General features: G+C 45.6%; 1 protein-coding gene across 2 annotated transcripts; it reads left to right on the top strand.

Annotated features, from left to right (window-relative positions):
• The first annotated feature begins 10,924 nt into the window (after positions 1–10,924).
• On the top strand, positions 10,925–109,816 carry tyro3 (TYRO3 protein tyrosine kinase). 2 transcript variants are annotated; one of them, XM_080203012.1, is made up of 19 exons: positions 10,925–11,311; positions 34,965–35,151; positions 38,452–38,552; positions 39,592–39,765; positions 45,230–45,316; positions 47,110–47,225; positions 53,910–54,105; positions 60,015–60,157; positions 69,056–69,197; positions 77,642–77,768; positions 79,300–79,400; positions 83,717–83,812; positions 85,371–85,451; positions 91,363–91,455; positions 95,898–96,019; positions 100,934–101,043; positions 104,735–104,894; positions 105,424–105,560; positions 107,864–109,816. In XM_080203012.1, the coding sequence occupies exons 1-19, from the start codon at positions 11,260–11,262 to the stop codon at positions 108,237–108,239; spliced, it is 2,601 nt and encodes an 866-aa protein (XP_080059138.1). In that variant the 5' UTR covers positions 10,925–11,259; the 3' UTR covers positions 108,240–109,816. The 2 variants fall into 2 exon arrangements, with proteins under 2 accessions (XP_080059138.1, XP_080059139.1); XM_080203013.1 differs by lacking the exon at positions 45,230–45,316.
• The last annotated feature ends 270 nt before the right edge of the window (positions 109,817–110,086 follow it).

Below are 110,086 nucleotides of genomic sequence, written 5' to 3'. Positions count from 1 at the left end.
CCTGTAGTTAATGCTTATATTCCAGATTGGTGCTTGCTGTAGATTAAATACCATTTCTGACATTAAGATAGATATATTTTTCTGGATGCTTCTGGACATCTGTAAATTGGTAGGGTTCTAGGTCAGGATATAATCCATGCAAGGGTGACTAAAGAATTGGGAAAGGTTCTGTGTGAGCACCTTCCCAGTATCCAATGGTATCTGGGATCGTTTCCTTGGGCCAAAAGTTACCTCGTGTAAAAAAAGGTTCACATCAAAGACAGGTGCAACCTGATATCCCTTAGGAAGATTTCTATACAGGATTGCAAACAACGTTCTTGGCCTTTTTGTTAACATCAAGCTTAGGATCAAGTTCAAGATCAGGTGTCCTCATCAGCTTGAATGTAGTGTCTCTCTTGTGGGGACAATGAATTGGATTCATGATGAATTTGAATTGGTTTCTGGAACCAGTGAGGAGATGGATTAGGGTTTTGCCCTGTCCACTCTGCACATTGGCTTTGTAACACTGAGAAAGGAATAATTTTTTAAAATACATTTTATGATCATAAAGTAAGGGGCTGTTAGAAATACACAACAAATCCTGGGAAATCAGAAATTTGAAACGTAGCTTTGGGAATTACCTCCAATCCTACAATCAGAAGGTTTGAGTTCAGGACCTGGAGGCATGTTGAATAGTGGTGTCCCCAGGATTGGTTCTAGGCAATGTTCCTACTGAGCTATGTTGGTACAAGTAAGGGGATCAAAGGTTATAGAGAAAAGGCAGGGGAATGAGGTCGAGACACATATCTTCCATGGTAGAATAGTAGAAAAGACTTGATGGGCTGAGTGATCTAATTCTACTCCTATATCTTATGATCTAAGTAGTATGTAGACCTTGTGCGTATATGGCCATGGGAGAAAATTTAGTGCACACAAATAAATTTTGAAGAGAACATTGGTTTACTATTCATAGTTATTTTGCTTTGACCTGGACAGCAGTGATATCACAAACAGAACTTTTCATTATTTTGCTGCTACTCACACGAACACTGAATCAATGATTTTGTTTCTTTACAGCCATTATCACTCCTTTTGCCCTTTTGTTCCACGCTATCTGTTATCTGATCTCCGTCCCTCTCCCCTATACCAAACTTCCCTTTTTGTTCTTCCTTAGCCCCCCCCCTTCAACTGTGATAAACTGTGAATATTTCTTACCCTTCCTCAGTCCTGAAGAAGAGCCATATTTGACTAGAAATATTAACTCTTTCTCTGTCCACAAATACTGTCAGACCTGCTGAGTATTCCAGGACTTTCTGTTTTCACGCCACTGTTGGGGATATGGTCAGTAAGATTACAGATGACATCAAAACTCGTTCAAGGTTAAGACTTACTATTTGCACAACGCAGCCAATTTCTCAGACGCCACGTTGTGTATTTCTGATGGTCCACTCCTTTCCCCAGTGAACCAAAGAAGAGAAATTGTAATTAAAGCTAATGGTTGGATGTTATTAATACAATCATTCAGTATAAATGAGCATCATTTTGACATGCTGTGTCCTTGGGCCGTTTAGATGATTGTGGGGCGTGGTGATATAAGCCTTTGGACAAGACGCAGTTACGAACAACGCAAGTGATGCCTGGCTTCAAGAACCTCAGAGAGGCTTAGGGGCCTAGATTGATTTACTTCAGAGCACCGCAGACCAATTAGAGGTCTATAAAATAATTAAAGGACTGGATAATGTCCCAGTGATGGGTGGGAGCTAGATAGCTACGTAGTCACAAGAATCCAGCCACATGATATGGGTTGTAAGCTTGACGGATGAGCTGAACTTTTCCTGATCATCAATTTTGCATGTTCTTAGAAAACACGTCGTTTGAAAAGCAGATTTAATACACTTCTGGAAGATCATTAAAGGCTACCCAAGCTAAATGATCTACCAGAGCTTAAACACGCAATCCCAACCACCAGGAGGACTCAGTTTCTCTTAGAAATGGTACAGCAACGTATACCCAGGAGAATGTAAGAGGTTTGAAGGCCCGAGAAGCTGCACAGTAGGTTCCCCCAGTCCTGTCACTCATTGCTATGTGGCCTCAGCCATTGGGGTCAATTATGAGTTGAAATGGTGATTGCCTCTTATGATGTGTTGGAGGAGAGGTTTTTCTGCAGGCAAGACAGACGAGTTTCCATTTGGTGGTAACTCCTATCTGCAACATTGAGGGAAGGAGGTAGCACCACCAATTCCCAGGAATATGAATGGAATCTAATCCTGCACTCCCTCCCACCCTTTTACAGATGCACCATAGAAAGCATTCTTTCTGGTTGTATCACAGCTTGGTATGGCTCCTGCTCTGCCCAAGACTGCAAGAAACTAAAAAGGGTTGTGAATGTAGCCCAATCCATCACGCAAACCAGCCTCCCATTCATTGACTCTGTCTACATTTCCTGCTGCATTGGAAAAGTAGCCAGCATAATTAAGGACCCATGCACCCCGGACATTCTCTCTTCCATGTTCTTCCTTCGGGAAAAAGATACAAAGTTTTGATATCACATATTAACTGACTCAAGAACAGCTTCTTCCCTGCTGCCATCAAATGGACCTACTTTATAAGAAGCTGACCTTTCTCTACACTCTAGCTATGACTATAACACTACCTTTCCTTTCCTTCTCCATGAACGGTATGCCTTGTCTGTATAGTGTGCAAGAAACAATACTTTTCACAGTACACTAATATATGTGACAATAATATATTAAATAAAATCCACCCATCTCCAATTCACCACACTGAAATCTTGTCAATTGGCAATTCAAGATGATCTAGAATCACAGAAATCCTGTAGAGCAGAAAAAGGCCATTCGGCCCATTGAGTCTGCACTGACCACAATCCCACCCGGGCCCTAACCCCATATCCCCACATATTTACCCACTAATCCCTCGAACCTATGCATCTCAGGACACTAAGTGGCAATTTTAGCGCAGCCAATCAACCTAACGCGCACATCTTTGGACTGTGGGAGGAAACTGGAGCATCCAGAGGAAACTCACGCAGACATAAGGAGAATATGCGAACTCCGCACAGACAGTGACCCAAGCCGGGAATCGAACCCAGGTCCCTGGAGCTGTGAGGCAGCAATGCTAACTACACCATGCCACCAAGATTAATGGAGAAAATTCCTTCCACTGAAGAGGGAACCAGTGTGCCATTCCGACAAGAGCCTGGCCTGGTAAGTAACACTCTTCCCTCTGAATCAGAGTGGATTCAAGTCCCACTCCAGCAGTTTGAGGACAGAATCTAGGCCCACACCCCGGTGCAGTACTCGTGGAAGTGCTGCACTATTGGAGATGCCTTCCCTCTTCAGTGGGAAGGCGGCTGCATTCGACCCTTCGGTCGCTGCGCAAAAGGCTGAACAATTCACCCTCGCCCATGCCTGCATCCTCGCTGCGAACAAATCCGCAAACATTTATACCGACTCCCGTTATGCTTTCGGGGTCACCCACAATTTTGGCCAATTTTGGGCCCAACGAGGTTTCCTTACCTCTTTGGAGACTCCCATCCAAAACTCTCCTTATGTTCACAATCTTCTCCAAGCCATCCCCTTCCCTGAACTACTGACCATTATTAAATGTACCGCCCACGCTGCCGATGACTCGGCAGTGACCAGGGGTAATGCCAGGGCTGGCTATGCTGCCAGAAAGACTACAATAGCCCAAACTAACACAGTGCCCTCCATGAATAAGCAGGCAATAAATTGCTTGCCTTCTTTGAGCACACGGGGCAAGCCAGGTATAGTCACTATTCCGCGCTTATAAGGGGGATGCCCCTGCTTCTGAACACGATCTTTGGAAGACGCATGGATGTTCGTATTCTGCCTCTGGGTTACTTCAGCTGGCCAAGTTTGTATACCAGATGCATTACTGCCTTTATTGCTTAATTGCCTACACTCTGACACCCAGCTTGGGAAGGAGGGAATGAGTGGAATATTGCTTCGTACCTGGTGACACCCCCAACTAGCTGAGGAGGCTCAGTCTCGCATAGCGTCATGCTTAACCTGCCAACAAAATAACATTGGCCAAGGAATAAAATGCTCATCAGGGAAAACACCCTGGCCGGGTGGCCCAATTGATTGTATTCAGTTGGATTTTATCGAATTACCGCATGTGCAGTGTTATAAGTATTGTCTTGTAATTGTTGATGTGTTTAGTAGATGGATAGAGGCTTTCCCAACTGCAAATAACAAGACCTTGACTGTAGTAAAGTTGTTATTGACAGAAATAATACCGAGACTTGGGATACCCCAACAGATTAGCTGGGACAATGGCCCCCATTTTCTAGGGAAAATTAATAAGGAACTATGTGGCGTACATTCAGCAGCAGTTCCACTGTGCCTACCAGCCCCATCTGAAACCCTTAGCCCTCTACCACATGAGAATAAGACCCCACTCTACCACTGGACTATCGGCTGCAGAGATAATCTATGGTAAACCAAGCGGGACGCCCTGGGATGCAAATACAAGCCCACCCACCCAGATAGATTTACGCGTTATGGGAGACGAAATGCAGAAGTAATTCCGACAGCTAACATTGTCTTTAAAGTTCCTTCATTCACAGGTACAGTGTGTCTTTGGATCAACTCCATGGACACTGGATCAAGATTCTGACCCACAGGACTACTTCCCTGGACCACAGGTGGGAGACCTCGTGCTAATAAAGAACTGGGATCGACCCAAACTTGGGCCACTGTGGAAAGGACCATTCCAAGTTCTCCTCCATAATTATGTTTACTAGGCTGATACCAGAGTTGAGGGGGTTGAGCTATGAGGAGAGGCTGAATAAACTGGGCTTGTACTCGTTAGAGTTTAGAAGAATGAGGGGAGATCTCATTGAGACGTATAAGATGATGAATGGGATGGATAGGATAGAGGTGGAAAGACTCTTCCCGCTCAAAAAAGACAGTAGGACTAGGGGGCACAGCCTCAAGATAAAAGGGGGGCGGTTTAGAACAGAGTTGAGGAGGAACTTCTTCACTCAAAGGGTGGTGAATCTCTGGAATTCTCTGCCCGTTGAAGTGGTGGAGGCTGCCTCGCTAAATATTTTTAAGACGCGGGTTGATGGGTTTTTGATAGGAGAGGGGATTAAGGGTTATGGGGAGAGGGCGGGAAAGTGGAACTGAGCAGCGACAGATCAGCCATGATCTTATTGAATGGCGGGGCAGGCTCGAAGGGCTAGATGGCCTACTCCTGCTCCTATTTCTTATGTTCTCCAGACTCCAACTGCAATCAAGGTTCAAGGACAACCTTGCTGGATACATCTGAGTGACTGTAAATGGTGGACACCAACATCCATTAATAAATCATGAAGTTTATCTACACCTTCTTTGGCCTTTCGGCTATTTTCCTGGCAGCAGGACAACCGAATCAATGGAAAGGAAGCCTGAAAGATGGACTGACTAATGGACAATTTCACTTTAACACCTTTCTATACATGTCTTATGAGTATGTTGTAAAGTTTAATGTAAGCAGATGTTGGGTCTGCTCACACACACCACCACAGGCCAAAGAGGGGATTCCCTTATTCCCTATTCCTCTCAAAACCAAGGAAATGATGGAATGGATTTTGATTCAAAATGGGACTGATCGTGGAAGAAAGGGGGCCCAGATCACAGGAGGAAATTGGCTAACTGACATCAACAGTGATGTCTCCACAATGAAGAAGGGGGGGGGTGCACTCTATTGACTTTTAAGAAATATTACCAGCCCAACTATAATAGGTCAGATTCTCCACTCCACTTTGTTGTAAACAATCAATAAAGGGGATCCATCTGCCTGATAAGAAACGGAATCAAACCCATTAGCCGTAGCTACTGCATTCAGCAGTTTAATATCACCAGTCCCAGTAGTAGTGTGGTATAGCTAAGGCCTAAAGTCCATTCCCCTACAGCCAAATCATTTTGGATTACTGTGGGAGCTCCATTCGGTCTCGACCCAGTTCTATTAAATGACATAGTAGCGTAAAATGGCATCTATTTTGTCTGTGGAGATAACGCCTATCCTTGGCTTCCCTGGGGCTGGACTGGATCTTGCCAGCATTATGACTCCCTGCATCTCCACCCCAAGGTACACACGTTAAGATCTAGACGGGCCATCACCAAAGCTCAATGGTTTTGGATGATAGCCTTTCCTTCCTATGGGACAGCAAGGGCGGCTCGAGAGCTGATCAATATGGTAACAGCTCTTGATAAAATAGTTAACAATACTGTGGACGGATTAGAGGATGTGAGCACCACTATCTCCGAAGTTTCAGCTGAAATCGTATCTGTACGGACGGTGGCACTCTAAAAATCGAATGGCTTTAGATTACTTGTTGGCGGCTACCAGAGGCACCTGCACCCTAATAGGCTCTGAGTGCTGTACATACATTCCAAACGCCTCCACAACACCACTGATTTAGCTGAGCATATTAAAAAGTCGGCTGACAAAGTTAGAACTGAGGGGCAGAACTTTAAGGATTACAATCCCCCTGGCTGGTGGCCTTTTGGTAACCTCTTTGAGGATTGGGGAGGAATGATAATGCATTTGGGACTCATTATTCTGGTGGTTTGCTTATTACTGTTCTTGTTATAATGTGTTTGTTGATGCCTGGCCTATAACAGACCCCAAACTCCTCTCTAAAGGTTAAAGTTAACATGAAATAATAAAAGGAGGGAATGAAATATTAAGGGGTTAACATCACATGCAACTAAGAACTTTAGAGTTGATTTCAAAATGACAAGCTTAAGACAACTCTGATTAATGGATTTACCCTTTAACAGTTCTCTTTCTTTCAACGTAACGATATTATGACCTTTTGTTTTTATTCCAATTCAATTCAATCAAGTCCAATTCAGAGTTTCATCAAGTTGGGACATTCCCGATCCAAGCTGACAAGACAGGGCTCACACCTCCTGTCTTGGGCTTGATCTACATGATCCAAGCTGGTTGGAGTAGGCATAGCTCCTCCTCCAAGGCTTCATCTAATCTGCATCTTAGCCAAAAGGCCGTGCTGTGATACCGTTTAAAAAAATTTATTCAAATGAAGCTGAAATGTAACCTAATGATTTCAACCAAGCACAGCATGTTGATACGACACTTGATCTTAGCCAAAAGGCCAAGATATGGTTAACCTGATGAGAACAAAGGGTGTCTTGTGATTAGTTATATTGTATCAGATCACATGTGATCTGAAGGATTATACAAGCTACATAAAGGAGGACTGTCCCATTGTTTGGTGCATCTTTGCTACCCTGACTCCCAGCACCGAGTGGAAGTTACATAGCAAAGGTTTGCCAGGTTGCATATGTAAGAAGAATAAAGAACTTTTGAATCAGACAGTGGTTGGTGTTTGCCTTTGTATCAAGGATGGAAGAGTCTTGCGAAAACGAACTTTACACCGGGTACCATTATTCTATATATAAACAACTTGAACCCTTCGATTAGAGTCCACTCTGTAACCCACTCTCAGGTATCCATCATTCTATAGATAAATCATCTGAACCCCTCGATTAGATTCCAGTCTGTAACTCACTCCCGGGTATCCATTATTCTATATATAAACCATCTGAATCCCTCGATTAGATCCCAGTCTGTAACTCACTCCCGGGTATCCATTATTCTATATATAAACCATCTGAACCCCTCGATTAGATTCCAGTCTGTAACTCAGTCCCGGGTATCCATTATTCTATATACAAACCATCTGAACTCCTCAATTCAATTCCAGTCTGTAACTCACTCCCGGGTATCCATTATTCTATATATAAACCATCTGAACCCCTCGATTAGATTCCAGTGTGTAACTCACTCCCGGGTATCCATTATTCTATATATAAACCATCTGAACCCCTCGATTAGATTCCAGTCTGTAGCTCATTCCTGGATATCCATTATTCTATATATAAACCATCTGAACCCCTCGATTAGATTCCAGTCTGTAGCTCATTCCTGGATACCCATTATTCTATATACAAACCATCTGAACCCCTCGATTAGATTCCAGTCTGTAACTCACTCCCGGGTATCCATTATTCTATATGTAAACCATCTGAACCCCTCGATTAGATTCCAGTCTGTAGCTCATTCCTGGATATCCATTATTCTATATATAAACCATCTGAACCTCTCGATTAGATTCCAGTCTGTAACTCACTCCCGGGTATCCATTATTCTATATATAAACCATCTGAACCCCTCGATTAGATTCCAGTCTGTAACTCACTCCCGGGTATCCATTATTCTATATATAAACCATCTGAACCTCTCGATTAGATTCCAGTCTGTAACTCACTCCCGGGTATCCATTATTCTATATATAAACCATCTGAACCCCTCGATTACATTCCAGTCTGTAACTCACTCCCGGGTATCCATTATTCTGTGTTTAACCATCTGAACCCCTTGATTACATACCAGTCTGTAACTCACTCCCGGGTATCCATTATTCTATATATAAACCATCTGAACCCCTCGATTAGATTCCAGTCTGTAACTCACTCCCGGGTATCCATTATTCTATATATAAACCATCTGAACCCCTCGATTAGATTCCAGTCTGTAACTCACTCCCAGGTATCCATTATTCTATATATAAACCATCTGAACCCCTCGATTAGATTCCAGTCTGTAACTCACTCCCGGGTATCCATTATTCTATATATAAACCATCTGAACCCCTCGATTAGATTCCAGTCTGTAACTCACTCCCGGGCATCCATTATTTTATATATAAACCATCTGAACCCCTCGATTAGATTCCAGTCTGTAACTCACTCCCGGGTATCCATTATTCTATATATAAACCATCTGAACCCCTCGATTAGATTCCAGTCTGTAACTCACTCCCGGGTATCCATTATTCTATATATAAACCATCTGAACCTCTCGATTAGATTCCAGTCTGTAACTCATTCCCGGGTATCCATTATTCTATATATAAACCATCTGAACCCCTCGATTACATTCCAGTCTGTAACTCACTCCCGGGTATCCATTATTCTGTGTTTAACCATCTGAACCCCTTGATTACATTCCAGTCTGTAACTCACTCCCGGGTATCCATTATTCTATATATAAACCATCTGAACCCCTCGATTAGATTCCAGTCTGTAACTCACTCCCGGGTATCCATTATTCTATATATAAACCATCTGAACCCCTCGATTAGATTCCAGTCTGTAACTCACTCCCGGGTATCCGTTATTCTATATATAAACCATCTGAACCCCTCGATTAGATTCCAGTCTGTAACTCACTCCCGGGTATCCGTTATTCTATATATAAACCATCTGAACCCCTCGATTAGATTCCAGTCTGTAACTCACTCCCGGGTATCCATTATTCTACATATAAACCATCTGAACCCCTCGATTAGATTCCAGTCTGTAACTCACTCCCGGGTATCCATTATTCTACATATAAACCATCTGAATCCCTCGATTAGATTCCAGTCTGTAACTCACTCCCGGGTATCCATTATTCTACATATAAACCATCTGAATCCCTCGATTAGATTCCAGTCTGTAACTCACTCCCGGGTATCCATTATTCTACATATAAACCATCTGAATCCCTCAATTAGATTCCAGTCTGTAACTCACTCCCGGGTACTCAGTATTCTGTGTTTAACCATCTGAACCCCTCGATTAGATTCCAGTCTGTAACTCACTCCCGGATTTTGATTATTCTATATATAAACCATCTGAACCCCTCGATTAGATTCCAGTCTGTAACTCACTCCTGGGTATCCATTATTCTATATATAAACCATCTGAACCCCTCGATTAGATTCCAGTCTGTAACTCATTCCCGGGTATCCATTATTCTATATATAAACCATCAGAACCTCTCGATTAGATTCCTGTCTGTAACTCACTCCCGGGTATCCATTATTCTATATATAAACCATCTGAACCCCTCGATTAGATTCCAGTCTGTAACTCACTCCCGGGTATCCATTATTCTATATATAAACCATCAGAACCTCTCGATTACATTCCAGTCTGTAACTCACTCCCAGGTATCTTTTATTCTATAGATAAACCATCTGAACCCCTCGCTTAGATTCCAGTCTGTAACTCACTCCCGGGTATTCACTATTCTATATGTAAACCATCTGAACCTCTCGATTAGATTCCAGTCTGTAACTCACTCCTGGGTATCCAGTATTCTCTATATAAACCATCTGAACCCCTCGATTAGATTCCAGTCTGTAACTCACTCCCGGGTATCCATTATTCTATATATAAACCATCAGAACCTCTCGATTAGATTCCAGTCTGTAACTCACTCCCGGGTATCCATTATTCTATATATAAACCATCTGAACCCCTCGATTAGATTCCAGTCTGTAACTCACTCCCGGGTATCCATTATTCTATATATAAACCATCTGAACCCCTCGATTAGATTCCAGTCTGTAACTCACTCCCGGGTATCCATTATTCTATATATAAACCATCAGAACCTCTCGATTACATTCCAGTCTGTAACTCACTCCCGGGTATCCATTATTCTATATATAAACCATCTGAACCCCTCGATTAGATTCCAGTCTGTAACTCACTCCCGGGTATCCATTATTCTATATATAAACCATCTGAACACCTTGATTAGATTTCAGTGAGTAACTCCCTCATGTATCCATTTTTCTGCACGTAAACATCTGAACCCTGGATTAGATTGCAGTGTGTAACTGTCTCTGGGATATAGATGATTCTCTATACACTGATTTAGGCTCTGGTTACTGGCTGCCTCTCAGTTTGAAGTCTCTCTCAGCCTCTGATTGGTGTTGTTTGAAAGCTGTGGGGGTTGAGAATGATTTCACCTGCTGGATAAGCCAATGCTGGGTTGCGGTTTGTATGATGCTGGAGCTGGGTTGGGTTGGGAGATGGATTGATGTGAATGCGAGGGCAGGAGCTGGAGGCTCCGCTGTGCAGGCTACACCTTGCCTCGTTGCAGGAACACAGCACCGCTTCCAGCCAAAGCCTTAGACTCCTCCTTGTTTCCTGCCTTCAGATTGCCAGCAAGATGGGAGGTCCCTCCTCCTGCTGCTCAGTGCTAGCTGGCTGGCAGTGTGGAGGAGCAGGCTAGTTGCTGGGAGCCGGGGCTGCCATGCAGAGCTGTGTGTGCTGGGAGAGGGCTCACTCTGCACTGTGGCTGCAGTGCTGGAGCCGGAGGGAGAATTGAGACAGCGACTGGCAGCATTCACTGCATTCCGGCTCCTTCCTGCAGCTGCCTCCCTTCATCTGGATGATTCCGGGATCGTGTCTGACCATTGCCCTCCTGCTCCGGCTCACCTGGGGTAAGTTGCACTGGAGGGAAGGGAAGGGGAGTAAATCAAAGTTAGCAGAGAGGATGAGCAAAGTTTGGGAAACTTTAATGGGGTTCTGCCTGTGTAAGTGTGTGTTTCTCTGGGTTAGCTGGGCTGTGTGTGTGTGTGTGTGTGTGTGTCTGCATTAGCTGGGCAGTGTGTGTGTGTGTGTGTGCGTGTGTGTCTCTGGGTTAGATGGGCAGTGTGTGTGTCTCTGGGTTAGATGGGCAGTGTGTGTGTCTCTGGGTTAGATGGGCAGTGTGTGTGTGTGTCTCTGGGTTTGCTGGGCAGTTTGTGTGTGTGTGTGTCTGCATTAGCTGGGCAGTGTGTGTGTGTGTGTCTCTGGGTTAGATGGGCAGTGTGTGTGTCTCTGGGTTAGATGGGCAGTGTGTGTGTGTGTCTCTGGGTTTGCTGGGCAGTTTGTGTGTGTGTGTGTCTGCATTAGCTGGGCAGTGTGTGTGTGTGTGTCTCTGGGTTAGATGGGCAGTGTGCGTGTCTCTGGGTTAGATGGGCAGTGTGTGTGTGTGTCTCTGGGTTTGCTGGGCAATTTGTGTGTGTGTGTCTGGGTTAGCTGGGGTGTGTGTGTGTGTGTGTCTCTGGGTTAGATGGACTATGTGAGTGTGTGTCTCCGGGTTAGCTGGACTGTCTTTGTGTGTGTGTGTGTGTGTGTGTGTGTGTGTGTGTGTCTCTGGGTTAGCTGGGCTGTGTCTGTGTGTATGTGTGTGTGTGTGTGTGTGTGTCTCTGGGTTAGATGGGCAGTGTGTGTGTCTCTGGGTTTGCTGGGCAGTTTGTGTGTGTGTGTCTGGGTTTGCTGGGCAATTTGTGTGTGTGTGTCTGGGTTAGCTGGGGTGTGTGTGTGTGTGTGTCTCTGGGTTAGATGGACTATGTGAGTGTGTGTCTCCGGGTTAGCTGGACTGTCTTTGTGTGTGTGTGTGTGTGTGTGTGTGTGTGTGTCTCTGGGTTAGCTGGGCTGTGTCTGTGTGTATGTGTGTGTGTGTGTGTGTGTGTGTCTCTGGGTTAGCTGGGCTGTGTCTGTGTGTATGTGTGTGTGTGTGTGTGTGTGTCTCTGGGTTAGCTGGGGTGTGTGTGTGTGTGTCTCTGGGTTAGCTGGGGTGTGTGTGTGTGTGTCTCTGGGTTAGCTGGGCTGTGTGTGTGTGTGTGTGTGTGTGTGTCTCTGGGTTAGCTGGTCTGTGTGTGTGTCTCTGGGTTAGCTGGGCTGTGTGTGTGTATGTATGTGTGTGTGTGTCTGGGTTAACAGACTGTGTGTGTGTCTCTGGGTTAGCTAGGCTCTGTGTGTGTGTGTGTGTGTCTGGGTTAGCCAGGCTGTGTGTGTGTGAGTGTGTGTCTCTAGGTTAGCTAGGCTCTGTGTGTATGTGTGTGTGTGTCTCTGGGTTAGCTGGACGGTGTGTGTGTCTCTGGGTTAGCTGGGCTGTGCGTGTGCGTATGTGTGTGTGTGTCTCTGCATTAGTTGGGATGTGTATATGTGTGTCTCTGGGTTAGCTGGGCTGTGTGTGTGTGCTTGTATGTCTGTGTCAGTGGGTTATCTGGGTTAGCTGGGTTGTGTGCTTGTGTCTATGGGTAAGCTGAGCTGTGTGTGTGTGTGTGTGTGTGTGTGTGTGTGTCTGGGTTAGCTGAGTTGTGTTTGTGTGTGTGTGTGTCTGGGTTAGCTGAGTTGTGTTTGTGTGTGTGTGTGTCTGGGTTAGCTGAGTTGTGTTTGTGTTTGTGTGTGTCTCTGCGTTAGCTGAGCTGTGTGCGTGTTTGTGTGTGTGTGTCTGGGTTAGCTGAGCTGTGTGCGTGTTTGTGTGTGTGTCTGGGTTAGCTGAGCTGTGTGTGTGTTTGTGTGTGTGTGTCTGGGTTAGCTGAGCTGCTTGTGTGTTTGTGTGTGTGTGTCTGGGTTAGCTGAGCTGCTTGTGTGTTTGTGTGTGTGTGTCTGGGTTAGCTGAGCTGTGTGTGTGTTTGTGTCTCTGGGTTAGCTGAGTTATGTGTGTGTGTGTTTGTGTGTGTGTGTGTTTGTGTCTGTGGGTTAGCTGAGTTGTGTGTGTGTGTGTTTGTGTCTCTGGATTAGCTGGGCAGTGTTGTGACGCTGGGTTAGCTAGGTTGTGTGCGTGTGTGTGTGTGTGTGTCTCTGGGTTATTTGTGCTATGTGTGTCTCTGGGTTAGCTGGCTGTGTGTGTGTGTGTGTGTGTGTGTCTTTGAGTTAGCTGGGCTGTGTGTGTGTTGCTGGGTTAGCTAGGCTGTGTGTGTGTGTGTCTCTGGGTTAGCTGGGCTGTGTGTGTGTTGCTGGGTTAGCTGGCCTGTGTGAGTGTGTGTGTATGTGTGTGTCTTTGAGTTAGCTGGGCTGTGTGTGTGTTGCTGGGTTAGCTGGCCTGTGTGAGTGTGTGTGTATGTGTGTGTGCGTGTGTGTATGTGTGCCTTTGGGTTAGCTGAGTTGTGTTTGTGTGTGCGTGCCTCTGGGTTACCTGAACTGTGTACCTATGTGTCTCTGGATTAGACGAGCTGTGTGTGTGTGCATGTGTCTGGGTTATTTGTGCTATGTGTGTCTCTGGGTTAGCTGGCTGTGTGTGTGTGTGTGTGTGTGTGTGTCTCTGGGTGAGCTGAGCTGTGTACCTATGTGTCTCTGGGTTAGCCAAGCTGTGTGTGTGTATCTGGGTTATTTGTGCTATGTGTGTCTTTGAGTTAGCTGGGCTGTGTGTGTGTCGCTGGGTTAGCTAGGCTGTGTGTGTGTGTGTGTGTGTGTGTGTGTGTGTCTCTGGGTTAGCTGGGCTGTGTGTGTGTCTCTCTGGGTTAGCTGGGCTGTGTGTGTGTCTCTCTCTCTCTCTCTGGGTTAGCTGGGCTATGTGTAAGTCTCTGAGTTGGCTGGGCTGTGTTTGTGTGTGTGTGTGTGTGTGTGTCTCTGGGTTAGCTGGGCTGTGTGTGTGTGTCTCTGGGTTAGCTGGGCTGTGTGTGTGTGTCTCTGGGTTAGCTGGGCTGTGTGTGTGTCTCTCTCTCTCTCTCTGGGTTAGCTGGGCTATGTGTAAGTCTCTGAGTTGGCTGGGCTGTGTTTGTGTGTGTGTGTGGCTGGGTTAGGTGGGCTGTGTGTGCGTCGCTGAGTTAGCTGGGTTATGTGTATGTTTCGCTCTGGGTTAGCTGGGGTGTGTGTGTGTGTGTGCGTGTGTGTGTGTCTCTGGGTTAGCTGGGCTGTATGTATGTGTTTGTGTCTCTGGGTTAGCTGGGATGTGTGGGTGTGTGTGCGTGTGTGTGTGTGTGTCTCTGGGTTACCTGGGTGTTGAGTGTGTCTCTGGGGTAGCTGGGCTGTGTGTGTGTGTCTCTGGATTTGCTGGGCTGTGTGTGTGTGTCTCTGGATTTGCTGGGCTGTATGTATGTGTTTGTGTCTCTGGGTTAGCTGGGATGTGTGGGTGTCTCTCTCTGGGTCAGCTGAGCTGCGTCTGTGTGTGTCTGGGTTAGCTGGGGTGTGTGTGTGTGTGTGTGTGTGTGTGTGTGTTTCTGTGTCTCTGGGTTAGCTGAGCTATGTGTGTGTGTGTATGTGTGTCTTTGGGTTAGCTGAGTTGTGTCTATGTGTGCCTCTGCGTAGCTGGGCTGTGTGTGTGTGTGCCTCTGGGTTAGCTGGGCTGTGTGTGTGTGTGTGTGTGTGTGTGTCTCTAGGTTAGCTGAGTTGTGTGTCAGTGTGTCGCTGGGTTAACTGAGGTGTGTGTGTGTATGTGTGTGTGTGTGTGTGTATATCTCTGAGTTAGCTGAGCTATGTGTGTGTGTATGTGTATGTGCGTATGTCTCTGGCTTAGCTGAGTTGTGTCGATGTGTGTCTCTGAGTTAGCTGAGCTGTGTGCATATGTGTGTATGTGTGCGTGTGTGTATGTCGCTGGGTTAACTGAGCTGTGTGTGTGTGTCTGGGTTAGCTGGGCTACGTGTGTGTGTGTGTGTGTGTGTGTTTGGGTTAGCTTGTGTGTGTGTGTGTGTGTTTGTGTGTGTGTGTGTGTGTGTCTCTGGGTTAGCTGGCTGTGTGCATGTGTGTCTCTGGTTAGCCGGGCTGTGTGTGTGTGTGTGTGTGTGTGTGTGTATGTATGTTTGTGTGTGTGTGTCTCTGGGTTAACTGGAGTGTGTGAGTATGTGTCTATCTGTCGGTGTGTATCTGTCTTTCAGTGTGTCTCTGTCGGTGTGTGTCAGTGGACATTGCTGGGCTGTATGTAGCTGGTATTGTTCGTTGTGTGTGGGTGAAGGTGCCCTGAAGCAGTGGCTATGCAGTAGTCAGTAAGTTGGCAGGGTACACAGGGCAATGGGGGTGACCTGGGCCATCTCCTGCACATCTTAAATCAAAACTCTTCCTGGGAGAGAGGAACAGGATTTGTACAGAGGAGCTGCCATGAAGAATCCGTAACCTGCTTTAGGTCTAATCTGTTTCTGATCTTGTTGCAAAGAACACAGAATAACTGCTCACCGCAATGCCATCACAGTGCAGTGGCGCTACGCTGCAGTGATGAAGCTGACTCTTCCCCCATGGGGCCAACCCTATGACAACCCCCGATTACCTGCTCCCTCTCTTACTGATCCCTAATGCAGATTGCACAGCTCATTTCCCTCCCTCCTCCCCACAACTACCCATCAATCCTGCCTGCCCACCCTCTCGTACCTTGCCCCCTTGGCACTGCTCAGTGTCTGGTTGGTGGTGCCGGAGTGCCTGGCTGGCACTGCCCAAGAGGCACCCCGTCCTCCTCCCACTTCTCGGGAAGTGTCAGTGGCCTCTATCCCCACCAGCGAGGCCATCGCGCCTGGTCCCCGTTGATGGGGATCAGCTTTAATCTCAACTGGGAACCTCTCCCAGCTGGGACGGGGAAACTGTCCAGGGCTCGCTAATGATATGGAAATTCTGATTTGCATATGGTAATCAGCCTTGCACGGATTTCTGCAGTGAGGATGAGTATGTTAAAAAAGAACAGTCTGTGAAAATCAGGATTGGCTGGGCGCTGGCCCCAACTCTCACTACCTGCCAACATTACTGCCTCACTGCTGTAATCAAACAGCCCAGCGGACTGGGAAAATTGCACTACATATTCTGCACCCTCTCCTTTCCTTCTCCCCTGCGTACTCTATGAACGGTATGCTTTGTCTGTGCCGTGTGCAAGAAACAATAGTGCCAATTCTCTCAAAAAATTCTAAGTTGCCGAATTTGTGTAAAAACTGGAGTAAATCACGCTGCTTTTTTTCAGTGGGAGTTTAAAAATGAATCTTCCACACTCTGTGCACTGCTGAATGCACTAGCATGAATCCTGTTGAAAATCGAGGGTGGTCTATTCCCGCTGGGGAGGCCAGCAGCATAGCGCTGAGCAGGCCACTGCGCGTGTACCGTTCGGTTAGCACTGAGACTGGAGCGCACACAGTGACCCCGCGCTGCCGGCCTCCCCGATCATCCCACCTGACCCTACCCCCCAGACCCCGCCCCCATATGCTCCACCTCTTGGCACTGACCCATGCCTGGTGGGCAATGCCAAGGTGCCCCCTGTGCACTGCCAGAGTGCGCATGCCCAGGGGCCACCTCCCCACCACTCGACTCCCTGCAAGCGGGGGGTGGGGGGGGGGTGCTGATTGCCCCTTCTCCTTCACTCCAGCTGAGTCAGGCCGCTAGCTTCCCAAAAGTGGGGAGCTACTGTAATCCCCACTGGAGTGAACCACTCCTCAAAGTGGGGGAGAGATTAGCGGGTTCGGAGAATTCTGTCCTGGGCCCGTTAATTGTATATAAATTATATTAAAATCTCCCCTGTGTACCAGTGCAGTTCCACGTCTAATTCCAGTGTGGAAATAATAAATGATTATTTATTATTAATAAATAAATAAATTAAATTATTATGATAAATTAGAGCAGCAGGATGGGAGAATTGCCCCTAGTAGTTTTCACTCTACCCCCATACATGTGAGAATAATAGATCAATTTATTAACAAGAAGGGAAACGCAGGAAGGACGCAGAAAACTCTGGGAAAAGTGAGACAGGGAGAGGTGACAAAAATAGAGAGGACAGAGAGAATAAAGTTCCCAGTAAGGGGAGAGGACAGAGAAAATAGGAAGTTTGTCTGCATCGTTTCAATAGTGTCGAGGTGTGTCGTGACAGGGAAAAGATTGGGAGCCACTGGGCTAGAGGAAGCAGAGGAGAACAAAGAACAAAAACAGCCCAGGAAACAGGCCCTTCAGCCCAACGAGCCCACGCCGCCATTTTAACATTACAGTACCCCCCTCCACCCATGACCCTTATCTATTGTTCATGGCATTCCACACTGAGGGAAACTAATTTAGGGACAATTTATTACCTTCAATCAGCCTAATAGCACATCTTTGGGGTGTGGGAGGAAACCGGAGCACCCGGAGAAAACCCACGCAAGCACGGGGAGAATGCGCAAACTCCCACAGACACTGGCCCAAATCCATGTGTCTGCACAGCAAACAGTGATAGTCACTGAGCACTGAGGGCAATTGCTGAAGGTGCTGGAACGCATGGAGAATGTGGTTAAGAAGACATGAGATGCAGGGCTTTAGAAATAGAGGCATTGAGGAGAATAGCAAAGACGTTATGATGAACCTTTCTTACAGCATGGGTTCAGCTTTCACTGGCGTATTGTGTTCAGTTCTTTTATGAAGGGTTTAGAAAGGGTGCAGAAAAACTTTATCAGAACTCTTGTCCAGATGAGGGACATAACTAACTCGTTGGAGTTATTCCCCTGTAAGACTGATGTTTGATACGAGATTTGATGGAGGTGTTCAAAATGATGGTGTCCAGATAGGACAGATAGAGACGAACTGTCCCAATTGATGGAAGTCTTCGAAACCAGAGGAGAACTATTGTAGGGAATTGGCAAAAGGAGGAACAGGGAAGTGAGGACAAGTGTTTTTAATGCAGTATGTGGTTAGGATCTGGAATGCACTACCCGAGAGTGTGGTGGAGCCTGACTCAGTCATGGCTTTTATAAGAGAGTCAGAGGCTTAACTGAGATTGACAGAGTTACGGGAATCAGCTGAGTTGTTCTGGCAGAGAGCCAGCACATAGACATGAAGGGTTGAATGGCCTCCTTTTTTGCTATAATCATTCTGTGATTCTAGGAATTTGCTTCTGGCCCCTGCCACCACGCTCCCCGCCACCGCCCCCCCACCCCCGCCCTGCCCCCTCCCCCAGCATCCCCCCGCCCCGGCTACTGCCCTCCCTCTGCCCTGGCTCCCCCTCCCTCTGTTCACCCCCCTCACGGCCCCCGTCTCCCTCTGCCCTGGCCCCTCCCTCCCTTTGACCCGACCCCACCCCTCCCTCTGTCCCAACACCCCCACTGCCCCTGCAACCCCCCTCCCCCCATCTCGTTGCTCCGAATCAACTGCCTCTCAGTTCCCCAGTGCCCCTCTCGGAGCAGCAGTGTCTAGGAGCTGATTGCCAATGTAGTGTTAATGTGGCTCTCTGTTCATTCTGACACTGCTGGTAGATTGAACCCTGCTCAGTAGCTGTGCCTTTGGAGCAGGGCAGTTCCCTGTCAGTGTCTGTTCACTCAGTGACTCAGTTTTCAAGGTAGCTGAACTGTCCCTTTAAGTGGAAAGTGCAGAGGAATGTTTTCCAATGCAGCTCTACTTCCTCCTGCCCTGCTGCAATGAAGTGGCAGTGAGTCATTCAGATTGGAAGGTTGCTACTTTGTTCCTTGGTCGGGCAACCCCAGGTCTGGGAGGAGAGGGTAGCAGTCTCCACCTGTAGAGGTGGGTGTGTGTTGGGAGTCAGGGTAGACGGTGATGCCACTTGCAGTGGAATAACCTGACAGTGCGCAGAGCAGGGATGGCTATGGAGTGTAGGAGGTGTCTGCACTCTGAAGAAAGAAAGGAGGAGGAGAAAGAATGAGTTGTTTAATGACTTAGAAACATGCACTGCTTTGTGAAAAACAGGACAGTCCCCACTGGGATGTAAAGGAACAGAAATGTCGAGGTTTATTGGGGGCAGTGGTGTTGTAATCACTGTGAGATCACTTTCACCTTTAATTAATGTTCGTGAAACCTGATTCTATTTATGAGTTCCAGAATGTTAAACATCTCCTCATGTATTTCTGTGTTAGAATGGTATTTAGGAGCTCAGCGTCTATCTTGTACAATGAACATTCCTCAAAGCGCGCCTCCTGCTTTCAGTTTATCCTTCCACCCAAACAGGAGGGACAGGATGGACAAGTTCCACTCACTGACAGTGTCACTTCTCCCCGGGCAGGGTGCCAACAGTCACCACATGGCTCTGTGGCTCATTTTTGGAATTGAATAAATATAGGGCACACCAACCCAGGCCACGGTGCGCTGTAGAAGGAGGCTAAGATGCAGACTAAACCTGCCTCGTGCCAACTGTGTGGCACCAGTCAGCCTCGCCACTGTCAGCCAAGGGTTTTGTCACATGACCTCACGCCCACATTCTCCCGCACTGATTAGCTATTGGTCAACCAGCCCCATGGTGAACCCACCAATCAGAAAGCCAGCAGACCCTGCCCTAAATAACCCACATCCCAATTGGAGGATTCTTCGCTTGATGATTCAATAGGAGAGGGGAGGGAAGGATTCCTGGTTCACCTTGGGAATAGCGCCAAAGGGACTCTTTAAGTCCGCCTGAGGAGACAAGTCATCCAAAAGACGGCACCTCTGACACTGCAAGACTCCCCCCAGCTTTGTGCCACATCAATTGGACAGGAGGATGCAAAATTGTTGAGGAAAACAGAGGGCCGAAGGCTTGACAAAGGAACAAGTTTGATGACCTCAAGATTTGACTTATTCCCTACTTCCTTATCTTCCTTGTAGTAGATAAGAGGCATGGAGAGGGGTGCAGCGCTGGTGACTCATCTGGGCACTTGCCTTATATAGCTCAAGCATAGATTTGTAAGGATATTGGGTAAACAAACTGTTTTAGCAACTTAGTCAGGGATTGGAGGAGGGAATTCGTCAGATTTAGAGCATTCAGTTCAACCAGGGCCACTTCGTGTTCGTGTCAACATTCCTTGTTCAACAAAATGACTTTGATTTCCCTGCATCTGGCAGAGCTAATTCTTCAGGAGTTCCTAGCGGTACAGATGGGGAGGTCAGGGTCTCATCCCTCACTCCACTGAGACCCTCATGCCATAGCCAAAAGCTGGGAGAAATACTCTGTCTGATCTGATTTATTATTGTCACATGTATTAGTATACAGTGAAAAGTATTGTTTCTTGCGCCTTATACAGTCAAAGCATATCGCTCATAGAGAAGGAAATGAGAGAGTGCAGAATGTATTGTTACAGTCATAGCTAGGGTGTAGAGAAAGATCAACTTAATGCTAGGTAGGTCCATTCAAAAGTCTAATGAGGTAGGATGGGGGATAAAGGTGGGGTGGTGGTCGGCTTGGGAAGGATGTCAGGAAGAATGGACATTCGTATAATGGACCAATAGCTGTACTTAAGATACAAATCCCTAGCTATGATTAGTGTGTGGAACAGGGGGAACAGGATGGTGGCATAGTGGTTAGCACTGCTGCCTCATTGTGCCAGCAACCTGAGTTTGATTCCAGTCTTGGGTGACTGTCTGTGTGAAGTGTGCACGTTCTCCCCGTGTCTGCGTGGGACTTCTCCGTGTTCTCTAGTTTCTTCCCACAGTCCAAGGATGTGCTTATTAGGTTGATTGGCCATGCTAAATTGCCCCTCAATGTCCCAAGAAGTGTAGGTTAGGGGAATTAGAGTAAATATCTGGGGTTACAGGGCCTGGTAAGATGCTTGTCAGAGAGTCAGTACAAACTCGATGGACCAGATGGCCACCTTCTGCACTGTAAAGATTCTATGATTCTAGGAAGGGGTAGTGGGGGAGTATAATCAGAGGTGGAATAAAAGCATTTTATACCTTCACTTTTTAGGTCTTGTAAATGAGAGGAGTTTTTAGCTTTGTGTGTGTTTTTCCTCAAGCTGCGATGGGCCAAATGGCCTCCTCTACTTGTTCTATTATACATATGGATGTGGAAGTCCATTTGGCCCATCTGAGCATATCCAACCAGAATTGCTGTCAAACTCTTCCCCTACCATCGCAACATCTAATTAATTCAATCATACCTGAATTTTATCTCCACTTCTTTATTATGTGTTTAAAGTTTCTTTATTACTGTCACAAGTAGGCTTACATTAACACTGCAATGAAGTTACTGTAAAAATCCCCTAGTTGCCTGTTCGGGTACACTGAGGGCGAATTTAGCATGGCCAATGCACCTAACCAGCACATCTCTTAAACTGTGAGAGGAAACTGGAGCACCTGGAGGAAACCCTGAACCCCTGGTGCTGTGAGGCAGCAGTGCTAACCACTGTGCCACTGAGGGTCCACGCCATGGTTTGTCCTTCTTCAGCAAATCCACTTGAAATGATTTTCCGGATTTACATATCCTTAACAACTGGTCTGTGCTGGGGTTTACACTCAAGGTCAACCTCTTCCTATTTCATCTGCCTATCTCAGCCCTTCTGAACACCTTTCTGTTCCCTTTCTCTCACATACTCATTTTACTGGAAGCATCAAAGCTGTCTGCCTCAACTATTTCCTGTGGTAGAGAGTTCTACATTCTAGCCACAATGAATAGCGAGATATCTCCTAATTTCCCAACTGAATTTACTAGTAACAATCTTGTATCTTTGCCTCCCAGTTTCTCCCAAAGTGGAAAAGTTTTCTCCACATCTATCCTGTCCCAGTCCATTGATAATTTCAAGGACCTCAATTTTTAAGGAACTCTAATTCTTCTCTTTTCAATAGCAAGAAGGTACAATTATTTAATCTTTCTTGATAGTGGTAATCCTTCAGTTCTGTTACCATCCTTATAACTCTTTTAAAAACTTTCTCCAACGCTTCTACGTCCTTTTCATAATGTGGAGACCAGAACTGTGCATGCTACTCTGGGTACAGTCTGACCAGAGTCCTATACAAGGGATTCAGTTAACTCAGTTGGCTGAACAGCTGGTTTGTGTTACAAAACAGCAGTGGTTCAATTCCCGTACCGGCTGAGGCTATTCAAAAAGGCCCTGCCATCGTAACTTTGCCACTTGCCTGAGATGTGGTGATCATCAGGTTAAATCACCACCAGTTAGACCTCCCCCTCAAAGGGGAGAGCAGCCTATGGTCACCTGGGACTGTGGCTGCTTGCAGTCAGAAACAGGGAACAAAGAAATTGCAGAAGAACTAAATTTGTGCTTTGCTTCTGCCTTCACAAAGGAAGATGTTCCGGAAATTCGGAAAGAAACAAGTTTTGGTGAGGAACTGAAAGAAATCGGTATGAGCAGATAAATGGTTTTGGTGAAGTAAATGGGGTTGAAGGTGGATAAATCTCCAGGGCCTGATAATCTTCATCCCAGAGTACTTAAGCAAGTGGCCCTGGAAATAGTAGATTTTCCAAAATTCTTTGGATTCTGGAACGGTTCCCACAGATTAGAGGGTACCTAATGTAAGCCCACTATTCAAAAAGGGAGGTAGAGAAAACAGGAATCTATCTATAGTCCAGTGAGCCTAACTCTGGTACTGGGGAAGTTGCTAGAGTCCATTATCAAGGATTTCATAGCACAGCATTTGGAAAGCAGTGGTACAATCAAACAAAGTCAGTTTGGATTTATGAAAGGGAAGTCATGCTTGATGAATCTAGTGGGATTCTTTGGAGGATGTGACTAGTAGAGTTGACCAGAGAACTGCTGGATGTGGTTTATTTAGGCTTTCCAAAGGCTTTTGACAAGCTGTCACGTTGCAGATAACTATGTAAAGTTAAAATGCATGGGATTACAGGTAGTGTCTTGAAATGGATAGATTGGCAGATAGGAAGCAAAAAGTTGGAATAAATGGGCCTTTTTCCGACTGACAAACGGTAATTAGTAGGGTACTGCATGGGATCTGCGCTAGGACCCAACTGTTCACATTATGTATTCATGATTTGGAAGAGGGAGCTAAATGTATTTTCTCCAAATTTGCGGGTGATACAAAGTTGGGTGAGAGGGTGAGCTGTGAGGAGGATACAGAGATGCTTCAATGTGATTTGGACAGGTGAGTGAGTGGGCATGTGCATGCAGATTAATGTGGATAAATGTGAGGTTATCCACTTCATAACAAAAATGGGAAGGCAGATTATTAATTGAATAAGTTTAAATTGAGAGAGATGGATACTCAGACCTTTGTGCCCTTGTCAGTCACTGAAAGTAAGCGCGCAGGTACAGCAGGCAGTAAAGAAGACAAATGATGTGTTGGTCTTCATAGTGAGAGGATTTGAGCACAGGAATAGGGTGTTGTACTGCAGTTGTATATAACATTGGTATGGCCACACCTGGAGTATCGTGTGCAGTTTTGGTGTCCTTATCTGAGGAAGGATGCCTTGCTATAGAGGGATAACAGGACTGTCTTATTAGGAGAGACTATTGTTGGTTTGGATTATGTTCATTGGAGTTTGGAAGAGTGAGAGGGGATCTCATAGACACCATTGATATACTAGCAGGGTAGATTCAGAAAGATTGTTCCCGATGGTGGGGAGTCCAGAACTAGGGGTCATAGTTTGAGGATAAGGGGCAAACCTCTTAAGACTGAGGTGAGGAGAAATGTCATCACCCTGAGGGTGGTGAATGTGTGGAATTCACTACCACAGAAAGTAGTTGAGGCCAAAAGTTGTGTAATTTCAAGAAGAAATTAGACAGAGCTCTTGGGCCTAAAGGGATCAAGGGACATGGGGGGGCCGGGGGGTGGGGGGGAGACAGGATCTGGGTATCTAATTTGATGATCAGCCATGATCATAATGACTGGCAGAGCAGGCTCGAAGGGTCAAATGGGCTACTCCTGCTTCTAGTTTCTATGTACATTTCTATGTATGACGACTTTGCCTTTTTACAAGTTTAATATAGCTTCAGTACTTCTAAATTTTATACCACAGAAATAAACCTCTGCTCTGTTAACCTTTTTCATTGCTTTGTTAACCGACAATGCTGCTTTCAATGATTGATTCATAGCTATCCCTTGATCCCCTTGTTTTTCTACTCCATTCACTGTCTTGTTTTTTTAGGCGTAGCTGATGTTTCTAATTGTTCTTCCCATTTATCCATGTTAAAGTTCACTTGTTATTTACCAGCCCAGTGTGCAAGTTTTCACATACATTTTATGTTGCATCATTCCTCAGTGGTTGCTCTCAATTTGGTGCCATCTTCAAATTTTAATTTTTCTTCCAAAGTCCAAATGGTTAAGATAAGTTATGAATAACAATGACCCCAGCACCGAATCTTGTGGAACACCACTTTCTACTATCCTTCAGCTTGAATGACTACCCTTTACCCCCGACTCTCAGCTTAGCCGATTCACTATCCACGTGCCCTAGCCTTTGTCCTGAGCTGACTGTGCAGTCTATCAAAAACCTTTTGAGAATCGAAGTGTTTGATAAGTGTATGGGGGCAGCATGGTGGCGCAGTGGTTTGGATTTATGAAAGGGAAGTCATGCTTGATGAATCTAGTGGGATTCTTTGGAGGATGTAACTAGTAGAGTTGGCCAGAGAACTGCTGGATGTAGTTTATTTAGACTTTCCAAAGGCTTTTGACAAGCTGTCACGTTGCAGATAACTATGTAAAGTTAAAATGCATGGGATTACAGGTAGTGTCTTGAAATGGATAGATTAGCAGATAGGAAGCAAAAAGTTGGAATAAATGGGCCTTTTTCCGACTGACAAACGGTAATTAGTAGGGTACTGCATGGGATCTGCACTAGGACCCAACTGTTCACATTATGTATTCATGATTTGGAAGAGGGAGCTAAATGTATTTTCTCCAAATTTGCGGGTGATACAAAGTTGGGTGAGAGGGTGAGCTGTGAGGAGGATACAGAGATGCTTCAATGTGATTTGGACAGGTGAGTGAGTGGGCATGTGCATGCAGATTAATGTGGATAAATGTGAGGTTATCCACTTCATAGCAAAAATGGGAAGGCAGATTATTAATTGAATAAGTTTAAATTGAGAGAGATGGATACTCAGACCTTTGTGCCCTTGTCAGTCACTGAAAGTAAGCGCGCAGGTATAGCAGGCAGTAAAGAAGACAAATGATGTGTTGGTCTTCATAGTGAGAGGATTTGAGCACAGGAATAGGGTGTTGTACTGCAGTTGTATATAACATTGGTATGGCCACACCTGGAGTATCGTGTGCAGTTTTGGTGTCCTTATCTGAGGAAGGATGCCTTGCTATAGAGGGATAACAGGACTGTCTTATTAGGAGAGACTATTGTTGGTTTGGATTATGTTCATTGGAGTTTGGAAGAGTGAGAGGGGATCTCATAGACACCATTGATATACTAGCAGGGTAGATTCAGAAAGATTGTTCCCGATGGTGGGGAGTCCAGAACTAGGGGTCATAGTTTGAGGATAAGGGGCAAACCTCTTAAGACTGAGGTGAGGAGAAATGTCATCACCCTGAGGGTGGTGAATGTGTGGAATTCACTACCACAGAAAGTAGTTGAGGCCAAAAGTTGTGTAATTTCAAGAAGAAATTAGACAGAGCTCTTGGGCCTAAAGGGATCAAGGGACATGCGGGGGGCAGGGGGGTGGGTGAGACAGGATCTGGGTATCTAATTTGATGATCAGCCATGATCATAATGACTGGCAGAGCAGGCTCGAAGGGTCAAATGGGCTACTCCTGCTTCTAGTTTCTATGTACATTTCTATGTATGACGACTTTGCCTTTTTACAAGTGTAATATAGCTTCAGTACTTCTAAATTTTATACCACAGAAATAAACCTCTGCTCTGTTAACCTTTTTCATTGCTTTGTTAACCGACAATGCTGCTTTCAATGATTGATTCATAGCTATCCCTTGATCCCCTTGTTTTTCTACTCCATTCACTGTCTTGTTTTTTTAGGCGTAGCTGATGTTTCTAATTGTTCTTCCCATTTATCCATGTTAAAGTTCACTTGTTATTTACCAGCCCAGTGTGCAAGTTTTCACATACATTTTATGTTGCATCATTCCTCAGTGGTTGCTCTCAATTTGGTGCCATCTTCAAATTTTAATTTTTCTTCCAAAGTCCAAATGGTTAAGATAAGTTATGAATAACAATGACCCCAGCACCGAATCTTGTGGAACACCACTTTCTACTATCCTTCAGCTTGAATGACTACCCTTTACCCCCGACTCTCAGCTTAGCCGATTCACTGTCCACGTGCCCTAGCCTTTGTCCTGAGCTGACTGTGCAGTCTATCAAAAACCTTTTGAGAATTGAAGTGTTTGATAAGTATATGGGGGCAGCATGGTGGCGCAGTGGTTAGCACTGCTGTATCACAGCTCCAGGGATCCGGGTTCAATTCCTGGCTTGGGTTTGATTCCCAACTGTCTGTGCGGAGAGCACACGTTCTCCCCGCGTCTGTGTGGGTTTTCTCCAGGTGCTCTGGTTTCCTTCCACAGTCTGAAAGACATGCTGGTTAGGTACACTGGCTATGCTAAATTTTCCCTTGGTGTACCCAAACAGCCGCTGGACTGTGGCAAGTAGGGGAGTTTCACAGTAACGTCATTGCTGTGTTAATATAAGCCTACATGTGACACTAATAAACTGTAAACATCTACCTGTTCCCTGCATCTGCTCTTTCCAGTTCCTTTTTAAAGAATTATTTCAAGTTAATTAAGCATGACTTCAACTTTTGCAATCCATGCTGGCTATTTTTTAAATAATATTCTTGTATCTCTAGATCCCTTGCTATCACTGTTTCTTTCAGTATAAGTTCCAGCATTTCATCACCATTTATGTTTCGCTGGCAGTGTATAGTTCCCAGGTTTTCTACATCTCCTTTTGTACATTGGAACAATGTTAGCTGTTTACCAGTCCCCTGGAACAATGCAACTTTGATACATTTATAAATGAGTGTGAATGTGGGGGAGCTTGATCAGTAAGGTCATAAATGACACATAGTGTGATAAGTAGCGAGAAGGAGAGCCTTAGATTACAGGATGACATAAACTGGTCAGATGAACAGAACAGTGGCAAATAGAATTTAACCCTGAGAAGTCAGAGTTGATGTGTTTTGGGAGGACGAACAACGCAAGGGAATACATCATGACAAGTAGGATGTTAGTAAGTACAGAGGACCTTGGGATGCATGTCCAAATATCCCTGAAGGCAGCAGGACAGGTAAAGTGGTTAAGGAGGCATATGGGATACTTTACTAGCCTTTACTAGCCGAGGGATAGAATATAAAAGTAGGGAGGATATGATGGAGTTTTGTAAACTGCTCGGTAGACTGCAGCTAGAGTATAGTGTGCAGTTCTGATCACACTATAGGAAGTTTGTGATTTCACTAGAAAGGGTGCAGAGGACGTCACCTGGACTGGAGCGTTTCAGCTATGAAGAGAGGCTAGGGTTGTTTTCCTTAGAGCAGAGAAGGCTGAGGGGGGCTTGATTGAGGTATGCAGAATTATGAGGGACATAGACGGGGTAGTCCTTTCCCCTTTGTAGAGGGGTCAATAACTAGGGAACATAGATTTAAGGCAAGGGGTAGGAGATTTAGAGGGGATTTGAAGAAAATCTTTACCCAGAGGGGGTGGGAATTTGGAACTAACTGCCGTAAAAGTGGGAACCCTCACAACATTGAAGAAACATTTAAATGAGCAATTGAAACACCAGAGCATACAAAGCTATGGATCAAGTGCTGGAAGATGGGATTAGAATAGATAGGTGTTTGATGGCCAGTGCAGACACGATGGGCCAAAGGGCCTCTTTCTGTGCTGTGAAACACTAAGACTCTGAGCCCTGCTACTTCTTGCCTGGCCTCCATGAGTAGATGTGATTGTTTGACATCTGGGCCTGGGGGGTCTAATCTTTTAGCTTTGCTAGTTCAGTTATTTCCTTTATCTAAGTGTGCTAACATTTGTAAGCTCACCCTCCAGTGAAGTGTCTAATTATTGTTAGTAAAAGCTGTGTTGAAGTGATTATTCGATGCTGATGCCACTACCGATGAGTTTATCCTTTAGCGGCTCTATCCCGACTTCAATTTTCCTTTTTAGTTATGGATGATGGGTGATATTTTAACCCTCAGAACCAGATGGGTCAGGCTGGGGTGTGATGTTTAATCTTCCAAAATTTCAAACCCAACCCTAACTCGGCTCCAACTGAATCACTTCCTGGTTCATCTGAGGCAGAAAAAAGGGAGGGCAACTATCAGTGGGACGGCACGGTGGCACAGTGGTTAGCACTGCTGCTCCACAGCGCCAGGGTCCCGGGTTTGATTCCTGGCTTGGGTCGCTGTCTGTGTGGAATTTGCAAGTTCTCTCCTTGTCTGCGTGGGTTTCCTCCAGGTGCTCCAGTTTCCTTCCACAGTCCCGAAGATGCATGATTTAGTTGATTGGCCATGCTAAATTGCCCCTTAGTGTCAGGGGGATTAGTGGGGTAAATATGTGGGGTTATGAAAATAGGGTCGAGGTGGGTTATCATAGAATAGAATCATAGAATTCCTGCAGTGCAGAAGGAGGACATTCGGCCCATTGAGCCTGCACCAACAACAATCCCACCCAGGCCCCATTCCTATAATCCCACATATTCACCCTGCTAATTAAATTTATTACCCACCTATCACTGTTTTTAGTCTTTTTTTATCTTTATGCTGTATGACTTTTTCTGCTCTCTGTCCATTTGTGTTTACCCCCTCCCTTTAATTTGTCCTTTGGCCTCTTTACCTGATTCTTTTGTTGTTAGGTTTCTCTAATTTTCAGCCATTCCCTTGCCATCCCATGTCACTAGATTACAGTCTTATTTATAGCCTTAGTTATCTTTTCTTAATAGGACTTTGGACCCAGCTTGCTTCAGGTACCAGTACAACCAACGTTGCATAAATTGGAAGCACAGTTTCTCACGCAACTTTTTAACCAAATGTTAGTTACATTCCTAATCTGTTTGCTCTCGTTACAATTTGTACATAGTTCAGATAATCATAGAACAGAATCTCTATAGTCACGAAGGAGAACGTCTCCCTCCAACTCTTTCCTTTTAACTCAGGCCTCTAAGACTTGACCACTTGGAACATGTGAACCCAACTCCCTTGTGTCTTAGTGCCCAGTATGAAAGACAACATGGTCTCGAGATACTGTCTGACCAGGACTCTGTACAATTTGATTATGCCATCCTTTGACCTGTATTCTGTTTAGGCTGTGTAGTTGACTTAAGCTTAGGCAAAACATTTTTTGTTCATTCTTTCATGGGCATTGGCAAGGCCAGTATTAGTTGCCCATCCTGAATATCTATTTGAATCGCTGCTGTCTGCATGCTGTAGGTACACCCACAGTGCTGTTAGAAGTGAGTTCCAGGATTTTGACCCAGCGACAGTGAAGGAGTGGTGATATATTTCCAAGTCAAGATGGTGAATGACTTGGAGGGGAAGTTGGAGATTGTGGAATTCCCACGTATTTGCTGCCTTTGTTCCTCTAGACAGTAGTGTTTGCAGGTTTGCAAGGTGCTATTGAAGGAGCCTTGGTGAATTGCTGCATCTTGTATATAGTGCATACTGCCACCACAGAGCATCAGTAGAGTGTGTGGATGTTGAAGTTGGTGGATTGAGTGCTGATCAAGTGGGCTGCTTTGTCGTGGATGTTGTTCTTGGAACAGCACTCATCCAGGCAAGTGGAGAGTATTCCATCAGACGTCTGATTTGTGCCTGGTAGATGATGGACAGGTTTTGGGTCAGTTATTCACAGTATACTTCTATGCCTCTGACCTGCAATTTTAGCCATGGTATTTACATACCTGATAAAGTTCAGGTTCTGGTCAATATTAACTCGCAGGATGTCGATAGTGGGAAATTCAATGCTGATTTTGTCATTGAATGTCAAGGGCAGTTGGTTAAATTCTCTCTCACTGGAGGTAATCTTGCCTGACATTATTTTGCTGAGGCGATTACTTGCCACTTATCAATCCAAACCCGGGTGTTGTCCAGGTCTTGTATATTGGCACAGGCTGCTTCAGTGTCTGAGGAGTCACAAATGGTACTGAACATTGTGCAAGCATCAGTGAATATCCCCACTCCTTACCTTATGAAGGGAGGAAGGTCATTGATGAAACAGCTGAAGATGGTTGGGCCCAGAACACTAACCTGAGGAACTCCTGCAGTGATGTCTCAGGACTGGGATCATTGACCTTCGATTACCACAACTATCTTCCTTTGTGCCAGGTATGATTCCAATCAGCAAAGAATTTGCCCCTGGTTCCCACTGACTCCAGTTTTGCTAGGGCTGTTTGATTATTGATGCCTTGAATACAAGGGCAGTCACTCTCACCTTACCTCTGGAGTTCAGCTCATCTACCAGGTTGGACTTGTCCTTTTTGTGGACGCGATATGTCTGGATAATTTTCCACATTATTGGGTAGCTGCTGTCGCTGTCCTGGAGCAGCCTGGCTGGGGGTAGCACGAGTCTTCGGCAAATCAAATTGACCAAAATTTGGTGATGTGATGCTGGAACCGCTGGAGGATGCAGAGATGCATCATTCACTCACAGCTCTAGCTGAAGATGGGTGTATCTGCTTCAACCTGGATGCTGATGTGCTGGGCCTCCCCATCATTGAGCCTATTAACTGTTAATTGTCCACCATCATTTACAGCTAGATGTAGCAGAACTGCAGAGCTTAGATCTGATCTGTTAGCTGTGGGATTGCTTGGCTCTGTCTATTATTGCTGCTTATGCTGTTTGGCACGCAAGTAGTCCTGTGTTGTAGCTTCACCAGGTTGACACCTCATCTTTAGGTATATCTGGTGCTGCTCCTGGCATGCCCTCCTACATAGAAATCACAGAAACCCTACAGTGCAGAAAGAAGCCATTTGGCCCATCGAGTCCGCACTGACCATGATCCCACCCAGGCCCTACCCCCATAGCACTATATATTTACCCACTAATTCCTTTCCATTGAACTACTGCATTCTCCATTGAGTTAAGATTGATCCCCTGGCTTGGTGGTGAAGGTATTGTAAGAGATATGCCCAGCCATGAGGTAGATTGGGGTTGAATACAATTCTGTTGCCGCTGTGGATGGCCCACAGCACCTCTGGGGTGCCCAGTTTTGAGCTGTTAAATCTGTTCTGAATCTATCCCGGTTAGCATGTGATCGCTCATATCCATGCTACTGTAGACTGATATATCTTTTTTTTATTCATTCGAGGGACATAGGCATCATTGGCTGGCCAGCATTTATTGCCCGTCCCTAGGTGCTCTTGGGCAGCTGAGAATGAACCACATTTCTGTGGCTATAGAGTCATGTGTAGGCCAGACCAGGTAAGGACGACAGATTTTCTTCCCTAGAGGGCATAGTGAACCAGATGTGTTTTTCCAACAATTGACAATGGTTTCATGGTAGATTCTTAATTCCAGATGCTTTTTCTTGAATTCAAATTTCACCATCTGCTGTGGTGGGATTTGAACAGGGTCCTGAGAACATTAGCTGAGTTTCTAGATTAATAGTCTAGCGACAATATCACTGGGCCATCGTCTCCCCATCTGCACAGATAAGTTGGCTGGGGACAATGTCGAGGAGGTTTTTCCTGCTTGTTGGCTCCCTCACCACCTGCTGCAGTCCCCATCCGGTAGATATGTACTTTATGACTTGGCCACATTGGTTAGTGATGGTGGTACCGAGCCACTCCTGGTGGTGGACAATGAAACCCCCACCCAGAGTACATTCTGTGACCTTGCCACCCTCATTACTTCCTCCAAGCAGTGTTCAACATGAGGGAATACTCATTCATCAGCTGAGGGAGGCTTCAGGTGGTTATCAGCAGGAAACCTCCTTCCTAGGAGTAAGAAACACTTTCTTACAGGTGTTTGCCCTGTCTTGCAATGCAAAACACATGGCGAGCACTGGGATCCAACTCACAACTTCAGAGAAACATACTCTAAGTAACTGAGCCAACTGATTTTGTCGACTTTTGCTTTGGGGCAGTTGTGTATTATAAAATGCAAGTTTAGCAAGATTTCGAGCATCCTTTCGTACTGATCCTCAGCTATTTCAAAGCATTTTTGGAATGTGACTGTCATCAGTTGTTTTCCTAGCACACAGTAATTGTCTCATTAAATCTCTCCTGCCATTGTCCTTGTGTAAATTTTCCATCTGCTTGTGTAATTTCTGAGCTTCCATGTCTAATTCCTCTCCCTCCACCCCCGCTTTGCTGTCATCTGCAAATCTGACCACTTTGCCTTTTCTTCCTGCATCCATGTCATTTATGTAAATTGGAAAGAGGATTGGACCCAGCACCAAGCCCTAGAGCATCCTGCTGGGTACCCCCTCCCTCCTGTATTTCAAACAAATACCGATTTTCTTTCTACCTTTCACTGAACAATGGATTGATATAACACGGAACGGGCTCATGGGCTCATTGGCCGAAATTGGCTGGCAGTGGAATCTTCTGGTCTAACCCACTGACAGCGACTGACACCCCCCCTCCTCCTCCCACCCCACTACTCCTACCTGGCCATGGGTCCCCCAGCAACACAGGCTGCAAACAATGGGAAAACCCATTGACATAGTTGGGTCTGGAAGATCCTGCCAACCAACCAATAGCAGGCTGTCTCCGCTACTGCAAAACATTCCCCAGGGGGCTGGGGAAATCCCACCCACCGTGCCTGAGCCCCCTCTCTATGAAAAGAACATCCAATTCATCACACTGCCTCCCAAGATTTTTCTCTTCTGATATTTCTCCAATTCCCTTATTAGTGAATTCCAATACCCTGCCAGCCAGTGCATCCCAGCTCATAATGACTTGCTGCTTTCAAAGCTTTTTTCCCCCCATCCCTTTGGTTCTTTTTACCAATGATTGTAAGTCTATTTTTGATTTGACTTCTTATTGTCACATGTATTGGGACACAGTGAAAAGTATTGTCTTTTGTGTGCTATACAAAGAATACCATTCTTTGAGTACGCAGGAGAGGGAAAAAGAGAATGCAGAATGAAGTGTTGCAGTTATAGATAGGATGTATAGGAATCCTCTGGTCTCTGCCATTGGAAGCAATATCTCCTTGTTTACTCTGTCAAAATGCCTCAGGAGTTTGAGCAGCACTTTCAAATCCTCCCTTCTCCTTCTCTGGAGAGCAGAGATTCTCTTCACGTGAAAATGTTTCATCCCCAGTGCTACTGTAATAAATCCCTCCCGCACCCTTTCAATGCCTAGACATCCTTCCTAATGTGTGGTACCCGGAGTTGAATATGATGGGCGGAATTCCGTCTGGCTTGGAAACATAGTGGGCGGGACAGGACCATGCAAAAGTATGTTGACCTCGGGTGGGATTTTCCGGCTTTGGGGTGAGTGCGGCTAGAAAATCCCGATGTTCTAGGAACAGGAGTAGGCCATTCAGCCCACCAAGCCTGCTCTGTGGACTGATCAGACACTTCAATGTATTTTACACACATTGGGTGGGATTTTATGGCCTTGCTTGTCCCGAAATATAAAATCCCGCCTGAGGTCAGCAGACTTTCCCATGCTTCACCCCTTGCCCGCTCCGATTCCTGTGGCGGACGGGCCAGTAAAATTCTGGCCACTATCCCCATTATCCCATTAAATCAGAAATCTATCGATCTCTACCTGAAACATATTCAATGATTGAGCTTCCAAGGCTGTGTGAGGTAGTGGATTCCAAAGAATTCTAGCTAAGAGCTATATGGCATTTTCTAAAGATCTGGCATAATTTATTTGTTTTTGTATTCAATACAATAAGGCTCTCTTTATGGAGCCTTTATTACGGACTTGCCAACTGGTCCTGCCATCTTGTGGCATGGATACTGCCAGGTTTATCTTTGCTGTGTCCCTTTCAAAATAGCACCAATTCGTTTGTACTCACTCTCCACAACCTTCCTAGCAGCGTGAATCATTTCACACTTCTCTGCTACACGTCTACTAATTCTGTGTCTTCCTCGTGTCTTTTATTCCTCCTCACTGTTCCCTACATTGCTGACTGTCAGTGCAAGCTTTGAGATTAGGTCGTTTGTAGCCAAATCCAGGTCATTAATATATCTGAAAAAAGAGTAGAGGCCTCAACCAACATTCCCACGCGTGGACGCTTGGCTTCATCACGAAGGATGCAGCGCAGGCCTCATCCTGTGCCTACCAGGGTCACCCGCATAAATTTAAAGGTATGGATCATGAGAAAAACATGCAAACGTTTGACATGTTTCGGTAACCTTCAGACCCTATATATCAATCCCCTTCCTGAAATTTCAACTGATCCTCCCCATTGCCATCCAACCAGCCTCAGCAGCCCTTTGTGGGGAGAGAATTGTAGATTCCTACTAGCCATTGTATGAGCAAATGCTTCCTGTCATTGCTCCCCAATGGGCTCCCTCTAATTTGAAAGTTTTGACTGCTTTCCGTAGACTCTGCCACAACAGGTAGTAGTTTCTCTCCACCTCCCTTAGCATCACCTGTGATCTCTAACCGTTTCAATTAGATCATCCTTTCATCTCCTCTGTTGAAAGAAATACAAGTCATAGTTGCTCAATGTGTTTCGCACTGGGCCAGTGGTCTCTTTGCTTACGGGGGGAGGGGATCTAATGCTTCTCAGCAAAGACAGCCTGGGGGGAGCGTGGGGGGAAAGCCAATCCTTTGTGGTTGGCTTAGATCCATTGGTGTGCATGCTGAGTAGCATGTATTCCATCAGCAATTTCTTATTCATTTCCTTTTCTTTTGACAGGGCTGGAGTTTGTGGTCAACCCCACCAATGTTACAGTCTCACTGGGTCTGAATACTCAGATGGGATGTCAATTGAAGGGCTTCTCGAGTTTGCCTGCTATCCACTGGCTGAAGGATGGCCAAGGGCTGCCAGATGCAGAGTCCGCCAGCCTGCACCTCAGTGAGGACGAATTGCTGAGCAGTATCAGGTAATCCCACCAACCCCAACAGCGGTTACCTGAGTGGGTTCAAGGCCCACCCCATGGGGTAGTCTTTTAATGATGGCGTTTGGTGCTCACCATCCTGAGAGTTGGTGCCTAATGTGAGGCCACCGATTCTTGAACTCCCATTCCATTTCACATCCAATGAGAGTTGATTGGTAGTGGACAAGATTGCCATCTGTCCTTGGAAGGAAGTGAGAGCGATAGGCCAATCAGATTGGCTGACAGCTCTTTAACCTGGCCAGGCACAGCGCTATAGTGGCCAGAGGCAGTACTGCAGCGCTCTGCCTGGGACTAAGTTCCCTGGACCTTTGAAAAGATAGGTCCTGGGGTTCCCAGGATGGAATAGTTGGGAGTTATCATGATGTCAGGGTAAGTCAGGGGAGGGGGTCCCGGACCTCCAACTTCATGGGGGACGGGGGGGAGGAGAAGGAGGAGGACATCCCAACTCAGAGGGGGCTTTCAGAGTGAGTTGCACCTCCTTCCTGCCTGAGATAGAGAGAAGTAAAAAAGTTTCCCACCTTCCTTCACACCCCTCCCAGCCTAAATATTGAGGCTGAGCAGATTAAGTATACAGTGGCACAATATTTAGCACTGCTACCCCACAGTGCCAGGGTCCCGGGTTCGATTCTGACCTTAGGTCACTGTCTGTGTGGAGTTTACACGTCCACCCCGTGTTTGCATGGGTTTCCTCTGTGTGCTCTGATTTCCACCAACACTCCAAAGATGGGTGGGTTAGATTGATTGGCCATGCTAAATTGTCCCTTCGTGTCAGGGGATTAGCAGGGTAAATGTGTGGAGTGATAGGGAAAGGGTCTGGGAGGGATTGTTGTCGGTGTAGACTCAATAGGCCAAATGGCCGCCTCCTGCATTGTAAAAATTCTGTGGTTCTATGAATCGGAGGAGATTTGACTATTTCACTGATTGCTTTAGTCGGAGTTGCTGTGTGCAAATTGGCTGTGGTTGTTTTTTTTAATTCCTTTCTGGGATGTGGGCGTCGCTGGCTAGGCCAGCATTTATTGCCCATTCCTAATCGCCCTTGAGAAGGTGGTGGTGAGCTGCCTTCTTGAACCACTGCATTCCATATGGTGTATTGACCAAGCAATGGCAATAAATTTCCAAGTAGTTGAAGTCAAAATGTTGTCTGATTTCAAGAAGAAATTAGAAAAACTCTTGGTGCTAAAGGGATCAAGGGATATGGGTGGAAGGGGGGTATCAGGATATTGAATTAGATGATCAGCCATGATTAAAGTGAATGGCAGAGCAGGTTTGAAGGGCCGAATGGCCTGCTCCTATTTCTAGTTTCTATGTAAGTCAGGATGGTGAGTGACCTGGGGTGTAACCTCTAGCTGATAGCGTTCTCATGTATCTGCCATCCTTCTCTTAGACAGAAATGGTTATGGGTTTGGAAGGTGCTGCCTAAGGAACTTGCATCACAATAATTATGCGCCTGGAAAGGATTTTATTGGGTGTAAAGCACTTGGGGATGCCTAGTAGTTGTGAAAGGTGCTATACAAATGCAGTTTTTTTAAAACTATGGTGATCATCGGCTAAATTTAGGTGGCTTCATGATTTGTAACAGGAGCTGTGGCAAGGGTCAGTGTGCAAGGTTTAGGGATTTTGGGACATCCTAGTGCGTTGGGCTATTCCATTCCTCAACTGAGGGTTACTGAGATGATTGTTGATGTTGTTATCCCAGCGTTGTCTGAAGCAACAAAGTCACAGAGGAAATGACTAAAACGGGTGCTGCACCATTGGAGTATGGCTCTGAATCCATGGCCTTGCCTTTGACTGCTAACCCGCAGTATGTTCACAGTTTGTTGGGAAACGTGTTAAGCAGGGGTGATGTGCTGATGCCAGACGGCATACTGCCCCCTGTTGAATTGTTTCCGTGGGTGTTTTAAAGTGAGGAAAGTTTCTTTTCATATCTGCCCCTTTCCCTAATGAAGCAGTGAGCTGGCATCCAGTGGGCTTTGTGGGTATTGCGTTCCTCTCAGGGTCAGAAGGTCGTGAGTCCAATTTTCACTCCAGAGAACAGAGCACAAAACTCTAAGCTGGTGTCCAGCTGCTGCACTGATAAAGCCAGGTGCCCTCACGGATGGACGTATTAGATCCCATGGTATTCTGGAGAAGGGCAGGGGAGTTATCCCTCAGTATCTCGGCCAGCATTCCTCCTTCAACCAACGTCTCATGATCTGGTTACCTGGTCCTCAGTGTGCTGCTGTTTCTGGGATCATACTGTGCCTAAACTGGCTGCCACATTTCCTACATTACTGCAGTGACCATGCTTCAGAAGTAGCCTGTGATACACCTGAGGTTGTGAGAGGTGCTATGGAAATGCGAAATCCAAGTGGCCTCTCTTGAAGTGTGACCTTAGACATTGCCCGGGCTTTCCCTTGACCATGGCAGGGGGTGGATGGCAGTCAAACCTGACGCTGGCCTTGCCCACTTCATACCAATTGGCACTTTCCAACTGAGTGGACATCAGAGGCGATGGCCTAGTGGTATTATTGCTAGACTACTTATTAATCCAGAAACTCAGCTAATGTTCTGGGGGCCCGAGTTCGAATCCTGTGACGGCAGATGGTGGAATTTGAATTCAATTTTTAAAAAAAATCTGGAATTAAGAGTCTGACTGTGAAATCATTGTCGATTGTCAAAAAAACCCATCTGGTTCACTAATGTCCTTTAGGGAAGGAAATCTGGCATCCTTACCCAGTCTGGCCTACATGTGACTCCGGAGCAATGTGGTTTGCTCTCAACTGACCTCTGACCAAAGGCAACTCAGGATCGGCAATATATGCTGGCCAGCCAGCAATGCCCATGTCCCACGAATGAATTAAAAAAAAAGAAGCCAGCATCCTTAACTTGGACAGGGGACTTTCAGGTCAAATTGTGGGCTGGAATTTTACTGCCCTGCCCATCAAGGGAATTGGAGAGGGCAAGGGGCGAAACGTGGAAAGGTCCGTTGACCTCGGGCGGGATTTTACGGTTTGGGGTGAGCGAGGTTGTGAAACCCCGCCCGCGGTGTCACCATCTGGCCTTGGTTGAGATCAGGTGACTCAGTCCAACCTGCTGATTGAACTTTTACATTTCTTGGTCTGTGTGGCTCAGTTCCACAGAGCGTGAACTGCCCCTCCATAGAATGCTGATGGAGGAGGGAATTCACTAACACTCGGAGTGTGTGCTGTCTGTTCAAATTAAATCATTCATGTGACTTTAGTAATTGAACAAAACTGACTTGTTTGCATTGAGTTTCACTCTGATAAATCTCTATCCATCTCTCAGGTTGTTAAACGTTCAGCAGACAGACATGGGCTGGTATTGGTGCTTGGCAAACGTGGACGGCACTGAGATTCACTCAAAGAAGGCCTTTTTAACCGTGGAAGGTAAGGAAGTAGATATTGATATTGTCCTGGGTAAGGGAGAGTCAGTCAGTGCGGGAGGTTCGTGAACATGGGGAGAGATGGGGACAGTACCCTAGAGTGAGTGTCCAGGTTCCACCATTAGACAGATTGGAGAGTCAGTGTGCTGGGTTCAGATTATAGAGATTGCAGAGTCCACAACAAAGATAAATCGTTCATAGTTTGGGTCAACTGTGATTGTAGGGCCTATATCAAAGATAATTGTATGGAGCTTAGAACATTGGAGATTGCAGGGTTTGTATCAATAGGTAGGGTTTAGACACAGGGTCGGGGTGTAGAGTTTAGACACAGGGTCTGGGTGTAGGGTTTAGACTCAGGGTCGGGGTGTGGGGTTTGGACACAGGGTCAGGGTGTGGGGTTTGGACACAGGGTCAGGGTGTAGGGTTTGGACACAGGGTCGGGGTGTAGGGTTGAAGGTCATGACCATTACAAGGTCAGTATTAAAGGCAGATCCACTCATATAGAAACCCTACAGTGCAGTGGAGGCCCATTGGGTCTGCACTGACAACAATCCCACCCATGCCCTATCCCCGTAACCCCACATATTTACCCTGCTAATCCCTCGAACATATGCATCCTGGTACACTTAGGGGCAATTTAGCGTGGCCAATCCATCTCGCCCGCACATCTTTCGGATAAAGGGAGGAAACTGGAGCACCCAGAGGAAACCCACATAGACATGGGGAGAATCTGCAAACTCCACACACAGTCAGCCAAGCTGGGAATTGAATCCAGGTCCCTGGAGCTGTGAGGCATCAGTGCTAACTGCTGTGACCCTGTACCACCCAAAATCCACCCAGTATGGATTTATGCTCACTATCTTTTGGGATGTTGGGTTTTGCTCTGTCCTGCAGTTGGGTAGTAAGTGTAGGATGGGCAACTGAAAGCAAAAGCGCAAAATGAAATGCCAAATCTCATGCCAATGCTGCTTATTGGGAGGGGTGTTGTAAATAGGATTCATGTGGTTGTTGTGTAATGATTCTTTTATCTTTTTCCTGATTAGGTTTGCCATACATCACAGTGCAGCCACAAGATATGATTGTATTTAAAGATACGCCTTTCAATCTGACCTGCGCCGCTGTCGGAAGGCCCAAGCCTACAGAAATATTATGGAGAATGGGAGGGGTCTTAGTCGAAGGAGCAGGGAGAGAATCCCCTTCTGTGTTGACTGTTAAAGGTACGGCTGGCGCGAGCATCTGGTATTTTAAACACAAAACATAATCATGCACAGTCACTAGATCCTCAGACCAGGGGTCCAAAGATCTACTACCCACTGCACCGAACACTCAAATCATAACCTGATAATCAGCAACTGGAGATAAGGGACATAAATTTGCAGCAAGACACGGAATCTATCCAAAAATTACTATTAGAATTTCATCTTGGGAGTCTGTCACAGCATCAACACTGATCTCTCTCACTGTGAGTCACTGTATCGACACTGAACTCTCTCACTGTGAGTCACTGTATCGATACTGAACTCTCTCACTGGGATTCACTGTATCAATACTGAACTCTCACTGGGAGTCACTGTATTGACACTGATCTCTCTCACTGGCAGTCACTATCGATACTGAACTCTCACTGTGAATCACTGTATTGATACTGAACTCTCTGACTGGGAGTCACTGTATCGACACTGAACTCTCTGACTGGGAGTCACTGTATCGACACTGTTCTCTCTGACTGGGAGTCACTGTATCGATACTGAACTCTCTGACTGGGAGTCACTGTATCGACACTGAACTCTCTGACTGGGAGTCACTGTATCGACACTGTTCTCTCTGACTGGGAGTCACTGTATCGATACTGAACTCTCTGACTGGGAGTCACTGTATCAATACTGATCTCTCTCACTGGGAGTCACTGTATCGATACTGAACTCTCTGACTGGGAGTCACTGTATCAACACTGAACTCTCTGACTGGGAGTCACTGTATTGATACTGAACTCTCTGACTGGGAGTCACTGTATCAACACTGAACTCTCTGACTGGGAGGCACTGTATCGATACTGATCTCTCTGACTGGGAGTCACTGTATCGATACTGAACTCTCTGACTGGGAGTCACTGTATCGATACTGAACTCTCTGACTGGGAGTCACTGTATTGATACTGAACTCTCTGACTGGGAGTCATTGTATCGATACTGAACTCTCTGACTGGGAGTCACTGTATTGATACTGATCTCTCTCACTGGGAGGCACTGTATCGATACTGATCTCTCTGACTGGGAGTCACTGTATCGATACTGAACTCTCTGACTGGGAGTCACTGTATCAACACTGAACTCTCTGGCTGGGAGTCACTGTATCGATACTGAACTCTCTGACTGGGAGTCACTGTATTGATACTGAACTCTCTCACTGGGAGTCATTGTATCGATACTGAACTCTCTGACTGGGAGTCACTGTATCAACACTGAACTCTCTCACTGGGAGTCACTGTATCGATACTGATCTCTCTCACTGGGAGTCACTGTATCGATACTGATCTCTCTCACTGGGAGTCACTGTATCGATACTGAACTCTCTGACTGGGAGTCACTGTATCGACACTGATCTCTCTCACTGGGAGTCACTGTATTGATACTGAACTCTCTGACTGGGAGTCACTGTATCGATACTGATCTCTCTCACTGGGAGTCACTGTATCGATACTGATCTCTCTCACTGGGAGTCACTGTATCGATACTGATCTCTCTCACTGTGAGTCACTGTATCGATACTGATCTCTCTCACTGGGAGTCACTGTATCGATACTGAATTCTCACTGTGATTTACTGTATCGATACTGATCTCTCTCACTGGGAGTCACTGTATCGATACTGATCTCTCTCACTGGGAGTCACTGTATCGATACTGATCTCTCTCACTGGGAGTCACTGTATCGATACTGAATTCTCACTGTGATTTACTGTATCGATACTGATCTCTTTCACTGGGAGTCTGTGGCTCTATCAATATTTGACTCTGTGAGAATGCTAATTCGACATTTTGTTATTGTGTGATTTGAATTGAATGCCCTTGATGATGCAGATCCTTTGAGAGTGTATTCCTCAGGGTTGAAATTAGCTTTCATACTCTGTGAATGGGTTCCGCTTCTGTTATAATGGGCAACCATTAATAGATTATTTTGCACAGCTAAGATTAGTGCCAGCTGTTGTTGCGGGCAGTGATAGAACTCACACAACCGGAAAAGTTCAGATTAATTAAGAATTCATACCGTGCAACAAAATCTGGCATCACGCAGTGCCCAAACAGAATGGCATCAGCCTGCACAGGAATGTGACAACTGTCCAAGGTGTAGGAACATTTGCTTGACATTGCACAGACGGCATGCATCATATTCATTTCTTTACAGAAATAAAGAAATGTCACAAGTAGACATACATTAACATTGCAATGAAATTACTGTGAAAGTCCACTATTTGCCACACTCTGGCCGTGCTAAATTCTCCCTCCGTGTACCAGACAGGTGCCAATGCACCTAACCAGCATGTCTTTTGGACTATGGGAGGAAACTGCAGCACTCGGAGGAAACCCATGCAGACACAGGGGGAAACATGCAGACTCTGCACAGGCGGTGACCTAAGCCGGGAATCAAACCCAGGTCTTTGCCGCTGTGAGGTAACTGTGCTAACCACTGTGCCAACGTGCCACCCATATTCCTCAGAAATGCCAGTGCTGCTCAGGTGACATGGCACCTACTGTATTTTACAATCAGTTCTGATTTCTAAAGTCTCAGCGGGAATTCTTGCATTTGCAATTGATTCATTGTAAACCTATTAGATTAACATCTGTACACTGAAGTTTGTAGTTCCTGCAGCAGGTTGAAGCTTGCTCTTGCTACTTGCCTGTGAGCTGTCTCGTGAATAAATCTGCTGAGCCACATTTTCTCGGTCGGCCAGCAGTCGTCAGCAGCCTTCCCACCCCCTCAGCACCCAGCCTGCTCACAGTATGCAGAGGAGAGAATGCTTTGGAGGAATTTTTCTTGGAACTGTGCAGAACTCCCCTCCTCGCATAACCCACGTCAGCCTAAGGTGCCTGGAGGCCTGCTCCCCTGCTGAGCACACCTCCGAGACAGCATTCAACATGTACACACTCATTGCTGTTTAATTCACACGAATGATTATTAAAAACACTGTACAGTGTGAAGAGGATAGTCAGATAGAGACTTCACATGGTTTATATAGAGAATAATGGATACCCGGGAGTGAGTTACAGACTGGAATTTAATCGAGGGGTTCAGATGGTTTATATATAGAATAATGGATACCCGGGAGTGAGTTACAGACTGGAATTTAATCGAGGGGTTCCGATGGTTTATATATAGAATAATGGTTACCCGGGAGTGAGTTACAGACTGGAATCTAATCGATGGGTTCAGATGGTTTATCTATAGAGTAATGGATACCCAGGAGTGAGTTACAAACTGGAATCTAATCGAGGGGTTTGGGTGGTTTATCTGTAGAATAATGGATACCCAGGGGTGAGTTACAGACTGGAATCTAATCAAGGGGGTGAGATATTTTCTATGTGGAATGATTGATATTTGGGAGTGAGCCCATGTGCTGACTATGAGATAAATGAAGAGGCACTTAAAATTGCAAGCACAAAAGAAAACTGTAGAAAATGACATCCAGAGAAGAAAATAACAGGACTTTGGTCTTTTAGCAGGGAGTGAGAGGTTCAGATGGTTTATATAGAGAATAATCATTGCCTTCCCAGCTCCATAACTCTATTTGAAACTTACAATGTTGATTGTGCTGCCATCTCTGTTAATAAACTGTTGAGTGTGGTTCACTAGATCTCATCTGAATCTTGTACAGTTTAATAGCAAGTTTTTACCTGCTAGTGACTATATACACATATACAGTATAAAGTATAAGCTAGGAGCTGTCTCTATGCTTGTCTCTACACATCTTTGACTGCCCTCCAAATTTGGGTCATGTGTTACTTTGCAGAGTGTGAGCAGCACTGTATTAGTCTCACATTAACTCTTTCTATACCTGACACTGACACTACAATAACCACAGTCAGGCCACATGTAGGCCTAGTTTTCCTGCACACATTCTCCGTGCAAACCAATCTTGCAGTAAGCCCTTGATTGGCAAATACGAAGGGCCTAGTACAAAATGGGGTCATGACTGGCCCTTTATCGCATCAGACTCTGATGGGAGTGCTGATGCAGAGAACAGCATTCAGAGTTTTAGTTCTTGAATCTCCTCTTTTCAGCTCCTCGGCTGTGAAAGATGATGACACAGTTGATAGGGCATTCATCCATTCTGGCAGCCTTTTCCTTTCTGTGGTGACTGGAAGCTGTCTGGCCGTGGGGGACATCACACTTGAGCCTGCTCTTGGTTCTTGCCAACCTGCAGACACAGGTTTTCCAGAAAGTGGGGGCGGTCAGTGGGCAGCGAAGAGAATTCTGAGTTGAAAATGTCCTCTTCTCAAACTCAAGGATAGTAGGTTACTCGGGTGCAATTTGGAAATGTTCCCCCACACAAAGCAATCTGAGACTCTCCCAAACAGATCATGGGAAGGTTGTGGGTGCAGGGGCTCAACTGGAGCTTTGAAGACTGAGATTGGTATATTTGTGTGTGCTACATGTATCAAGAGATATAAAAGCATAAGATCTCAAAGCAGAATTGGGTCATTCAGCCCATCGAGTCTGCTCCACCATTCAATCATGGCTGATAAGTTTCTCAACCCCGTGCTTCTGCCTTTTCCCAGTAATCTTTGATCCCTTACCAATCAATAATTTATCTGTCTCTGTCTTAAATATACTCAATGACCTGGCCTCCACAGTCTTCTGTGGCAACGAATTCCACAGATTCACCACTCTCTGGCTGAAGAAATTCCTCCTCATCTCGGTTCTAAAGGGTGATTCCCTTACTTTGAGGCTGTGCCCTCGGATTCTAGTCTCTCCTACTAATGGAAACATCTTCCCCATATCCACTCTCATCTTCCCCATCCCCAATCTATCCAGGCCTCTCAGTATTCTGTAAGTTTTAATGAGATTCCCCCCTCATTCTTCTAAACTCCATTGAGTACAGACCCAGAGTCCTTAAACGGTCCTCGCACGACAAACTTTTCATTCCTGGGAACCTCCACCGGACCCTCTCCAGAACCAGCACATCCATCCTTAGATACGGAGCCCAAAATTGCTTCCAACACTCCAAATAGGATCTGATCAGAGCTTTATAAAGCTTCAGCAGTACATCCCTGTTTTTGTATTCTAGTCCTCTCAAAATGAATGCTAACGTTGCATTTGCCTTCCTAACTACCAACTCAACCTGCAAGTTAACCATCAGAGAAGCCTGAACTAAGACTTGCAAATGAGACAAAGGATTTAAATGGCGTTGCGGTCAGATCAGCCATGATCTAATTAAATGGTAGAGCGGGCTGCAGGGGCTGAATGGAGTCCTTCTGTTCCTCTGGAGCCAATTGCATTGTCCTATTCCAGCCTTAGCTGAAAGTAGCTAATTCAAAGTTCTTGCTGATTCACTTTGATGTCTCGTTCTGCTCCCGATACAAGGTTAACCTTCGTGAACTACTCCTCTTCAGCTGGACTGAGGTGCTGATGACTTTGAATCTGTAGAATGTAACATCTTGTCTCTCTGCCATTGCTGTCCTCAGGAATTAAAAAACTGACCACCTTTACCTGTGAAGCACACAACTCAAAGGGAGTAACTGTTTCCAGGACAGCCAGTGTCAATGTCAAAGGTCAGTTCACTGTTGCAGTTGCTCCCATTCTCTTCTGTCTGTTTTGGAACCCCTCTCCATGCTCTGTTACTCATTTACTTGATTATCCCAATGCTATCCTGGGAAGCCATCCACTTTTCAGCCTCTGTAGGATTGAGTTCATCTTGTCGCTGATATCCAATCTTGCACCATTGACCCTGTGCTTACTGCCCTGCATTGACTTCCATTCTGACAGTATCAACATTCTATTCTGTGTTCATATCCCCTGTGCCCTTGTTCCTGCCTATTTCTGCAACTTCCTCCAGCCCCATAATCCTCCAACTCTGGCCTCTTGTGCATCTCCCGATTTTAGTTGCTACACCTTCAGTTGCCTCAGTCCTAGATTCTGAAATTCCCTCCCTGCACCTCTCTCCCTATCTGCCTCACTTTCCTTCTTTAAAATATTCATTAAAAGCTACTTTTTTGGCCAAGATTTTGGTTGTCTCCAATAATAAATTCATAATTGGCTCAGTCATTCCTGCAAAACACCTTCAGATGTTTTGCTATGTTAAAAGGTATTATATAAATGTGTTTTTTTTTCATTTTCACTTTGTTTCTACTTGCCTACACTATTTCCCTGCCTGCTTCCCTCCCTTTTTGATCTTTCCTGTTTCCCATCAAACACCCACCCTTCCATTTTTTTCTCCTTTGCTTCCTTTCCCCCTCCTCCCAATCACACCCCCCTCCCTTTAATAGACCCTTCTGTTAACTATTTCCTTCACTCTTTCCTTCCTTGCCCATTTCTTTCCTTCCCCCTATTTCTTCCTCCTCATTCCTTCCTTCCCTCATTCTGCATTTCTTCCCCCTCCTTCCTTTTGCCCCTTCTCCTCTTTTCTCGCACATTAGTTAGTGCTGCTGCCCCACGGCGCCGGGGACCCCGGTTTGATTCCCGGCTTGGGTCACTGTCTGTGCGGAGTTTGCACATTCTCCCCGTTTCTGTGTGTGTTTCCTCTGGGCAGCACCAGGAGGTTTCCTTCCACAGTCCAAAAGACCTGCTGATTAGGATGCATTGGCCATGCTAAATTCTCCCTCAGTGTACCCGAACAGGCGCCAGAGTGTGGCGGCTAGGGGATTTTCACAGTAACTTCATTGCAGTGTTAATGTAAGTCTACTTGTGACAATAATAAGCTTTAAACTTTCATTGTCTTCCTGTCTTCGCTTCATTCCCTCCCCCATCCCTTTTCCTATCCTCCCTTCCCTTCTTTCTTTCTCTCCCTTTCCTTCATTCCCCTTTCTTTCTTTTGTCCTTCAATTTTTCTATGCCATCCCTCCCTTGTTCCTCTTTCTTCTCCCTTACACCTCCATCCCCATTTGAGGGAAATAAGTTTGTACTGCTGTTTTGTAATTTATGGTGAGTGTTATTAACATGTCGTTAATTGGCTCCCAGTAACGAATCTCCGTCCTTAAAGGAGAATTGTACGGTTTGGTGAAGACTGTCCCTTGAACAGCACCAGATTACTTACCTCATGCTTTTACATGCTGTCTGTTGGATTCCTGAAATGGTTGTGTGAAAAGACGAGTTGTCACACAATTCAAAAACACATGGACTGGTGACTCACTCTTGCTTTCTTGTTTTCAAGCCAGTAGTCAGATGTAGAATATTGAACAGAATCTCTGTTCTCGAGATACTGCAACTGGGCCAGTGTAGCCCACAGGATGTAGTTAGTGGAAGGGAACTGCTTTGTCAGCTCCAGCGCAGTTCTGTTCCCAGAGACGATGAGCTCTTTGTCTGTGGCCTCCCGCTGTACCAGTTGCTGAGTAATTTTCTTGTTCAGTTTCACCAGCCAAGCCCACCAAGCTGAAAATCAGCAGCCAGGCTCCCACCAATGTCAGCATCAGTTGGACGGTCGCCTCTGATGGCTTTTCAGAGCTTCAGGCCTGTACAGCTCAGGTAAGCACAGCAGTGACCAGATTCAGTAGATGTTCTTTGTACGCATTGGGCCAGATTTTAACTCATTCAGACCCCGCCCAGGCCCAAGGTGTCAGAAACCAAGCCAATTCCTTGTTTATGTTGTCTGTATGTAGAAATGCATAGAATGTAGAGCACAGAAATAGGCCATTCGGCTATCCGGTTTGTGCTGTGGTTTGGGTGGCATGGTGGTTAGCACTGCTGCCTCATAGCAGCAGGGATTCGGGTTCAATTCCAGCCTTGGGTTACTGGCTGTGTGGAGTTTGTACGTTCTCCCTGTGTCTGTGTGAGTTTCCTTCGGGTGCTCCGCTTTCCTCCCACGCTCCAAAGATGTAGGTTTGGTGGATTAGCCATGCTAAGTTGCCCCTTAATGTCCTAAGATCTAAGATGAATTAGCCATGGTGAATGTGTAGGGTTCCAGGGACAGGACAGGGCTGACAGCCTAAGTAAGGTACTTTGTCAGAGAGTTGGTGCAGACTTGATGGCTGAATGATTCTTTCGCATTCTAGCGATTCTATGAGGTACTTCCCACCTAACTTTATCTCACCCTATGAATATATCCTTCTCTACTTTCCTCCCCTGTGTCTTTATCCAGCTTCCCCTGATGCACATCTATGCTATTCACTCTCAACTCCTCTTTGTAGTAGCAGGCCCCACATTCTCACTACTCCCTGAACTTTCTCCTTGACTGTTTGTTGGGTTTATTAGTGACAACCACCACCACCCCCCCTTTGCATCCAACATCCAACTCCACACCCTCACTCCCACCCTTGCCAGCGATTCCCTCCCTCCTGCTCCAAACCTGCCCTCTCCCCTGTTTCCTGGGATCCCATGATGATATCTGATGAAGGCCTCACTTTGAATAGATCAGATAGAAGCAGGGAAGTTGTTTCTGCTGGTGGGTGAAACTAGAACTAGGGGGCATAGCCTCAAAATAAGGGGAAGCAGATTTAGGACTGAGTTGAGGAGGAACTTCTTCACACAAAGGGTTGTGAGTCTGTGGAATTCCCTGCCCAGTGAAGCAGTTGAGGCTACCTCATTGAATGCTTTTAAGGCAAGGATAGATCCATTTTTGAACAATAAAGGAATTAAAGGTTATGGTAAATGGAGCTGAGTTCACGAAAAGATTAGCCATGATCTTATTGAATGGCAGAGCATGCTCGAGGGACCAGATGGCCTACTCCTGCTCCTAGTCCTTATGTATGATTGGCCAGCAGTCATTGCTCTTAGTGGTGCCCCCTATAGCTGGTAAGCTCTCTGTGAGTGGGGTTTCTGCTCCAGGGTCTGAAGGCCCAACCCTGGCCACTTATGTGCCTTGCGTGGGTGGCATGGCGGCACAGTGGTTACCACTGCTGTCTCTCAGTGCCAAGATCAGGTTCATTTCTGGCTTCGGGTCACTGTCTGTGTAGAGATTGCACATTCTCCCCGTGTCTGCGTGGGTTTTCTCTGGGTGCTTCTGGTTTCCTCCAAAGATGTGCAGGTTAGGTTGATTGGACATGCTAAATTATCTCTTAATGTCGGGGGTGGGGGAGGCGTGGTGGGGGCTGGCATATTTAAGGTGTGGGATTACCAGAAATAGGGCCTGGTGGGATTGTGGCTGGTGCAGGCTTGATGGGCCGAATGGCTGCCTTCTGCACTGTAGGAATTCTATGATTCTATGAACATCAGTCTGCCTGTATGCGCAAAAGACCCTAAGATTTCAGTCCTTGCTAAGATGTCTGGTTTACCTTTTCGAATCTTATAGATACCCTATTTGAAACCAGGACTACCCGTTGAAATGGATAGGTGGGTGGCAGCACTAAAAATTGAGGAGTGGGTGACTGCCTAGAAAGAAAAAAAAGAAGTTTCATTCCTAGAGTACCTTTCACAACCTCAGAATATCTGAAAGTGCTTTACAAGCATTTAAGCAGAAGCAAGATCCTGCAAACAGCTGGGTGATAACAACCAGATAATTGGCTTTTTTAAAAAAAATTTATTAATTCATTTGTGGGGCATAGGCATTGCTGGCTGGCCAGCATTTATTGCCCATCCCTAGTTGCCCGAGGGCAGTGGAGAGTGAATTACATTGCCATGGCCCTGGAGTCACATGTAGGCCAGACCAGGTAAGGACGGCAGATTTCCTTCCCTAAAGGACATTAGTGAACCAGATGGGTTTTTCTGATTATGGACAGTGGTTTCGTGGTCATCAGTAGATTCTTAATTCCAGATATTTTTTACTGAATTCAAATTACACTAACTGCCGGCGTGGGATTCAAACTCCTGTCCCCAGAACATTAGCTGTGTTTCTGGAATAATAGTCTAGTGATTGTACCACTTGGCCAAAGCCTTCCCTTTTGATGGTGGCTAAAGGATAAATATGGCCAGGCAGATCTTTCCCATTCATCTACAGAATCGTGCTGAGGGACCTTATCACATCTACTTGAGAGAACAGACAAGTCCTCAATTTAATATCTCATTAGAAAGATCTCGCTCTCTCAGCACAGCAATGGAGTGTAGTCTGGGGTGGTGTTCTCAAGCTTGTCAAAGGGGTGTCCTATCCTCAATTTACTAGCACAAATAAGTGCGTTGGTCAATATTGCTTGATAAATGTTGTATTCCAGTTGGTTTCTGTAGACTCAAGTCTTCTGTTATGTGTAACTGATAAACGCAGGGCTGTGAGGTAACCCAGACATTAACACTTGTTCAGTTCCCAAGTTTGTGTTTTCCGTTGGACCAACTGTTCTTAGGATTAAATTTTGAATGGCACGATTTTCTCGACACTTATTCTCAAGATTGTCGTAGGACAGTTTGGCTGTCTGATCTGATTCCAAATTTATGCCCGCTAGTAAACTTTGGGTTCATAGAGTTGCTAGGTTGCAATTAGTGATGGTCAGTGGTCACAGACAGAGGGTCTCTGTACTGAACAAGGTTAGGGCTCGGGAGAGGAGCCTTTTGTATTCTTCCTGCGTAAAGAGGCACGATGGATGCGCGGGCAAAGTCAATCATCTGCTGCAAGTGGTCTTCATTCTTCCAAAGGCCTCATCGTTCTCCAAATCAAAATAGAGCAGGGAGCGGGATCAAGACTATAGTACTTAGTTGTTGCAAATTCCATATAAGCTTTAATAATTTATCACTCTGAGAACAGTTAGCTGGAAAATAGAATCTTTTTGAGCCCGACCTAGATTTTTAGGCATATATCCAACTGGAATTGGAGCTCTATCAAGGCTAAGAATTCATTTGATATGCTAAACAGAAAAAAGACCTGCATTTTATTCAATTTGTTATTTTCACTATGTGCATCAGGCATATATTACTGGGAAATATACTCCCAGGTATCTGTTTTAGATTCTGGAAACTTCTGTATGCTCTCCTCATAACTGGGGTCTCCGTCCAGCTTTAGAGTAATGGTGTGACCTCAATTCCTTCACAGAGAAGCGCTTTGTCAAAATGTTTAATTAATAGCTACACCACCGCACCCCCCAACCCTCCCCCACCGACCCACCCTTTGTGTGAGTCCAGTGCAATGCCAGGCCACACAGGCACCATGTTATCATAGAATCCTACAGTGCAGAAGGAGGCCATTCAGCCCATTGAGTCTGTACTGACTGCAATCCCACCCAGTCTCTATCTCCAACACCCCATGCATTTACCTTAGCTAGTCCCCCTGACACTAAGGGGGCATTTAGCATGACCAATCCACCTAACCCGCACATCTTTGGACTTCTCTGTGACTTGCCATCGAGAAACACGAGAGATATCAGTGCACCTTTTCTATTTTTCTCATTCCCATGCCGGTTCCTCACTTAGGTTCTCACTCTCTTACTTTCCCTGACTCACTCTCTCATACTCTCTCACCCACTTACGCCCTCACCCATTCTCTCACAATCTCAGGCTCTGTTACTCCATGTTACACGCACACCCGATCTTGCATACACCCTCTCACTCTGATGTTCACTCATACATTCTCTACCAGAAACTCTCCCTCACTCACCCAGAGTCCTGAGTACTCTGGGGGTACCATCACTATAGCTGGCAGCTCACCCTGGAAGCAATGATGAATGTCTAAGAACTTTCGCTGCACATAGCACAGCGAGTTTCAGTCAATGCTTGGCCGTATGTTCCAGACTCTCTCGTCCTAATTCTTAATTAGAGACCACGGGTGGGATTTTCCAACCTCCGGGCAAGCACAGCCAGAAAATCCCACCCCTAAAAGCCTTTTAGTCAGGAAAGTGTTAACATTAAATCAATCCCTCCCTCAGCATCTACCCTATCAGAATACTAGATTTTTCAATCAGAGAAGTTCTGAATTCCAATGAATATAGAATCATAGAATCCCTACAGTGCAGAATAAGGCCATTCAGCCCATTGAGTTTGCACCGGCAACAATCCCATCCAGGCCCTTTACCCATAACTGCACATATTTACCCTGCTAATCTCCCTGACACACCGGGCAGGATTTTATGGCCTCGCTCGAGCAAGTCTGGAAAATGCTGTCTGAGGTCAACATACATTTCCGTTGTCCACCCCTCGCCCGCTTCGATTCTGTGGCGGACGAGGAGGTAGAATTGTGGCGCCTGTGTTAGACCAACACTGTTCTTACATTCATGACCTCTGGGTTCAGTCACGGCCAAAATCGATCAGCTTGTTTCTGAATTAATGGAGCTTTCTTGGCCTCCTTCAGAAAGTGGCAGTAAGGAATGGTGTAATAGATTGTAATGCTGAATGTGTGTAGGAATGGTGCATGGAACTGAATGGATCCTTTGTTGATGGGACCATGGAAATATTATCTGTGGAAAGTAACTGCCCAGGGTGGATTAGGCTTGCTTTCTGTCATTGCTTTTCTGATTTTCTTCGACTGAAGCCTGAAAGAAACTATTCCATTCTGTGTAATTTTAATTGGTGGAAAGGTAACTTGCTCAGAAGTTGAAACTTGGGAACCAGTTTGAGTGAGCAAATGAATGTGACCATCTTGTGTTTTTGGGTAACTGCTGACGTGTGTTAATATACTGACAGAACACAATACACACTGAGTCAATGCTAACACTTATTCCATCTGGTACTGAATGGTTTCTATGTTTATTTGCTTCAGTTCCTGTGCATGTGGGGGCTCAGGATGTTGTGTACCTTTCACCAATAGCAACAACAGCTTGCATGAAGGGAGCTCCTTTAACTTGGTGAAGTGCCACAAGGTGTTTTGCATCAGCCTAAAGCAGGAAAGATTGTATTGTATTATTATACTGGGGTGTGAGACAGTGTCAGTGACGGAGGGACTGGAGTGTGAGAGTGTGTCGGTGACGGAGGGACTGGAGTGTGAGACGGTGTCGGTGACGGAGGGACTGGAGTGTGAGGCGGTGTCGGTGACGGAGGGACTGGAGTGTGAGACGGTGTCAGTGATGGAGAGACTGGAATGTTGAGGGTGTGTCGGTGACGGAGGGACTGGAGTGTGAGGGTGTGTCGGTGACGGAGGGACTGGAGTGTGAGGTGGTGTCGGTGACGGAGGGACTGGAGTGTGAGGCGGTGTCGGTGACGGAGGGACTGGAGTGTGAGACGGTGTCAGTGATGGAGAGACTGGAATGTTGAGGGTGTGTCGGTGACGGAGGGACTGGAGTGTGAGGGTGTGTCGGTGACGGAGGGACTGGAGTGTTGAGGGTGTGTCGGTGATGGAGGGACTGGAGTGTGAGGGTGTGTCGGTGACGGAGGGACTGGAGTGTGAGGGTGTGTCGGTGATGGAGGGACTGGAGTGTTGAGGGTGTGTCGGTGACAGAGGGACTGGAGTGTGAGGGTGTGTCGGTGATGGAGGGACTGGAGTGTGAGGGTGTGTCGGTGATGGAGGGACTGGAGTGTTGAGGGTGTGTCGGTGACGGAGGGACTGGAGTGTGAGGGTGTGTCGGTGATGGAGGGACTGGAGTGTGAGGGTGTGGCGGTGACGGAGGGACTGGAGTGTGAGGCGGTGTCGGTGACGGAGGGACTGGAGTGTGAGGTGGTGTCGGTGACGGAGGGACTGGAGTGTGAGGCGGTGTCGGTGACGGAGGGACTGGAGTGTGAGGCGGTGTCGGTGACGGAGGGACTGGAGTGTTGAGGCGGTGTCGGTGACGGAGGGACTGGAGTGTGAGGCGGTGTCGGTGACGGAGGGACTGGAGTGTGAGACGGTGTCAGTGATGGAGAGACTGGAATGTTGAGGGTGTGTCGGTGACGGAGGGACTGGAGTGTGAGGTGGTGTCGGTGATGGAGGGACTGGAGTGTGAGGGTGTGGCGGTGACGGAGGGACTGGAGTGTGAGACGGTGTCGGTGACGGAGGGACTGGAGTGTGAGGTGGTGTCGGTGACGGAGGGACTGGAGTGTGAGGCGGTGTCGGTGACGGAGGGACTGGAGTGTGAGGGTGTGGCGGTGACGGAGGGACTGGAGTGTGAGGGTGTGTCGGTGACGGAGGGACTGGAGTGCGAGACGGGGTTGGTGACGGAGGGACTGGAGTGCGAGACGGTGTCGGTGACGGAGGGACTGGAGTGTGAGGGTGTGTCGGTGACGGAGGGACTGGAGTGTGGACAGTTTTGGAGTACTGTTCTAATCGTTACTGCTGTGCCTCTGAATGCTCAATGAACCTGCTGCTTGTTCTGATATTGTAGACAGTGAATATTGTATTTTGGCTGGAATTTAACGTAATGTACCTGTTTCACTCTCTCCCTCCAGGTTTTTGATCCCAACAGGGTGAATACTAGTTCAACTGCCAACATATCTTTTGAGGAAACCTTTCCTGTCCCACCGTTCAGGCACACAATCAGAGGCCTGAGCGCATTCACACCCTGTCTTGTGCGACTCAGCTGTAGTAATGAAGTGGGGCGGTCTGAGTTCACTGAGTGGGTTCGTTTCCAAACATCTGAAGCAGGTGAGGTGATTCACGGTCAGGTATAGAAACACAATGGATCAAATGGACACGTGGTCTCGCCAATGTTAATATTTCAATTCATTCACAGAATATAGGCTTCACTGGCGCGGGCATCATTCATTGCCCACCTGGATTGTGGAGTGATCCATCTTGAACACAACTGAATGGCCCTGCTGGTCCATTTCACAGAGAGAGACAATAGAATCTCTACAGTGCAGAAGGAGGCCATCAAGTCTGCATCAACTCTCCAACAGAGCATCATCCTCATGCCCTGATAGAATCATAGAATCCTATAGTACAGAAGGAGGCCGTTTGGCCCATTGAGTCTGCACTGACTACAATGCCACCTTGTCTCTACAACCCCATGTATTTACTCTATTAATCCCCTTAACCTATACATCTTGGGACACTAAGGGGAAATTTAACCTAAATCGCACATCTTTGGACTGTGGGAGGAAACCAGAGCACCCGAAGGAAACCCACGTAAACTTGGGGAACCTCCGCACACACTTCATCCAAGGCCGGAATTGAACCCGGGTCCCTGGCACTGTGAGTGCTAACTGCTGTGCCATCGAGCTGCCCACTTCATGGCAGCAAAGGATTAACCACATTGCTGTGGGTGAGGCGTCATGTAGAATGGCAGATTTACTTCCCTAAAGGATATGAGTGAAGCTGTAGCAGCACACTCACGATGACATATTGGCTTTTGTTTACATTCCAGATTGATTTAATTTAGATTAAAGTCCCCAGCAATCACGATGGAATTTAAACTTATCTCACTGGATCAGCAGTACCATTGGATTATGAGGCCTGTAACATAGCCGTGCTACCATACCCAAGGGTCTCTGAAGTTGTTTGTTTGATGAAGGAGCTCCATAAATTGTGTTTAAGCAGTCAGTGAATCTGTTGTGTGTGTTAGGGCGTAATCCTCCCAAGGGTAATATTGCTAATGAAAAATCTATTTTGGATAAAGCCTTTCCTGACCTCGGGTTGTCCCAAAGTGCTTTCCAATCAATGAAATACTTTGGATGTGTGGGCACTGTTGCACCACACCAAATGGTCAAAACACAGAAGGATGCTGGTGCCAGCTCTTTGTAAGAGCAAGGCAAATAGTCCTCCTTCCCAACTCTGGCACACAGTGGTTAGCACTGCTGCCTCACTGGGTTTAATGTTACATCCTAATGTGACAACTGACTTATTATTGCACCAGGAGTGTCAGTGTAAATTACGTGTCCATACCTCTGCAGTGAAATTAGAACTCATGTTCTTCTTACGCAAGGTGAGAATGTTCCGCACTGAACCACAACTGACACCAATTTGGCAAAGATATTGGGGTAGAATTTTTTCTTTGTGGACACGGGGAGAACATGCAAACTGGTGGATGATGAATCTGGGAAAGGGTGTGTAGATAGTTTGAGCCATGTTGAGATCAAAAAGGAGGAGGTATTGGAAACATTAAGGTAGACAAGTCCCCAGAGCCTGATGGAATGTACCCCAAAATACTGAGAGAGGCAAGGGAGGAAATTGCTGGGGCCTTGAGAGAAATTTTTGTATCCTCACTGGCTACAGGGGAGATCCCAGAGGACTGGAGAATAGCAATGTTGTTCCTTTGTTTAAGAAGGGTAGTAAGAATAATCCAGGAAATTTCAGGCTGGTGAGCCTTACGTCAGTGGTAGGGAAATCATGTCTCACTAACTTGATTGAGTTTTTTGAGGAAGTGACGAAGATGATTGATGAGAATAGGGCAGTGGATGTTGTCTACATCAATAAGGCCTTTGACAAGGTCCCTCATGGCAGACTGATGCAGAAACTGAAGTTACATGGGATCAGAGGTGAGCTGGCAAGGTGAATACAGAACTGGCTTGGTCATAGAAGATAGAGGGTAGCAGTGGAAGGGTGCGTTTCTGAATGGAGGGCTGTGATAAGTGGTATTTCTCAGGGGTCAGTGGTGGGACCTTTGCTGTTTGTAACATATATAAATGATTTGGAAAAAATGTAACTGGTTTAATTAGTAAGTTTGCAAATGACACAAAGGTTGCTGGATTTGTGGATAGTGATGAGGATCATTAGAGGATATAGATAGGTTGGAGGCTTGGGCAGAGAAATGGCAGATGGAGTTTAATCCGGACAAAGGTCTAATAAAGATGGAAAATATACAGTAAATGGCAGAACCCTTACGAGTATTGATAGGTAGAGGGATCTGGGTGTACAGGTACACAAGTCATTGAAATGGCAACGCAGGTGGAGAACGTAGTCAAGAAGGCATACAGCATGCTTGCCTTCATCACCTGGGGCATTGAGTTTAAAAATTGACAAGTCATGTTATAGCTTTATAGAACCTTAGTTAGGCTGCACTTGGAATATAGTGTTCAGTTCTGGTCACCACACTACCAGAAGGATGTGGAGGCTTTGGAGATGGTACAGAAAAGACTTACCAGGATGTTGCCTGGCATAGAGGGCATTAGCAATGAGAAGAGGTTGGAGAAACTTGGTTTGTTCTCACTGGAACGACGGAGGTTGAGGGGTGACCTGATAGAAGTCTACGAGATTGAGGGGCATGAACAGAATGGGTAGTCAGAAGCTTTTTCCTAGGGTGGAAGAGTCAATTACTAGGGGGCATAGGTTTAAGGTGCAACGGGCAAGGTTTTTACACAGAAGCTGGTGGGTGCCTGGAACTTGTTGCCAGGGTTGGTATGGAAGCAGATACAAAGTGATTTTAAGGGCCATCTGGACAAATACATGAATAGGATGGGAATAGAGGGATATGGTCCCCAGAAGACTAGGGGGTTTTAGTTCAGTCGGGCAGCATGGTCGGTGCAGACTTGGAGGGCCGAAGGGCCTCCCCCTGTGCTATAATTTTCTTTGTTTACACAAGCAGTCACCTGAGGCTGGAATTGAACCTGGGACCCTGGGCTGAGAGGCAGCAGTGCTAACCACTATGCCACCATGTTACCCCATGTCAAGGGCAGATGGTTAGATTCTGTTTTGTTGGAGATGGTCATTGCCTGGCACTTATGTGGTGTGAATTAGAAATCCAAACCATTTCTAATGGGAAAAAGATTTACCACTCACATTGCCTGATTCACCTTACACCTGCACCTTCTGGTTATAGCTATTGGAAACAGGATCCCTTTATTTACTGCATCAAAACCCTCAGTATTTTAAACCTCTCTATCAAATTTCCTTTTAGGATGTAGATTTTGTGGCACACCTTTGCAACCTGCGCATTTTTTCTCTTTCAGAGGTGTGGACATTGTTGGCAAGGCCAGCATTTGTTGCTCATCCCTAACTGACCTTGAAGTGAGCCCAGTTTGGCAGGCCAATGTACCCTGAGTGGGGGACTTCAATATCCATCTTAAGAGTGGCTCAGTAACACCACTACAGACAGAGCTGGCTGGCTCCTAAAGGACACGGCTGCTAGACTGGGTTTTCAGCATGTGGTGAGGGAGCCAAAGAGGGGAGAAACCGACGAGCTCATCCTCACCAACCTGCCTGCTGTAAATACATCTGTCCATGACAGCACTGGTAGGAGTGACCACCGCACAGTTCTTGTGGAGACAAAGTCCCGTCTTCATATTGAGGATACCCTCCATTGTGTTGTGTGACACTACCACTGTGTGAAATGGGATAGATTGTGCTTGGCTCTGGGCTTCCATGAGGCACTGTGGGCCAGCAGCAAAAGCAGAATTGTATACAACCACAGTCTGTAACCTCATGGCATATCCCCAAGCTTACTATTACCGCTAAGCCAGGGATCAACCCTTGTTCGATGGAGAATGCAGGAGGGAATGCCAGGAGCAGCACCAGGCATACCTAAAAATGAGGTGTCAACCTGGTGAAGCTCCAATGTAGCACTAATTGTGTGAGGAAGCAGCACACAATACACAGATATTCCACAACCAATGGATCAGATCAAAACTCTCCACATCCTGCCACATCCAGTCACATTGATTCTCACTTTGGGTTCCCCCTGGGCCACGTAACTCCTGACTTCATTAAAGCAACTGGTCAAACATGGACAAAGGAGCTGAACTCAAAAGATGATGTGAGAGTGACTGCCCTTGACATCAAGGAAGGTGATTGTGGTTGTTGGAAGTGAATCATCTCCGCTCCAGGACATCACTGCTGAATTTCCTCATGATAGTGTCCTCTGCCCAAACATCTTTGTTTGGCATGGTGGCACAGTGGTTAGCATTGCTGCCTCACATCTTCAAGGGCTCTGGGATTCAATTCCAACCTCGGGTAACTGTCTGTGTGGAGATTGCCCATTCTCCCCGTGTCTCTGTGGGTTTCCTCCTGGTGCTCTGGTTTCTTCCCACAGACCAATATGTGCAGGTTAGGTGGATTGCTAAATTACAGCTTACTGTCAGAGTGATTAACGGTAAATACACAGGGTTACGGAATAGCGGCTGGGTGGGATTGTTGTCAGTGCAGGTTCGATGGGCAGACTGGCCTCTTTCTCCACTATAGGGATTCTATGAATCTATGATTTTCAGCTGCTTCATCAGTGACCTTCCTTCCATCATAAGGTCAGAAGTGGGGAAGTTTTCAAATGACTGCACCATTTGCAACCCCTCAGAAACTGAAGAAGTCTGTGCTCATACACAGCAAAGCCTGGAAAACATTCAGGCTTGGGCTGAGAATAAAATCCACGCCGCACAAGTGCCTGTTGAGATGGAGGACAGAAATTCAATCAAAGTCTTCAAAAGGGGATTGGCTCAGAGTTCAAAGGAGCAAAGTATTTCAGGGGAACAGGATCAATGTCTAGATGGATTTCTCTTTGAAATGCCAGCAACAACTCAATGGGTTGAATGGTCTTCATACATGTGTTTCATTGATTCTAACCACGGAAATTATCAGGAGAACTGGAAACTGTAGACCTACATCCTGGGAAAAGTTGTGGGGGGGGTGAAAGCTGCGGAGTCCACATGCTGTCGGCAGCAATGGACAGGACTAGAAAGCATGAAATTTCCATTCTGAAATTAGGAATGGACGATGGTTTGAGCCAATAAAGTGAATCCCATATCTGGGAATGGACGATGAATGGAATCCATGTGGAGTCCTGACTGTGGAGATAGATGGGAGGAAATCCATGTGGACAGAATGCTGACGTGGAATAGCCAGACATACTGCATTGCATAAAGTTTCATTCAAGGACAATGGAAGGCACAGCGTCTGTACACTAACTGCATAGTCTTCAGCCCCATTGAGGTTAATACTACGAGGAGAGGGTAAAGGCAAAATGCTGCAGATGCTGGGATCTGAGGAGAGGAATTCATAGAACTGAAATGGAGAGAAACCTTGTGAAAACCCAAAACAGTGGAATATATTTGATCAGTGTTGGGGTATATCAGCATTGCTGCATCGGTACCAGTATCAGAGCTATGGCTTCAGAATTGTGCCACCAATGTACTGTGGCACCATGCAGGTCTCTGTGTTTGCATCATGGATCTGCAGCCACGTCTGTGGCAGGGATTTCAAGGGGAGCCATGCTTGGGTCAATGCTGTAATGCCTTAGTCTGGCAGTCCCTGTGCTGTGAACCAAGAAGTCAGCTCACCTTCTCTAGGGCAACCAGGAATGGGCAATAAATGCTGGCTGGCCAGCGATGTCTATGTCCCATGAATGAATAAAAAAGGCAAGTACGTCACCGTCTGCATGGGGGAGGTGGGTAGCAACATGCATCAGTCCTGGTATTGGGGTCAATAGAGTCGTGGGATGCCATTCTTTCTGATGTGGTGTCTAATCACAGCAGAGAAAGTAGTGTAGGAAACAGAAGCAGTAGAGCTTGGTGTCAGATATCAAACTCAAGGTGGGTGGCACACTCTGTTACAAAGTCTTGTTGAGGTTGCAACCTTGTAGTGATGGAGGTGATATCACCCCACTGACATGCGGTTTCCTTCTGTCATAGCTCCGAGTGCGCCACCACGGAATGTCAGTTACTTCTACAATGGATCATCATTGGTGGTCTGGTGGTATGAGCTGGCAGCATGGGATGTACACGGTATTCTACTTGGATACATCGTGGAGTGGAGCAGGCAAGATGAAAAAAAGGTGGTGGTTTATATATATCTGTCCCTCCGTAATGATATATGAAAAGTATTGTGTGTATTTACTGTTGGTGTTTATTTTGTTCATGGAATGTGGGCATTGCTGGCTGGGCCAGCATTGATTGACAGTCAACCACATTGCTGTGGACCTGGAGTCAGATGGAGGTCAGACCAAGTGAGGATGACAGATTTCCTTCCCAAAAGGACATTAGTGAACCAGTTGGGTTTTTATAACAATTGACAATGGTTTTACAGTCATCAGTAGAGAATTTTATTGAATTCAAATTTCACCATCTGCCATTTTGGGATTTGAACTCGGGTCCCATGAGCATTACCCTGGGTTTCTTAATTACTGGTCCAGCAACAATACTACTACGGCACTTCCTTCCTGTGTCACGTTCTTGGACAATGACTTGTTTATTCAATAACTAGTACTCACTTCTCATCATAGGGGCACAGTAGAGTCAAGTATTGTGACGCCGTCATCTTAACATGTTTTCCAACTCCATTGCCTCAGGAAATCTGAGCCGTATAGCAGTTATTTCCAGGAACATATATGTTTTTCTCCCCCTCCCCACACACTGCTCTGCTACCTTTTTGAAAATCCCTGACGCTTGTTGTCTTTTTGTTTTTATTACTTTGTTTTTCCTCTCTCTTTAATGACTCTTCTTTCCCCTCATCCTTCCATTTGCTTTTTGCTTTTATTCCCAATCCCATTCTTCTCCCAGAACTCTATGCCATATTCACCATTGTTCTGTGCGATTCTAACAGGTGCTCATTTTTCTTTCCTTCCCCAGTCAAACAAATTAATTTCAGAACTCTCATCCTTATTAATGAGTCCCTCCATGGGCCTTGCCCTCTCCCTATTTCATTAATCTCCCTCAGCCCCACAAACCCTCTGAGATATCTGCACTAATCTGATTTTAACCTCTTGAACACCTCCAATTTTAGTCGTTTCGCCACCGGTGGCCACACCTTCCGGTTGCCTCTGCAAGGTATAGGAAGTTCTTCCACGCGCAGACTGATCAATAACATATGGAAAGATCTCACTTCCCTCCCTCTGAACCATGCCTCTGGTTAAAAAAATAGTGAACCAACACATTGGAAACAGTCTTAAAACATTAGCTCTGTTTCTGTTTCCACAGATGCTGCCAGACCTGCTGAGTTTTTCCAGCATTTTCTGCTTTTATTTCAGATTTCCCGCATTGCAGTATTTTATCAAATTGGAACCATTAATATGTCAAGGTTTTGGAACGCCTGTCTTTGTTTATTCATGATATGCATGGACCACCATCAGGGATTAATGCCCAAAGAGGAAAATATATCCCTAATTACCCTTGAGGAGACCTGGTGAACCAGCTTCTTGAATGCAGCTGAGTGGCTCGCTAGACCATTCAGAGGGTAGTTAAGAATCATAGAATCCTACAGTGCAGTAGGAAGCCATTTGGCCCATCGAGTCTGCATCGACCACAATCCCACCCATGCCCTATTCTCATAACCCCATGCATTTACCCTAGCTAATCCCCCTGACACTAAGGGGCAATTTAGCATGGCCAATCAACATAACCTGCACATCTTTGGACTGTGGGAGGAAACAGGGGCACCCGGAGGAAACCCACGCAGACATGTGGGGAGAACATGCAAACTCCACACAGACAGTGATCAAGCCAGGAATTGAACCCAGGCCTTTGGCGCTGTGAGGCAGCAGTGCTAATCACTGTGCCATAGTGCCACATTGCTAAGTGTCTGGAGTCACGTGAATACCAGACCGGGTAAAGACAGAGGATTTCCTTCCCTGAAGGATGTTAGTTGAACCAGATAGTTTTGTACAGCAATCTGATAGTTACATCGTTACGGAGACTAGTTTTTTCTTCCACACATATTTAGTTAAATTTAATTTCTGCAGTCGCTGTGAATTTGAATTCATGAGTGGGATTTTACTAGCCTTGAATGTCCCAAAACTGTAAAATCCCACCTAAGGTCAATGAACCTTCCCATGCTCCGGCCCTCACCTGCTCCGATGATAAAATTCCAGCCCATGTCTCCGAATCATTTAGCCAGACTTCTGGATGACCTGCCCATGAATATAATCACTATGCTTTTGTACCCTATAAATATGATGCAGCACTCTCTATATCCTAATCTGTAGATAAATAACTATTCATTAGATCTGCCCAAACTGAGATGATGGCCCCCCTGTCCTGGCTGTAGTGACTGACTCTGATACAGCTTCCAGCTAGTTGCATGTACGGTTGGGTAGACAACATAAAATTGTTCATAATTTGGCACTGATTAATGTTAAATTGCTAGTCTCTGCAGAGAGATAATTATTTTGTCAGTAAAACCTCTCATTCATTTAGTTGAAGCATTTTCCTGCGATTGGGTGGAGAGGCAGTGTTTAGATAAATTAAAGGACCTGTAACCTGTACTCTACATGGATGGGGAGTAATCTGAAGAGACAGTTCTTCAATTTGCATTAATTCTGCACTGACCATGACCTGCAAGTGTTGGAGGGAAAGGTCATAAAGGTTGTCCAGTCTGTTCCATATCTAATCGGTGCTCTGAATCTGGGACGACCAGATTTAGATTTGGAGTTAAGGTCCTCCTAAGATCATGGAATAGATTACAGAATCCCTACAGTGTAGGAAGGGCGCCATTCGGCTCATCAAATCTGCACCATCTCTCCAACAGAACATTGTACCTGGGCTCTATCCCTGCAACCCCACATATTTACCCCACTAATCCCCCTAACCTATACATCATGGGACACTAGGGGAAAATTTAGCATGGCCAATCCATCTAACCTTCACATCTTAGGACTGAGAGAGGAAACTGGAGGAAACCCACACAGTCACCCGAGGTTGGAATTGAACCAGGTCCGTGGTGCTGTAAAGGCAGCAGTGCTAACCACTGTGCCACCCCTAAATCTTCTAACCCGCACAGAAATTATCACTGGAGTATTTGACTGGACATGAGATTATCCACATTGCCCCATTTTGCACTAGTATGTACAAATGTATGAACTGAGGACAGTTCATACATTTGGTCCCACAAATCTGCTCCACCATTCAGTAAGATCGTGGCTGATCTGATTGTAACCTCCCTGATAACCTTTCACCCCCTAGTTTTATCAAGGTTACCCCCTAGTTTTATCAAGGTTCTATCTAACTCTGCTTTAAGATATTTTTTAAAAACCTCTATTTCTAATCAATTACTTTTGAGAAAGAGAGTTCCAAAAACTCATGGTATCTTGAGAGAAAAAATTCTCCTAAATGTCTGTCCTAAATGGGCGACCCCTGATTTTTAAACAGTGACCCCTAGTTCTAGATTCTCTGACAAGAGGAAATGTCCTCTCCACATCCATCCTGTCAATACCATTTAGGGTCTTAGAAATGTCAATCAAGTCACCTCTGATGCTTCTAAACTCCAGTGGATATGGGCCTAGCCTAGAAATCATAGAAACCCTACACTGCAGAAAGAGGCCACTTGGCCCATCGAGTCTGCACCAACCACAATCCCATCCAGACCCCATCCATTTACCCGCTAATCCCTCTAATCTACGCATCTCAGGACACTAAGGGGCAATTTTAGCACGGCCAATCAACCTAACCCGCACATCTTTGGACTGTGGAGGAAACTGGAGCTCCCGGAGGAAACCCACACAGACACGAGGAGAATGTGCAAACTCCACTCAGACAGTGACCCGAGCCAGGAATTGAACCCAGGTCTGTTCAACCTTTCCTCAAAGACAACTCTCACATTCCAGCTTTGGTCTAGTAAATCTTCCCTGAACTGCTTCTAACACATTTACATCCTTCCTCAAATAAGGTGACAAATACTGTACACAGTACTTAGATGTGGTCTCACCAGTGCCCTATGCAACTGAAGCGAAGTCTCCTTACTTTTGTATTCAATTCCCCTCACAGATGTTAATTCTATTAGCTTTCTTAATTGCTGTAGCTGTATTAGACTTTTGTGATTCATGCACTAGGATCACCAGATCCCTCTGCATCTCACAACCCTGCAATCTCTCACCATTTAGATAATATGTTTATTTTTTATTCTTCTGGCCAAAATGGACAATGCATATTTGCCCACATTATGCTCAGAATTTTCACACCCCCCTGGTGGATTTTCCCATGGCAAAGGCAGTAAGCTATTGGTTTTTGGTGTGATCTTCCAGTCTAGCCAAAGTCAATAGCAATTTGTGTGGCTGACTGGCCTCTCTGCAGGGGCTTGACTTCAGTGGGACTGGAAGAGTCTGCTGGTAGGAAAGGTCAGAAAATCCAGCTCAATACTTAATTTGCCAGTTCTTTGACTACTCACTTAACCCATCCATATCCCTTTGTGGCTTCTTTATGTCCTCTTTACTTATGTCTTTCTTTACTTTCTTACCTATCTTTGCGTCACCAGCAAATTTAGCAACCATACCTTCAGTCCCGACATCCAAGTCACTTATATAAATTGTAAAAAGTTGAAGCCCAGCACTGATCTCTGTGGCACACCACTCATTACATCCCGCCAACCAGAAAAAGACCTACTTATGCCAACTCTGTTTCCTTTAGCTAGTCAATCTTTTATCCATGCCAATATGTTACCCCCTACACCATCAGCTTTATTTTCAACGAATTGTCATCTTATCAAATGCTTTCTGGAAATCTAAGTACAGTACATCCACCAGTTCCCCTTTGTCCATACTGACTCCTCCTTAGAGCTCCAATAAATTGGTTAAATATTTAATAAACATATTGACTTTTCCTGATTGCCTTAAATTTTTCTAAGTGCCCTGCCGTAACATTTTTAATAACATTTTCAACATTTTTCCTTTGACAGATATTACGCCAACTGACTTGTAGTTTCTTGCCTTCTGTTTCCCCTTCTTTTTGAATAAGGGAATTATGTTTGCTGTTTTCCAATCAATTAAGCCCTTCCCTGAATCAAGGGAATTTTGGAAAATTAAAACCAAGGCATCAACTATGTCCTTAGCCATTTCTCACAAGGCCCTAGGATAACCCAGGCACTTGTCAGCCCGAACGCAGTACCACTTCCCTGGTGATTGTCATTTTCCTGAGTTAGAATCATAGAATCCTACAGTGCAGAAGGAGGCCATTCGGCCCATCGAGTCTACACCGACAACAATCCCACCCAGGCCCTATCCCTGTAACCCAATGTATTTACCCTAGCTAGTCCCCCTGATGCTAAGGGGCAACTTAGCATTTCCAATCCAGCTAACCCACACATCTTTGGACTGTGGGAGGAAACCAGAACACCCAGAGGAAACCCCCACAGACACAAGGAGAATATGCAGACTGCTTAGACAGTGACCCAAGCTGGGAATCGAACCTGGGTTCCTGGCGCTGTAAGGCAGCAGTGCTAATCACTGTGCCACCATGCCACCAGTTCCTCCCTTCCTGATTTGGTTATTTCTAGGTTGTTACTTGTATCCTCTATAGTGAAGACTGATGCAAAATACTTGTCTAATTCATTTTCTATCTGCTTATTTTCTATTATTAATTCCTTACTTCCTATAGGACCAAAGCTTACTTTGTTAATTCTTTTCCTATTTAAATATTTCTTACTTTCCATCTTTCTATATCCAGCTAGCTTTCTCTCATGCTCTAATTCTTCCCCTTTTATCCATCTTTTTGTCATTCTTTGCTGTTCTTTATATTCTGTCCAATCATCTGGCATGCCACCTGCCTTTTCATGATTATGTTTTTTCTTTCGGCTTGATTCTGTCTTTAACTTTTTATAATTAACCACAGATGGTAGGTACTCCCCTTGGAATTTTCTTTCTCATTGAAATGTATCTATTCTGTGTATTTTGAAATATCCCCTCAAACATCTCCCACTGCATCTCTCTTGACCTCATTTGCCGGTTCTTTCTAGCAAGCTCTGCTTTTATGCCCCTGTATTTGCCCATATTTAAATTTAAAATACTAGTCTTGAACCCAATCTTATGTCCCTCAAGCTGAATGTGAAATTCCATTATGTTGTGATCACTGCTACCTAGGGATGCTTTTACTGTGAGATTGTCAATTAATCCTATCTTGTTGTATAATACCAGGTCTGGTATAGACTGCTCTCTGGTTGGCTCCTGAACAGGCTATTCTCAGAAATTATCCTAAAAACATTCTATTAACTCCTAATCTATGCTTTCTTTGCCCATCTGATTTTTTTAGTCTATATTTAGATTAAAATCTTCCCAGGATTTCTGACAAGTTCCCATTATCTCTTCCTTTATACTCTCTCTTATCGTGTAGTTATAATTAGGCCTGTATAATGAATTCTGTGTGCATTTAGATACAGAGCCTTTAGTTTTGTCCTTTCATTATTTTTGTAACCTTATCTGCTGATATACTCTTAGATTTGTACTGCCTTGCTCTTCCTGGCACAGTCTGTTTCTCATATCCCATATTAATGCCTTTCGTTCTTGCTTTGTCTCCACTGTATGATTTACCACATCTTCCCAGTTTGGATCCTTTGCCTCCACTATTTAGTTTAAAATCCTCTCCACTTCATTAGTTATGCAGCTCTCTCAAACACCAGCCTTGGCACGATTCAGGTGTAGACCCTCCCAATGGTACAGTCCCTACTTTTCCCAGTACTGGGGCCAGAACCCCATGAACCAGAAGCCACTTTCCCCACACCAGTCATTGAGCCCAGCATTAACTTCTCTAATCTGATTTGTCCTATGCCAATTTTCAAGTGACTCAGTTAGATTATTACCTTTGAGGTTCTGCTTCTTAATTTGGTGCCGAGTTCCTCATACTCTCAATGCAGAATCTCCTTGCTAGTTCTATCTATATCATTGGTACCTACATGGATCGAAACCACTGGATCCTGACACTGCAAGTTCCTCTTCAGCCCTGAGCAAATGTCCTGAACCCTGACACTGGGCAGGCAACACAGCCATCTGGACTCTCCCTCTTCTGCAGAAAACAGTCTCAATCCCCCTCGCTATATTATCTTCACTACATTCCTTTTGGCTCCCACCACTTGAATGGTCTCCACATTGCCATGTTCAGTCAATGCATCCACACATTAGCCTCCAGTCTCCTCCAAACAAGCTGAAAGAACCTCAAACCTGTTGGACAATTGCAGAGCCTAATACTCCTGCACTCCTGTCCTTTAGATCTCTTTACCTGCCTCACTGCAGTCAAAACCTCCTGCTCCTTACCACTGAGCAAATGAGAAGGCCCTATCCTAAGGGGTCTGACCGATTCCTGGTACAAAGTGTGCAACGACTTCCCCCCTCCTTGTTATTTTGAAGTGTCTACAGCTCAGCCTCTGTCTCAATGACTGAGCCAAAGCTCTCCACACCACAGACACTTACTGTGGATGCCTTTGCCCTAGGTCACAGTGGCAATCAGGAGTACCACATGCCTCAAAAAAGTTTATTTATTAGTCACGAGTAAGGCTTGCATTAACACTGCAATGAAGTTAGTGTGAAATTCCCTAGTTGCCACACTCCGGCACCTGTTTGGGTACTGAAGGAGAATTTAGCATGGCTAATCAATCTAACCCCTACATATTTGGTGGTTGAAAGGAAACCAGAGCACCCGGAGGAAACCCAAGCAGACACAGGAAGAACGTGCAAACTTCACACAATGAGTCAAGCTGGAAATTGAACCCGGGTCCCTGGCGCTGTGAGGCTACAGTGCTAACCACAGTGTGGCCCCAGCCACTAAACATCACCTGTCCTGCCAGCCTTAATGTGTTTTAATTAACTCCTACTTGGGCAGCACAGTGGATGCCACTGCTGCCTCACAGTGCCACGGACCTGGGTTCAATTTCCGGCTTGGGTCACTGTCTGTATGGAGTCTGCACCTTCTCCCTATGTCTGCTTGGGTTTCCTCCGGGTGCTCTGGTTTCCTCCCACAATCCAAATATGTGCAGGTTAGGTGGGTTGACCATGCTAAATTGCCCCTGAGGGTAAATACGTGGGGTTATGGGGATAGGGCCTGGGTGGGATTATTGTTGGTACAGGCTCGATAGGTTGAATGGCAACCTCCTGCACTATAGGGATTCTATAATTCTATGATTCAGTTATGTGTGATATATGCAAATAATATTAGATTTTTACAAAGAGATTTAAGATTCCTTCAACTCACCAAATTCCAGCATTGTCACATTCCAGCGCACCATTTTCAATCGAGTCCATACTTGACACGTCTTCTTCCATCACTAATCTCCATTCTGACCGAATCCACGTTTTAACACCATCTTCCCTTCACCAATCACTGTATTGAACACATCCTTCCAGCACCAATCTCCATTTTAATCCACTCCATGCTTACGCTCATCCTCTGATCTGCAATCTCCATTCGTTTGGGGAGGGGTGTGGGGAGTGCACTAATGATTGAGATTAAAATCATTGTAAACCTGCAGCTTGTCAGTATGATGGCAGCCCCAGATTTGAGAGATGCAGATTTTGTGTCTATTCATTGGGATTGAATGAACTTTAACATTCTGAACATTGACTGACCTTCCCTCTCATGTATGCTGGACAGAAATGCTGTGTATTTGGCGTATCTATCTATCTCTAATAATGATTCTTGGTTAACCAACTGGCCTGTGACGAGAGAGCACAATGAGAAACTGAATTAATTGCAGCATAGAACAGGAATAAGGAAGCCTTTGAGAATTAGAAAGGCCACAGGGCTTTGTGAATAACACCAATATGGTCTCCTAGGTGACGGCAATGTGATGAGCTGGGCAGTTTGTGAGGCACTGTGATGAGATGAAGTCTGTGTATAATGATTAAACACCATAACAGGACATCGTGTTCCACATGGAACTTTGTTTGATGTTCAGAGTTGATCGTGAACTTTTTAAAAGTCCGTTTCCAAAGGACGTGATTGTATCACAGAATAATGAGAGGCTTTGTGTTGCTTTGCAGGAGATCACAGTCAGTGTGGGAACCCAGGCAGTCCTGCACCCCTTCGATCCCACAGAGAAGCATTCGGTTCGGGTGTGTGCGCTGACTTCAGGTGGCCGGGGCCCGTGGAGTGCACCTCTGCTTCTGTTATCCCAGGATCTAGGTGAATGAGACTTCTCTCGTCGGGTGGGCTGAACCTTCAAGCTCGCACAAATCATAGAATCCCTACAGTGCAGAAGGAGGCCATTCAGCCCATCAATCTGACCTAGGCCCTATCCCCATAACCCTATGCATTGTCCCCCTAGCTTGTCCCCCTGACACTAAGGGACAATTTAGCATGGGCAATCCACCTAACCCGCATAACTTTGGAGCATGGGGGAAAACAGGAGCATCTGGAGGAAATCCATGCAGACATGGGGAGAATGTGCTGACTCCACACAGAAAGTGACCCAAACTGGGAATCAAACCTGGGTCTCTCACGCTGTGAGGCAACACTACTAATCATTGTGCCACCATGCGTCCCTGTTTCTTAGGATTTAAGATGCTCACACAGACCAGTTAGGACTTATTGCCAGAAAGTTCGTGTTCAGTTTCTCACTTCCTCCACACTTATCACAGAGCACAGAAGGTGGCTGTTTGGCTCATTGTGCACATACTAGCTCTTTGGGCTGGGATTTAAAGGAACTGAAGGCTGAGGTGGAGGTGAAATCACTGGAAACTAAAGCAGCAGCTTGAACATTAGAGACCATTTATTCCCTCAAAATGGATTGAGCCTCCTGGTGGGACTGTCAGCCATCCAGTAAATAGTCTGTTCCAGATGGCCTGCCACAGTTCACACTAGAGCAGAACCTTAGTGGTGATGTTATATTTCAGGGAGGCTGAAAAATCTCTCCCTCCTTGTATGAATTATATTAAACGGTTCAAAATTCCCAGTCCAGAACATCATATATATAAAAAAACCTCTGCTCTTTCCCAAAAGCCCTGCAAATTATTCCTTTTTAAGAAAACACAAAAGAATTGCTAGAAATGCTCAGCATCTGTGGAGAGAAACAGAATTAACGTTTCAGGTTAATAACGTTTCATCAGAACAAATCTGATGAGACATCAAGCAGAAACATTAACTCCTCACAGATGCTGACTGGCCTACTGAATATTTCCAACGTTTTCTGTCTTTATCTCAGTATTCTATCTCCTGCGACATTTTGTTTTTGTGTTTGTCTTTTTCTGAAAGCCACTTTATTGAATCTTATTTCCCCTAAACTTTCAGGCAATGCAGTCCAGATGACAGCAACTCGCTGCATACAACTAATTCCCTTCATTGCCCCCTGATATTGACCCTTCAGTATATCTGAGTCATCCCACCTCACTGAAGTCCCTGATTGAAAGATAAAACCTAGAAGCAGGAGTAGGCCATTCAGCCCTATGAGCCTGCTCTGCCATTAATTCTCATCATCGAATTCAATATCCTGATCCCCCTTCCCCCATATCTCTTGATCCCTCTAGCCCCAAGAGCCACGTCTAATTTCTTCATGAAAGCAGATAACATTTTGGCCTCAACCACATTCTGTGGTAGTGAATTCCACACATTCACCACCCTCCTCACCTCAGTTCTAAAAGGCTTACCCCTTATCCTCAAACTATGACTCCCTGGTTCTGGACTCTACCCACCAATGGGAACATTCTTTCTGAATCTACCCTGTCTAACTCTGTTAGAATTTTATAAGTTTCTATGAGATCCCCTCTCACTCTTCTAAACTCCAGTGAATATAATCCTAACTGATTTAGTCTCTCCTCATATGACAGACCTCCAATCCCAGGGATTAGCCTGGTAAATCTTTGCTATAACAAAGACATCCTTCCTTAGATAAGGACACCAAAACTGCACACAAAATTCCAGATGTGGCCTCACCAACGCCCTATACAATTGCAGCAAAACATCCCAGTCGCTATACTCAAATCCTCTCCAATGAAGGCCTTCTTTCCTGCCTTCTGTACCTGCGCGCTTACTTTCAGCTACTGATCTTTGCTGCCATTCTCGTAAATCCCCTCTGCATTTTTTAAAGGCTCTGTCCATCCTCCCTAAAACATAGTGCCCCAAATTCGGCACAATACTGTAGCTGCGGCCTAACCAGTGATTTATTTGGTGTCACCTCCTTGGTTTTGAACTCGATTATTCCCATAAAATCATACAACCCCTACAATGCAGAAGGAGACCATTCGGCCCATCCAGCCTACATTGACAAGAATCCCACCCAATGTCTATCCCTGTAATGAAGGCAAATAGCATATTGGCCTTCATAGTGTGAAGATTTGAGTATAGGGCTAGGGATGTTTTGCTGCAATTGTATAGGGCATTGATGAGGGCCCACCTGGAGTATTGTGTCTTATCTGAGGAAGGATGTCTTGGTATAGAGAGAATACAGCAAAGACCTGGGATAGCAGGTCTGTCATATGAGGAGAGACTAAGCCACATATTTATCCTGCTAGTCCCCCTGACACTAAGGGGCAATTTAGCATGGCCAATTAACCTAACCCGAACATCTTTTGGACTGTGGGAGGAAACCCATGGAGACACAGGGAGAACGTGCAAACTCCACACACACAGTGACCGAGGCCAGAATTGAACCCGGATCTCTGGCGCTGTGAGGCAGCAGTACTAACCACTGTGCCACTGTGCTGTCCCTTTTCTCCCCTCTTCTGAAAGTGCTGTTAGGTTGCAGTTCCATGTAACATTGTGGTACCTTAAATAAGTGACCACACATTGTGAACACAGATGAGTAACATCGACTGCTGGATCATGAAACATGTCACAGCTCTGCCAAACTGGTCTTAACTTTGCATTCATGTAAACAGCAAGGGAACTGGGTGCAGAGGGAATTAGGAACAGACCCTACATAAGAACATAAGAAATAGGAGCAGGAGTAGGCCTTCTAGCCCTTCGAGCCTTCCCCGCCATTCAGTAAGATCATGGCTGATCTGAAGTGGATCAATTCCACTTTCCCGCTTTCTCCCCATAACCCTTAATTTCCTTGTCTATCAGAAATCTATCTACCCGTGACTTAAATATATTCAACGAGGTAGCCTCCACCACTTCAATGGGCAGAGAATTCCAGAGATTCACCACCCTTTGAGTGAAGAAGTTCCTCCTCAACTCCGTTCTAAACTACCCCCCCCCCCCTTATTTTGAGGCTGTGCCCTCTAGTTCTGTTTTCCTTTCTAAGTGGAAAGAATCTCTCTACCTCTACCCTATCTAGCCCCTTCATTATCTTGTAAGTCTCTATCAGATTCCCCCCTCAGCCTTCTAATCTCTAACGGGTACAGGTCCAGTCTATTCAATCTCTCTTCATGAGCCTGGCTGATTGATTTACATCCCAGCTCTCAAGTCTAAGGTAAGAATAGAGCTATTGACGTGCCATAGCCTTTACTGAGAGAGATTGGAAATCAAATATGGACCCTTCCTTATCTCAGTACGCTTACTGACTAGACTCAATCACTTGTACACGTGTTTAATGCTGTTTGCCGTGGAATATTCAGAACTCTCTTAATCTAAGTACTTGCTTGCAACTAAGTATATTAAGTGCTGTGAATCACCAGGATAGAATACTCTTCATTGTGAATTACAGTCTGGAATCTAATTGAGGGGGTCAGATTGGCCAGAACCTCGATTGGTTCTGAGGCAGGAAGGGGAGTGTAAAATTACATGGACGGGACTCGCCCACCTCCATCCAGACGGTGGGAAGTCCACCCTTGGCTTTATTAAGGCCCATAAATAGCCACATAATGGTCACTTAAGGGCCTTATGTTCCTGTACAGCCTTAATTTTAAGGCTTGCCGGGGTTGGAGCAGGATGTCAAACAGGAAAAAGTCTTCATGTTCAATCTCAGCGCATCAATCTGAAGGCTCCTTCAGATTTAGAGCACCCTCCTCTCAGGGAACTATGATGTCCAACCCTCCCCTCCTACCAAGTGCCCCCCTGACACTGAGATCGTCCCCAGGACATCTTCTACCTTCCTGCTCCTGGGACTCCCAGTATTTACCTGAAGTGCAGTTCTGGGACTAAGGCTGAGACGTGGTGCTGCACTACCTCTTCTGACCACTGCAGCACTGTGTCTGGAGGGGCTGGAAGTGCCAGCCAATCAGATTGGCCAACAGCTGTCCAAGATGGGACTTCTTGATGAGGAAAACTGGTTTCGCTCAGAGGGTTGTGGGAGTCTGGAATTCACCGCCTGAAAGGGTAATAGAGGCAGAAACTCTCAGCCCATTTACAAGGTGCCTGGATATGGACCTCAAGTGCTGTGACCTGGAGGGCTACAGAGCAAGAGCTGAAAAGTGGGATTAGGCTGGAAGACTCGCTTTTTGGCCAGTGCCAACATGATGGGCCAAGTGGCCTCTTTTTGTGCTGTAAACTTTCTATGATTGTAATAGATACTTGGGAATGAGTTACAAGCTGAGAACTAATTAAGCCCAACTTTAAGTTTATTTATTACTCACAAGTAAGGCTCACATTAACACTGAAATGGAGTTACTGTGAAATTCCCCTAGTTGCCACATTCTGGCGCTTGTTCAGGTCAATGCACCCTAAGAAGCACATCTTTCAGGCTGTGGGAGGAAACTGGAGGAAACCCACGCAGACACGGGGAGAAGGTGCAAACTTCACACAGCCTATGATCCATGGCAGGAATCGAACCCAGGTCCCTGGCGCTGTGAAGCAGCAGTGCTAACCACTGTGCTACCGTCCTCTTCCACTATCCATGAGGATTCGATATGCAATAGATCTGGGTTAACGTCAGCCCAGTCTCCTGTGGGCACGGGATCAACAGAAGGGAATTGATCCAGTATTCGGCACTAATTTCCAATCTTGGTGACTGCAGCCGCTGGAGGAATGGGAACAAAGCCTTCCAGCAGGAGAACTTTATAGAATCACAGAATCACTACAGTGCAAAAAGAGGCCATTCGACCCATTGAGCCTACACCGACAACAATCCTATGCAGGCCCTAACCCATGTATTTACCCTGCAAATCACCCTGGCATTAAGGGGCAACTTATCATGGCGAATCAACCTAACCCGCACACTGAGACACTGTGGGAAGACACCAGAGCACTCGGAGGAAACCCATGCAGACCGTGCAAACTCCCCACAGACAGTGACCCGAGGTTGGAATTGAACCCAGGTCCCTGGCACTGTGAAGCAGCAGTTATTTTTAAATTCATTTGTGGGACATGGGCATCACTGGCTGGCCAGCATTTATTGCCCATCCCTAGTTGTCCTTGAGAAGATGGTGGTGAGCTGCCTTCTTGAATTGCTGCAGTCCATGTGCTGTGGGTTGACCCACAATACCATTACGGAGGGAATTCCAGGATTTTGATCCAGTGACTGTGAAGGAATGACGATATATTTCCAAGTCAGGTTAACCACTGTGTCATCCCTCAGGGCTGAATGGTTTTGTTGATCTACAGATAATGGCAGTTTTGCCTTTAGGAAAATATTCCACATCAACACAATGTGTATTTTATAAAAGGGCGCAGTTCCATCCTGAGCTCTGACTTTAGGTTGATAAGTGCAAATTGCTTTAATTCTTGAAGTTGTAAGCAATATTTTTCAGAAGTCTGTTGGACATGATGTTGTTGTTGAGGTGTGAGGTGAATGTACATCAGACACTCAGTATGAATCCTTTCTTTTACACTGTAGTGGTTGGAGCAGGAGCAGCCTTCCTGTGAGGTGGGAATAGACATTTCTCAGCTTCACACACTTGAGTCAGAGTGTTTGCCCTGCATGTGGTTTGTAGTCACTCACTGTTCACCTGAAATAGAACTGGGAGTTTGAGGCGTTTTGTCCAACTGTATTTTGCACATTCAGTGTGACGATATAATTGGTGCTCAATGCCACATGCCCTTTAGCCTATTTCCCGTGAATGTGAAAGGCCTTCTCCCTTTCCCTCTCTGCTCTCCATCTCCTTGCCTCTCCCTTTGTGTATACATTTCACTGTCCTTTCTCTGTAACCCCTCCTGTTCTCTCTCCTGCTTTGTGCATCTTGCTCATTTGTTCCTTTCAGTCAATATTTTTCTCTCCCTCTCCGGTTTGATTCGTGGCTTAGGTCACTGTCTGTGGAGTCTGCACGTTTTCTGTGTGTCTGTGTGGGTTTCCTCCGGGTGCTCTGCTTTCCTCTCACGGCCTGAAAGATGTGCTGGTTAGATGCATTGGCCAGGCTAAATTCTCCCTCAGTGTACCTGAACAGGTGCCGGAATGTGGCGACTAGGGGATTTTCACAGTAATTTCACTGCAGTGTTAATGTAAGCCTATTTGTGACACTAATAAATAAATTTTTAAAAACTGACATTCGGTACTGGCTGAACTGAAAATTTCTCCAGTTAAAGGTGTGAAGTCATTACCTTGTTGTCCAAGTTACAAACTCCTAGATACCAGCTCCATTCTTCTCCCTGGCCACTGACTGCTGCTGAGCCAGACTCTTCACCACCTTTGTGTCACATTTGAACCCAAGGTGAGCTTCTGATCACACATTTGTGTGATTATGAAGACCACCCGTTTCCACCTCTGCAATGTTTTCTGAAGCTGCCCCTGCCTCAGCTCATCGGCTGCTGAAGCCTTCATTACAAGGACAAAGAAAATTACAGCACAGGAACAGGCTCTTCGCCTTCCAAGCCTGCACCGACCATGCTGCCCGACTGAACTAAAACCCCTTACCTTTCTGGTGACCATATCCCTCTATTTCCATCCAATTCATGTGTTTGTCTAGACGCCCTTCAAAAGCCACTACTGTATCCATTTCCACTACCTCCCTCGGCAGCGAGTTCCAGGCACCCACCACTTGCACCCACCACTCTCTGTGTAAAAAATCTGCTTTGTACATCTCCTTTAAACCTTGCCCCTTGCATCTTCAATCTGTGCCCCCTAGTAATTGACTCTTCCACCTTGGGAAAAATCTTCTGACTATCCACTCTGTCCATGCGTCTCATAATCTTGTAGACTTATATCAGGTTGCTCCTCAACCTCTCTCGTTCCAGTGAGAAGAAACCAAGTTTCTCTAACCTCTCCTCATAGTTAATGCCTTCCTTACCAGGCAACATCCTGGTAAATCTTTTCTGTACATTCTCCAAAGCCTTCACGTCTTTCTGGTAGTGTGGTGACACTATACCCAAAGTGCGGCCTAACTAAGATTCTATAAAGCTGCAACATGACTAGCCAATTTTTAAACTCAGTGCCCCGGCTGATGGAGGTAAGCATGCCATATGCCTTTTTGACTACCTTCTCTGCCTGCATTGCCAATTTCAGTGAGCTGTGTACTTATACACCCAGATCCCTCTGCCTATCAATATTCTTAAGGGTTCTGCCATTTACTGTATATTTCCTATCCTTACTAGACCTTCCAAAATGCATTTCCTCACATTTGTCCGGATTAAACTCCATCTGCCATTTCTCCAGCCAAGTCTCCAACCAATCTATATCCTGCTGTATCCTCTGATGATGCTCATTGCTATCTGCAAATTCAGCAACCTTTGTGTCATCCACAAAGTTATTAATTAAACCAGTCATTATCTAGAGACTTGACTATTCCACTGTAGTACTAACTATCCTTCCCTCTTCCACCTCCATCCACTCAAGCTCATTCTGAACTCTGCTGCCTGTGCCTGAACTTGTGTCAAATCCTCTTTCACCCAGCACCCCTGAACTCACTTACCACCATAGCACTCCTGGCTAAAGCAATACCTAGATTTTAAAATTCTCATCCTTGTTTTCAAATCCTCTCTCTGTCTCTGTTATCTCACAATCCTCAGAAATTGCGGCTCTAACTTTGGCTTCTCTAGCATCCCCAGTTGTAATCATTCTGCCATGGAAGGCGGGCAGAAGAACTTTTGAGGACTCTGGGTCTGTACTTGATGAAGTTTAGAAGGGTGAGGGAGGATCTCATTCAAACTTACAGAATACTGAAAGACCTGCATACTGTGGATGTGGGGAAAATGTTTCCATTAGTAGAAGGGACAGGGTACAGCCTCAGAATAAAGGGATGACCCTTCAGAGCCGAGATGAGCAGGAATTTCTTCAGCCAGAGACCGGTGAATCAATGGAATTCTTTGCCACAGAAGGCTGGGGAGGCCAGGTCATTCAGTATATTTAAGACGGAGATAGATAGGTTTTTGATTGGTAAGGGATCAAAGGTTATGGGGAAAGGGTGGGAGAATGGGGTTGAGAAACCTGTCAGCCATGATTGAATAGCGGAACAGACATAATGGGCTGAATGGCCTAATTCTGCTCTGATATCTTATAGTGTTATTCCTTTCCCTAAGGGACATTAGTGAACCAGATGGGTTTTTAGGACAATCGGCAATGGTTTCAGGGTCATAGTAGACTTTTAATTACAAATTTTTACAGAAGTCAAATTTTATCATCTGCCATGATGGGATTCGGCCCCAGGTCCCCAGAGCATTACCCTGGGTCTCTGGATTACTAGTCCAATGATAATACCACAGTACCAGCGCCTCCTCTTATGACAGGTTGTTATTTTTTTGTTGTGAGGTTGGCTGTGAGGGAAGAATCTGCTAGAATTTGGCTATGGTTTACCCTATAACTCATGGCATATCTCTCCTAGAATCTGGCAAACCAGAGCGAAGGACTTCATGGGCACCTGTGATAATTGGAATTCTTTGTGCAGCCTTAACGCTGATTAGTGTGCTGCTCGTTATCTACCACATCCGGCAAAAGGAAATGCAGTTTGGGTGAGTTTATTACTAAGTGCCGTCACTCTGCCATTGGCAACCCTGCCTTCAACTACCCCAGTACTAAACTCTGCAATTTCTTCCCTCAACCATTGTGTCCTCACCTCTCTCCTGTTGATGATGCCCCTTAAAACTGACACCTGTCCCCAGAGCCACAAGTTTCCATGTTCACATCCTACTCCAGACAGTTGGGCCAGTGATCAAGGCTGACACTGCAGTGCACTACTGAGGGAATGCTGCAGTGTCGGAAGTGCCGTTTTCCCAATGCGATGTAAATTGCAGCCCCGACCTGCTGGCTCGAGTGGACACAAGATCCCTCTGCAATATTTTGAGAAGAGTAGACATGTTTCCCCAGTGTCCTGGTTAATATTTATCACTCAATCAACATCCCAAAAAAAGCAGATTATTTGTTATCATTATCATATTGTTGTTTGTGGGAGCTTGTTGTGCACAAACTTCCGGCATTACAACAGTGACCACACTTTAAAAGCATTGAATTTATTGTAAAGCTTTTGAAACATCTGGTGGTTGTGAAAGGCGCTATATAAATGCAAGTCTTTCTTTCTTCCTGCTTCCTTGCCAAAGCTTTATATTATCTAAGTTATATTCCTTATATGGCTTGTTGTCACATTTTGTTTGATAGTTGCTCCTTTGGAACATCTTGGGACAGTTTACTATGTTAGAGTGCTTTATAAATGTAAGTTGTTGTTGATTGAGCTTAAAGAGTAACTCTTTTTTGAAGTGTCTCTCTGACTATGAACTCCCCACACTACCTTACCAGATGCCTTTATGCATTTTGAGGCACACGACAAAATATGTTGTTGGTTCACTTTCACAGATTCATAGAATTCGTACAGTGCAAAAGGAGGCCATTTGGCCCACCAGGTGTGCACCAATTGCTGTAACCCCATGTATTTACCCCACTAATCCCCCTAACCCACACATCTTTGGACTGTGGCAGGAAACTGGAGCACCCAGAGGAAACTCACGCAGACATAGGGAGGACATGCAAAGCTCCACCCGAGGCTGGAGTTGAACCGGGTCCCTGGTGCTATGAGGCAGCAGTGCTAGCTACTGTGCCATCATGCCGCCATGGATTAAAACACAGGAATGTGGCAGATAGTGAAAGCTAGCTAAACTCATCGTATAATCTGACAAATGACTGGACAATTTGAGGATTTTAATGAATGAATTAAAATGATGTTTACTTTTCCTCTCCACCTCTAATCGTTGGGAGAGTCAGGTCTCTGTATAATCTAAGGGCAGGGGGACAGAGACATTGGCCTGTGTACAGATATGACTTTAGGGAAGGGGACAGAGAGTCGCACTAATCTGTGCACTGCTGTCCCGCTCGGGGTAAGGACAGAGGCATTGGTCAATGTAGAAGTAGCTTCTTGAGGGGAAGGGATTAAAAATAAAACTTCCTCATCTTTGTAAAGTGCAGAATGATTTTGTGATTTTGAGGTGGGTATTTTGCCGATGTAAAGATTACAGACGCAGCTGCTGATTTCTCTGGTCATTCTCTCCACAGAGAAGCCTTTGCCCCTATTTCTGATGGAGTGGGTCAGATGGTCCAATACAGAGCAGGAAGAGTCTACAACCGGAGAGGAGCAGAGCGTATTGAGGCAACATGTAGGTGAAGCCACTGGTTATTTGATTATTCACATGGAGACAAAGATCTGACTCTGTAGCCAGTTCTGGCAATGAAATATCAAATCTAGTATTCCAGTCACAGTGGTTAGCACTGCTGCTTCACAGCCCTAGGGACCTGGGTTCGAATCCCGGCTCGGGTCACTATCTGTGTGGAGTTTGCACATTCTCCCCATGTCTGAGTGGGTTTCCTCTGGTTTCCTCCCGCACCCCAAAAGATGGCAGGTTAGGTGCATCAGTCATGCTAAATTAACCCTAAGTGTATCCGAACAGGAGCCGGAGTGTGGAGACCAGGAGATTTTCACTGTAATTTCATTGCAGTGTAAAATGTAAGCCTACTTGTGACTAATAAATAAACTTTGAAAGTGAACTTTAATATGTAGATAATCCCATGGTTTGTGATTCTGAACTAGCATCATTGTATTCCATTTATAAACTAGCACCAGGATTCGACCCTTCAGCCCCTCTGGCCAGATTTCCCATACTATCTTGCTGAAAAACTCATTTGTGCCGTTGGTGCTTCCAGATCTGACTATTCCAACGTTATTCTGACTGGTCTTCACTTTATAAACTTGTGGTCATCCAAAATTCTGCTATCTGTGTCTTAACTGGCAGCAAATTCCATCCCCTATCGCCACCACGCTCACTGCTCTTATTGTCTCCCAGTCAAGCAACGTCTCAATATTAAATTTCTCATCCTTAATTTCAACTCATGGCCCCTCTGGTCCCACAACCCTTCGAGATATTTGGGCTCCTCTAATTCTGACCTCTTATGCATTCCTAATTATAATTGCTCCACCACTGTGGCCATGCCTTCAGTGCCTAGGTCTCAAGCTCTGGAATGTCCTCCCTACGTTACTCTGTTTCTCCCCCTCACTCTTCTGCTTTAAGACATTCCTTAAGCCCTTCCTCTTTGGCCAACCTTTTAACTACCTGCCCTTATGTGATTTGGTGTCATATTTTCTTTATCGTGCTCCTATAATGCACCTTGGGATGTTTCATTACGTTAAAGGTGCTATATCAATATAAGTTGTTGTTATTGTTTAGTTAGTTCATGGCTGATCTATTCCTCAGCCCCATTTATTCATTTTTGCTCCATATCCCTTTGTATACCTAAGCATCCAACTCCCCCTCCACTGGTTTCCTGACATATATGCCATTGTCTTTTTTTTTTATTCATTCATGAAACGTGGGCATTGCTGGCTGGCCAGTATTTGTCGCCCATTTATAGTTACTTTTGAAATTGAGTGGTTTGCTGGGCCATTTCAGAGGGTTGTTGAGAGTCAACCACATTGCCGTGACTCTGGAGTCACATGTAAGCTGGACCAGGTAAGGATGACAAATTTCCTTCACTAAAGGCCATTAGTGAACCAGATGGATTTTCCTGACAATCGACAGTGGTTTCATGGTCATCAGTAGATTCTTAATTCCAGATTTTTTTTATTGAATTCAAAATCCATGATCTGCCATGGTGGGATTTGAAGTCGGGTCCTCAGAACATTAGCTCAGCTTCTGGATTAATAGTCTAATAGTCTAGTGATTGCCTTGCCAAATCCCTCCACCAGATCCCTCACATCTTGGTGAGACTAATTGAGCACCTCCTTCAGAGAGACCCTTGTGCTGTAATATTCTACGATTCTGCAATATTAAATTTGAATGTGAATGGAAAACTAGAGGGCACAACATAAGGGGATGCAATGGGCTAGGGGTATTATTGCTAGACTATTAATCCAGAGACTCAACTAATCTTCCGGGAACGATTGTCAGGAAAAACCCATCTGGTTCACTAATGCACTAGGGAACGAAATCCGTTGTCCTTACCTGGTCTGGCCTACATGTGACTCCAGTGCCACAGCAATGTGGTAGACTCTCAACTGCCCTTGAGCAGCTGGGGATGGGCAATAAATGCTGGCCAGCCAGTGACACCCGTGTCCCGTGAATGAAATAAAAAAAAATCCTCAAGAAGCCTCAAAATATTATTATTTCAGAGGAAGACATGTATAAAACCAACCTCTATTTTAACTGGTTACCTCTAACTATTTATTTTAATACCTGTGTGAAGAGGTGGTACAGGTGTACCACCTGTACACACACTCTGCAGTTACCCCTCTCTCATACCTCCTCAGTCGCTTTATTTTCTCCAAAAGAAATCCATCTCTGTCTTGAATTTGGTAACACTATCCGCCTCCGCTCTCTCTGTGCGCAGTCTGTTCCACACATTTGCCTCCCTTTTGCATAAAATACTTAAGTCAAAGCCATCTGTTCATCTACCTTTGCATTAATCACATTGTTAAAATAGCACACACAGGAATTGGCATTAGCCTCCATTGTGCTTATTGCAGTAACAAGGAATGTTAGCCCACGTGAAAACCAATGGTTCTTCTGCTGCTGGGGCCAAGAAACAGCAATCTGCGAAATGTGATTAGTCAGGGTTCAATAATACAGTTTCTGATGTTTGACTAATGTAGATTATAATAGTCCACTGAGGGATCATTTGATATAGATGGATTCTTGCATTAATTTAGTGTAGAGTGATTGAGGTAGACTGTGACGAGCATTTTGTTTCGAAAAACCTGTATTTATTAGATATGGGTGATGCTGGCATTTTGATTATTAGAATCAATACTTGCAACAAAAAAAGAGTTAAAAGGTCAGAATTCATTCATATTCACTTCAGTTAAAGACAGCTTCCTGACTGCAGCTGCCTTCTCCATCCAGTCTCTTGTATTTCTCTCTGCTCTTTCCAATGTGCTGTGCATTCTCTCAGTAATTCTGTCTCTGTGTCTGCTGTTCTGTGTTGTGTGCATTCTCCCAGTAATTCTGTGTCCCTCTCTGTCTGCTGTTCCCAATGTGCTGCGCACTATCCCAGTAATTCTGTGTGTCATAGAAACCCTACTGTGCAGAAGGAGGCCATTTGACCCATCGAGTCTCCACCAGCTCTCCAACAGATTATCTTACCCATAAGAACATAAACATAAGAACGTAAGAAATAGGAGCAGGAGTAGGCCATCTAGCCCCTCGAGCCTGCCCCGCCATTCAATAAGATCATGGCTGATCTGAAGTGGCTCAGTTCCACTTTCCCGCTTTCTCCCCATAACCCTTAATCCCCTTGCCTACCAAAAACCTATCTACCCGTGTCTTAAATATATTCAGCGAGGTAGCCTCCACCACTTCAACGGGCAGAGAATTCCAGAGATTCGCCACCCTTTGAGTGAAGAAGTTCCTCCTCAACTGCGTTCTAAACTGCACCCCCCCTTATCTTGAGGCTGTGCCCTCTAGTCCTGCTGTCCTTTCTGAGCAGGAAGAACCTCTCCACCTCTACCCTATCCATCCCCTTCATCATCTTATACGTCTCAATAAGATCCCCCCTCATCCTTCTAAACTCTAACGAGTACAAGCCCAGTCTATTCAGCCTCTCTTCATAGTCCAACCCCCTTATCTCCGGTATCAGCCTAGTGAACCTCCTCTGCACTCCCTCCAAGGCCAAAATATCCTTGCGCAAGTGCGGTGACCAAAACTGCACACAGTACTCCAGCTGCGGCCTCACCAGTGCCCTGTACAGTTGCAGCAAGACCTCCCTACTTTTATATTCAATCCCCCTCGCTATGAAGGCCAGCATCCCATTTGCCTTCCTGATCACCTGCTGCACCTGTAGGCTGGGTTTTTGCGGCTCATGCACAAGGACCCCCAGGTCCCTCTGCACCGTAGCATGCTGCAGCTTTTCGCCCTTTAAATAGTAGTCCCTCCTACTATTATTCCGGCCAAAGTGGATAACCTCACACTTGCTAACATTGTATTCCATCTGCCAGGTCCACACCCACTCGCTCAGCCTATCTAGATCCCTCTGCAGACTTTCTACACCCTCCGCACAATTTGCTTTTCCACTTGTCTTTGTGGCCCTTTCCCATAACCCCATGCATTTACCCCATTAATCTCTCTAACCTACACTTCTTGGGGCACGATAGGGCAATTTGTCATAGCCAATGCACACCTTTTGGACTGTGGGAGGAAACCGGAGCACCCAGAGGAAACAGACAGAGGGAGGTGCAGACTCCGTACAGACAGTGACCCAAGGCTGTAACCAAATCTGGGTCCCTGACGCTGTGAGGCAGCCATGCTAATCACTGTGCCGCTGTGCCGCCCTAACAAGGACGCCCAACATATCTCTCTGTCTGTCTGCTTTACTCCATGCTGTGCGCATATTCTTTCAGCTATTTTCTATGTGTCTCTCTCTTTGCTTGTGAAGTTTGACGTGCTGCATGCTAACCTAGCAACTGTTTTGTTTTGGCTTAATACAGTCGACACTTTGGGAATCAGCAACGCTTTGAAGCAGAAACTGGAAGATATTTTCATCCACGAGAGACAGATTGAATTGGGGCGCACGCTGGGCAGAGGTCAGTCTTTCTGTGTTGATGAGTTTCTCTCCCAGCCTGTCCTGGAGGCATTGACATGTGCTGCTCTTCTGGATTTGCCTGGTTCGTTATGTTGCTTTGCTGATCTCAAAGAGCTATTCCAGCGAAGGGGATAGCATATCTGAAGAAGACGCATTACTTAATAATTGTGCCAACTGTGCCTCAGTGGTAGTATTCTCACCCTGTGAGTCTGAATATTGTGCATTGAAATCCCACTCAAGCACAGAATCTCGCTGATACTCTAATGCAGCACTGAGGGAATGAGACACCGTCTGCCTTCGCAGGCAGAAGAACAAACTCTCACCTCACTGTTCAAAGAAGAGCAGGGAGATTTTTCCAGTATCCGTCCATTGCTTATCCCTCAACAGTAAAATAGATTATCTTTCATTATCACAGTGCTGTTTGTGGGAATTTGCTGTGCACAAATCACTGTTGCATTCCCTACAGAGCGATATAGTGGCACAGTGATCAGCGCTGCTGCCTCACAGCGTGGGGGACCCAGATTCAATTCCGGCCTCAGGTCACTCTCTGCCGGGAAGGCATGTTCTCCCTGTGTCTGTCTGGGTTTCCTCTGGGTGCTCTGGTTTCCTCCCACAGTCTGAAAGATGTGCTGGTTACTTGCATTGGCCATGCTAAATTCTCCCTCAGTGTACCCAAACAGGTGCGGGAGTGTGGCGATTTTCACAGTAACTTCATTGCAGTGTCCTTTTACATCCACAGGCGAGTTGGTCTGCTTTGTTGGCCAACAAGGGGCATACACGCGGTGGGTCGTGCAAGGGTTGCTCTTGGATGTTGCTTCGAGAGTTGCCTAGTGCTTCACGTCCTTTAGTGTACGCTTAAACTGGACCAATTGACGGGCAACACGTCAACTCAGCGACTATCACTGTCTGCTGTGCAGTTACAGGGACCCGGGTCGGATCTCTGGCTTGGATCAATGTCTGTGGGAGTTTGCACATTCTCCCCGTGCTTGTGTGGGTTTCCTCCCACATCCCAAAAACGTGCTTTTTAGGCTGATTGGTGTCAATAAATTGTCCCTGAATTGGATCTCCCTTAATCTGGTGCACATATAATTCCCTAAATTTGCACCCCCTTTATTGTGGAGTTCCACTAGGGGTAGACAAAAACGTCGACGATCGACGAAAGACTTGAATAAAGCACTCACTGAGTGTTAAAATGGGTGGTGCAGGCTTGTAGGGCCAAAGGGCCTGTTTCCTGTGCTGTGCTGTTCTTTGTTAATGTAAGCCTATTTGTGACACAAGTAAATAAACTTTAAACTTGTGAACATTGCAACAAGTGACATTTCACAAGTATTTCATTGACTGCAAAGTGCTTTAGAATGTCTATAGTTGTGAAAGGTGGTATATAAATGCACTGGTGCATTGGGAGTTTGAGTTTGGGTCTGTATGTTAAGTGCTACAGGCCACTTGTTGAATGTCAACCCACCCTGAGTCCAATCAGAAATCTCACAGGACCCCATAATTTCTTCTTAATTATATTATCACCTGATTTGCCAACAGTTATTGCTGTTTTTAATTTCCAGGAGAGTTTGGCTCAGTCAAGGAGGCTTATTTAAAGATGGAAGATGGGTCTTCCCAGAAGCTGGCTGTGAAGATGCTAAAAAGTAAGTGGAACAACTGCCCATCTTGAAGTTGCAATGCGGTTGAAGTAGGGAAGTGTTGCATTTGCTGCAGGGCCTTAAAGAGACTGCGTCAGGAGTATCGTTACAGTCTCCTGACTTAACAAAGGATATCATTGTACTGGAAGCTTCACAGAACGTAGAAAACAGAAACAGAGAAAATGGAAGCTGGAATAGGCCATTCGGCCCTTCGAGCCCGCTCTGCCATTCATTTTGATCATGGCTGATCGTCAAATTCAATATCCTGATCCGCCTCTCCCACACCCACCCCCCCCAACACCAATATCCCTTAGTTAGTTCCACTGATTCCTGGGGTGAAGGGTGTAGTTGATGAGAGAAGGTCGAACAGCTTGGGCCTATACCCATTGCAACTTAGAGGAATGAGAGGTGATCTTACAAAAAGATACAAGACGCTGAGGGGGCTTGGTAGAGTGGATGCTGAGAGAATGTTACGCCCGGTGGAAGAGTCTAGAATGAGGGCACACAATTTAATAATCTGTGCTCTTCCAATTAGGACTAAGATAGAATCATATAATCTCTACAGTACAGAAGGAGGTCATTTGTCCCATCGAGTCTGTATGGACCACAATCCCACCTAGGCCCTATTCCCATAATACCACACATTTACCCTGCTAATCCCCTGACACTAGGATCAATTTAACATGGCCAATGCACCTAACCTGTGCATCTTTGGACTGTGGGAGGAAACTAGAACACCCTGAGAAAACCCATGCAGACATGGGGAGAAAGTGCAAACTCCACACAGACAGTGACCCGGGGCCGGAATTGAACCCGGGTCCCTGGCACTGTGAGGCAGCAGTGCTAACCGCTATGCCAACATGCCCCCCTTAAAGTGAAGAGAAATTATTTCTCTCAGAGGGTGGTTAGTCTGTGGGGACTGGGTCTTGGGATAAATTCTAAATTTAGACAGATTTTTGATTGACAAGGAAGCCAAAGGTTATGTGGGGCAAGCAGCAAAATGGAGTTGAGGCCATGATCTTACTGAATGGCAGAGTAGGCTCAAGGGGTGAATGGCTTATTTCTGTTCCTAGTTCTTGTGGTTGGATTGAAGTGGATGCATTGACTTTGGGTTTCCAGCCTTCATATGATTGACTCAGCTATACAGACACAGTTAGCCTCCACTGACTTCTTCACTCAAAGGGTGGTGAATCTCTGGAATTCTCTGCCCGTTGAAGTGGTGGAGGCTGCCTCGCTAAATATTTTTAAGAAGCGGGTTGATGGGTTCTTGATAAGAGAGGGGATTAAGGGTTATGGGGAGAGGGCGGGAAAGTGGAACTGAGCCACAACAGATCAGCCATGATCTTATTGAATGGCGGGGCAGGCTCGAAGGGCTAGATGGCCTACTCCTGCTCCTATTTCTTATGTTCTTATGTTGTTATGACAGTGTTCTCTATCCACACTAATCCTCATGATTCGTCCTTAGCTTGAGAGAGTCAGCAATGAGAAACGGCCCTTTAGCTGATTGAGGCTGATATGACTAACTCTCCCACTGTGGCCACTGGTCACACCCATGGGTGGCTCACTGTAGATTCAGATCTCACCCTAAGGCTTAAACGCATCTAGACTAACACTCCAGTGCAGTACTGAGGATGTACAGTGGAGGCGCTGTCTTTTGGGTGAGATGTTAAACCAGCTGATGCCTTCTCCAGTGGATGCCAGATCTCATGACATTATCCTGAGGAAGAACGAGAAAATTCTTCTCATGTTACTGATTAATCTTCATCTCTCAACCAACATCACTAAGACAGCTGATCTAGTCATTGTCGCCTTGCTGTTTATGGGAGCTTGCTGTGTTTGTTACAGTAAAACACTGACAAATTTCATGGAATCATAAATCCCTACAGTGCAGAAGGAGGCATCAAGCCTGCACTGACAACAATCCCACCCAGGCCCTACCCCTGTAACTCCACATATTTACTCTGTTAGTCCCCCTGACACTAAGGGGCAATTTAGCATGGCCAATCCACCTAACCTCTACATCTTTGGACTGTGGGAGGAAACTGGAGCACCCGGAGGAAACCCACACAGACACGGGGAGAATGTGCAAACTCCAGCCACCTGAGGCTGGAATTGAACCTGGATCCCTGGCGCTGTGAGACAGCAGCAATGAAATCATGCCACCCTTCAAAAGCACTTCACTGATTGCAAGATTCTTCCTGATACCCTGAGGTTGTGAAAAACACTGTGCTTTTAAACAAAGTATTCTTTTCACATATGTCACCATCCCAGTCATTTGAAAAACACATGTTCTTTTTCCCTCAGTCTTTGAGGACATAAACTCATCCTAAGATATTTTAAACCTATAAATGAAACAAAGCTTCCATTTTCTGGACATGATTTGAAGTGACATTCTGGCTTTGATCTTTTTTTCTTAGCCATTGAATATTGACGAGAGATATTTCCTTTTTTGTAATGCTTTGTTTCCGACCCAGTAAAGGTGAGGATCATTCTTCAATTCTCAAATCCTGAGTATATCATTTCCAGCCACACGAGAGGTCATGAAGGTCACATTGCATGAGTCTCAGTGCACTGGACAACTGCACATTCCTGATAAATGGGACTGATAGTAATCACCTCCTAACTGAGGCTAATGAGGCTATGAGATGGTCATCACCAAGGCTGGGAACCATGGCAACCAGAGTGCCGAGCTCACAGTTACCAAAGCTGCTTGGAGAAGCTTCAGAGGGATGTCTGTTCCTCTTTGTGTTTGACGAAACAATAGCAGAGCTAAATGGGTTAAATTGTGAGAACACGTTACATAGCTGTGGTAACTTGGTCACTAAAAGGGAGTCGGATGTGTTGTGATATTCAATCCTCTTTTCATAGAAGCACAGATTCCTTACAGTGTGAAATGAGGCCATTCGGCCCATTAAGTCTGCACTGACTGCTATCCCTCCCAAGCCCTAGTCCCATATATTTACCTTAGCTAATCCCCTTGACACCAAGGGGCAATCCACTTCACCCACGTCTTTGGACTGTGGAAAGAAACTGGAGCACACGGAGGAAATCCACACAGACATGGGGAGTACATGCAGACCCTACACAGACAATAAGCCACGTTGGGAATTGAACCCGGGTCCCTGGCGCTGTGAGGCAGCAGTGCCATCTTTTGATACTTTCTTACAAAAACATCAAAATTGGTGCAGTATGGACTCAGAACTGGAGGCAATTAGTTACACAGGTTCCTCGTGATAAGAAGAAACCTGTGAAAACCCACACTTTGGATAGTGTCACTCGTGCACGTTCATAACAGCTAACCACATCAGTATATAAATTCACATAGGAAGATGCTTACTATAACACTTCTCCCTCTGAATTTCAATCCCCTTCAGGAAAGAAACATTACTAAACTCATGTCTCAGCTTTACACCAGTCTTTCAGGAACTTTGCAACTATGCTGTGATCTGCACAGTGCCTCCTGGACACTGCTGAGGCTGGTTTCAGTGGAGCTGGACAAGTGGATTCAAGAGTAGGTTGAGTATCTGTGAATGAATGTCCCTCAATCTCTCCCGGAGTGGAGTCCACTGAAATCCTTCAGAGAGTCCACTGAAATGTCCACATCAGTATCTCCTCCTGCCACATTATCTGGAACCTTTGTCTCTAGTTTATGGTGCAGATGAATGTGATCCTGGTGTCTGTGAATGACTGTTCCATGGTTAGTTTCACTATCAAAGATACTGACCACTTTGGTTGAGAATAACTCCAGGCCACCACTGTTGGTTACTGCAAGAATTCCTGACATTGGCACAATCGTTGGGATTGAAATGCCTCTCCTTAGCATGGTGATCTCTCCTGCTTTTCCTGTTGCCTTTCCACTTTCACTCAAACATCTGGATGTAGCAGAGCCAGATGAGACATTGGCCACTTACCATCAGCAATTCAGCTGGTGAGTGTCCTGCTGTGGTGTGTGGCGTGATATGATACAGGAACAAGAACCGTGAGAGCTTATCACTCGCCATTCTCCTCAATCCTTCTCTGTGTCTGAACAGCTTGCTGTGCGAAACTACTTGAAGTTGGATGAAAATACACAGTACACAAATGGTGCTTTCCATTCCTTTGCAAGAACCCTGGAACAGATCACTTGTAAACCTTATACTGTTAACAGAAACAAGAGAATCTGGTAAACCATGAGTTGCAAAAACTTGACGAGCTTCTCTATTGTAATGGGAACGGTGATGTTGCTCATGATGTGTACCTCTAACAACTTGGAATACAGTTCAATGATGACTAGAAACTTATATCCCTGCAAAGTCCACATGAAGCCTAGATATGGAAAATCAGGCCATTCCCATGGATGTGGCGGTGCTATTGATGCCATCTTTTGGTTGAGCTGACACACGAACAGTCCTTATTTCCAAGTCCTGATCCATATTATGTCTCCAAACATACGACCTGGCTAAACTTTTCATTTGGGAGGCAGCCTGGTGAGCCTCATGAACATCATCTAAGACATATGAACAACCCAGGGGTGGAATGACCACTCTAGACCCCCAAAGCATCCAACCATCCTGCACACACATCCCAAGTTTCCATATGGTCTCGCATATGGTCTCAGGTCATTATCCCCTGTAACCATAGATCATCCCTGCACAAGGAAATCTCTTCACCTGAGACAGGACAAGATTCCTGTCCATCCACTGCTTAATCTGTTCAGCGTTCACTGGAGATTGCAAAAGTCTCCTGAGCAAGGAAATTGTCTCTGGAAGAAATAATGTCTTGGCATGTCCAGTAAAGGAACATGTCTGAGTGTGTCTGCATTTGAATTGTCCTGCCCTGTACACTATGTTATACTGGTAAGATGACAAAATGTTAGCCCAGCGTGTATTCTCACCGAGGCAATGGGAGGAATGCACTTGGATTCACTGAAAAGACTCTTCAATGACTTGTGGTCGGTACATATAGTGAATGAACGATCATGGTGGCACAGTGGTTAGCAGTGTTGCCTCACAGTTCCAGGGTTCGATTCCCAGCTTGGGTCACCATCTGTGCGGAATCAGCACGTTCTCCCCCGTGTCTGTGTGCGTTTCCTCCGGGTGCTCCTTTTTCCCCTCATCTGAAAGATGTTAGGTGGATTGGCAATACTAAATTCTCCCTCCGTGTACCCGAACAGGCACTGGAGTGTGACGACCAGGGGATTTTCACAAGTAACTTCATTGCGGTGTTAATGTAAGCCTACTAACGAATGACTAATTAATAAATAAATAAAAGTGAAGGTACTGATGAAACTATTTCAGAGCAAAGATAATGGTTAGATCTTCTTTGTCTAACTGCAAATACCCCTTCCCTCAGCTGTTGACAGCGTACTTGATCCAAAATCAATGGATCTTTCTGTTCCAGCCTCCATGGATTCAGAACCAGAGGCAGCTAGTTACACAGGTCCCTCATGGTAAGACTAGACCTGTGAAAGCCCGTGCTGCCAAAGATGCCACCCTCGCATGCTCATACCCACTAAAGACATCAGTATACAGGAAGATGCTTACTGTAATACTCTATTATAGGGCTAGGCTTGAATTCCCTAGAATACTGTCTAGATAATTATGGGGTGTTTAAGACGATTAGGGTAGATAGAAGCTATTTCCTCATATGGGAGAATCCAAGTAAGGGCGTAACCTTAAAATTAGAGCTACGCTGTTGAAGGACGGTTATCAAGAAGCACTATCGCAGATAGGTTAGTGGAAATCCAGAGCTCCCCACCCCCCTGAGAAAGCTGGTAAAGTTAGGAGGCAATTAAAAATGTTGTAATTGAGATTAGTATGTTTGTGCTTGGTGAGGGTATTGAGGGAGATGGATTTCAAATTCTAGTTGAAATACAGAACCAGGTTAGACTGTCTGCTTCTGCGTTCTGATCCTATGTTGCCATCTCTCTCCCATGCAGCTGAAATCAATGCATCTGGAGATATTGAGGAGTTCCTGCGAGAGGCGGCCTGTATGAAAGAATTCAACCACCCCAATGTTATTAAGGTGATTGGTGAGTGTTGCAGGAACTGGGCCAGAATTTTACAATGCTCGGGAGGATATGTGTAAAATCATGAGGGGACGTCAGGCGCAAGTCTGGCTCTGGTGCGATACTCCCATCCGTGTGAACATGGGAAGTGTGCCCGCTGACAATCGATAGGCTGATTAAATGAATCAGTCAGCAATTCACTGGGACGTTTGTTGCCCGTTTGATTTTACGGTTTCTGGGTGGCCGAGTGGTTTCTACTTTTGAAGCTGAAACCTCAGTCCAAGGCGGGAGGAAAGTCCGGGCTGAAATAAAATGAACTGAAGTGTCTGGGGACTGGGGGCTGTGTGTGATTGTGCTGCCCACAGACTAGGGGTATTGTGTTTCCACTGATATTTACTCTTTACAGTCTCTTTACAGTCCACAATGGCTTCCTCCCCCCCGAGGGAACACATTGGAAACTCCAGCCCGCACACTCTCTTTCCTCAGTGCCTGCCCTCCTCCCACCCTGCTCTCCTCCCTCCCTCTCTGGCAATGCTTAGCCTTTCACAAAGCGTGTATCATGCTGGAGGACTGTTAATTGGCCAGCCAGCATATAGAAACCACTGAATCCCTACAGTGCAGAAGATGGCCATTCGGCCCATCGGGTCTGCACCGACACCAATCCCACCTCGGCCTTATCCCCATAACCCCATAGATTTACCCTGCTAATCCCTCTAATCTACGCAGCCCGGGACACTAAGGAGCGACTTAGCATGGCCAATCAACCTAACCCTCACGTCTTTTGGACTGTGGGAGGAAACCGGAGCACCCGGAGGAAACTCTCACAGACACAGGGAGAATGTGCAAACTCCACACAGTCACCCAAGCCAGGAATCGAACCTGGGTCCCTGGAGCTGTGAGGCAGCCATGCTAACAACTGTGCCACCTTGCCACCCATGCATTAACACGGTGATTTCGGATGGGAGCAGGGTTCACATTTGCTCCTGCCGGCACCAACCTTGGCTGCCCCCTCTGTGGTAAATTCCAGATCCTCGTGTTTGGATAGAGGAAGCTCGACTGGAAGACCAGATGGAGAATAGCGCCATCTTCTGTTCGGTTGCTCAACGCATTAAATCCAGCATGTTGGGTTGCACCCATCCTGGGAGGTTTCATCACATGATCTTCTGCCTCCAACCAGCCCCTGCCCTCCACACGCCCACCAATGACCTCCTGAAGCTTCCATCCTTGGGGCGCACCATCTTCCCACATTCAAAAGCAAACTGGCTCAGTGTTACAGTCAGACTGTCAGTCAAATTGCCAATTGCCAATTGCAACCAATAAATCAAACCGATCGAAAGAAAAATTGTTTTCATTTTCTTTGAGCTTTTGCTGGCAGCTGTGCTGAGGAGATTAATCTTTTGTTCCTTGACACTCTAAATCAGTTATGGAGGGACAACACTAAAGCACTGTGGGAACGCTGGGTTGGGACAGCAAACTCCAATCCCAGGGTAACCCCACGATCGATTTAAGAACCCTACCGCCCCTTGGTGAGCCAAAGTACTTGTGCTCATTTCATGACTTTGCGTGCCCTCGAGGTCGTATCAAATATTTAAATAACCCCTTGGCAGAATCATCAGGATCTGCACTGTCACATTGGCAAGGTGGCACAGCAATTAGCTGCCTCACAGCACCAGGGACCTGGGTTTGATTCCCGGCCTTGGGTCAGTGTTTGCATGGAGTTTGCACGTTCTCCCCATGTCTGTATGGGTTTCCTCCGGCTGCTCCAGTTTCCTCCCATAGTCTGAAAGACATGCAGATTAGGTGGATTGGTCATGCTAAATTGCCCTTTAGTGTCAAGGGGACTAGCTAGGATAAATACATGGGGTAATGGGGATAGAGCCTGGGTGGGATTGTGGTTGGTACAGACTCAATGGGTCGAATGGCCTCCTTCTGCACTGTAGGATTCTATGATCCCTTGGCAGTGGGGCTTGATAGAAGCTTCAGTTTGTTGGCTTTCAGGTATCTTTTGAACGGAGTTGTTTGTCTCAGACTATTTTCAATTCGCTTTGATATTTAGATGAACATCCTTCTGAAAATAAAATCTAGGCCGACCAAATAGACATTTTTTTCCTGTCGTTGAAAATAAATGGCACAACTAAGGCACAGCAGTTTGACAGCAACCATCTGTAGGATAAGCACTGACTGGTCTCTTTCTGTGATCTAATAGGTGCTCTGGAGCACTGGGGTTAATGTCTCATTGTTAAATTGCAGCTAATGTGTCAATGGCTGTAGTCCTCTTGGCTTTGAGTCAACAGGTTATTGCTGAAGGCCCCACTCTAGATATTTAAGCCCATATTTTATGTTCTCAGTGCTGTACAATTGGGGGTCTATCTTGTAGGTTGATGTAAAACTCCACTTTGCTGGGTGAGTGCAACTCCAACAACACTCAAGAAGCTCGACACCATCCAGGACAAAGCAGCCTGCTTGATTGACCTTATCCTCCACCATTAACATTCACTTCCTCCACCACCCATGTACAGTGGCAGCAGTGTGTACCATCTACAAGGTGCACTGCAGCAACTCACCACAGCACCTTCAATAGCACCATTTGAACCAACAACCTTACTACCTAAACAAAAGGGCAGCAGTTGCATGGGAGCACCAGAACTTGTAAGTTCCCCTCCAAGTCACTCACCATCCTGACTTGGAAAAATATTGCCGTTCCTTCACTGTCATGAGGTCCAAATCCTGGAACTCTCTAACAGCTCTGTGGATGTACCCACACCACATGGTCTTCAGTTGAATGAGATAGCTCACCACCACCTTCCCAAAGGTAGTTCATAAATCCCTACAGTAAAGAAAGAGGCTATTCGGCCTATCAGGTCTGCACGAACAACAATCCCATCCTAATCCTATCCCCGTAACCCCATATTTACCCTGCTAATCTCCCCAACACTAGGGTCAATTTAAAATGGCCAACCCATCTAACCGGCACATCTTTGGATTGTGGGAGGAAACTGGAACACCTGGAGGAAACCCATGCAGACACAGGGAGAACGTGCAGACTCCACACAGACAGTGACCCAAGGCCAGAAGTTAACCCGGGTCCCTGGCACTGTGAGGCAGTAGTGCTAACCAGAGTCCCTGGTGCGGTGAGGCAGCAGTGCTAACCACCGTGCCACCTGTCGCTGAGGCAGCAGTGCTAACCTGGGTCCCTGATGCTGTGAGGCAGCAGTGCTAATCACTGCCATCGTGTTGCCTGAGGCACTCCCCTGGGTCTCTGGATGGTGAGTGTGGTGACAATATCATGTCACTGCCTCCTGCCATGACGGGACTGGAAAATTCCAGCCACAGCAGGAAGCCAATCAACCTGTTGAGATTGGGCCAGATCTTGAAAGAACCATCCAATATCCAATAAGTTGTCCTCCTTATGCTCTTACCTCAGCTCAGTAAATTTCTCCTTTCCAAGTCCTAATTCCTTATTTGAAAGTTGCCACTGAATCTGTACCTCGCACCCTTTCAGGCACTGCATTCCAAACAAACACACCTTGCAACTTTAGGGAAATGTCTCATCTTGCTGCTGCTTTGCCCATTATCTTAAATTTGTGTCCTTTGGTCACCCACTTTTAATGTTGCTGGGAACCGTTTCTCCTTACTTCGTCCATCGAAACATTTTAAATTCATATTTCTCAACCTCTGTTCTAAGGAGAGCAATCCTAGCTTCTTGAGTTTCTCCGTAGAACTGAATTCCCTCATTAAGATAAAGCAAAAATTACTGCAGACACTGGAAAATCTCAGCAGGTCTGACAGCCTCTGTGAAGAGAGAATAGAGCCAACGTTTCAAGTCAGAATGCCCCTTCGTCAGAGCTATCAGACCTGCTGAGATTTTCCAGCATTTTCTGTTTTTGAATTCATTAATTCTCTGATACCATTCCAGGAAACCTTACTTTATACCTCCCCAAGTACTTGACATCCTTACTGAAGTGTGGCGCCCAGCGGTGAACACACTACCCCAGCTGAGGCCTAACCAGTAATTTATAGAGGGTTGGCATAAATTCTTTAATGTACTACGCCTCTATTAATAAATAATAGGCCTCACAGCACCAGGGACCAGGTTCAATTCCAGCCTCGGGTCATTTGCACATTCTCCCGTGGCTGCATGGGTTTCTTCCGGGTGTTCCGGTTTCCTCTCGTGTTCCAAAGATGTGCGGGTTAGGTGGGTTAGCCATGGTGAAAAGGTGAGGAAATGGGAATAGGATGGGGAGAGGGCCTGGGTAAGATGCTCAGTCAGAGAGTCGGTGCAGAGTTGATAGGCCAAATGGTCTTCTTCTGTACCGTAGGAATGTTATGATTGTATGAGAAACCAGTTTGCTATATATGCTTTTTATCAGCTTTTTCAGGAGCTTCTTTGAAGAATAGTGCAATGTGGCATCTTCGTGTCCTGAAGTCAATGTTTCCTTGTTTCTTTATCTTTCTGCTCTCTCCAGGAGTGAGTCTCCAGAGTCGAGCCCATCGCCGGCTTCCAGTTCCCATGGTCTTGCTGCCTTTCATGAAACACGGAGATCTTCGCACCTACCTTGTTCTCTCCAGGCTTGGAGACCAGCCAATTGTAAGTCAATGATCCACCTCAACCCCCAACTGCTTACTCTAAGGCCTGTTTTCCTGTTCCTATTCATCTCCACCCGGCAGAATGCAGCATTGAAGAGGAACTAATCTCCTTGTTGTGATTTGGTGCCAAACAGATGGTGGGAGGACTCTGCTCCATTCCCCATGCAGATGACTTCAGTCAGGGTCATGATGTGGAGATGTTGGACTGGGATAGGCACAGTAAGAAGTCTCACAACACCAGGTTGAAGTCTAACAGGTTTATTTGGAACCATGAGCTTTTGGAGTGCTGTTCTTTCATCAGGTGACTCACCTGATGATAAACCTGTTGGATTTCAACCTGGTATTGTGAGAATTCTTCAGTCTAGTTAGCTGTTGAGCGATATAATGAACCTCAGGAATTCTAGGAAGAGAACGAGCTATCCAGTGACGCCCCTTTCCCCCCTCAACTCCCCCATTCTGACACTCCTGCCCTGCTAGAGAAATATAGGAAGGGAAACTCTGCACCCACTGTAATGCCTCCCACAGTGGAATAGTGTGCTGCTGCTCAGTCTAGTTGCATAGATGAAGATTTGGCCACTTAGGTGTTGGCGTAGATGAGCAGCAATGCTGACTGGACCTTCTTTCTGCGATTGCTGGAATTCCAGTGATTAAAGAAGAAATAATTGACCCAAAAAGTAGTGATAAATAGAACTTTCCCTTTCGTAGAATCCCTACAGTGCAGAAGATGGCCACTTGGCCCACTGAGCTGAACCAACAACAATCCCACATTTACCTTGCTAATCCTTCTGACATCCTCCTAAGGGGCAATTTAATACGACCAATCCACCTAACCTGTGGATTGGAGTGTGGGAGGAAACCAGAGCACCTGGAGGAAACCCATGCAGACATGGGAAGAACGTGCAAACTCCATACACATTGACCCGTGGCCAAAATTGAACCCAGATCCCTGGCCCTGTGAGGCAGCACTGTGCCGCCCCTTGTTTAAAATAGTATCCCTCACACACAGCTCTCTTTGATTTGATTTATTATTGTTATGTGTATTAGTATACAGTGAAAAGCATTGTTTCTTGCATGCTATACAAAGCATACTGTTCATAGAGAAGGAAACGAGCGAGTGCAATGTGACAGTTATAGCTAGGGTGTAGAGAAAGATCAACTTTGTGTGACGTAGGTCCATTCAAAAGTCTGGTGGCAGCAGGGAAGAAGCTGTTCTCGAGTAGGTTGGTATGTGATCTCAGACTTTTGTATCTTCCTGATGGAAGAAGGTGGAAGAGAGAATGTCCGGGGTGCATGGGGTCCTTAATTATGCTGGCTGCTTTTTCGAGGCAATGGGAAGTGTAGACAGAGTCAATGGATGGGAGGCTGGTTTGAGTGATGGATTGGGCTACGTTCACGACCCTTTGTAGTTCCTTGCCAAGCGTTATAGACAGATACTGTTCCTGAATCCACCTCAGGGAGCTAATTCTTCGCAGCACCAGAAATGTGTTATGACATTAGCCAGAACAACTGGTTGCATGCTCGTGCATTTAACTGAAATTCCTTAAAGAGACACCGTCCTCCTGGGAAAACTTTAGAAAGTCTACAATCATGATGATGATGGAAAAACAATAAATAAGACATGCATCGTGTATGGTGTCCCAGCGATGAGCATAGTGTAAAGCTTTCTTCTCACTTCTCAAAGAAATTAAACCATCCAAATATCCATTTCATGAAGACATTGTGGGTGTAAAATTGAGCTAGGTGGTGGTGGTGGTGGTGGGGGTGGGGGGGGGGGGGGGAGAAAATCACTGACCGGAGGCCAATGGATGAGGGAAGCAGGTAAAACAGATTGGCTATGGGTCCATTTTGTGCAACTGTTGAAGAAGATTCCCTTCCCGCTTATCATATTATTAGACTGATAAGGAACTGATTATACTTGGAAGTTGGTGCTTGGCACAGATGTTTGTTTTTATTCCAGCAATTATAGCTAATTCAGTTCATTGCTGTTTGTTGTCCAATGATTCTGGCCATCAGCTTACTTGGGTAACATACATTACTCCCTCTGCTCCAGATAGCAACACATTTATCTGTGCCCCAGTTAATGAAATGTTGCTGTTTTGTTTTCTCTCTGTCCTAGTTGGCCATCTCTTTATTGTTCTCCCTCTTTTTCATGACTTTATTCTTTTACTGTTGCTGTCCTTGTGGCAGTCCCTCTTTCTCATTCTTTACCATGTGTGTCTTGCTTGGCACTTTTACTGTCACTCACTGTTTATATAATTAGTTATGCCTACATGTCTCTTTCTCTTATTTAACCTTAGTTTGTCATAGAATCCCTACAGTGCAGGAGGAGGCCATTTGGCTCATCAAGTCTGCAACAACACTGTCAGAGCTTCCCACCCAGGCCCTAGCCCTGTAATCCCACATATTTATCCCATTAATCCCCCAACCCCACCCATCCTGGGTCACTAAGGGACAACTTAGCACAGCCAATCCACCTAACCAGCACATCTTTTGGACTATGGGATGAAACTGGAGCACCCGGAGGAAACCCAAGCAGACATGGGGAGAATGTGCAAACTCCACACAGACAGTGACCCAAGCTGGGAATTGAACCCAGGTCCCTGGAGCTGAGAGGCAGCAATGTTAACCAATGTGCCACTATGCCATCCTATATTGCTTCTAGTTCTTTCTATCTATGTTGAACTGGTGATATACCACTCTCTATCTATTTCTGTGCTGTAGTTCATGATGTGTATGGCTGTGTGTGTCTCTCTCTCTCTCAAACACCAAGATATTGAGCAGTTTGCTTTCTATTTATCACAGTAACATTGTAGCTGTTGATTTGCTCAACAATCCCTGAACCTCCACAATCCTTCTCTTCCATTTTATCAATCTCCCTGGATGCCATCTTTTCTCCCTCAAGTTATGGCTCACAAAGCTGGGTATATCTGGTACACAGCTGGTTTAACTATGCCTTGCCCGATCTGACCAAATTACATACAAGTTTCCCTGGGCTTTGCTGTCCTCTTGTTAAATGCGTAATGTCACAATGGGTGATATTAAATGTAGGCAATGGGAGTCTTGTCTGGAGAGCCCCATGCTACTTTCTTTGCAGAAGGCCTGTCATTGTCCTTTCCTACAAATGAAGGTCCTAAGGGCGGAACCCCCACCCCAATCCCCCCTGCCTTGACAGCTACCAGGCAGAGACTGGCAGCTTTTCCTTGCAGGCAGCGGGAGTGCTGGCAATGTACCCGGGGAAAGGCCTAGGATCGTGGAGACACCCAGGCCACAGGTGAGTGAGGGCAGGATGGGAGTTGTGTGGTTGGAGCTGGGGGCCAGAGAAGGTTGGCAGTAAAGACAGAGGTGCGGCACTCAGCGGGGTTCCCCCCCACTCTCCCTACCCTGTTTCCGAAGCGAGGTACCAGCTCAGACACCGAGTGCTTTGAGTGGGGGACCCTCTTGCCTCTGGAGCTTGAGTGAGGTGGTTTATTTTTCAGCTTTCCCATGTGATGACTATCCCACCCATCACTAATTGAATACCAGCAGTGGCAGAAGAGGCTCTGAAGTGGATTTATGGGCCTCAAATGGCGTTGGGGCAGAATGGCTGTCTATGAGACATCCCGCTCTAGACTTAGTTGGGACAGAGATGGGAAGGCGGCGGGATATACACCCTGTCTAATTAAATAACCCCTCCCACCTCTAAACTCACCCCAGAGGAGGGCATTAAATTCCCCTGTTATCGCTAAGATCAAAGTTAACTCTTTTTTCCAACAAGCCTTCATCAAACCCCTCTGCCCTGCTCCACCCAGCCTCATCTTTAGCAACAAGTATAGGGAGCGAGTTACCAATCATCTGTTCTACTGCTTTTCCTGCACCCTCCAAACCAAGCTTTCACCCATGCTCCCATATGCCTCATGCAGGTCTCTTGGTTTCTTTCTTGCCTTCTCCACGTGTCCTCATCTCTGTAACCCCTGCCTTAGCCCACATGTTGCTGCAACTCTGGTCAATGGCTTTGTCAGATCTGGCCTCAATTATTCCAATGTTCTTCTTACTGCCCCAGATAAACTTCAGCTCATCCAGATCTCTCCTGCCCTTTTCCCTTAATTGCATCAACCTCCACTCACTATTACTCCTGTTTCCACTGACTGATGATGGTTCCTGGTCCTTCCAGCACAGATATCAGGTTCTCCTCATTTCAATTCAATCCCTTCTCCTTGATTTTGCCCTTCCTATCTGTCTACTGCAAGTTGTAACCCTCACTGCCAAGCTCTCTGTTGCATATTCCTCCCATTCTTTGGCAGCTCTTGACTTCAGCTAACCAAGCCCCATTCTCTGGAGCTCCCTCCAGCTTTCCACCTCACTCTCTTCCAATAAGATCCTGATCAAAATGCTTTAACTGTGCTTTCAGTCACTCTTCACAATATCTTACTACTTGGCTTAACATTTAGCTTTTCCTCCAGGACTTGAGCACAAAAATCAAGTCTTGACACTCCAATGCAGTACTGGGGGAGTACTACACAGTTAAAGTTGCCGTCTTTCAGTTGAGACATTGAACAACCTACCCTCTCAGGTGGATGTAAAAGATCCCATGCATTATTTTGAGGAGTGGACAGTTCACCCGGGTGACTGACCACATTTACCCCTCAATCAACATTGCAAAAGTAGATTATCTGGTCAGTATCATGTTACCATTTGTGGGATTGTTCTGTGCTTTATAAATTGGCTACTGTGTTTCCTACATTATAACAGTGACTACAGTCAAAGTCTTTCATTGGTTGTATATTGTTTTGAACCAATGGTCATGAATTTTAATTACCCCTGTCTGAAACACCCTGGCATGTTTAGCTCTATTTGTTCCTCTATGCCTTGGTTGGATGGTTTGTGTTGCTTCTCTCTCTTCCCCTAATTGATGATAACCTCTCTCTTTCTCTTCCAGGACATTCCAGTGCAGACCCTTTTGAACTTTATGATTGATATTGTCAAAGGGATGGAGTACTTGAGCAGCAAGAACTTTGTCCATAGGGACCTGGCCACACGCAACTGCATGTAAGTGAGCACAAATGGGGTATGCATTACTTATTATTATTTATTCATGGGAATAATAATAAGTAATGCAATGTCACTGGCTAGGACAGCATTTATTGTCCATCCCTAATTGCCCTTGAGAAAATGGTGATGAGTTGTGTTCTTGAACTGCTGCAGTTCATACGGTGCAGGTACACGCATAGTACTGTTAAGGGGGGAGTTCTAGGGTTTTGACCCAGTGACAGTGAAGGAACAGCGATATATTTCCAAATCAGAATGGTGAGTGCCTTGGAGGGGAACTTGCAGGTGATGTTCCCATGTGCCTCCTGCTCATGCCCTTCCAGATGGTAGAGGTCAGGGGTTTGAAAGGTGTGGTCAAAAGAACCTTGGGAAGTTGCTGCAGCGCATCTTGTGTTTAGTAGTGTTTGTGCTGTCACTGATAATGAAGGGAGTGAATATTTAAAGTGATGGGGTGAGTGTTAATCAAGTGGGCTGCTTTGTTCTGGATGGTGTTGAGCTTCTTGAGTGTTGCGAGGCCTGCAATCATCCAGGCAAGTTGGGAGTATTCCATCACATCCCTCACTTATATCTTGTTGACAATGGACAGACTCTGGGGAATCAGGAGGTGAGTTGCTCACCACAGAATTCTCAATCTCTGACCTGCTCCTGTCGCCACAGTATTGATATAGTTGGTCCAGTTCAATTTCTGGTCAATGGTGGCCCCCCCCGGGGAAGTTGGTGGTGGGGATATTCGGCCATGGTATTGCCATTGAATGTCAAGGGAAGGCAAGAGTCTCTTGTTTAGCATGGTCATTGCTGGCACTTGAGGTATGAGTGTTACTTGCCATTTAACAGCCCAAGATGCAGGTGTCCAGGGCTTTTTGTATCTGTATATGGACTGCTTTAGAATCCGAGAAGCTGCAAATGGGAATGAACATTGTGTAGTCAGCAGTGAACATCCCTAGTTCTGACCTTATGATGGAGGGAAGGCATTGATGAAGATGATTGAGCCTCGGACACTAATAGGGGTGTCTAAGCCTAGACAGCATAAGTTTAAGGTGAGAGAGGAGAGAAACAAAAGGATCTAGAGGAGCGATTTTTTCACACACAGGGTGGTGAGTGTCTGTAACAAGCTGTCAGACGTAGTAGTAGAGGTGGGTATAATTTTGTCTTTTAAAAAGCCTTTAGACGGTTACATGAATAAGATGGCCATGGAGGGATATGGGCCAAATGTGGGCAATTGGGACTAGCTTTGTCATTTTAAAAAAAGGCAGCATGGACAAGTTGGGCTGAATGGATTGTTTCCATGTTGAAAACCTCTATGACTCTACTCAGAGGAACTTTAGCAATTCAGTATTTTGTTTCATTTGAACAAGGCTGTTCTGTGTTCTGGAACCTAAATTAGGTGAACATTGGTGAGCAGGCTATTGACAATGTCAATGACACTATTCATCACTTTATTGATGGTGCAAAGGAGATTAACGGTGATAATTGGATGAGCAAAACAAATTTTCCATGTTGCAAATCTGACAATATTTTAACCTCTGTCTTTTGCACTGATAAAAGAACAGAATAGAATCCCTACAGTGCATTCAGCCCATTGAGTCTGCACCAACAACAATCCCACCTTGGCCCTATTCTCGTAATTCCACATATTTATCCTCTAATTCCTCTAAGGTATGCATCTTGGGTCACAAAGGGGCAATTTAGCATGGCCAATGAACCTAATCCACCCCTGCACATCTTTGGCGTCTGGGAGGAAACCAAGCACCTGGAAGAAACTCACACAGACATGGGGAGAACATGCAAACTCCACACAGACAGTGACCCAAATCAGGAATCGAACCCAGGTCCCTGGAGCTGTGAAGCAACAGTGTTAACCATTGTGCCACTATGCTGCCCTAGATGTGCTAGACTTTACCATTGTTCAAGGATGGGAATGTTCATGGAGCCTCCTTCAATTGTCCACGTTATGAAATTGCTTCACTCTGTCTCTAGCATACACATTGTCCTGTTTGTGGTTACCAGAACAGAGATCAGACTCCTTGCTGTTGGCACTAATCTGATCCTCTTTCTAGCCATCTGGCCCAGTTGGCCAGAAAGAGGATCAGATTAGTGCCAACAGCAAGGAGTCTGATCTCTGTTCTGGCCTCTTCACCCTAGCCACAGTAAAAATAATTGAATTCAGCAAATAATCACCAACGATCTGCCTTTGTCAGAGAACTGAAGAAGTCAGTATTGTAGCTTCATCAGGTTGGCACATCATTTCCAGGTAAACCTGGTGCTGCTCCTGATGTGCTGTCCTACATTCATCATGGAACCAGGGTTAGGTGATGGTAATGGCAGTGTGAGGGCTTTCAAACCCCTGACCTCTACTATCTGGAAGGGCATGAACAGGAGGCACATGGGAACATCACCTGCAAATTCCCCTCCAAGGCACTCACCGTCCTGATTTGGAAATATATTGAGACGATTAAGGTGATCAAGGGAATTGAGTATGTTGTAAGAGAGAAACTATTTCCTCTAATAGGGAGCACAGAACAAAGAAATGTAAACCTTAAAATCCAAGACTATTCAGGGATGATATCACGATGCACATCCTCACATACAAGGTAGCAGAATTCGGCAACTCCTCGCCCCCAAAAATGTTGTTGAGGATGGGAGTTAAATGAAAATTTCAAAACTGAGGTTGATGATTTTTGTTGTTCAGGGTTAGAAATGCAGCACAGAAGGGAGCCAATCAGCCCATTATCCCAGTTCTGCTTCTATGTAAGACCTATCCAACTTAGTTCCAAACCTGAGCTTTCTCCTGTAACCCATTCCTCTTCAAGTCCAGTTGCCTTTGGTAGGTTCATTTGCAATCTGATTTTACCACCCTTTCAGAGAGTGTGTTCCAGTCCTAACAGCCTCTGTGGAAAATGATTTCTCCTCATTTCCAGTCTTGATTTTTTTTGTATCCATGGCCTCAGTTTATGGACTCACTTTGCAGAAGCCAGAAATAAACACGGAAAACGTTGGAAATGCTCAGCAGGTCAGACAGCATCTGTAGAGAGAAACAGAGTTAACATTTTAGGTTAGGATGCCTTTCCATCTGAACGGAGCAATAGTTTCTCCCGAATTCTTCCATTTAAATCTCTTGGTAATTTTGAATACTGCTATTAGGTCTCACCTTAATCTTTCTTGCTCTAAGGAGAATAACCTTTGCTTCTCCAATCTTACTATATTATTAGATATTCTCATCCCCGGTATCATCATGGTAAACCTAGTTACACACCCAAGTTACCACTGTCCATTTAATGGAATATGTATCCAATAACTCTTATGAGGTACCTTATCCAATGCCTTTTGAAAGTCCATGTTTACATTAACTTCAGCAACCCTCTCTGCTAATTCATCAATATTGAATTCGTCAAATGTGATTTGTCTTTAACAAATCTCGCCCCTTATTAATTTGTGCTTAAGTGAGAATTATTTCTTGTCCTTTACAATGGTCTCTGGTCATGTTTCTATCATTGATGTAAAGAAGCCAAGGTGGATAGATGGAATTAAGGTGCAGATCAGACATGATCTAATTCAATGGTGCAACAGGCTCGAGGAACTGAATGGCCTCCTCTTGTTCCTATGCAGGCTGTGGGAATGTTTGCTTTTTAAAATCAACCCGATGTCATTGTGAATTAATTAATGTTGCGCCAAATCTTCTTGCATCCATTAGGCTGGACCAAGATATGCGAGTGTGCGTGGCGGACTTTGGCTTATCTCGGAAGCTGTACAGCGGTGATTATTATCGACAAGGCAGCACAAGTAAGCTGCCTGTCAAATGGATTGCGTTGGAGAGTTTGGCAGATAATGTGTACACAGTTCACAGTGACGTGGTAGGTACAAAGACCATGTGTGTACGTTACCTTCATATCTCCTATGGCATTGCTCATGTCCAGTCAGCATTCAGAAGTATTGCCACGATCTTTAGCTGTTCTTGTCCCCTTTTAAGGTCATTGCTCATGGGAATGGCACATCAGGAGGTCAATAAGGGTAAATTTTTATTTTTTATTGTGGTTGGAAGCTCGATAATGGCTTTGCCCTAGCCCTCAGTGGGGAAATCATTCAAATCATGGCAAAGGTCATCACAAGGGAACAATGAAGTCACACCAGGGAACAGGTCACAGGGAGGAGACTAGGTTAACCAGGCATCATTTAACTAACATAAGGGCAAAATACTGTTGATACTGCAATCTGAAAAAAAAAACAGAAAATGCTGGAGAAACTCAACAGGTCTCTTAGCATCTGTGGAGAGGGAATAGAGCCAACGTTTCCAGCCTGGATGCCAGGGTAAATGTCACTGTGTCGATGTGTTTATCATACATCGTTTTAGTTTGTAACCATATGTTCACACTCTGATTCCAGTGGTCGTTTGGAGTCACTATGTGGGAAATAGCAACGAGAGGTCAGACCCCATATCCAGGGGTCGAGAATGCAGAGATTTATGACTACCTCATACGTGGACACAGACTGAAGCAGCCCCCAGACTGCACTGATGAATTGTAAGTAGAACCCGTTATTAAAGATGAGATCACAGAGTACTTGGAATTGCACAATAAAATAGGACTGAGTCAGCATGGCTTTGTCAAGGGGAGATCATGTCTGACAAATCTGTTAGGGTTCTGTGAGGAGGTAACAAGGAAGTTAGACAAAGGGGAACTAGTGGACGTGATTTATTTAGATTTCCAGAAGGTCTCTGACAAGGTGCTGCATAGGAGACTGCTAAATAAGTTAAGTGCCTATGGTGCTAAGGGTAAAATCCTGATATGGATAGAGGATTGGCTGACTGGCAGAAGGTAGAGAGTGGGGATAAAGGGATCTTTTTCAGGATGGCAGCCGGTGACTAGTGGTGTGCCTCAGGGGTCAGTGCTGGGACCACAACTTTTCACAATTATACATTAATGATTTGGAGGAAGGAATTGAAGGCACTGTTACCAAGTTTGCAGACGATACAAAGATATGTAGAGGGACAGATAGTATTGAGGAAGCCTGGGGGGGAGCTGCAGAAGGAATTCGACAGGTTAGGAGAGTGGGTAAAGAAATAGCAGATGGAATATAATGTGGAAAAATGTGAGGCTATGCACTTTGGAAGGAGGAATGGAGGCAGACTATTTTTAAATGGGGAAAGTGCTTAGGAAATCAAAACACAAAAGGACTTGGGAGTCCTTGTTCAAGATTCTCTTAAGGTTAACATGCAGGTTCAGTCGGCAGTTAGGAAGGCTGGAATACAAGAGCAGGGATGTACTCCTGAGGCTATTTAAGGCTCTGGTCAGACCCCATCTGGAATATTGTGAGCAGTTTTGGACCGCTAAGGGCTATCTAAGGAAGGATGTGCTGGCCTTGAAAAGGATCCAGATGAGGTTCACAAGAATGATCCCTGAATGAAGAGCTTGTCATATGAGGAACAGTTGAGGACTCTGGGTCTGTACTCGTTGGAGTTTAGAAGGATGAGGGGGGATTTTGTTGAAACTTACAGGATATTGCAAGGTCTGGATAGAGTGGATGTGGTGATATTTCCACTAGTAGGAAAAACTAGAATCAGAGGGCATAGCCTTAGGCTAAAGGGTGGTCCTTTAAAACAGAGATGAGGAGGAATTCCTTCAGCCAGAGAGTGGTGAATCTGTGGAACTCTTTGCCGCAGAAGGCTGTTGAGGCCAGGTCATTGAGTGTTCTCTGTCTTAAATAGATAGGTTCTTGATTAATAAGGGGATCAGGGACTATGGGGAAAAGGCAGGAGAATGGGGATGAGAAAAATATCAGCCATGATTAAATGGCGGAGAAGACTCGATGGGCCGAGTGGCCTAATTCTGCTCCTATGTCTTATGTCTAAGTAATAATTCTGGGGTGAAAGCCCTGGAATTGACTTTGAGTAAAAGGTTCCTTGCTTCATTATTCACACCAAGTCCCATTCACTTATCAATGTCTTGCTAGTTTACATTGGCTCCTAGTCAAGCGACATATCTAAGAACACAAGAACTAGGAGCAGGTGTAGGCCATCTGGCCCCTCAAACCTGCTCCACCATTCAATAAGATCATGGCTGATCTTTTCGTGGACTCAGGTCCACTTACCTGCCTGCTCACCATAACCCTTAATTCCTTTACTGTTCAAAAATGTCGCTATTCTTGCCTTAAAAACATTCAATGAGGTCACCTCAACTGCTTCACTGGGCAGGGAATTCCAATGATTCGCAATCCTTCGGGTGAAGAAGTTCCTCCTCAACTTGGTACTAAATTTGCTCTCCATTATTTTGAGGCCATGCCTCCTACGCTCCTTCCCCCCCTCCCCCTCTCAAGATGCCTCTTGAAACTTTTGGATATATCTTTGTGACATGATGTGGACAAATTCCATATTCATCCCCCTGGATCATTTTGCTACTTAAAAGGTACTATATAAATGCAAGTCATAATTGAGTTTGGTTAGCAGTGCTACATACAGCTGAACTAAGAGCTGAGATGAATTTGGTTCGTGCTGAATTTATTTTTTGGGTGGAGGTTGGGGAAAACAAAACACTTTTTATTGAATGGGAGAGTATTACCTTTGACAAAGGGGACCTGTGGTGAATGAATTTGCTGGATAGGGGACTGAGGCTCATGCATCTTGTCAAAGTGCTAGCTCCATCAGGCATGCTGTCCCCATGTTCTGCTTCACTACACAGGCCTGACAGGCTGAATAGCCTGCTCCAGTTCCTATGTTCCATCCAAAGTACAGTTGGAGATATTTTATTGGAGACATGTTGTGAAATCCTCTTCCTACTGTTGAATGACTTTCTTATTAAGAGCTTTTAATGTTTTTGTGTTGTGACAGGTACAAGCTCATGTACCAGTGTTGGCACACTGACCCCAAGCTCAGGCCTTCCTTTCAATCTTTGAGAGCATCGCTGGAAAGCCTCTTGCTGAGCTTCTCTCCGATCCCAGAGGCAGACCAACGACTCTACATGAACTTGCGGGAAGGGGCAGAGGCTTCTGCGTCGGATCTAGGCCGCAGTGCGGCCTGCTGGGAAGTGGATGGTCAGAGCATAGACAGTACGGAGGTCTCAGCCATCTCGGGCACTGCTGACTATCGTTACGTGACTGCTCCTCTGGGTTTGATAGATGATGGAAGGGAGGAAACCCCAGCGATTGATTCAGTGGATGCCATGCACCATGGACAAGTGGAAGATGAAGTCACGATAAGCCTTTAGCAGCAGGAAACTTAGGCTTAGTTACTGAGCAGTGCAATAATGAAACAGAGGGTGATCCTCTCAGCTGTGCCTTGGTATCATACACGGGTCAAACACTTGCAGGTTCATCACCTTCAACACGACGCAGATCCAAAAAGGACCTTTGAGATTTCCGTTGTCAATGAAGACTTGAACAATTTATTTATATCTAATGAACATCAAATGTCATTGATGGGACAAATTTGCTTGCATACTTTTTGATTTAAACAGAACTTTCTTTTCTAAAATAATTCTCTTTGGGCTGGATGCGGGGTGGGGTGGGGGGCAGTGTCTTGATTAAAAAGTGCAATAATTTTAGATGTTGGCTTGATTATCCACCTGCTCTTTGGCAACTGGTCAAAACTTTTTAATCGGATTCTGGGAAGCAGCCCAGCTCTGGATGAAGGGGATGCAGGCTGGATCAGATCGTATTGTCAGTGCACGCGCATGTATCAGTATGAACAATTCTGAAATCAGTCGGCATGAATGTTAAGATAAAAAAAAATTCTATTTATACAGCACTTTTCATGGATCATCGGATGTCTCAAAGCGCTTTGCTTTTGAAGTGTAGTCACTGTTGTAATGTAGGGAATGCGGAAACCAATTTGTGCACAGTAAGCTCCCACAAACAGCAATAATCTGTTTTTTGGGTCATTGGTTCTATTCTCGCTCCACAGAAGCTGTCAGACTTGCTGAGATTTTCCAGCATTTTCTGTTCTGGTATCAGTTTTTGGGATGTTGATTAAGGGATAAATATTGGCCAGGACACAGGGTAACTCCCATGCTGGTCTTCAAATGGTGCCATGGGATCATTTACATCTATCCAAGTGGGCAGATAGGGTCTGAAAGATGGCATCTCCAATGGTGTAGCACTCCCCCACTGCTGCACTGGCGAGGCAACCTTGATCTTTGTGCTCCAGTCCTGGACTGGAACTCAAACCCTAAACCTCATGATGTAGAGGCGAGAGTGCTACCAGTTAAGCCACAGCTGACATCAGGGAAAGACTTGCTTTTATTTTGGCCTTTCTGAGCTTGCAGCCAGTGAAGTACTTGTGAAATGTATTTTATCATAGCCCAAGGTCTCCCAATAGGCAGCATGACCATGACCAGATTATCTGCCTTGGTGGTTTGAGAATAAATGTTGGCCGGGACTTCTTTGAGTAATGCTGTGAGGTCTTCCACACCCATCTGAAAGAGAAAATGGGGTCTCAGTAGAACATCTCCATTCAGAAGGTGGCACTGCCAACAGTGCAGCACTCACTCATTATTGCACATGATATGTCAGCTTAGGTTTTGTGTTCTTGAGCCATGATTGTACTTCCAACTCAGAAGTGAGATGGCTATGCATTGAGCCCAGGACATCAGTACATTAATAATCTCCCTCCTGTGCTTTGGTGCATTTGTGTTAAACTTCGTGTGCATTGTTTTACCCATCAATGATTAATGCAACTGATCAATGCACTAGAAATTGAAGCAGTGAAACATCCTTATGTGATATGCTTAACTCATCACCCCTTTAGCCACCAATCACAGAGTTGCAAATAAAGGAATAAAAGGTCCACATACCCACCATCACTCTTCACTGAGGTTCGTGAAAATAATACTGCAATCCAGCTTTGTGACATTTTCACAACTCCACTGTTACATTAGGGATGTGCTGGAGCACAGTGGTTAGCACTGCTGTTCCACAATGCTAACGGTTCAATTCCTGGCTTGGATGACTGTGTGAAGTCTGCATATTCTCCCTATGTCTGTCTGGTTTCTTCCAGGTGCTCTGGTTTCTTCCTAGTCCAAAAGACATATCGGTTAGTGAATTGGCCATGCTAAAT

Source organism: Carcharhinus amblyrhynchos, chromosome 14 (genome assembly GCF_965287045.1).
Source record: "Carcharhinus amblyrhynchos chromosome 14, sCarAmb.v2.hapA, whole genome shotgun sequence".
NCBI classification, from domain to species: Eukaryota; Metazoa; Chordata; class Chondrichthyes; order Carcharhiniformes; family Carcharhinidae; genus Carcharhinus; species Carcharhinus amblyrhynchos.
Note: the sequence above shows the minus strand (reverse complement) of the source record. Positions and strands in the feature narration are given on the sequence as shown.

Excerpts from the sequence above, each read along its gene's own strand:
- tyro3 (XM_080203012.1), top strand. The coding sequence starts at position 11,260 with ATGATTCCGGGATCGTGTCTGACCATTGCCCTCCTGCTCCGGCTCACC. Across the intron at positions 54,106-60,014 it reads TTTCCAAACATCTGAAGCAG|CTCCGAGTGCGCCACCACGG; the intron begins GTGAGGTGATTC and ends CTTCTGTCATAG. Across the intron at positions 79,401-83,716 it reads AGAGCGTATTGAGGCAACAT|TCGACACTTTGGGAATCAGC; the intron begins GTAGGTGAAGCC and ends GGCTTAATACAG.